Raw genomic sequence first — 121,896 nt, 5'->3', positions numbered from 1 at the left:
TGAAGAAAGTTTGGTATAGTTCTTTCCATTTCAATGTTTTTGTTAGTTTTAATATTTTTAGCTTTTTTCTTTTTTAGAAAGTGTCTCAGTATGTAGCTCTAGCTGACCTGGAGCTCACAATGTAAATTAGACTGGCCTTGAACTCACAGAGAGCCACTTGCCTCTTCCTCTCAAATGTTGGTACTAAAGTGTGCCGTCACACCCAGCCTTGCATTTTTGTTGTTACTCCTTTCTTCTCTTTTATTGTTCATTTATTATATATTTTCCCTTTGCTTTTATTTTGTACTAGTTCATCTAGTAAGATGTGTGTGTGTGCATGTGTGTGTATGCGTGTGCAGGTGCGTGTATGTGTGCATGTGCTGTTCATTATGGTAGTTATTTTATTTATAATGATTAACTTTTTAAAAAATTTAGTGTGGTTTGGGAAGAAGCATGTGGAGACCAAAGGACAACACTTGGGAGTCCCTGGTCCCCCTTCCCAGTGCTGAGGCAGTCAGTGTCTCCCTTGTTTCTGCTCTGCAAACTAGTTCCTCCCACACTCCCAGCCTCAGAGCTTCTCCAGTCTGCCCCTCCCACCTTGCTTTAGGAGCACTGGGACCACAGGGCTAGACCAGACAGTATAAAATAGACTGACCATAAACCCACTGAGTCACCTCTCAGTCCCTTTCTTGGTTATCTTTAGGAATTTATTGATTTCTTCCATTTTTTTGTTTGTCTTTTCCTCAATTTCTTCAATGGATTTGTTCATATCCTCTTTAAAGACCTCTACCATCTTCATAAAGTAAATTTTAAGGTCATTTTCTTATGCTTTAGCCCTGTTGGATTGTTCAGGTCATGCCATTGTGAGATAGCTGGGCTCTGGTGGTGCCAAATTGCCTTTTCTGTCATTGATCATGTTCTTACACTGGTGTTCAGGCATCCTGATTTGGGATAATTTTAGGGCTAGGTGTTGATTCCTGTGTTTGTCTTTGTTAGATGGATGTTTTGTTCCTTGGTTGCTCTTTTCTCTTTGGTCTCCTGGCCTAAATGGCCAAGAGCTCTGGTGACTAGAATGTCTTCAGGTTCAGTAGGATGTCCCCTCTGGGATTTGAGGGGCTATGGGTTCCTGGATCTGGCCTGACCTCTAGTAAGGCCGAAGTCCTCTTCCAAAGTTGTAGACTAGGATACAGAGCCCAGTGGAAGGGTGCAGACTGGGGTTTCTTGATCTGGTCTGGCATCTGGGGTCCCTAGAACTATCCTTGTCTCCAGTACAGCTGCCGGTACTGTGGTCCCTAGATTTGACCCTTGCTCCAGTAAAGCTGAATTCTTAATGTGTAGGCCTGGGGTCTCTAGAGCCCACCTGGCCTCTGGTAAAGCTGAAGTCTTTTTCTGAAGTTGTAGACCGGGGTATGGAGCTGGGGGTGAGGGCTTAGAGGAAGTGGGCATGTGTGCAGTCTGGGGTTATTAGATAAGTTTTAAGGAGTGTTAGCTGGTAGTGGGTGGTGTCTTACCAGGGGTTCCTTGATCTTGCTTGGCCTCTGGTAAAGCCAAAGACTTCTTCCAAAGTAATAGGCTAGGATATGGGGGCCAGGAGTTGGAGTGCAGTCTGAGATTTTTGGACAGGCTTAAAGGGGTTTAGTGGGAGGTGGGCAGTGTCTTCCCTGGATCTCTAGGATGGCTCTGGCCTCCAGTACAGCTGTGGGACCTAGTGTGGAGCCAAGGGGAGGGGGTGCCTTAATTGTTTTTTAAATTTAAGTATCATTGTAATAGTCTTTATAAACTCTTTTAAGGACATTTTTCTGCTTTGTTTTTTTTTATCTATTTTTAAAATTATGTGTGCGGGGGTAAGAGCACTCATGTGTGGGGGTATGTGGACATGTGTAGGGGGTATTGCATGTGTCTGTGTGGGTATATGCACATGAGAGTGTATGGGAGCATGTGCAGATGAGTGGGGAGTATTGCACATGTGTGTGGAGGTTTTGTGCATGTGTGTATGGGGACATTGTACGTGTGTGTACACATGTATGTGGGGGATATGTGCACACATGTATGTGGGGTGTGTACATGCTTGTGGGGGAGTATGTTCACATGTGTGTGGGTGTGTGTATGTGTGTGTGTGGGTATGTGCACATGTGTATGGGGTATGTGCACATGTGTGGGGGTATGTGCACATGTGTGTGGGTATGTGCACATGTGTGTGGGTATGTGCACATGTGTGTGGGTATGTGCACATGTGTGGGGGTATGTGCACATGTGTGTGAGGGTATGTGCACATATGGGGCGTATGTGCACATGTGGGGGGTATGTGCACATGTGTGGGGGGTATGTGCACATGTGGGGGATATGTGCACATGTGGGGGGTATGTGCACATGTGTGTGGGGTATGTGCACATGTGGGGGCATGTGCACATGTGGGAGGTATGTGAACATGTGGGGGATATGTGCACATGTGGGGGGTATGTGCACATGTGTGTGGGGTATGTGCACATGTGGGGGGTATGTGCACATGTGTGGGGGTATGTGCACATGTGGGGGATATGTGCACATGTGGGGGGTATGTGCACATGTGTGGGGGTATGTGCACGTGTGGGAGGTATGTGCACATGTGTGTGAGGGTATGTGCACATGTGGGAGGTATGTGCACATGTGTGTGAGGGCATGTGCACATGTGTGAGGGTATGTGCACATGTGTGTGGGGGTATGTGCACATGTGGGGGGTATGTGCACATATGGGGCGTATGTACACGTGTGTGGGGTATGTGCACATGTGTGTGGGGTATGTGCACATGTGTCAGGGTATGTGCACATGTGTGGGGGTATGTGCACATGTGGGGGGTATGTGCACATGTGGGGGGGTATGTGCACATGTGTGTGGGGGTATGTGCACATGTGTGTGAGGGTATGTGCACATGTGTGTGAGGGTATGTGCACATGTGTGGGGGGTATGTGCACATGTGTGTGAGGGTATGTGCACATGTGTGAGGGTATGTGCACATGTGTGAGGGTATGTGCACATGTGTGGGGGTATGTGCACATGTGGGGGTATGTGCACATGTGTGTGAGGGTATGTGCACATGTGTGAGGGTATGTGCACATGTGGGGGCATGTGCACATGTGGGGGTATGTGCACATGTGGGGGGTATGTGCACATGTGTGGGGGTATGTGCACATGTGGGGGGGTATGTGCACATGTGTGTGAGGGTATGTGCACGTGTGGGGTATGTGCACATGTGTGTGGGGTATGTGCACATGTGTCGGGGTATGTGCACATGTGTGGGGGTATGTGCACATGTGTGAGGGTATGTGCACATGTGGGGGGGTATGTGCACATGTGGGGGGTATGTGCACATGTGGGGGGTATGTGCACGTGTGGGGGTATGTGCACATGTGGGGGGGCATGTGCACATGTGGGGGGTATGTGCACATGTGTGTGAGGGTATGTGCACATGTGGGAGGTATGTGCACATGTGTGGGGGGTATGTGCACATGTGTGTGAGGGTATGTGCACATGTGTGAGGGTATGTGCACATGTGGGGGGTATGTGCACATGTGTGTGAGGGTATGTGCACGTGTGGGGGTATGTGCACATGTGTGTGGGGGTATGTGCACGTGTGGGGGGTATGTGCACGTGTGGGGGGCATGTGCACATGTGGGGGGTATGTGCACATGTGGGGGGTATGTGCACATGTGTGTGGGGGTATGTACACATGTGGGGGGTATGTGCACATGTGTGGGAGTATGTGCACATGTGTGGGGGTATGTGCACGTGTGGGGGTATGTGCACATGTGTGTGGGGGTATGTGCACATGTGGGGGGTATGTGCACATATGGGGCGTATGTCCACTTGTGTGGGGTATGTGCACATGTGTGTGGGGTATGTGCACATGTGTCGGGGTATGTGCACATGTGTGTGGGGTATGTGCACATGTGTCGGGGTATGTGCACATGTGTGGGGGTATGTGCACATGTGTGTGGGGGTATGTGCACATGTGTGGGGGGGTATGTGCACATGTGGGGGGGTATGTGCACATGTGGGGGGTATGTGCACATGTGTGTGGGGGTATGTGCACATGTGTGTGGGGGTATGTGCACATGTGGTTGGTATGTGCACATGTGGGGGGTATGTGCACATGTGTGGGAGTATGTGCACATGTGTGGGGGTATGTGCACGTGTGGGGGTATGTGCACATGTGTGTGGGGGTATGTGCACATGTGGGGGGTATGTGCACATATGGGGCGTATGTCCACATGTGTGGGGTATGTGCACATGTGTGTGGGGTATGTGCACATGTGTCGGGGTATGTGCACATGTGTGTGGGGTATGTGCACATGTGTCGGGGTATGTGCACATGTGTGCGGGTATGTGCACATGTGGGGGGTATGTGCACATGTGTGGGGTATGTGCACATGTGTGGGGGGTATGTGCACATGTGTGGGGGTATGTGCACATGTGGGGGGTATGTGCACATGTGTGGGGGTATGTGCACATGTGGGGGGTATGTGCACATGTGGGGGGTATGTGCACGTGTGGGGGTATGTGCACATGTGTGGGGGTATGTGCACATGTGTGGGGGTATGTGCACATGTGTGGGTATGTGCACATGTGTGGGGGTATGTGCACATGTGAGGGGTATGTGCACATGTGTGGGGGTATGTGCACGTGTGGGGGTATGTGCACATGTGTGGGGGTATGTGCACATGTGTGAGGGTATGTGCACATGTGTGAGGGTATGTGCACATGTGGGGGGTATGTGCACATGTGTGGGGGTATGTGCACATGTGTGTGGGTATGTGCACATGTGTGGGGGTATGTGCACATGTGTGTGGGTATGTGCACATGTGTGGGGGTATGTGCACATGTGTGGGGGTATGTGCACATGTGTGAGGGTATGTGCACGTGTGTGGGGGTATGTGCACATGTGTGGGGGGTATGTGCACACGTGTGGGGGTATGTGCACATGTGTGTGTGTGGAGTATGTGTAACATCGTGTATGTGAGTATGTGCACATGAGTGCAGGTGCCCTGGAAGGCCAAAGGCATCAGATCTCTGGAGCTAGAATCACAGGCAGTTGTGAACCACCTGGCACAGATGCTGGCACTGAACTTGGGTCCTTGTGTGTGCACATGCTTGTAACTGCTGAGACATCTCTCTAGTCCCAGTAATTATTTCTGTTTGAAGAACCTTTGTCTAAGCAAGGTTGAGCTGATGATGCTGTTGCTCCAAGTACAACTGGATAACTAATAGATCACTTTTGTCCTTTTGCTGTTCTCTTATGCTTTGCTTTTCACACGAGGTTAAAGAGTTGCCTCTTCGGAGATGGGAGGACTTTTCATAGTGAGGGCTATTTGGAAATGCAAGTTCCCCAGCGGAAAGTCCCAGCTCAGCTGGCATTTGTTGCCTGCAGAAAAGACCATCCCAGGCCAGGAACTTTGCCCAGAGTAAGGCAGTTTGCATCAGGAGACTTGATTAGCCCTAACGCAGTCCCCGTGTTTCACATGTGTATTAGACGATGGCGGGTAATGGAGCAGGAAACCCATCTGCCCTGGAGCAGGAGACGTGGCTGCTTCTTTATTATCTTTTTAATAGCCACTTACCTCAGACTCAAAAAAAGAAATTTCTGACATCTTAATTTTAATGTGGCCATTTGACCCAGTGCTTGAGATAAATATAACCCTGTGTGGTACGGAGAAGGTTTAATGGGAAATGGTTGGCATTCTTTCTTGATAAAGGCATGGGGAGAGGAGAGGGAGGGAGGCAGGGAGGGAGGCAAGGAGAGAGAGAGAGAGAGAGAGAGAGAGAGAGAGAGAGAGAGAGAGAGAGAGAGAGAGAGAGAGAGGCGCGCAAAGGCAAACAGCAGTCCAGTCAAAGCAGAGCTAGGAGAGCTCCCGTAGCCTTGCCCACTAACGATATTTAGCAGAGCTGGCCAGCATGGTTGTCCTGACTCCAATGACTTTGGGAATTTATCTCCAACTCTTTTTCCGCTCCATCCTGTCTCAGCCGGCTTCCATCAACAGTGTCCGTCCAGTCTCAGCAGGTAACTGATGACCACGACTCTCCTTGCTTCCATCTGGCCGAGACAGGAAATGGGGGGAGTGGGCGGGGGTGGTCAAGAGTGTCTAGCAATATGTCCTGACATTTTTGACATTCTGCTCTTAGCAGAAGAAGGCTCGGGGGAGGTGGTCACCCAGCTTGTGTCCTGTCTTCCCGTTACCCGAGCTTGTCTCCAAAGGCCCTTCTGTGCTTGCTCCAACTGCTGCTGCTCAGCTGCTTAGGGCAGACTATAAATCACTGCTTCTGTGTTCCTAGTTCTCCTGCACATTTGCTGTGTGATTCGTTTTGGTCAGGAAATTGGAAACTGGGGAGAAAAAAGTACAATTTCTAGAGATGTGAGTCCCAGGTGTTTCTAAAAGTCTATCTCTGACCTCCTCCCAGTGGGACTTACCACAAGATGCCGGAGAGCAAGCATCTCGCTGACAACCTTGGTGAAAGGCAGGGCTTCTGCCTGGCCCCTGTCAGCAGGGACTCACTTGCTCCCTTGCTGCCTCAGGGCTAGGCTTTCTGTCTCCTCAGCCCTCGCTGCTCTCCTGTTGGGCTCTTCTTTACAGAGGTCCTAGGAGGGTGAGGGCTTCTAGAGACTCAGTGGACCGGGAGCCGGGTGGTGAGTCTTGCGGAGTGCAGGGCTGGGGAAGGGGCTTGCTTGGTCAGCCAGCCTGGTAACCTTTGCCGTAGGCACCCAGCTGTTGTCTTCGCCCTGCCTGACCTGGTTCAGAAGTATTGGGTTACTGACATAGCCTTTTCAAACCTTTCTGAGGAAATTTGGATTATCTCCAGAGGGCCTGAGGCTTGCTGCTTGTCTCCTCACAGCCCCTCATTTACCTCGACCACTGCTCCAAGCCACCTTTAGTCAGGCCTCATCTTCTAAGCACCACAGTTGAATCTGTGCCCTTGCCTGTGAAAGGCCAGGCAAACGTCCCTCTGGACCCACCCCCAGCCTTTCCCCATTCATAAAAACAGCCCATGGGCCAGCTGTGCTGCCAAATGCTGCAGGCACGAAGAGAGTGTCAGGGAGATTGCTCTGAGGCTAATTATAAAAGTGTGTGAAATAGAAGAAGTGGGAACTAGAAGAGAGGACCCAAGGGAGTTCTGGGAAGGAGGGGCAGAAAAAGCGGGAGGCTGTGTCGCGAGAGTGTGTCGGCGTGTCTCTCCCAAGTTCATCTGGTCTGTGGAGCAGCATTTTCTCATCCACTGAGAGGCTTGGTAGCCGAGTGTGGAGACACCCGATGACTGCACTTGAGAAGCTGAGGCAGAGGGATAATGTGTTCAAGACCGGCCTGGGTTACAGAGCAAGATCCTGTTTCCAGAATCCCAAGAGGACTTGGTAGCTAACTCGGTTGGACCTAGTGTTTGTTTCTTTGTTATATTTGGGTTATAGATTTCTTTGAGAATCTGCTGAGGGCTCAGGAATTAAGGATACTAGCTTCTCTGGTTCCAGTCCACCTCTTAGGAGCTGTCTGCCTGCTGGGAGACGTTGGGTAGAGACGATAAGCACAGGGAGGGCGGGGCAGTGTGATTTGTGCATCCGTAATTATACATATTTCCAGGGTGAGGACGCTGCCAGGTCTGAGAATGCTCAGAAACCACTTGTTGAGTGAAAGAACCAACAACTCCCCATCTATAGGCTGGGGGAGGGGTTCATCCACATGTTTGAATTATTTAATTTATGTAAAACCAACTTCACTATGACCTTCATAAAGCTAGGCAGAAAAGATCCTATAGTTTCTTAGAACTGCTCACTTAGGATGCCTACACAGTGTAGGCATCTCTCAAAGAAGTGTTTCTGAAGGTTGTCCTGGTCAGGACTCAACAGTGACAAGATGCAGCTTAGATGATTCAAACAAACAAACAAACAAACAAACAAACACACACCTTGAGTGCAGGGCTCTCTTTCAGGGAAGTCTGATCGAGGATACCGGCCGTGTCAAGGGATGCAGGGATCTGTGACTGCAGGAAGGCTTTCCCATCCTGTGCTTGAGAAAGCAGAAGATGGAGCCCAGGAGCCTTGAAGCCTCGAAGGAGGGGCTGCCACACATAAGCAGGGAACCAGAGCAGGGAGGAGCCAAGTCTCCCACCTTTCTCTCCTCCCACCCAAGCACCTCTTGACAAAGCCTACCATTGTCCAAACCCCACCTGAAGCAGAGGTCTAAGAGCAGAGTTCCTTGACGCAGACAGTGGGATCAACGTGCGGGATACAGGAGCCGAGGCTTCAGCAAGGCAAACAAACACAGGCTTACCTGCCCACTGTGCTTAGGCTGATTTGCCCTGTACTTTCTTTTTTCTCCTCCTTTCCTTTTCCCTCTTTCCCCATCTTCTTTACTTTTTTCTCCCTTTTCATGGTGCTAGGACTTGAACCCAGGGCCTTGAGCAAGCCGCACAATCTCTTTACCACTGAGCTTCATCCCTGGCCCCGCACACCCTCAAGATGCCTTGCTAACCCTGGAGCTTGTGATTGGGAATGTAGGTTTCAGGCATTTGGTCAAACAATTAGGTCAACCAGAGACAGCGTTACCAGTCTAGCACAAGTATCTGCTGTCCCCTGCAGGGGTCACTTCACTTTGTTCCCCTCCTTTAGTTGCCATGGCTTACCAAAGCACAGTCCTGAAACTAATTCAGGTCTTGCAATGTTACATGTTCCCTGAGTCAGGCCGACAGGAGACCTTGCAAATCCCCACCTACAATCTGACTTGACCTGACATCCTCTCTCCTGACTTCGTACATTCTCACTGTTGAGAAGAATGGAAGCTGGGCGGACACTGAAGTGAGAGCCGCCAGGAAAACCGTTTCTCTCGGCTGCGGCCACTCTGCCTTAGGAGATTCTGCTGTGTGCTGACTGTGTAAAGTGTCTCAGGGTTTCTCAGAGGCTGGTAGGAAGCAGCCTGTGTTTTAGGGGCTGTGTGGGAGCACTGGCTGAGTTCTCCAGGACTGTGGTGGAGGAAGGTCTCATGCAGGAAGCGCTCCCCCTTGTGTTGGGGGCACCCTTCCTTCTCTTCAGGAAGGACCCTACTCCTGAACCACACGATAGCCCCAACTCTCTGAATCAGGTGTGCATTACCCGACAGCCTCCACTGGGGCCTCAGAGAAGAACTAAGCATGGAGGAGAAGGCACCAAAGAGATCAAAGGTGTGACGTCATCCCAACTCTTTTTTTTTTTTTTTTAATTTTTTTATTGATAAAAGGAGGATAAAGAAAAGAAAAAAAAACAAATTTCCACCTCCTCCCACCAGCCTCCCATTTCCCTCCCCCTCCTCCCACTCTTCTCCCCCTCCTCCCACTCTTCTCCCCCTCCTCCCACCCCTCTCCCCTTCCCCCCACTCCTCTCCCCCTCCCTTTCCAGTCCAAAGAGCTGTCAGGGTTCCCTGCCCTGTGGTACGTCCTAGGTCCTCCCCCCTCCATCCATATCTAGGAAGGTGAACATCCAGACTGGCTAGGCTCCCACCAAGCCAGCACGTTGCATAGGATCAAAACCGCGTGCCATTGTCCTTGGCGTCTCATCAGCCCTCATTGTTCGCCATGTTCCGAGAGTCCAGTTTTATCCCATGCTTTTTCTGGTAACAGTCCAGCTGGCCTTGGTGAGCTCGCAGTAGATCATCTCCACTGTCTCAGTGGGTGGGTGCACTCCTCGTGGTCCCGACATCTTTGCTCATGTTCTCACTCCTTCTGCTCCTCATTGGGACCTTGGGAGCTCAGTCAAGTGCTCCAGTGTGGGTCTCTGTCTCTATCTCCATCCATCGCCAGATGCAAGTTCAAGGATGGTATGCAATATATTCGTCAGTATTGCTCTAGGGTAGGGTCATTTCAGATTCCCTATCCTCAGCTGCCCAGGGAACTAACTGGGGACCTCAGCTTGGGCACCTGGGAGCCCCTCTAGGGTCAAGTCTCCTGCCCACCCTAAAGTGGGTCCCTTAACTAAGAATTGTGGTTCCGTGCTCCCCTATCCAACCTTCCTTTATCCCGATCCTCCTGTTTCCCCAAGTCCACCCTCCTTCCCTTCTACCTTTTCTCTCCCCATCTCCCCTAACCCCCATCCCACCCCACCCCCAAGATCCCACTTTTCCCCCCGGCAATTTTGTCTACTTCCCTTATCCAAGAGGATAACTATATGTTTTTCCTTGGGTTCACCTTCTTACTTAGCTTCTTTAGATTCGCCTATTGTAGACTCCGTGAACCCTATTTATGGCTAGAAACCAATTATGAGTGAGTACATCCCATGTTCGTCTTTTTGGGCCTGGGATACCTCACTCAGGATAGTGTTTTCTATTTCCATCCATTTGCATGCAAAATTCGAGAAGTCATTGTTTTTTACCGCAGCGTAGTACTCTAGTGTGTATATATTCCATACTTTCTTCATCCATTCTTCCATTGAAGGGCATCTAGGTTGTTTCCAGGTTCTGGCTATTACAAATAATACTGCTATGAACATAGTTGAACAAATGCTTTTGACATGTGATAGAGCATCTCTTGGGTAAATTCCCAAGAGTGGTATTGCTGGGTCCAGGGGTAGGTTGATCCCGAATTTCCGGAGAAACCGAAACACTGACTTCCACAGTGGTTGCACAAGATTGCATTCCCACCAGCAATGGATGAGGGTACCCCTTCCTCCACAGCCTCTCCAGCAAAGGCTATCCTTGGTGTTTTTGACTTTAGCCAATCTTACAGGTGTAAGATGATATCTCAAAGTTGTTTTGATTTGCATTTCCCTGATCGCTAAGGAGGTTGAGCATGACCTTAAGTGTCTTTTGGTCATTTGAACTTCTTCTGTTGAGAATTCTCTGTTCAGTTCAGCGCCCCATTTTTTAATTGGGTTAATTAGCATTTTAAAGTCTAGTTTCTTGAGTTCTCTATATATTTTGGAGATCAGACCTTTGTCTGTTGCGGGGTTGGTGAAGATCTTCTCCCAGTCAGTAGGTTGCCTTTGTGTCTTAGTGACAGTGTCCTTTGCTTTACAGAAGCTTCTCAGTTTTAGTAGGTCCCATTTATTCAATGTTGCCCTTAATGTCTGTGCTTCTGGGGTTATACCTAAGAAGCGATCGCCTGTGCCCATCTGTTGTAGGGTATTGCCCACTTTCTCTTCTATCAGATTCAGTGTTTTCGGGCTGATATTGAGGTCTTTAATCCATTTGGACTTGAGTTTTGTGCACGGTGATAGATATGGGTCTATTTTCATTCTTCTACAGGTTGACATCCAGTTGTGCCAGCACCATTTGTTGAAGATGCTTTCTTTCTTCCAATGTAAACTTTTAGCTCCTTTATCGAAAATGAGGTGTTCATAGGTTTGTGGGATAAAGTCCGGGTCTTCTATACGATTCCATTGGTCGACTTCTCTGTTTTTATGCCAGTACCACCCTGTTTTCATTACTGTAGCTCGGTAATAGAGTTTGAAGTCAGGGATGGTAATGCCTCCAGAAGATCCTTTATTGTATAGGATTGTTTTGGCTATCCTGGGTTTTTTGTTTTTCCATATAAAGTTGATTATTGTCCTCTCCAGATCTGTGAAGAATTTTGATGGGATCTTGATGGGGATTGCATTGAATCTATAAATTGCCTTTGGTAGAATTGCCATTTTTACTATGTTGATCCTCCCAATCCAAGAGCAAGGGATGTCCATCCATTTTTTGGTATCCTCTTCAATTTCTTTCTTCAATGCCTTAAAGTTCTTGTCAAATAGATCTTTCACTTCCTTGGTTAGATTTACCCCAAGATATTTTATGCTGTTTGTGGCTATCGTGAATGGAGAAGCTTCTCTGATTTCCCTCTCTGCTTCCATATCCTTTGAGTATAGGAGGGCGACTGATTTTTTGGAGTTGATCTTGTATCCTGCCACATTACTAAAGCTGTTTATCAGCTGTAAAAGTTCTTTGGTGGAATTTTGGGGGTCGCTTATGTACACTATCATATCATCTGCGAATAACGAAAGTTTAACTTCTTCATTTCCAATTCGAATCCCCTTGATCCCATTATGCTGTCTTATTGCTATTGCTAGAACTTCCAGCACTATATTGAAGAGGTATGGCGAAAGTGGGCAGCCTTGTCGTGTTCCTGAGTTAAGCGGGATGGCTTTGAGTTTCTCTCCATTTAATTTGATGTTAGCTGTCGGCTTGCTGTATATAGCTTTTATTATATTTAGGTATGACCCTTGTATCCCTAATCTCTCCAAGACTTTTAACATAAATGGGTGTTGAATTTTGTCAAATGCTTTTTCAGCATCTAATGAAATGATCATATGGTTTTTTTCTTTCAGTTTATTTATATGATGGATTACATTGATAGATTTTCGTATGTTGAACCAGCCCTGCATCTCAGGAATGAAGCCTACTTGATCATAATGGATAATTTTTCGGATGTGTTCTTGGATTCGGTTTGCCAGTATTTTGTTGAGGATTTTTGCGTCGATATTCATGAGTGAGATCGGCCTGTAATTCTCTTTCCTGGTTGAGTCTTTGTGTGGTTTTGGTATCAGAGTAACTGTAGCTTCATAAAAGGAATTTGGTAATGACCCTTCTGTTTCTATATTGTGGAATACATTGAGGAGTATAGGTATTAGGTCTTCTTGGAAGTTCTGGTAGAATTCCGCATTGAAACCATCTGGCCCTGGGCTTTTTTTGGTAGGGAGGTTTTTGATAACAGCTTCTAGTTCTTCGCGACTGACAGGTCTGTTTAGCTTGTTCACCTGGTCCTGATTTAATTTTGGTAAATCGTATTTATCTAAGAAAGTGTCCATTTCTTTTACATTTTCCAGTTTAGTGGCATACAAGCTTTTGTAGTAAGATCTAATGACTCTCTGAATTTCCTCTGTGTTTGTGGTTATGTCCCCCTTTTCATTTCTGATCTTATTAATTTGCAAATTTTCTCTCTGCCGTTTGATTAGTTTGGATAGGGGTTTGTCAATCTTGTTGATTTTTTCCAGGAACCAGCTTCTTGATTCATTGATTCTTTGGATTGTTTTTTGTGTTTCTATTTTGTTGATTTCAGCCCTCAGTTTGATTATTTCCAGTCTTCTACTCCTCCTAGGTGAGTCTGCTTCTTTTTTTTCTAGAGCTTTCAGGTGGGCTGTTAAGTCTCCAATATGTGCTTTCTCTGTTTTCTTTAAGTGGGCACTTAGTGCTATGAACTTTCCTCTCAGGACTGCTTTCATAGTGTCCCATAAGTTCGAGTATGTTGTTTCTTTATTTTCATTGAATTCAAGGAAGACTTTAATTTCTTTCTTTATTTCCTCCTTAATCCAGGTATGGTTCAGTAGTTGACTGTTCAGTTTCCATGAGTTTGTAGGCTTTCTGGGGGTAGCATTGTTGTTGAATTCTAACTTTAATCCATGGTGGTCTGATAAGACACAGGTGGTTAGTAATATTTTTTTGTAGCTGTGTAAGTTAGCTTTGTTACCAAGTATGTGGTCAATTTTCGAGAAGGTTCCATGAGCTGCAGAGAAAAAGGTATATTCTTTCCTATTTGGGTGGAATATTCTATAGATGTCTGTTAAGTCCATTTGCTTCATTACCTCCATTAATTCTCTAATTTCTCTGTTAGGTTTCTGTCTGATTGACCTGTCCATTGGTGAAAGAGGAGTGTTGAAGTCTCCTACTATTAGTGTGTGCGGTTTGATGGCTGCCTTGAATTTTAGCAATGTTTCTTTTACATACGTGGGTGCTTTTATATTAGGGGCATAGATATTCAGGATTGAGATTTCTTCCTGATGAATTTTTCCTGTTATGAGTATAAAATGTCCCTCTCCATCTCTTTTGATTGATTTAAGTTTGAAGTCAACTTTGTTAGAAATTAGTATGGCCACACCTGCTTGTTTCTTAGGTCCATTTGCTTGATAAGCCTTTTCCCAGCCCTTTACTCTGAGTAGGTGCCTGTCTTTGTGGTTGAGGTGTGTTTCTTGTAGACAGCAGAATGTTGGGTCCTGTTTTCGTATCCAGTCTCTTAGCCTGTGCCTTTTTATAGGTGAGTTGAGTCCATTGACATTAAGTGATATTAATGACCAGTGGTTGTTAACTCCGGTCACTTTTTAAGTAGTAGGGTTTGCGTGTTTCCCTTCTTTGAGTTGCGCTGGTGAAGGGTCTCTAGATGTCTGAGTTATTGAGGTCTTTGTTGGACTCCTTGGTTAGTGATTTTCCTTCTATTATTTTCTGTAAGGCTGGATTTGTGGCTACGTATTGCTTAAATTTGTTTTTATCCTGGAAAATTTTGTTTTCTCCATTTATGGTGAACGAAAGCTTGGCTGGATATAGTAGTCTGGGCTTGCATCCATGGTCTCTTAGTTTTTGCAGTACATCTATCCAGGACCTTCTGGCTTTCATGGTTTCCATAGAGAAGTCAGGTGTAAGTCTGATAGGTTTACCTTTATAAGTAAGTTGGCCTTTTTCCTTTGCGGCTCTTAATATTCTTTCTTTATTCTGTATATTTTGTGTTTTGATTATTATATGACGAGGGGATGTTTTTTTTTGATCCAGCCTATTTGGGGTTCTGTATGCCTCTTGAACCTTCATAGGTACATCCTTCTTCAGGTTGGGAAAGTTTTCTTCTATAATTTTGTTAAGTATATTTTCTGGACCGTTGAGCTGCACTTCTTCTCCTTCTTCTACTCCAATTATTCTTAGGTTTGGTCTTTTTATTGTGTCCCATATTTCCTGAATGTTTTGTGATGAGAGTTTGTTGGACTTGCTGTTTTCTTTGATCAGTGTGTTTATTTTCTCTATGTTATCCTCAGACTCTGAGATTCTTTCTTCTATCTCTTGTATTCTGCTGGTTATGCTTGTTTCTGTAGTCTCTATTCGTTTACCTAGATTTTCCATGTCCAGCCGGCCCTCTGTTTGTGTTTTCTTCTTTGCCTCCATTTCATTTTTCAAATCATGAACTGTTTCCATTATCTGCTTGATTGTTTTTCCTTGCTTTCCTAGGGTATCATTCACTGATTTACTCAATTCCTCGAACTTTCTGTTATACTTCTCATCCATTTCTATAAGGGCGTTTTTTATATGCTGTTTAAGGGTGTCAATCACTGTCATGAAGTCAGTTTTTTCTCCTTCTTCATGATTCAGGTGTTCATGTCCTCCTGTTGTGAGGTCGCTGGCTTCTGGTGGTTTCGTGTTGTTCTTCAGATTGTTGGGTGAATTCTTGCATTGGCGTCTCCCCATCTCTTCCTTCCAATATTCTCCTATGGATCTTCTTTTACAGGATCAGGTCTTCTTGCCAACTGATGTACCTTCCAAGTGATGTCACTCCCCCGTGCTGTTTCTCCTGGAGTCCAGTTCCGATCTCCTTGCTGCTTGGTTAGCTTCCAAACAAAGGCCCACCCTGCTTGCTGCAGGCAGGTTATGGAGACAAAGGAGCTACCACCTTCCCCTTTGCACTCACCTTCGGGTTCAGTCCCAGCGCCCAGGCAGGCTGAACAGGGAGGCACTCTGCTCCAAGAAGGGAGGGATGGAGGGAGACAGGGGGTAGGGGGATCTGGATGTAAGCTGGATGGGATAGGAAGAGAGAGGAGGTACCTGGCAGTGTAGCCCTGTAGGTTGATCAGGAAGTGTAGGCGGGCTGTTCCCGGGTGCTGCAGCACTCACTCACCACAATGATGTCTCACTAGGTGCCCTGATGAAACTCCGTGCTGCTTGGTTCGCTCGCAGACAAAGGGCCCACCCTGCTTGCTGCAGGCGGGCTATGGGGACAAAGAAGCCCCCGAGCTCCCCTTTACCCTACGCTTGGGGTTAGGACCCAGCGCCCAAGCAGGCAGAGCAGGGAGGCTCTCTGCCACCAGGGAAGGGAGGGGGAAGAGAAACAGAGGGTGGGGGGATCTGGATGTAAGCTGGATGGGATAGGAAGAGAGAGGAGGTACCAGGCAGTGTAGCCCTGTAGGTTGATCAGGAAGTGTAGGCGGGCTGTTCCCGGGTGCTGCAGCACTCACTCACCACAATGATGTCTCACTAGGTGCCCTGATGAAACTCCGTGCTGCTTGGTTCGCTCGCAGACAAAGGGCCCACCCTGCTTGCTGCAGGCGGGCTATGGGGACAAAGAAGCCCCCGAGCTCCCCTTTACCCTACGCTTGGGGTTAGGACCCAGCGCCCAAGCAGGCAGAGCAGGGAGGCTCTCTGCCACCAGGGAAGGGAGGGGGAAGAGAAACAGAGGGTGGGGGGATCTGGATGTAAGCTGGATGGGATAGGAAGAGAGAGGAGGTACCAGGCAGTGTAGCCCTGTAGGTTGATCAGGAAGTGTAGGCGGGCTGTTCCCGGGTGCCACAGCACTCGCTCACCACAATGATGTCTCACTAGGTGCCCTGATGAAACTCCGTGCTGCTTGGTTCGCTAGCAGACAAAGGGCCCACCCTGCTTGCTGCAGGCGGGCTATGGGGACAAAGAAGCCCCCGAGCTCCCCTTTACCCTATGCTTGGGGTTAGGACCCAGCGCCCAAGCAGGCAGAGCAGGGAGGCTCTCTGCCACCAGGGCAGGGAGGGGGAAGAGAAACAGAGGGTGGGGGGATCTGGATGTAAGCTGGATGGGATAGGAAGAGAGAGGAGGTACCTGGCAGTGTAGCCCTGTAGGTTGATCAGGAAGTGTAGGCGGGCTGTTCCCGGGTGCCGCAGCACTCGCTCACCACAATGATGTCTCACTAGGTGCCCTGATGAAACTCCATGCTGCTTGGTTCGCTTGCAGACAAAGGGCCCACCTTGCTTGCTGCAGGCAGGCTATGGGGACAAAGAAGCCCCCGAGCTCCCCTTTACCCTACTCTTGGGGTTAGGACCCAGCGCCCAAGCAGGCAGAGCAGGGAGGCTCTCTGCCACCAGGGAAGGGAGGGGGAAGAGAAACAGAGGGTGGGGGGATCTAGATGTAAGCTGGATGGGATAGGAAGAGAGAGGAGGTACCAGGCAGTGTAGCCCTGTAGGTTGATCAGGAAGTGTAGGCGGGCTGTTCCCGGGTGCTGCAGCACTCACTCACCACAATGATGTCTCACTAGGTGCCCTGATGAAACTCCGTGCTGCTTGGTTCGCTCGCAGACAAAGGGCCCACCCTGCTTGCTGCAGGCGGGCTATGGGGACAAAGAAGCCCCCGAGCTCCCCTTTACCCTATGCTTGGGGTTAGGACCCAGCGCCCAAGCAGGCAGAGCAGGGAGGCTCTCTGCCACCAGGGCAGGGAGGGGGAAGAGAAACAGAGGGTGGGGGGATCTGGATGTAAGCTGGATGGGATAGGAAGAGAGAGGAGGTACCGGGCAGTGTAGCCCTGTAGGTTGATCAGGAAGTGTAGGCGGGCTGTTCCCGGGTGCCGCAGCACTCACTCACCACAATGATGTCTCACTAGGTGCCCTGATCGAAACTCCGTGCTGCTTGGTTCGCTCGCAGACAAAGGGCCCACCCTGCTTGCTGCAGGCGGGCTATGGGGACAAAGAAGCCCCCGAGCTCCCCTTTACCCTACGCTTGGGGTTAGGACCCAGCGCCCAAGCAGGCAGAGCAGGGAGGCTCTCTGCCACCAGGGAAGGGAGGGGGAAGAGAAACAGAGGGTGGGGGGATCTGGATGTAAGCTGGATGGGATAGGAAGAGAGAGGAGGTACCAGGCAGTGTAGCCCTGTAGGTTGATCAGGAAGTGTAGGCGGGCTGTTCCCGGGTGCTGCAGCACTCACTCACCACAATGATGTCTCACTAGGTGCCCTGATGAAACTCCGTGCTGCTTGGTTCGCTCGCAGACAAAGGGCCCACCCTGCTTGCTGCAGGCGGGCTGGCAGTGTAGCCCTGTAGGTTGATCAGGAAGTGTAGGCGGGCTGTTCCCGGGTGCCGCAGCACTCGCTCACCACAATGATGTCTCACTAGGTGCCCTGATGAAACTCCGTGCTGCTTGGTTCGCTTGCAGACAAAGGGCCCACCTTGCTTGCTGCAGGCAGGCTATGGGGACAAAGAAGCCCCCGAGCTCCCCTTTACCCTATGCTTGGGGTTAGGACCCAGCGCCCAAGCAGGCAGAGCAGGGAGGCTCTCTCGTCATCCCAACTCTTACGCCAGGGGTTTGACACACTACTGTCTCCGGTTCTTGTCACAGTCCGCTAACGTTTGAGCATGGTTCATCCAGGCTCATGCTGCCTAAGGCAGATTCCGGGACAACAACAGGCAGATGATAGAGTTGTGCACTTTCATTGACTGAAGCGTGATTCGTCAGGGGTGCACTTGTTCGGAGGACAACTTGCAGGAGTTGGTTCTCTTCTTCCCCGAAGGTCCAGGATGGAACTTAGCTCTTCAGGCTTAGTGCCGAGTGCCTTTTCCTCCAAATCATCTCGCTAGTCTGAAAGGTAGAAGGCAAGTCCGATTACGGTAGGCTGAGAGTGATTGTACATGCCCGTGATCTCAGCACTCTGGTGACCCGAGACAGCAGACGCTCAAGTTCAAGGCTACTTGGGCTAAATAGCAGAGAGGGAAAGAAATAATGGTAAAGAACTAGGGGATGATGTTGAAAACCACAGAGTGGTTGAGGGAAGGGGATATACGAGCCCTGTGGATGACACTGGCTGCATGGCTTTTATCTCGGAGGTGACAGAGGGTCCGGTGGACTCAGAAGGACTGTGTTCCCTCTATTGTGCCTCCTTCCAAAAAGGTAGGCAAGTGACAAACACAGCTCAGAACCATTTCCGTTACAAATACCAGGAGTCTGCCTTAGCCATTTGCTGGGTAATAAGCTACCATCTGAAGCTTAAAACTAGAATTGTTGATTACTGAAGTTCATGTTTTGTGGGTCACCCAAGGGGCATCTCATGTGGCGTGGTTTGAGCCAACTCTGGGCTCTGTCTGGGTGTATAGACTGGCTTGGCGCTAGTGTCCATGTGTAGGTAGAGCGCAAAGGCTGTGGTTTTACAGAAGGATAAGGCGTAGGTTTAAAGGTAGTATTTCCAGAGGAGCAGACCTCCCATAAGATGTGGGGAGTAGTGCTCTTCCTTCTCTGAAGAAGAAGCACAGAGAAGCTAATTAAACAATGTACCCTAGACCACACAGCTGGGCTGGAGGAGATCTGGAGTCTGGAATCCTGCCTCTAAGTCAATGTAGGCCAAGTCTGCTTCTGCCTGGATTAAATCTGCCAGTGGTTTATTCAGTACTGCAAGGCCTCCTCCCCTCACCATCCACCCTCCATGGAAACTCTTCCTTGTCCACTCCTTCCCATCTTGTCCTCAGGTTGTCACTGCCCAACATTCTAACGGTTGAATATTGGCTTTGGTTGTTGTTGGTTTTTTTTTTTCTCTTCCACTTGGCCTTGAACTTGCTTGCTGGGTCAGGGTGGCTTATCAGCATCCTTCTCTTGTCTCCTGGCTGCTAGGATTACAGAGGAGCCCCTCCATGCTCAGCTTACTGATGCTTTATAAACTCGTGTGTGAGTTGCCTAGCTACCCATTTATCTCTCTGGTAGTTCTATTTTAGTGGGGGGGGGGCTGAAAAATCAGACCTAAAAGACCTGCTAGTGAGACGAGTTTGAGTCAGGGTGGGACCTCCCTGTAACCAAGGCAATTCCACAAATTTCTTTAGGCCTTGTGAACCACCCTACCCTTAGCCTACGTGGGCACAGGCTTCTCTTCTGTTAAGGATTTCCCAGGCAGGCAAGAAGGCAGACAGGAGGTCTCCAGGGCATTTGTGGATCCAAATGTCAGAATCCAGGTCAGGGAAAGGACACAAATCTCCTGCAGTAGAGTGAGGTCTCCTGGAAGGGAGTGAGTCTGGTCAGGTGCTGGAATCCTCTCTTGCTACATTCTGTGGCCTATACGATGACCAGCTACCCACTCTGCTGACTGGAAGCCAGCCAGACCACCATTTGGGGACCATCCAGATTCTTGGCACTGGATCACGGGCCATTTATTTGTGTCTGATGCTGATCAGCTATTGTTTAATGTCCCCTAATGCACTAGCAAGCCGTCTCCTCTCATTTAGTTCTCCATATATCCTCCGGATAATAAAATCAGAGAGGGTTCTTAAGTTACCGGCTCTCTAGGGGGTCTCAGGCATCTGCCACCCCATCCCAAACCTCTACAGAAGCAGGGGTCTCCCGACTCCCCATCTCCATGAGAACAGAAGTGGTATGGGAGATGGGAAGCTCTTCCTTTAGTCATCCTGACCCCTCCTCCCCTTTACCTTCCAGTATACCCAGGGCTGCCTTCCTCTGCTGCATCATCATACAGAAGCTGCATAGCTTCTTCAGAGACAGAGAGCCTCTGGCTTCCGTGTGACACACAAGAAACTAGTGACAGGCCTTCCTTAAGTGCTCTTGCTGCTTATGAGTACCGCCCGTGACTGTTACCAATGGCTCCAACCTCTCTGTTACAGAGATCTCTGACAGTTATAAAGTACTTGATCTTTACAGCATCCCCCATAGTAAGAGGTCCTGTGTTTGAACTCTGACTGATAGCTGTGAACTGGATAGTGATGAAGTTCACTTCACTGGGGTGGCCTCAAGTTCCTCATCTGTAAAATGGGCATAGCAGTCTTTGTCTCAAAGATACTCTAGAAGTATTCATTCATTCAACTAAAATTCTAACGAAAGCCAACCATGTGCCCGCAAGTGGGTTGTAGCTCACACACAGTTATGCTACCCACAGGGAGCTTCTGTCAATCATCTCTGAGAACGTGTCCTAACTGGCCTGCTGGTGACTAACTTCATGCTTGGCACCATAGAGAGATCAGAGAGTGGAGGTCAATTGCTTTCATTGTGAATGTTTAAAAAGTGCATGATTTTATACTTTAATATATCTCTGGCATCTCCTAGAAACAGATCTCTTGGAGCACTGACCAACCTGGTAGTTCTGATCCCTCCTTCTGGGATGGCATGTCGCTGTCTGGAGAGTCTGTTCCCAGTCACCCGGTGTCTCCACACCCTCCTGTTCTACACCTGCTCCGCTCTTCTAATTATATCTACCGCTGTGAGCCCCTCTGGCACGTGACTTTAGGCCTGGCAGCCAGAAGCCCTGCTGCCTTGGCCTCTGCCTTTCCCTCTCCTCTTAGCCTCCAGCATGCCTTTCTAGGTTTCCAGAGCTCTGCACTGCTGAGTCTGGAGGGAGCACTCCACATCAGTGCCTCATAACACAGTGCTGGAGGGAGCACTCCACATCAGTGCCTCATAACACAGTGCTGGAGGGAGCACTCCACATCAGTAACTCTCATAACACAGTACTGGAGGGAGCACTCCACATCAGTAACTCTCATAATACAGTGTGGGTTCCCAGCCCAGCTAGAGCTGCCTAAGGAGCTCACCAGAGGCCCAGCATCTAAGCTGAGCAGACTAATGAGGTCCAAATCTGTAGGCTGTGGATCAGCCATGGGCATTGTTTCAAGTTCTAGCCATCAGAAGGTTTAGCCGTGGCTAACCACTGCACAATAGCCAGCATCAGAGACAGTGATGGCTTGTTAAAACACAGACCCTTGGAACCCATCCCAAGAGGTTCTGATCCCAAAGTTATAGAGTGACTCAAGCATCTGAATCTGAGGTTCTCAAGTGACCCAAGCATCTGCATCACTGTAGTGTTTCTGATGCTGCCAGGCCACAGCGCATCATCCACGCTTCAGAAACCACCGCCCCAGCTCACTGTAGTTACTTCATTACCTTCCCGTGGACACGGATCACCTCCAACGCTGGCACAGGACACCCCAATTCTCTTACAGTTTTAGAAGTCTAAAGTCTGAAATAATTTCCACTGGGGGGAGGCCAAGGACCCAAAGAAGACTTAGTTTCCTCACCTTTTCTGGATCGGATTCTTCGTGTCCGGGCCTTCTTTCCTGTGTTCATATGCAGCGATGCTACACTTTGCTTCATGTGGTCTTCCTTCTCAGATCTCCTTTCGCAGTGTCTAGTGTGTGTTTGTGGTGCTGCGGTGTGAACCCAGAGGCAAGCACTCTAACGCGGGACTACATCTTCCAGCCTCTGCCTCTCTCTTCTAAGGACACTTGTGATCACATTTAGGGTCCTTCCAGATATCCCAGGATCATCTCCTTCCTTCAAGTATCTTCGTTATACCCACATTGCCCCCTTTCCCACATAACGTAGCATTTACAAGAACCACAGTTCAGGTCTAGATATCGATAGGGGCCATTCAATGTGTCACATTTCTCATAAGCTTTGTTTAAATGCTAGCAGATTAAATGCAGCAGACAGGAATGTGCATGCATGCAGTGAGTTATCTGGTGGAGCAGCGAAGAAAGTAGAACACAAAGTCCATGCAAGCAAGGTGTCTTCCTGGCCTGGTCACCACGTGAGCCACTGGATTTCAATGCTAGAGGGGGCCCCAGGAAGACAGGGAGCTGGGATAGTTACAAACCAAATCTTGGGGAACCAAGTTTCTTCCCAGGTCATCACAGAGGCAACCCTAGTGGTATTGGGAACAGCTCTTCTGGCATTCTGCTCCTTGGGGTCAACTTTTATATTTCTTCTAGTTTTGTGACCTTAGGCAAATTGCCATCCATCACAGTAAACATACGTAACTCACAATTCCAGTCTTGGGATTGAGGAGTCTCATCATGAACATTACAGTGTTTTGAATAGTGCCTGTCCCATAACCTGTGACTTACATACATTTTTTTTATCTTGTTTCCAGACTCTCACCGTGTGTAGACACACATCAAAAGGTTATGATTCACCCTGCAGTTTATTGCATCAAAACCCAAAAGCCTAAATAATGTTTTGCTTAAAACACTTAGTGAATTAAAGCAGGAAATACCATTTTTCTGCCACTTTCGGTTTTCAAGCAGGTCCTAAAGAAGGAAGACGCTGGGCCACTCGGGGGGAAAAAAGCTTTCCTTCCCTGGCCATGGTCTTCCCCGGGTGTCTTTAAAAATGAACCTGACACCCTTCCATCGCTGAGCTACAAGCATCTCTCCGTTCAAACCTGTGCTTATATCCCCATGGCAACCAATGAAAACACGGGGGAGTGGCTTGTTTTGGGAGCTGGGGACAGCTGAGAGGGAGCATGTGGCTGGTGTAGTCTCTCAGTCAACTATCTGGAATGAGGATTGAAGAGGAAGGGAAGAAACCTGAAGGAGACTAGCGCGGGTCCACCCCCTTCCAGCCTCCCTGGACCCTCTTTTGTCCCAGCCCCACCCCCACCCTGCAGCTGCTCCACTCTGAACTTTGGGAAAGCCCCAGCAGCTGTCCCCTTGCTTCGGGGACTTCCTTCTGGGACTGATGCATGCACCAGGCAGGCCTTCTTAGCTTCAGACCCTGTGTATAGAGCTTTTTAGTGACACAGGACGGCTGGGGATGGAGTGACAACAGCCATGCTCTCTTCTTGCTGAGACCCTAGTTCACCCCAGTGACAAACTTGTGCCTTATCTGAGGGGCCTGCAAGGTCTCACTCTCAGAAGAGGTTGAAGCTGGCCTGCTGCTTTGTGTTCAGATGGCCAACACATTTTCCAAGACCAATTTTTATTGGGAGTAAACCTCACAGTTGTCTCTAGAAACTTCCAAATTCTCCATGGTGAGGCAGAAACCAAATTCTCAACACGAAGAGTTAGTATTTGGAGGGATGAAGACTCCAGTGTCTAGAAGGCAGCAGGGCCTTGTGGGAGCCACATTGGTTTGGGTTTGGGTGATACGCTTTCTCACTGGTGGTAATGTCGCAAGAAGCAGAAGTAGAAGCCGGAGATGGCTCAAGGAGAGTCATAATAAACAGTTCTCACAAGAAAGAAAGAATGACCAACAAGTGTGTGAAAAATATTCAACACCCTTAGCCATCGGTTGCATGTAAATCAAAGCTACACTGATGTTTTCCCCATCCCAGTCAGAATGGCTGCCATCAAGATAACAAGTCGGGCATGGTGCCTACCCAGATAGTCCAGCACTAGGGAGGCAGAGGCAGGAAGAAGACTGAAATGAGTTTGAGACCAACTGGGGCTACAGACTGAGGCCTGACATCAAAACAAACAAATAAACAAACAAACAAAAACAGAAAAAAAAAGAAAAGGAAGCAAGCAATAGTAAATACTGTCAAGTGTCAAGGGTGGGGGAGGAGAGGAACCCTTGCACACTGCTGGTGGGAATGCCCAACTAGTGAGGTCACTATGGAAGCCAGTGTGGAAGAGCCTCAGAAAAAAGCTGAGGAGAGAGCCTCTGCAGAGCCCTGCTGTCCCATCCCTGGGAACACACCCAAGAAGACTGCATCAGCATTAGATATTCCCATGCATTCATGTTTATGACTGTGCTAGTCACAGAAGCCAAGATATGGAAGCTGGTTAGATGTCCATCAGCAGATAAAAGAGTAAGGAAAATGGGGCGTGTAAACACAACGGGGTTTTCTTCAGCAGTAAAGAACACAATTGCGCCATTTTCAGAAAGATGTCTGCAACTGGAGATCATCATGTTGCATAAAATAAGCTGAATTCAGACAAATCTCACATTTCTCTCATACAGGAATGCTAGACACTCTTCATAAACACAGAGATAATACATGTTTATGCAATTATAAAAACATTTATTAACATGCATGTTTCCATATGAAAATAGAAAGGGATCTATTTGGAGGGATGAAATAACCTAAATAGACAGGGGAGCAGAGAGGGTAATAAGGAAGATTGATAAAATATAGTATTTCTCTCACATGCAGAGTCTATATTTATATGCAGCTTGATTTTGTGCAGATAATCATGGCTGCAGTAAATTTATGAGTTCAACAGCCATGTCAATTTTATAGCCTCTCCCACACACCCCCAGCTCTTCCATGGTTTCTGCCCCTCCTCTTCCATGATTCTCCCTGAGCCTTGTTGGGGATAGGGGTGCAAATTGTTCATTGACAGCTGATGCTTACAGTTACTTAATCTCAGCACTTTGACAAGGTTTGAGTCTGCATTAATTGCTTCAAAAGGCAGCTTCTCCAAATGTATGGATATAAACAAGCATTTACAGGTAGTTTTCTCTAGGACTTCAGTATAAATCAACAGTACAGAACTCCTCACTAGGGCCTGTGCCCTTCTCGCCATGGACTTTGACTAAGTTTATAGGAATAGACTTCTGTTTCCTGCTTTAAGGCACAGAAATGTGTCTTCTGTTCTCTCGTGTATAACACACACACACACACGCATACACACACACACAAGAATAAGCAGGAAGGTTATTTGGGGGAAGAGAGACCAACAAAAGGAATGGTAATGGGAGGCACATATGAGAACAATACATTATATATATATATAATGTATATATATAAAATATAATAAAAGCATTACTTTGTATGTTAATTTAAAAATTAATAAAAAGAAAAACTGTCCTCTGAGAAAAAGTAAACAGACTTACACCTTATATTATAATACAAAGTACAAATATAAATATATTTTAAATATGAAACAGGTTCTGTAAGATTATTAAAGGAAAGCTTGGGAGTTTTTTGTATAACTGAAGTGGTGGTGGGATAGGGCAAAAACCAAAAAAGAAAAGGCTGATTCATTAAATTCCACTTCATTAAAAAGTGTATTTGAAGCCTAAACAAACTGGGAGAAAAGGAAGGAAGGAAGGAAGGAAGGAAGGAAGGAAGGAAGGAAGGAAGGAAGGAAGGAGAGGAGGAGGAGGAGGAGGAGGAGGAGGAGGAGGAGGAGGAGGAGGAGGAGGAGGAAGAGCCGTATAATGGGGTACTACTCTCCTCATCATGAAAGAGTGATTCCAGCAGCCCAATGACGAAAGTATAAAGGCTAGACAGTAGGTGACAGTGTCCTTGGTGCCACCTACTACAAGGGAAATGCAAATGAAGCCACAAAGGATGCTGTCTCTCCCCTCAAAGCTACACAGTGGACTGCCTGTTGCAGTGTGCAGACACTTTCATCCCCTGCTCCTAGGAAGACGAGTTGGCTGCTGAGGGCCTCGTGGAGTAAAGCGGATGGCATGTGTAAAACACACTCCCTGACTGCTACGTCTGCTCCTGGAGACTCACCTAGGATGCACACAGCACAAAGAAGAAGGCGATTTTGAGGTATCGTTTTCCTCTAATGAATGTTTGCAAGTCACCTGATTGCACATCAGAGAGAACAGAGTGGACACATTCTTGCTCTTCCGAGTAAAGAAATCTTATGAAGCTGTTTAAAAGAATCTAGGTCCATTTTCTACAGAGTGGGCATCTCTGCAACAACCACAGCCGGCACAGTAACCGTCCACAGTAACCGTCTATGGGAGACAAGAAGATAGTTTGGTTCAGCATAACTCAGTAACCACTGTTGGTTCAAACGTCTGGAGTCTGACCCGGAGTGGTTATGTTAGGCACAGCACCATTTGGTGAAAACTTATTCTGGTGTTAATTAACTCAAGCCTACATGCACAACAAAGCATATATAAATCCCACTGAGGAACAAAGAAAGGTAAACACAGACCACACTTGGCTGTATCAAAACTCTTTGTGCGGTCCACAAAGATGGCTTCTATAGATTGACTGGGGAAAAAAAAAGCTTACAATAGGGTCTGGAGGAAGGATCTGGTGTGGTTTTTACCACACAGATAGTGCAAAGGTTGCCAGAATTTTGTAACCGTGTCTGCTCGTGACTGTCAGGGAAGATAACAGGTTATGCATCCCTTCTCTTGAATGAACAACCCTGTGTGTTTAATACTCCAGGCTCTCCTAATGTTTATCTGTGCGCACAGAAACCTTCGTGGCTCCTACAATACAGAATAATCTTTTGGATCTGTGTAAAAGAACTAAGAGGGGCTAGGCATGGTGACACAACAGTGATGTCCGCACTTAGGAAGCCAAAGCAGGAGGATTTCTGCAATTAAACGATTACAGAAAGCTGCGGTTTCATCTTGGCAACTTGCTCTGTGGAAGCTTTGTTGCACAACAGAGTTCAAAGGGGCACCTCTGTGTCCTCCAATTTCTGGAATACAGGGATTCGGATGAGTTGGTCAGATGCCTGTCTGTGCTTTGGGCAGTCAAGGTCTCCCAGGAATCCAGCTTCTTTCTTTCCCACTTGCTATGGAACCCCAGACAACTTATATACCAGGCTAAGATGAAACTGGCATTTAGGGGAAGGAGTTAAGTGAGCCATATAGTTTTGTATTTCAAGTTCCCATAGCAAAGTGTCACCATGGAAAAATGAAGACATGGATGCACAGGGTCCTTCCACCCTTCCACAGCTGTCAGCAGGTGTAGGGAAGAACTCACCCTGCAGGCCCAGGGCATTTGACCTGTGGCCAGATCTCCTGAGCAATTCCACAAACTTGGCCTTCCCTGTCAAGCTGAGCAGAAGATTTAATAGCGCCTACTGATTGATACCGGCAGCTGTAATCGAATTCCCGGCCAAGGCGCAGCCAGCACCATGGAGGCTTCTTGATGTTCCCTGGTTTCCTAATAACATTGTCTCCTCTTCCCTCTCCATCCACCACAGGCCATTTGGTCAAATTAGAACATGAACTCGAAGAAGCAGATGCCTTCCTTTAGATAAGATCCAAAACAGTTCCCCTGTGGTAGGAGAGGGGATAGATTTGTTTTCTTTTGTTCTTCTGGGCAAAGGCGGCACTGTTGATACATGGCTTGAATAAAATAATGACAGGCAGGAGGTGGCTCTTATTCTTCCTTGTGGCTCCTCTCAAGGTGTCTTTGTGGTGTATATTGGGGAGTGGGGTGGAGAGGTGTCTTGTCCTCATGATGAGTGGCTGCAAACTCCCCAAAGCGTTGACACCTAAGCTTTGTGTGGCTTCAGGGCCCTCAGATTGGTCAATGAAGACACAGGGCTGACCTGCCTCAACCCTTATCTTGTTCTAACTAAGTCGCTTGCTTAAAAACTTTTCATGTCTCTATTAATAAATAATTTCAAAAGTTCAAAAGGAAAAGAACCATCCAGTAGCCACCAGCTTTCAGCTCACTGCTATGGGCTGAATGCTACCCCGTCAAGATTCCTCATATCCCCCAGTACATCAAAATGGGTCTGGTTGAGGGCATGGGGGTCTATAAAGAAGCAACTGAGTTAAGTGAGCCTTCGGGTGAACCTAACCCACTCTGACCTTATAAAAGATAAAGACTTGGACATACGAAGAGAGATCAAGGACAGTCACAGGGGACAGGCATGGAGGGGCACAGCAAGGTGGCATCTACTTGCCCATGAGCCAATGAGGATGGGCACAGGACAATCTAAATATTCATCATGTTGCCTTTGATCTTCTAGAGACCAGACCTATGAGAAACGAGAGTGTGTTAAGGAAGCCACCTGGTCTGATATCCATCAGTACACAACTCAACAGTGACTCACCAGCCACTCCAATTCTTTTCCGTCAGGGCTTGGCCTTATTCACTCTATTACCTGTTTAACCACCGATCTTCTTTTTGTTCTCATTTTGGTAGATTTTAAAGTGACTTGAACACTCTGCCCACTTTGAAGAACAGGCTAGAGAAAGCAAATGTGTTTGAGAAAGTCAACCAGACAGTGCATTCGATTGAGCTCTGGCTGTGACTGACTACGGGGTGGAGAGTTGGCTCAGCTGGTAAAGGCACAAGCTACCAAGTCTGAGTTCTTGAGTTTAATGCCTGTGACCCACCTGGTAGAAGGAGAGAACCAACTCCTACAAGTTGGCTCTGACCTCCACATACATCATACATGCTGTGGCACATGGGCACATACATGCATATATATATATATATATATATATATATATATATATATATATATATATATACACTTTTAGAAACAAATGTAGGATTTTTTCTATATTTAAATATAAATACAATAATCATAATAATATGACATACATAATAATATATGTATTTATTATAATATAGAATATAAGTTATCATATAATTTATTTATATATAATGGAAATAGGTGACATAAAAGGAGGAGAAAGGAATCTAAAGGGAGTGGGGAGAGGTGAACAAGAGAAGTTAATGAGGGGAGAAAAAGAGTATATTCATGTTTTCTTGTACGTAGAATTTAGACATATATATGTATATAATTATAAGATATGAATACAGAAGGGATTACTTCAGGGGAGAAGGGATGTAGAGGGAAAAGTGAATAAGAGCAAGGAATGATGGCATATGAGTGAGAATGTGATCATAAAACAGATTATTGTATGCACTAACTAAAAATAAAATAAAAGCAGACAGGTAACTATTGGTAAATGGCCATGTATCTAGACAGAACTTTAGGTACAATCTCTGGCTTCTTTAAGGGTTTGTTCTCTGGGTGGTACTGGGCACTGTGTCCCCAGCCTGGTCTGTGAAGTAAGTTCCAGGTTAGCAATGGCTATATAGACCTTGTCTAAAGAGAAAAAACATTGTAATCACAGTTCAGCATCTCTAGTTGGGGATGACTCATCTCTAGGCGGGCACTCAGGCTATGGGTCCTGTAGGGTAATTAAGGAGATCCACAAGAGACCAGAATAAAGGATAACAAGTATTTGTTTGTTTGGGGAAAAACTCACAATAAGGGTAGAACACCATGGTCCTCTGTGGTTACTTGAAGCTGTGAACCAAACTCCAACCACCAACTAAGAGAGCCCAAGCATGCTTTCCTGTCTCCTCTTATAGTACCTCAGACCACACCCTCATGGGCCTGTATCCAAAAGACTATTGGCTGAATTAATTCCCACAACACCTCCCCACTTTGTCTAAATAAGAGGGTTCTAAACCCAAAACAAAACTATATGCACTAAGAAAAAATATCAAGTATTGTCCAGGAAAAAGAAAAGCCAAAACATACATAAAAATAGAACTACAACCAACATGAACAACATCAAGCAAGAAATGCATGCTAAATGTTCAGTCTAAGGTAATTAGCAAGTAACAGAGATTATTTCAAAAGTTATCTTATCCTGAGCAGTCTAAGTATTATATTAAAAATACCTTAGCTAAGTTATGAGAGCAAAGTAGCTATGACTATCTAGTCTTCAATCCCATCAAAGACCTGAGAAGGGAAATAATATTACCTGAGTAAGCAGGAAGTGTGAGCAAGCAACTTCCAAAAGGTATAAGAAATGACAGAGACATCTGGCTATCTGAGCAATCACCCAAAGTCTCATTTGAAACATTGGGGTAACCAACTTTGGCTAAGGCCTAGAGTATCTGACAAACCATTTTCAGAGGCAGGAAAATTAAAAAAAAACTGTCCTACCCTGTTTTGGCAAGATTTGGCAGTCATTTTTTGCTTGTATCCTGCTTGTCCAGTTTGGACAGTGTGCATATTGTCAGTAGTTGAGGCAAGGGTAGTTCTTTGCCCAAAAGCTGGTTTTTCCAAGAAGAAAACCAGCTCCAAGTGGAAGATCTTCGGTGCCCAACATTCTCTTAGAAATAGATTGGTGCTGCCAGGAGCAGTTGTGTCTTGCCTCGACAGAATCCTGAGTTATTTAAATGCCATATTCTACAGTTCTTTGAAGTGGTTGAAGATTACATATATATATATATATATATATATATATATATATATATATGTGTGTGTGTGTGTGTGTGTGTGTGTGTGTGTGTGTGTGTGTGTGTGGAATATAATCTCTATGCATCTAAAGAACCTGACTAGTCTTAAGTATGACAAACATGGGTGACTATTGACTTGTAATTCTTAATACCTATATAAATTAAAGACTAAGGTTTCACATTATAAAAAAAATCTTTAAACAGATATGCAGCAAATGAGAACAATGACCTTAAATGTAAACAATGTACATAAGTATCTCTCTCTCTCTCTCTCTCTCTCTATATATATATATATATATATATATATATATATATATATATATATATCAGAGGTAGAAATGCATAGCACAATATGATAAATGTATACTAAAATTGCATATATATATACAAAATAGCTTAAGCATAGGTATAAATATGCTTGCATATAATATGACAAAAAGCTTTGCATATGTGCGCAATTATTGCAAACAGAAATAGGAGTATATTCAATATAACAAATATAATTTGAATTTTTATCAATATACAAATTATCTTAGACAGGAATACAGAGATAATTTTATGTATCTATTAATCTACAAGAACCTATACCAATATCAGTTGTCTATAACTAATAGTTCACAAGTAGATACACTAATTTACCTAGTATCTATTGCATTTCTTCCCTTTTTTATTCTTTCCCAAAAGAGATTCCTATTCTGTTTTCCTGCAAAGACAAGAACAAAACCCTGCTCCAGCTCTTGTAAGATTTTTTTTCAGCTTGTAAGATTGTCACCTTGGTGAATGTCTCTTTATCCAGAGGTTTCTCCTTTTCAAACTGAATCTTGATTAATTTTGATGATATCAATTGCTTTTCTTCTCCTGTGGAAAAAAGAGTGAAAACCCTTCCCCAATGTGGCAAATCTCCTGACTTCCATTCTGAGGTCAACACATCATTGAAATACACTGGCTGACTTAATTCAGAAGTTTTGTCTATTGTTCAATGTCTCTCTGAAGCTGTTGTTTCTTTCTCATTAGCATTAAGAAAATTCAAGGTTAATAAAGCCTATGCAATCTATTTCTGGGGATATTTGTCATCCCTTTCTGTTTATTTAACATATCCTTTATAGTTCAATTTGATCTTTTTATAACTTCCTGACCTGTAGGGTTGTGTGGTATACCTCTAATATGCTTTATATTATTATAAGCAAAAAACTGTTTCATTCTCTTAGAGATATATGTTGGAGCATTGTCTGTTTTTATTTGTGCATGTAATCATGATGGCCATAACTTCTAGTAAATGTATGATTACCAAATCAGCCTTTTCCAAACTTAAAGCAGTTGCCCATTGAAAACCTGTATGGTGTGGTGCACTTATTTCAGTTTTCCAAATTCTACAAAATGGAATATACCCATCTGCCAGATTTCTTTCCTTTGAGTACCACTTGGGTTATTCATGCAGGTAGTGGTGCTTGGTTGTATAAAGAACAAGTAGGATATTTCCTTATAATCTCCTTAACTTGTTGCCATTTGATGGAAAAGTCCTTTTTTAAATCTTTGCTATTTACATGATTGTTTTGAAATTCTGAAGCCTTCAGTACATTTCCAATCAATAATTGATTGATTTCTACATTATCTTGTGCTAGAGGGTCTGACAGACACATATGTGTTATGTATTTGGGATGATGCCTATTCTTGATTATATCTTGTACCTGAATAAACAATAAAATCAATTCTGTATCATCTGATAGTCATGGTTTTAATATGCAAAATAGTCCTTTCTGCATATTGTGAACTATGTTGAGAGGTTCTTTAAAATCCATTAGGACCATTACAATAGCATACAATTTTGACTTTTGGACAGAATCATAAGGGTTTTGATCCACTTTATTTAAATTTTCGTGTTTGTAAACTGCCTTTCTTGATTTATTTGCATTAGTATAGAATGTCGGGGGCTCCAGTTATTGGTATGTTCCATACAATAAGAGGAAGGATCCAATTAGTTCTTTTTATAAGTCAAATTCTCTTGCTTTTGGGATATTTGTTGATCTCTCTGAAAAAATTACTACAAACTCTTTGCCAGGGTTCACTTTATTCCCATAACTTTTCAATTTCATCATTATTAAAAGGTACTATCATTTCTGCTGTGTCTAATCCTGTTAATTGATAAAGTCTCAATTTTCCTTTTATAATTAACTCAAAGATCTTTTCCACAAAAGTTTTTAATTCTCTTCTCAGTTTATGTGGTAAAAAGATCTGGTCTAAGATAATATCTTTCTTCTGCAATAAAATTTCTGTAGGGGAATGTTTGGAAGGTAATATGACCAAATTGTAGTTGAGATTTGGATCCACATGATCAACATGTGCCTTCTGTAATTTCTTTTCAATAAAAACCAACAGATAATTCTCTGGGATTATTTAAGTCCTTGTTACTATCTAAAGTTTTGTTTGAATTACACAGTTCATCAGGACCTATCCCAATAGGGATGGGAAATGTCTCCTAGTAATCTTTAGAAGTCATAAAGAGTTTGTAATCCATCTCTCCTAATTTGCACCTTTTGGGGTCTAATTTTCTGTAAACCTATTTTATAGCCTAAATAACTAGTAGAATCTCCTCAGGAGCAATTTGTAATCTCCCACAGGGCAAAATTTTCTTCTTCAAATATTCTTTCTAAAGTATCTATGTTTGAATCAGATAGTAAAATGCCATCCATGTAATGATAAATTATATATTCAGGAACTGCTTACATATCTTGTCCAATAACTGATTCATAAAATATTGGTGTAGAGTGGGACTATTTAACATTCCCTTTCACTGATATCTATTAGCAGTCTGAAAATTATTATAATTAGGCACTATTTAGGCAAATTTTTTCTTTGTCTTTTTCTTGTGAATGTAAAGTGAAGAAACACTTTTTTTTTTTTTTTGGTTTTTCGAGACAGGGTTTCTCTGTGGCTCTGGAGCCTGTCCTGGAACTAGCTCTGTAAACCAGGCTGGTCTCGAACTCACAGAGATCCGCCTGCCTCTGCCTCCTGAGTGCTGGGATTAAAGGCATGCTCCATCATCTCCCGGCTAAGAAACAACCTTTTAAATCAATAACTATAAGAGGTCATCCTTTAGGCAATAGGGAAGGCAAAGGAATTCCAGATTGTACAGAGCCCATTGGCTGAATTACCTTGTTGACAGCCCTTAGATCTATTACCATTTTCCATTTTCCAGACTTCTTTTTAACAACAAATACAGGAGAATTCCAAGGGCTAGTTGATTCTTCTGTATGCTGAGCATCTAGTTGCTCCTTTATCAGATGTTTTAAAGCCTATAGTTTCTCTTTTGTTAAAGGTTATTGCTTATCCATATAGGTTTCTTAGTTAGCCATTTCAGAGGTGGGGCCATTGGTACCTCTGAGAGTTTGTCAGTTGTTGTTCTGTGTTTTTATACAGCATGAATGGTCAGTGGTTGTTTTTTTTTTTTGTTTGAGGGTTCATTAGCACAGAGTTTTATTTCCCCTTAAAAGTATGTCCATATCACCCTTTCCTGCTCTGGTCTGGATGTGACTTGTGTCCTTCTGTAGAGCTGTCAATGGAATAGAACATTCAAGGTGAGCCTTTGTAGAAGATGCCCAGGTGCTGAGGTATTGCCCTTGAAAGGGATTAATACTTGTCTATCAGAGTAGATTAGTTTGCCCAAGAATGAGTTGTTATAAAGCAAGATCAGCTGTGTTGACAACATCTTTGCCTTCCTGTCTTATTGTGTGATGTATCCTGCATGTGTTCCCACCACCATGATGCCTTTAACAGAACCAGGCAGATGTCAATGCCATGATCTTGAATGCCCACAACTATCAACTAACACCTGCCATTTCTTTTTTAAAATTGTTTTTTATTGAGCTGTATATTTTTCTCTGCTCCCCTCTTTCCTCCCCCCTCACCTTCTACCTTCTCTCATGGTCCCCATGCTCCCAATTTACTCAGGAGATCTTGTCTTTTTCTATTTCCCATGTACACTAGATCCATGTATGTCTCTCTTAGGGTCCTCATTATTGTCTAGGTTCTCTGGGATTGTGAATTGTAGGTTGCTGGAGGGTTTTTTTTCTTTTTCGTTTTTTGCTTTATATCTAAAAGTCACTTATGAGTGAGTACATATGATATTTGTCTTTCTGGGTGTGGTTACCTCATTCAATATGATGTTTTCTAGATCCATCCATTTGCCCACAAATTTCAGGATGTCATTGGTTTTTTTCTGCTGTGTAGTACTCCATTATGTAAATGTCCCACATTTTTCTTATCCATTCTTTGGTCAAGGGGCATTTAGGTTGGTCCAGGTTCTGTCTATGACAAACAGTCCTGCTTTGAACATAGTTGAGCACATGTCCTTGTGGTATGATTGAGCATACTTTGGGTATATACCCAAGAGTGGTATTGCTGGGTCTTGAGGTAGGTTGTTTCCTAATTGTCTGAGAAATCACCATACTGGTATCCAAAACAGCTATACCAGTTTGCACTCCCACCAGCAACAAAGGAGTGTGCCTTTTACCCCACAGCCTTTCCAGCATAAGTTGTCATCAGAATTTTTGATCTTGACCATTCTTACAGGTGTATAACAGAATCTCAGAGTTGTTTTGATTTCCATTTCTCTGATAGCTAAGAATGTTGAGCATTTTTTAAGTGTCTTTATGATGTGGGATTCCCCTCTGTATGCTGTGATTACCAACAATGAATAATGAAACTGCTTTGGACCTATAGCAGAGAAGAAATTAGATAGGCAGGGGAAAACTAAATTGAATACTGGGAGAAAGAAGAGCGAAGTCAAAGAGAAGCCATGTAGTCCCACTGAAGCCAGATGGAACTTTACCCAGTAAGCCACTGCTACATGGTGATATACAGATTAATGGAGATGAATTAAATAATAGCTAATAAGAAGCTAGAGCTAATGGGCCAAACAGTGTTTTAAATAATATAGTTTCTGTGAGATTATTCCAAGGCTGAGCAGCCAAGCAGCTCCTACATTTTTTAACCATTTTTGATTCCTCTGTTGAGAGTTCTCTGTTTAGGTCTGTACCCCCATTTTTTATTAATTGTTTTGTTTTTTTTGATGATCAGTTACTTGAGTTCATTGTACATTTTGGAGATCAGTCCTCTGTTTGGTGTGGGATTGGTGAAGATCTTTTCCTATTCTGTAGGCTGCTATTTTGTCTTCTTAACTGTGTCTTTGCCTTACAGAAGCTTTTCAGTTTCAGGAGGTCCCATTTATTAATTGTTGCTCTCAGTGTCTGTGCTATTGGAGTTATATTTAGGAAGTAGTCTCTTGTGACAATGTGTTCAAGTGTACTTCCCACTTTATCTTCCATGAGATTTACTGTGGTTGTTTTTAGGTTGAGGTCTTTGATCTATTTGGACTTGAGTTTTATGCATGGTGATAGATATGTATCTATTTTCATTCTTCTACATGTTGATATCCAGTTATGCCAACACCATTTTTTTGAATATGCTTTCTTTTTTCCATTTTATATTTTTTGCTTTTTTGTCAAAAATCAGATGTTCATAGGTGTGTGGTCTTTGATTTGATTCCATTGGTTCTCCTGTCCGTTTTTATGCCAATATCAGGCTATTTTCAGTACTGTAGCTCTGTAGTAGAGTTTGAAGTCACAGATTGTGATGTCTCCAGAAGTTCCTATATTGTACATTTGTTTTGGCTATTCTGGGTTTATGATCCATTTCTGAGATTGCAGGCATGTTAAACTGGGTATTCCATTGTTGCAACAGATCATGACCCCATAGATTAACTGCTATATTAGCCACATATGGCCTCAGCCTTCCTCTCTATCTTTCTGGCCCCATGCATTCAACCCATGTCTTGTTCTGAGATAAGGTTACAATTCCTTGGAATCAAATATCTGCCTCCTGTAGAGGCCCATTCAGATGCCAAGATTCTGGAGTAATAATAGTCACATGTGCACCTGTGTCTAATAATCCTTCAATTATAAGTTATTCATTCATACTCTCAGTTTTGGTCTTTGATCATTTATAGAACTCTAGCAAAATATATGTTTTCTACTTTCTACTGAAAATTTTGATTTATCCTCCATGGTTATCCTATCATCCAGAGCAGTATTTTTTTTTTCAACAGACACTGGATTTTCTAATTTTCCTGGAGAAGTGTGTCCTCTGCAGTGACTGGGAATGACTGGACCATGTTTGATCCAGGAGTCTGTGAGAGGCCCCCTAAGGAGTTTCCCAACAGTATTTGTTGCCTTGTTTGTCTCTTGTTGATCTACATTCATTGGTCCAGTGTTGGCCTCTGCTGCATCTTTTGCAAAATTCAGAAAGTTAGGGACTTCTATTTTGGTTATTCCCAGAAGAAACATTATTTCTAGGAATGCCTTGTCTACAATTCCTTTTCAGATGGCCTATTCTATCACAATTAAAATATTTGATATTTGTGATGTCTCTTTGTACGTTTGGAAATCACTTCTACTACCCAAGCCTCAGTCTTATAGTCAAAGGGCTCAACATTGACTGTGTGTAGGATCCATTCATCCATTGGTGCTGATCTGACCTTTAAGGTCCCTAATACCTTTTTGTATTCTAAGTTAGCATTGTCAAAAGTCAGAGATTCAATGAGTACTTGTCTAGCTTCTGGATCTACTACCCCTATTTGTACAGCTTTAGTTAATCTTTGCAAAAGGTCACTAAAGGGTTCTCTTGGGCCTTGTATAAACTGTAGTATACAATTCAATTCTTTTTCTTAGTTTTTGAATCTCATCCCAAGCATTCAAGACATGGAGACAGATGTGTTCATTGTATGTAGCTTGACTATCTGGATCAGCATAACAGTCTTCACCAAAATTTGATCTTGGGAGATCTCAAAACCTCTGACTTTATCTTGATGCTCAAGGGCCTTAGCCTCCTCCTAATAAGTCTTCCACTATAGCTGTGGTTATGGTCTAATACAGCTGAGACTAATTGAAGCAAATCATGTGAAATAACCTTATTTTTTGAAGTCCAAGTCTTGACTAACTGTCTCATATAAGGTGAATGCATGCCATAAGAAACTATTGCTTCCTTAATATCTTTTAGATCTTTCATATAGTTAGGCTCCTATTTACATTCTGTATATCCTTTTGTGTATTTTATATTTGCTGGATTTTCAGAAATAATAATAGTATAAGTAGCTAAAACTCTTGTTAAGTCATCTCTGAATCTGAGAAGTACTGGCAATGTTAAGTCTTTACTATTGTCTTTTGTATTTACCTCAGCTCCTTGCTTTTCAGTTCTGACAAGTTCTTCAATTGTTTCATATCTTTTTATCACTGTCTTTTGTAAAGTCTGAATCTCTTGACCTGTGAATATTTCTAATGATTTCATCAAATCATTTAATTTCTGGTTCTCATTCTGCACATGTGGTTTCAAGTTTTTAAATTTTCCATTAGTGATATCTTCTCATCCTTAGAGGTTATTTGGATGGCAACTATATAGCCTTCCAGTAGGGATGTTCTGTCTGGTAGTGTGTCATAACTTTTTAACAGATTTTGACTGTCAATTTCAACGGTATGACTCCTTTCATCTAACTTCTCATTACAAGTCTATAGAGTTTGTATTATTTCTATAAGTTTTTCATTCTTGATTCTGTTATCAAACCATTTCTTTAAGGATATAATATGAAATATCAAACAATAGTATCTATGGGTTCTTTCCATATTGTGACTCTACCATCCCCCAGGAGTGGAATCCCCTGAGCTCAGAACTATTGACAAATATAGTCAAATGCTCCAGTTCCCAGGGGTTTCACTGGCCTGTAGAGTAGTGAACTCTTTGAGGGAAATGGCAACATTCTCTGTGAAGTTCCAACCCCAGACAGTCCTGAGATGGAGAGTCAGTAGCTGGGAGGGAGGTACCAGAGTGAAGTTGGTAGGGAGTGATCAGAGTAAAGGGAAGCTGCTGGCTCCACAGAAGTAGTGAGAAGAATGGGAAGGGTGCACGTGACTGGTGTCAAGTGAGCTTGACCTCCAAGCCTGGCTAAGGTGACTATGGAATACTACTTCTTCACAGAGATGTGTGTAAAATTTCTCATGAACTCGATTTTCATGTCTGTTCTAGTTGTGGAGCCCAGACTATTAATATGATTTTTGCCAAGAGTCATTTTTGCCTTAGCAAAATGAAGATGGTTAGCCAAGAGGACTAATGACAAAATGCATGGAGAGTACTAATCCAGTATCATTATTATTTTAGTGTAGAAAAGCTTAGCATGCATAGACGTTCAATAAATGTTTGTAGAACCCAGTAGGATGTTTAGTAGGGCTAGCCCAAGACAATGAAAGCAATGGATCTGGAGGCAATAGTCAGTAGAACTCAAGGTTGTTGGCATTGTTGTTAAGACTCTTCCTGTGGGTGACAAAGATCTGGATCAGCTCCAGTACAAGAAGAAGAAAGACTTAAAGAATCCAATTGGATGAGTGGATGGGGGGATTCTGGCAAAACTAGCTCACAAGATTTTGTCAAAAGCAAGCCAGAGCCGTTCATTGTAAAGAGTGGAAATGAGGACTTGAGTTGATGTCAAGGACGAGAAATTTCTTTAGGTTGATTATTGGGGGTGGGAGTGGGGTACCTACTACTGTAAGAATGGATGCAGGAGCCCAAGTTCAAGCTGGAGTCTTAGTCAAGAGGAGTCAGTTAAGCCTGTCAAGGGGGTGGGGGGACAGTCTTTGTCAGTGGGCTTCTTCAACTTACTCCACTGCCCAAGAAGGTCTGGAGATGGGATTTGAAGTGCTCTATGGCTGGTGGGATCCTGAGCTCTACTCTCAAGTACATAGAATTCTGAAAGTATGGTGTGTGTGTGTGTGTGTGTGTGTACATGCATGTGTGCATACATGCACATGCACGCTCATTCATGCATGTGTGTGGCATACATTTAGAGATCCAAGGTCAATTCGCAGGAATTGATTCTTTCTTTCCACCAGATGGTGCCCCAGGACTGCACTCAGGTTTTTAGGGTTGATGACAAATGCCTTAACTCTCTGCGTTATCTCAACGATGATTTTTCTTGAATTTTGAAATAAGGTCTCACTATGTAGCCGAGGTTAACCCAGAACTCACAGTCCCCTTCTTCAGTCTCTGGAGCACTGGGATTGCAATATCATGCATGGCTCAAGTATGGACATCTTTGCCTCACATGAGAACTCTGGACCCCTGGGATTAGCTTGGAATTAGCTTGGCCACAGATATTGATCTATGATTGGTGAGCCAGTGAAGACAGATGCCATGACAGAGTCCATTTGGCTGTGATCTGCAGGTCCCTGTGCTGCAGTGGGGACTGGAAATTCTGGAATGGTGCCCAGGGAGGCAATATTCCAGAAGTGGTCCTCTGGCCTGGGCGATAAATCCCAGAGCCACAATTAAGACAAAGCATTGTGAATGTGCCACCTGTTGACAGTGGCAGGATGGCCCAGAAACTGATTATGAATGAAACTTGCAGGCAGCTCGTCAAGAGTAAGCTGGGCCTGGGCCCAGGAAACTAAGGACAAGGCTTGATATCAGGGAGGAGGGATGCACCTCCCTGTATTCAGGGTCCTACAGAGGGTCCTTGTGTCCAGAAAGCACAGCCTCTGTAGAGGGAAGCTGGAGAAAGCTCAGAGCACACTGGGCAGATGCCCTTGCATATGCAGGGGAAAAAAGTGACCCACATTCAAACAGCAATTTCCTGCCAGGGGAAGGACCAAGGGCCCTAAGTCCCAGGCGGTCTGGGAGGTGGGGGGGGTGGTATAAAGGTGGCGTCTGGGAAGACAGAGGACAAAGAGAGCAGGATAAAGCTAGAAGTGAAATAAGACAGACAAGAAAGAGCAGCTAAAGGACATACACAGAAAGATGCAGGACATAGACTCGCAGCCTGGTACTAAGGACAGTCAGAAATTCAGAGTTGCTCAGGGCCATTGACTGACTTTCACATGAGTGACATGTGGCCAGCTGAGCTGGTTACATGTTAAAACCTTTTAACGTGTTTTAAAGAGAAGTTTGATGTCGGGAGCTTGAGAGACAGTTCCGCAGTTGAGAGCACATCTTCCAGAGGACCCAGGTTCTATTCCCTGTACCCACATGGTGGTTCACAACCATCCACAACTCCAACGCTAGGAGACCTGATGCCCTCTTCTTACCTCTTAGGCCACCAAGCACACACATGGTGTGCAGAAATCTATACAAGCAAAACATTCATACATAAAATAAAATGAATACATTCTTTAAAAAAGTCTGATGAGGGGGCTGGAGAGATGGCTCAGAGGTTGGGAGCATTGTCTGCTCTTTCAAGGGTCCTGAGTTCAATTCCCGGCGACCACATGGTGGCTCACAACCATCTGTGGTGGGGTCTGGTGCTCTCTTCTGACCTTCGGGCATGCGCGCAGACAGAGTATTATATACATAATAATAATAATAATAATAATAATAAAGTCTGATGATGCAGTGTGTGTGTGTGTGTGTGATGGTTTTGGTGTGAAAGTGGAAAACTTTCAAAGGTTTGTGACATGATGTTTGGGAAAAAAACCTGAAGTTCTGACCCAATGTAGTGGTTCATGCCTGTAATCCCCAGTACTAGGGAGCATGGGGCAGGAGAATTATGGTAAGTTGAAATCCTAAACTGCACAGTTAGGTCCTAGGTAGCTTGGGTTGTAGAATGAGACCTCTCCAAAAAAGAAGATGAATAGAAGGAGGAAGAAGAGGGACAAGACGGGAACTGTGTTAGTTCTTTTTTGGTTGCTGTGACCAAGGCAGCTTACAGGAGAGAGTACTTGATGGTCTCACAGCTTCAGAGGGTTAGATCCATGATGGCATAGTGAAGTCATGGTGGCAGGAACAGACGAGCCTCTGGGGGCCATTCTCCTTCAAACCATCAAGAGGACTCTGAGCATAACAGGGGACCCCGGGGGAGATGATGCGGGTGATATTGTTCAACCGTTGGGCCTCTAAACTGAGTGCTTCATGCCCTTGATGCTGCTTGGTCTGATGTCTTAGACCTAGTTCCCAGAGGAACTCAGCCCAAGCCTTTCCTATTCCCCTCCTCTCTTTGTGCTAGAAAAATCTCAGCTTTTAAGATTCAGCTCAGATGCCACCTCTTGCAGGAAGCCTTTCTACCTACTTGCTTCATTCCTCTCCATCAACCATCTCTTCCCCCTGTTAATCCCTCCAGACACCCCTCGTCCTATATTCTATTCTCTCACCCTGAAAAGCTACCGCAAACCTGATACAAAGCCTTCTGCGCCAGAAATGCCCAAAGCCCTGGCTCAGATCCTCCTGACTGAGTCCAGAGTAGCTTATGCAACACCCACTTTGCAGGTGGGTGAGCTGAGACTCTGAGCGGAGACATCGTCCTCAGGGGCACACAGCTGTTAAGTGTGGACTTAAACCATGTTTGACTGATGGAAGGACTGGTTTCTGAGACACACATTTCTGGGGCTGGAAATCAAGTCTAGTCATGGTACATCCACACACTTGGTCCTTTCTCCATGTTCTAGGGAATGATGCATGGATGGACCTGGTCGCTGTCTTTTCACTTGATGGTACAGTGCTGGGGTCAGCAGACTACAACCTGGGGGCCAAATCAGCATGCCTCTCATTTTTTATAAATAAAGTTTTATCAGAACCTGGTCATACTCATATATTTAGATATTGCCCAAGACTGCTTTTGCGTTTAATGGCAAAGTTCTTTGCCACAGGGACCATGTCTGCCAGGAATCCTAAGACATTTAATACTGGCTGTTTATAGGAAAGGTCTGCTACTCTTGTTATAAAGCGCACTGCTAAGTTGCTTAAACTGGTGCTTTTACTAAGAACCAATACCCTTATCTTTCATGATTTCGAATATTGTATATGTTCATACTTTGGGTATACAGTATCAGGCATATTTCAGTGTGTATCTGGCATGTACCACTTTATTATTTTATGAACAATATTACAATAAAGACTCGGGGTGTAGCTCAGTGGTAGAACACACGCTTAGCATGCCTGAGGTCCTGGGTTCAACCCTCAGGGTCCTTGGAAATATACATATATGTATGTGTGTATACACACATATTTACATATGTAGAAGACTATATATATATTATACACACACACATATATAATATATCTAGGGTTTGTGCTTTGTGGTTTTGAGTGTGACTTTATTGGCAACACCTTGACAGATAGCAAACACTGAGCTACACAGGTCTTCGCTGAAGCAGAAGAGGGCAGAGTCTCCTTGGATGCTCTGTGGTGTGCGACTCCAACACGTCAGAGCGGTAGCGATGAGGCAGCTTTGAGCCAAATGAAAAACCGCTTGGCTGACAGACTGCTGTTTCCTCCTAGTGGTGCGTGAGGTGATCAGTGCCCCAAGCTCCGGAGCGCCTATCCTGCCCCAGCAGAGGGTACTGTGTCTCTGTGGTTCACCCTACAGAGGCGTCAGAGAGGAGTTAGTACAGGGCTGCTTACCCATCCCTGCTGCCTGGAGCTCGAGACTGGCCCCTAAAACCCTGGATCTGGGGCAGAAACAACATCAAAGCGGGGATTGGCCGACTCCTAGCACAAATGCCAAGCAAGCCAGGCGTGGACAGCGTGGGGGCGTGACAAATCTCAGCCTGTCTCTAGCTTGTGTTCCCCGGCCAGTCTGCCCTGGGCCTTGCCCCACAATGACGGGCCCATTTTTCAGCTTCACGCATCTCCTCACCATTTCAGGACTACTCTGTCACTCAGCTGGCTACTTGAGTAAGTGTGTGCGCGTGCGCATGCGAGCCTATGTTAGAGAGGGAGGAGAGAGCGGGAGAGGGACATAGAGAGAGAATGTGTGCATGCATTTTTTTTTTAAAGACTTGTACATTAGGCTTGTCCTGGGAGCATTAGCAGACGTTAAATTAGAAACTCCTCAGCCAGTGTTAGGATTGCAGTGTAAAGGGGTGTGATGGAGGTAGTGGGGGCCTTGCACACATGCCCATGTGTGTGAACTTCTTTATTGTCCCTCTGGTGACCTTGACTCCAGGGTGGCTGGCAGCTGCTGTCCCCTTGACTTTGAAGTAAAACCTCGTTCTATAGTCCGTGTGTCCACCCCCCTGCCCCCACCCCTTAAGTGACTGGGAGGCTCGCCATCATTCCAGGCCAACTGGCTTGGGTGATGTGGCTCAAAGGCTCAGAGCCACCAAAACACCAAATCGCTTTCTTGGCAGGTGTCTCCTCCCTCACCTGCTGCCCAGGCCCACTCTGGTGCAAACCTCCACCATGGCCTTTCAAAGAACTTCAAAACGCTTTCACCTTTAGGATCAGAATTTGTTTTCCAAAGGCAGTATGGTCTGTGCATGGGGCTAAGGGACAGCACAGGGAGTCAGGCTTCTCTGGGATATGTGAATCGTAGACAAATTTGAGCAAACACAGCTAGCTCCTGTGTGGATGTCACTGCTGCTGGGCCTCCCAGCCTACCACTGATGCAGCCAGCGACGCCATGGAACATGCCCCTTCCACCTCTCCTTTTCTGGGGTTTCCTTCTAACACTGCTCCCACGGGTGGGAAAGAAGTGAAAACTCGGCAGGCTGCTACCACATGCCGGGCAGGTACAGAACACCAGCATATGGTCGCACTTGCCATTTTCCATCCTGCGGAGGCAGGAGGTCTTCTCCTTTCATAGTTGCTTACTTTGGCAGCTTTTAGTGACTTGCTGGCTTCTCCTGAGGGATGCTGTTTGGTGTAGGAGGTTGAAATCGGAACGGCTGTCTTGGTGGCCTTTCTTGGTGGCCTTGCTTGGTGGCTTTGCTTGGTGGCCTTGCTTGGTGGCCTGGGCTTGTCTTGCATGTAGGAAAATGAGGATAGACCTAGTGGTGATCCCAGGGTCACACTGACCTTAAAAACTGCCAAACTCTTGATGGTACAAATGAAGAAACTTGAGTCCTTGGGCTGAGGAAGTGAGTTGTACCGTATTACAAGGCCATGTGCCCTCCAGACTCACACTCTGCAAAGCAAGTTCCTGTATTTGCAAAAGTCCATTGGTGTAGATCACTTTCCAAGAATAGAACTCAGTTTCTAATGAGGAAAAAAACAAAACACTTGCCAAAAACCTTCATTAGACAGTTACCTCTACTTTGGCAGTGCGATACCCACAAACAACATGGCACTGGTATCTTGAAGTGAGGGCCAGTGGTCTTGGAGTCCTTTGTTGACATTGCTAAGGCAGCCGCCTGGGGCTGAGCCGTGCTCACGGTGCATCAGGCCACAGCAGGCACGGTGTACTGCACACAAGTCAGTTTCCACTACAACAGAGCCTTCTGGGGCTCTTCCAGGCTGGTCCGTGAGCTTAAGTGCTATTCCAGCAGAGACAGCACAGGCCTGGGAGAGACCCATGGGTCACTCAGCACCAAAATAGATACCTGAAGCCCTGGCTTAGCGGATGGGGAAAGTGAATGGGGGTGGGGGCACTGCTTCTAAACTCAGCCACCTGATGGAAATACTCAGTGCTGGAATGAGCTGTAAATAAACCAGACTGTTTATTTACAGCTCCTGGAGGTGGGAGAGGGGCAGAAACTGAAGCCGTCCACCTGCCGGGATGAAGTAGGTCAAGGGGAGAATCGGGAGGGGTGGAGTAGTGTAAAAGGCAGATGCTCCCGCAGCAAAAGCAGCTGATAATTTATGTTAGCTGAAGATGTCTCCAGTTTCCAGGAAGAAGTGAGAGAAGTGATTGCCCAGAGAGACCCAAGATCTTTCATTAGGGCAGCTCCCAGGGTGTTGGGCGGGCCACACTGGAGACCATAAATGGGCTGGAAAATCAATGGTGATGGTGCAAATTATGCACATGGCCCGCCAGACTGCCGTCTTAGACCTTTGCTGTCTACTGAGGCAGAAGGGAGACAAAAGGGAAGTGGGTCTGAAGGGGACTCTATCAGGCTTCAGAGGCTAGTGTGTACCTACCTGCCACCATCTTGGCTAGCCCAGGTGGCAGGGAGAAGCTGAAACTGTCTACTCCTGACCTCGCGTCGCTGGAAAAGAGCTATGAGAACGTCTGAAAAGACATAACTAACATTCCCACCAAGAAAGAGGGCAGTGGGGACTGCAGAGATGGCTCTGTGGCTAAGAGTGTTAGTTGCTCTTCCAGAGGACCAGGGTTCAATGGTACACAATTCTAGAACCTTCAACCTCAGACAGCGTTATTCTGTGACCCTGATGGAACAGTACAAAAGTCATGACCAAACACAGACAAAAGCCAAGGCTCTCCCACCCCGAAGTGATCCTTCTTCTTGTACGTCATCAGCCGTTGTTCTGTTCCATTCCTTCTTCTCCCAGAGAAGAACCAAGCCAGTTGATCGCAGAACAGCCCCTTCTACTTGGCAGTAGCTGCTCCGAGCACCTCAGTCTCCTCCACAAATCTGCAAGGAGCCAGAATCCCAGAATAAGTTTCTCTTTGTGCTTGCTGGTTCTTCCCATGTGCCCTCTCTTCTTGCCACAAACCAACAAACCCAATTTGGTTCTTCCTCGGCTGTGTTCCCAGCAGTCTTTGGTTAGAAGATATTGATATGGTGGTCTCAAGTGGTGTTATGGGAAGCCCCTGCCTCCTTCCTGGGTCCCAGTCTTGATTTTTAACCTATCGGAAGTCAGAGTTCAAAAGAACGAGCTTTTGAAATAGCTCGCCTGGGCTCGAGTATAGGTTCCACTGCTGACTCGCTGTTTGACCTTAAGCAAATTGACTCACTGACTTGGTTAGCTGGTCGGTGAAGAGGGAACGGCAATGGCGGTGTTGGTTAGCTTTGCGCAGGGTTGCTATAAGGTTTGGCATGCCTGTATACGTGAACCACACAAATGGTGCCCCACCTCTAGTCAGTACTGATCACTAATTGTTAATTCGGCCACCATTTACCGAAGTCTGGTGTCTACCAGATACAGCGTTAGACCCTGGGGATAGAAACTGGCCCTTGTCCCCCTCCCAGGGGAGCACATTCTGGGAGGAAGAAGGAAACAGTTTTATCCTGTGGAGAAGCACAAACACAGGGACGAACCCAGAGAAAAGCATAGTAAGGCCCTGTAATTTGGCCTGCCAGTGAAGGAAAGCTTTCTAGAGATAAGATTCCCCATGGAGCCCAGCTCTGAGAGGCACGGAGAGGCCCACCTGGACTTGTTCTGTGAGGTCAGGTATCCGAACAAGAGAAGGAAAACTAGGAACCGAAAAACATGCCCTTTCTGCGGCTACGAACATTCTAGTATGCCTGCCTTTCTATTGGTAAACCCCTAGAGGTAAAATCACTAAGCTGGAGAATATATCTACATCCTGCTCTATTAGAAAACACCAAGCGTTTTCCCAAAGAAGATCTCAGCCTTCATTCCCCCATGCTAAAAAGTAGCAGTTTTCTCTGAACAGCCCTGCCTGGCCTGGATCAGAAGAAAAGGGGCAGCCACAAAGCATGCTGCCTCCTGACCCCTCCGCCGCCCCCACTGTTCCCACCACCCTTCTTCAGAGGCAGCCGGAGCCTGGTGAGTGTTCTGCACTTCGGTGAGTAAAAACCTCCGGACTTCCCCATGCTATCCCCATACAGGACTCAACATGGCCACCTCTGAATCTCGTTTGACAGAGGCAGCTCTACCTTCACTCAGGGGCCACGGCCCAGAGTGGGCATTGTGCCAGTTGTGCCAATTTTGCCACACATTTGTCCCCTGTCATCTTAATATGTGAAGGAGAAAGCTTTTCTTCTCTGGGAGTTAGATGTAGCAAAATGCCTCATCTTTTTGAAAACACTTAGCTTTCAAGTTCCCATAAGCTGTTCAGATGCAGGGCCCCCTATTTCCTTCTTTTAATCAAGTATTTATGAAATCCTTATAGAGGGAAAAGGGAAGGCAAACATGGGATATGGAGGCTAAACATGAAGAAGCAGGGTAGACAGAGGTTAGAGAACAGGTATCAAATGGTCTGTAGCAACTTATTTTTTATTTAAAAAAAAAAACCCTAGGGAAAAAGAGCACAGAGGCTCCCACTACATAGAAAATGATCAGGATCGAGCCAAGGAGGCATCTCTTTCATTGGTCTGACCTCTAACCTATTGCTTTGCTCTAAAGCTTCTCTCTCCAGACATGGAGAATCTTCTGGAACTTGAGGCCTCACCATCACCCTGCATTCAAGGCCCACTCGGCGCTCCTGGGCCCCCTGGACCCCAGGTGGGTGCATCCTTCCAGGCCCCCTCCTGTGTCTTCCCGCAGACAAAGAATCCCAGTGGGCAGAGCCTCATAGCTCCTGCCCCTATGGTGTACTTACTGCCCCGGCTGGTTTCTCTTCTGTAGCATCTCACATGGGATGCTGCCCATATGGTAGTGGCTGCTAATGTCACTGTCACCAAATACAGATGTGACCATCCTCTCCACTCTTGGACCTAGAGGTGCTCTGCTCAGTGCAGGAAAGTGGCAGTCAGAGGAACCTGTTACCTGAGCATTCTGGGCTCCGGACTGCTACAAGCAGCCCCCACCCAAGGTAAAAGAGAAGACCGAGGAACAAGCCTGGTGCTAGAGAAAGAACTTTCTAGACAAAAAGGAATGTACTCTGAAGATCCTCATCCCAGGCTGGTCTGCTGCCATATAGGGTTTTTTCAACGGCTCTGAGGCTCTGGGTTGTCCAAGGGAGGAGCATGTAGGTTCCTAGTGCTGTTCTAGGCAGGAAGCATAAAAATCACTACTTAGCTGCTTGAACCTCTACGGCTTCCTAGCATTAGGGGACTAAAAGCTGAGCTTCCTGACCTGGAAGACAAAGTCCCATGAGTGCACCCTGACTTTGACTGCTCCGTCAGCTCACACACCCTTCACCTTTGGTTCAGCCACAGTGTCTGTCTCTCTTCTGTGTGCACACACTCACCAAGCTTGTCTCAGGCTCTGTCCACACACTTAGGGCCCTGTTGCTCTTCCTGAAGCTTCTATAGTTCTTCCTAGTCACTCAGAGATTGGCTTTCATGATACCCCCTCTAGAGACACCTTTATCAGCCCAAAATAGTGACGCATAGCTCTAATCAGCATCAGAGGAGATTGAGGCCAGGGAATTACCATGAGTTTGAGACCAGACTGAACTAAAGCTGAACTTTAAGACTGCTTGAGCTACTGAATGAAACCATATCTCAGGACGTGGTAAGGAGGGAAGGAGAGCTTGGAGAGGAGATTTTTTTTTTTTTATTTTTTGCAATTACCAAGTCTAAAACTATGGCATTGCATCCAGCCCCGTCTAGTTTTCTAATTATTGTTTTATTCTCTATGGCTGTTTCCGGCTATCAGGGCAGAGCTAAGGAGTCTACAGACAGCAGAGGTGATTCTCCAAGCCTAAGAGAATTATTCTCTGACTTTGTAGAGAAGTTACTGAATCCGTGTCTACAGAGACAGGGGTATTGTTCACCCCACTTCCCAGTCTATCCTGCCTGTGGGCTATAGCTAGCCTGTTCTCCATAATCATTTATTGACCCAGATATAACCCCAGCACTTGTGAGGCTAGGGCAGGGGGATCCTGAGCTTAAGACTAGCTTAGGCAAACATAATAAGACACCCTAGACAAACCAAAGAAGCAACCAATGAAAACATCTGAACAATGTTCTAATGAAAATGACTTTGAACTCAGAGGACAGAGGCCATCATTAAGGTGCTGGGAAGTCTGCAGGAAGGCCAGGCGAGAGTCCTTTAGGGTGGACTCCACACCCCACCTTCAGTGCTCTCCTCTGATGGGTCTGGATGCCCATGAGAACCAACAGAGCATGTGGAAGGAGGGCCATCCTCTGCTCAGCTCAGAACAGTGGCTCCAGCCAGCCACACTAATGCATCTCTGAGCTGCACAAGCTCTTGGGGGTCACATGGAGGCTCTACTGCCCACCCACGGAGTCTGTGCAGCCTCTCTCCTTCCCTGAGAACAGTGAGTGCTGTTGCTATTAAAAGTGAGATAGCTAAGCTTGGAACTGGTTAGAAATGTAATCGCACGAGGTGGTTGGCTTAGGCCTGTAATCCCAGTACTTGGCAGGTGGAAGTGGAAGATTACTTTGAGTTTGAAGCCAGCCTGAGCTACATAGTAGCAGGCCAGCCAGGGTAAGACTTCCATCACAGAAAGGAAGGAAGGAAGGAAGAAAGGAAGAAAGGAAGGACGGAGGGAGGGAGGGAGGGGAACCTCACACCCTGCCTGTTACCCTTCATTCAATCAGAATCTGTCATTTGTTTGGTGGGTGCCAAGCTCAATGATCTTGTAAAATAGCTCTAATCATTTTAAGAAATGAAAGGCTTGGAAGGACGAGGAGAATACAATTAAAACAACTTCCTAACTCCGTTCCCAGAAGAGAAGGCAGATAGACCAATGGCAGAATCTCCTGTCTCCACACGATGACCCCTGGAGAAGTGCAAACGTTCCTAGTGCTCACTTCCTGCCCAAACAGTCACTAGTTTGCTCTGGGTGTGGACTGAGTTTTGGGATTTTTCAGTGCTGCTGGGGAAACTGTAATGTCCTTTCAAGTTTTCCAGAAACCAGACTACCAACCGGCTTTCACGAGTGTTGTTCACTTGCAGACGGCAGGGGTATGGTGGAAATAAAGGGATTTGGAGTGGGTTTTTCTCTGCCATCCCAAGGAATTTGGAAAACAGTCATCAACTGAGCCTTCCACAGATACATGAGCAGAAAACAGCCGCTTCTGGCTGTGGGTGTGCAAAACAGTGATGTTTTTACAGCCTCTAACCGGAGCCACCTCTCTCCCATGGCTGTCAGTGGACACAAACATGCTCCTTATATTAATGAAAGTTGGGGGAGAGGAATATTCAGAGCCTGAAGTCCTCAGGTCATTTGAGGGATGCTTTGCTTCTTCTTTCTCTTTTTTGTTTATTTTTGTTTTTGCTTCTTTGTTTTTTGTTTTTGTTTTGTTTGTAAGACAAGATCCCAGGTGGTCCAGACTGGCCGTGAACTTGCTTGTGCAGCCAAGGCTGGCCTTGAACTCCCAATCCTCCCGGCCTCTAGTTCTCTACTGCTGAGCTGGCCACCAAGGCCATGCTCCTCCCTCCCTGGGGATGGTTCCTTGTGCAAAACTTAACTTTCCCTCCTGGTGTGGCCTCAGGGAAGCTTAGTCAACCCAGGGAAAGATCCCAAGGCTGAGGAGCAACAGTCTCAGCAGAGACTCGTCAGTCTCAGTCTCTGATCAAGCACTGAAGGATTCGCAGGAGAAATTTCAACTCCAACCAGCAGCTATGGTGCATAAAACAGTGCTGATAAATGTCAGGAAGAAGAGAAACAGAGAGCAGAGCAGGCTACAGGATGAAAGGTTCCTGCAGGGGTTCCTGGAGCCTCCACATGCAGAGTCCTAGGTCCACAGACCCCTACCACAAACCCTCCCCTGCAGCCTCGCCGTGGTTGGGTGTGTGCTTTCTTCACTTCTTATCTCAATTGTGTAGGGTCCACCTGGGCTTCCTGGGAAGACAGGACCAAAGGGAGAGAAGGTAGGAGCCTCTGCTTCTTCAGCCCCACCTCACCTTGGTAGCTACAGCTTGCTTTCTGGGGGTACCGCTGAGAATATTCTGGTTGAAATACCAAAATATGTGCTCATTCTGTCTTAGCAGATGAAAAGGGTTCCCTGGTGAATGCAGCTATAGTAGGGGGTGCTATTGGTGTGTCCTGCTTCGGGTCACTGGCATGGCAGGTGTGATATAACTGGTCACGTGACCAGCTGACTGACTGAGCCACAGCCACACCCTACTAAGCATTTGGATTCCAGAACATCACCTCCAAACAACTTTTGTTTATCTGTCTTCTCTGTGCACAGGGGGATCTTGGCCGCCCAGGAAGGAAGGTATGACCCATACTGCTCTGTCGGGCAACTGAGCTGCATGTGTGTGTGTGTGTTCTCAGTGGCCATCAGTACCTGGTGGAATGCTGGTGCTGCCATTCCTCTGATGATAACAAGCTTGCCTTTTCTGTAGCCTGTGGCTATCAGGGACCTGACAAATCTTCCAGAGGCTGCTGGGCCCTGCTGCACTTCCCCAGCCTAAACCGGTGCTGCGCAGCAGAGAACTCTCCAAGCCCCCAAGCAGTGGCCCAAAATGACCTCCACTGCCTGATTAAACTGGAATAAAGTGCTTGAGCAGACAGAATGAATGGCTTTGCTTTGGAAATTACCATGGCTCAGAGCGAACCAGCTACATCTCATCACTAGAGTCAGAGAAAGAACCAGCAGGTGACGTCGCTGTCGTCTGTGGGTCCTGGCACTTAAGTTCTACTCTTGACTGTGATCGAAGGAAGAGCAAACCCAGATGAATAGATGCCAGTGGGTTTATTATTAACAGAAGCCATAAACAGACTTTTGCAAGGTAGAAATAGCAAGGGCAGCCACAGCCTAGCGGCTGTGTTGAATGCTGACCTGGAGAGAACCCTCTGGTGGGCTTACAGTATGTTCAGACGCATCAAGTCTGCCATGGGCCTGGAAAGCAAAAGTATAGTGTAAACACCAGCATCTGGCATCTCTGAGGTCTTGGCCGAACCTTTTGTATCCTTAGCTAACTGCAGTGAGCTGCTGGGTGGGAGGTCAAGGCAGACCCCTTAGTCTATGCTCTCACCTCTTTTACAGGGGTTCTACAACCCTTAGCAGAGGTGGGGCTCTCTGGAAGCAGAGCCACACACAAATGAGTAAATTATGAAGGGAGCACTGTCAAAAGAAACTTGTAAAGAGGAGAGAACGGTCATGAAGGACCATGGCCGAAGAGGAAGTCCAACTCCAATGTTGGAATGCGGGAGTATGGATTGCCTGTCTGTTTGTCTTTCCTTGAGACCATGATTGTAAAAACCCTGGGTTATCAGCTGTAGGAAGGACTGGCCAGCTCTAGAGCCCTTGTTTGCATCTATCAAAGCCCCAAAGTGGTTCAAGGTTTCAGGCTTTGATAGACGCCAACAAGGGTAGCCATGGAGTGACGGCACATCCAGCAGGCCACATGCCTGTGAGGAAGTCCCAACAGTGTCGCTGCTGCTTCCCACACGGTTCCAGCTCACATCATAGGACAGCCTTGTGGAGACTCCACAGGAAGCAAGGGCCAGTGATACAGTGAATAGTGGTGACGAAATGGAAAAACCAAGAAGTTTAGAATTCTTCTGCCCACTGTTCTATCTTAAGTAGAATAGAACTGTGTTGGGTAATAAAATATGAGAACAAAAATTTAACTCATAACTGTTTGCTGTGGCTTTTTCAGGCCCTCGTTCTTTGTAGGGTAGGGATGAAGGCACAGGGGCCGCCATTAGTGGTCTCATCCTTTTATCAGGACCTCAGATATTCTTGGCTGGAGGGAAGCACACCAAAGTATCTTGACTTTTGTTCTTGGTCTTTGAAGGGTAGACCTGGACCCCCAGGTGTTCCTGGAATGCCCGGGCCCGTTGGCTGGCCAGGCCCTGAAGGACCCAGGGTAAGTGTCGTATGTGTTTGGGGCTCATGTAGTATCAGAACATAATGGGATGATGGCTACCTCCTGGCTCCTGGCCAACAGTCAAGTGCATCACTTCCTCGAGAGGGAGAATAGCTGGAAGAGAGCTCCCAGCCAGCAAGCATTTCTCCTCCCTGTGGCCTGCAGAGCCGGGTCAGTGTTGTGACTCTGCTTCTGTGAAGAAGCAGGAACTGCTCCATTCCTTCTCATGAGCTCCATTTCCCTTTGGTCCGGAGAATTGGTGTGCTAGTCTTTGTGTCTGAGGTGACCCAAAGGGGACGTGGGTCTTAGAAGCTATCACCTGTTATGCTGATCTGGCAGGTGGGAAAGCTGAAGAGAATTGCAGGCTGGAGGATGTAGATCCTACACTGAGCAAGGGGTCACTCCCTCCTCAGAGATAGTATACAAGGCAAACACACCCCTACCCTTGGTTTATGTTCTTGCTGCCCATCCCAGAATGCAGGGTACAGAGGCCATGACTTGGAAGCCAGGGCAAGGCCAGTGAATATCCTCTGCTGCTCCGTCTTCTTGGCTGTGTTGGTAATACAAAAGTCGCAAGGAGATTGATTTCTCTCTAAAGCCACTATATCCTGGCTGCAAAGATCACAGTTGAGAGCACTTTCGCTCTTGCAGAGGTTTTGCGTTCAGTTCCCAACACTGTGGCTCACAACTATCTGCCTGTAGCTCCTATTCCAAGGGATCCGATGTCCTTTTCTGGTCTCTGTGGGGAGTAGGCATGCGGATGGTGCACACACGTAAGTGGTGGCAACTTTCATTTCACTGTATGGCCAGACATGGCGGCTCACCCTTCCAAACTCAGTACTCACCATGACTTAAGAGGCCAGCCTGGGCTACAAAGTAAGCTCCTGGTCAGGCTGAGCTCAAGCACAAGCCTGCCTCAAACAAACAAAATTCCCGCTGTAGAGACTTATGCTGTCTATCATGGTGGTCACACATAGCTGTGAAGCCCACGAGATGTGACTAATACAAACGAAGAACTGAAGGTTTCATTTTGACTACCCAAGTTTTAATTTATAAAACTATGCTCAGGGCTGGGGGGATATCAGCCAGTGGAGGCGCTTGCCACCAAGCCTGGAAACCTGAGTTCCATCCCTGGAACCCACATGATGGAAGGAAAAACCAACTCGGAGAAGATGTCCTCTGACCTCCATATGTGTGCTATGGGATGTAAGCGTGCGTGTGTGCACATACATGCACACACAGAGAGTAAATAAGATAAAATTTTAATATCCCATTATTTTATAATGACTATATGTTGAAGTGACAATTAAGTAAAAAGTAAAATACTTGCAAAATTAATTTCAACTTGTTTTGTTTTACATTCAAGGTAATATATAAAGACATTTGAAATTCAGAATATGCAGCCAGGCATGGTAGTACATTTCCTATAATCCTAGCACACAGAGGGGGGAGGCAGAGGCATCCATTAAAGGTCATCTTCACCTAAATTTGAGACTAACCAGGGATACATGAGACCCTCCCTCAAAATAAAACAAAACAAACAAACAAAAACCCCGCAGATTAGTCTCCTCAGTCAGCATAGAGTTGTCTTCACTAATTAGAGGTGACGTGCAGTTTTGTAGCATAGAAAATGCTTAGATTCAAATTTATTCTGAGGTGCAACAGAGCCCACCCTGCATGTTAGCCACCTCCATTCCATGTATGTATCCAAAAAGCTGAATTTCCCTCTGCTTGGCTGCAAACCGAGGGTGAGAGTGCAATGAGATATCCAAAAGGCCCTCCCTATGCAAAGAGCAAATCAGACAAAGAATTTATATGGCGGCAAGCCTATCTTCTGAGGCCCCCACACTGTTTCCCATGCCCTCTCAAAACCCTTTCCAAGAAAAGGTCAACCACCATTTCCAGTTCCTTGGTGACCTGCACCACCTTGGGAGTTTTTGTTCTCTAACTAAATCTCAATGACCACGGGGAAAGGTGGAAGGCGGAGCCCTGGGAGGAGGCAAAGAGGCCTATGGACCTCAAGTTCACCACCCAGCCCCAACACCCTGGTTTCATCCCAGCTTTGCCCACATTTCCTGGTTCTGCTTCTCCAAGAAATATCACTGTGGGCCTTCTTTTCCATCTTTTAATTGCCACAGGGTGAAAAAGGTGACCTGGGTATGATGGGCTTGCCGGGGTCAAGAGGACCAATGGGCTCTAAGGTCAGTGAGTGGTCCGGATGGACATACCCAGGCCTTCTCACCAAGACTGAGGAACAACAGCTGTCTACAAAGATGGGGAGGGCAGGACTGGGGAACTGTTACCCTGAGCTGGGGAGTCAGTCCTTCGGGAGACATCATGCCCTGGGGACAGGGACATGGGGTTCCTGTTCTTCTTGTTCTCTTTGGCTATCAGGGCTTTGCCTCTGGTTTGGGCATTCAAGGGCTGAGAAAAGCCATGATGTTTCTAGGCCTGGTAGACACACATCTTCATGCTGACTGCTGCATGGTCCTTGAAACTCAGAGGACAGTGTGGAGACATCAGCCACACACTCAAAAAGTCCTCCACTCTGACAGCACACCCCGCTGTCTTGGGGATGATTATAAACAGTGTGCTTTTTTTTTAGGGCTTCCCTGGATCCAGAGGGGAAAAGGTCAGTCTTCACCTCTCGTGGCATCCCAGATCCTAGTCTGGGCACAGCTCTGGAGTTGGTGGTGGGTGGAAGACAGGCCCAGCCCTCTCTCCAGATATCGACTGCAGCCATCATTCCTGGCTATTCCTCTGTCCTCCATCGTGCATGGGCTGAAAAAGAAGTGCTGGCCTTCTGAGGCAGGGCAGTTCTGGTAAAGAGGACCTCCCAGTGAGGTGCCTGCCTCCACAGGGAGCAGGGGAACAAATGACAGCAGGCGGGTAGGAGTTTAGTCTGTTAGCACAGGGTTGCTGGAAGAAGGGGACTTGTTCTTAGGCCAGATTTCTACCACACGGCTTTCTCATCTACCAAAGCAAAAGAAACACCAACAGGCACCTGTGGACACATGTTCTGTGAGGTGAGAGGGCACCGCTGAGATCCAGAACTTTCTATGAGTTTCTCTTTATTAACTAACTAACATTAAGAGGTCTTAGGGGTCTATTCAGAAAGCATTGCATTACTGGCAAGCCACCAATTATATGAGCAAAACTGAGGGTGTTGGCCTAGGGAGTTTATCAGTTTGAAATGCTCCTATCCCCACCCCTTACCCCCAACACACAAGTGCAATATTAATTGACCCTCTCTTTCGGTTTCCTCCTAGGGATCCAAAGGAGAAAGGGGTGACTCGGGTCCCAAAGGAGAAAAGGTAATGGCAAATCCCTACAAGTGATATACTGCAGTAGACGTGGGAGCTCTTGCTCCCCAGACCTGTGGACGGATGGGCAGCCATCTTGAAAATGGTGGACCCAGTCTGTACACAGCCTCTTCCATGTGGCATTTTAGAACAGTGACAGCATTTGTTGTTCTTTTCACAGGGTTTCCCTGGTTTTCCTGGAATGCTGGGGCAGAAAGTAAGTGTCTAGAAACAGAGATAACAGGCCTCAGGTCCTCCATACACAGCAAAAGGAGCCCTCTTCTTGGTCCTTTAGGCAGAAAAACTGATTTTAACTGTGGGAAGTTCTAGTTTGAGAAGCGGACTAGGTGTCTTACCCACTGTGGAAAGGGTAGCAGGGAGGTCTGAGACCAACCTCCAGTTTAGTGGGAAAGGTTACCCCCCCACACCATGGAGAGAGGCCCCTCTTTGTTTCTCCTACCTCCTGGAGCTTAAAGATTTGGAAGTTGGATGTTTTGAGAGGAGCAACTCCTATCTTCTGTCTGAGCCACAATGGTCAAGACGCCTCTTATCTCTCAGATTCTGGAGCATAAAGGAGGGATTTGTTTGATTTATTTTCACTGCTGTCTAAACACGCAATACAGTCTTCAAGGGTGGCAAACACTGTTGGAGGGACAAAGGATTTTGAGTAGGTGGCAACTATTTTATTTGAATAGTGACATATTAGCATCTCACTTGATACAGGCTTGATTTTATTTGTTTTTTTTTTTTTTTTGGATTTTTTTCGAGACAGGGTTTCTCTGTAGTTTTTTGTGCCTGTCCTGGAACTAGCTCTTGTAGACCAGGCTGGCCTCGAACTCACAGGCTTGATTTTAAAAGGAGACAGTTTTGGGTGTTAAAGAGAGATTATTCAGTAAACAACCATGTGGTTATTATGTATTAATAAAACAGAAATTGTGAAGGTGGCAAGACTGACAATTTTTGGGAAACGTTGCTTAGGTTTAGGATCTGGAGTAAGGTTGGGTGTTAGATAAGGGAAGATGTCGTAGCATAAAGAGAGAAATGCGTAAAAGACCATGCATAAATTTCCACGTTAGAACAGCCCCTAACCTAATGTGGAAAGTGTGTCTCCTTACACTGTAAAACATGAACCGTAGAACACAGCCTCTGACATGGTAGTGCTGGGTCCTCAGCACTGTAAGTTCTGACCATGCTGAGCAGCTCCTGAGCTAAGGTGAAAATCCTGGGTCCTCACAATGGAAGGCATTGACACTTAGAACCGCCCCTAAACTGTCTTGGTTACTTTTCTATTGCTGTGATCGGACACCATGACCAAGACAAGTTCCAAAAGAAAGTGTTTCAAAAGCTTAAGTCCATAACATGCGATGAAAGACATGGCATTGAATAGCTGAGATCCACAAATAGTACAGGGGAGAGAGACAGAGACAGAGAGAAAGAGAGAGAAAGAATCTCTCACTAGACATGGCACAAGTCTTTCAAAACACTAAGCCCACTCCCAGTGACACACTTCCTCCAACAAGACCACACCTCCTAATCCTTCCCAAATAATCCTACAAACAGTGACCAAGCATTTAATTCCATGAACCTATGGGGGTCATTCTGGTTCAAGCCACAAAGCTAACACAGTCTTCATCTTGTAAGGCATTGACGTGGAAATTGTCATCTTCACCCAGGTTACAACCTGAAATTCTTCAAATGTGCAAACAAGTGTTTGCTTAGTACTTTAAATTCTTTTTAAGCAGCCACTTTAAAGAACTACTTCCTAAAGTGTAACATTTTATCGAGCGGTACCCAGCCATCAGAGCATGATGAGGTACTTTCAGTCAGCATGCAAGTCACTGTGATTTATCCTTACCTTAACCTGCCAGATGCTCAGGTAAAGCAAACTTCAAAAGAGAATGGAGTCCCTTAAGATATTTGGTCTAGGTTTCATTTCCTGCAACAGTAACCATTAAAGACTCATAAATCTCTGTGAAATTAAATATGACAGCTTCTCTGGCTTCTGCACCATTTACTAGACTTGGCAACAAAAGAGCTGTCTTCCCCTTCCATGGCAGGCTGTTTTAAGACAGAGCTGATATGATAATCATAATTAGGTCTTAGGAGAGAAATTAGATCAAGAAATTACTGGCTGCTTCTAGTTGATAAAGAGAAGGGCCACACTTCCTTCTGATAATCTCTTTTTAAAAATTCACATACTTTTTTATGCTGATGTGTTCTTCTAGCCAAACAAGACATGCCCTGGGCCTCTTTAAACAGCCCAGGGAAAAGGTGAGACCATTGTCATGGCTCATTGACCCATCACACTCTCCTTACTGAGAATCCTGAACACGATAGAAGAACTACATGGGCCTAAGAAAAATTTCTTCTCAAAGATTCATTTTTAATTGTACATACTGTGTGTGTCTATGTGTAGGCATGTACACATAAATTTCAGTGTCCGTGGAGGCTGGAGGCCTTGGATGCTCCTGTGTTACAGGGAGAGGACCGTTTGTTTGTCCTGGCCGCCCAGCTAGCTTACACCCGAAATGACCACACAGAAACTGTGTTAATTAAAATACTGCTTGGCCATTAGCTCTAACTTCTTATTGGCTAACTCTTACATCTTAATTTAACCCATCTCCATTAATCTGTGCATCCCCACATGGCAGTGGCCTACCAGAGATTCTAACTGGTGTCCATCTCCGGTGAAGGATCCACAGCTTCTCTGACTCTGCCCTTCTTCCTCCCAGCATTCAGTTCTGTTTTCTCCGCCTACCTAAATTCTGCCCTATCATCTAGGCCAGACAGTCTCTTTATCAACCAATGAAAGCAACACACAAACAGAAGGAACTCCTACACCACTCCTGAACTTGGAAGTTTTCTGAGAATTCACAACTGCCTAGAGTTGCAGGCAGTGTGAGCTACCTGATAAAGGTGCTAGGAACAGAACTTGGGTTCTCTGGAAACCAGTGAGCCTTCTCAGCTGCTGAGTGAGTTGGGGGTCATCCTGTTGCTGGGCTGAAAGGGCAGCTTGGGTTTGATCCTCACCACCTATAGGTATCCACTGGAATTTTCTGTTGTGTTAGAGAACCTGAAAAGGAGCCTGGGTGTCTGTTGCTGTCTCTGAGCGGCTAGGGAAGTCTGTCATGGGCACTGGCTTCTTATAAGTAGAAACTCCCCAGGCCGGGCATTGGTGGCGCACGCCTTTAATCCCAGCACTCGGGAGGCAGAGGCAGGCGGATCTCTGTGAGTTTGAGATCAGCCTGGTCTACAGAGCTAGTTCCAGGACAGGCTCCAAAGCCACAGAGAAACCCTGTCTCGAAAAACCAAAAAAAAAAAAAAAAAAAAAGAAACTCCCCGGTAGCAAATGCTACACTGGCCAGGCTGGTGGTGCGGTTTGGGATGCAGGGCAATTGCTTGAAATAAAAATAATGCTCCCATGGGTCCAGAATCCCCAGAAGCAGTAAGTGGGATGGGAATCCTATAAGGCAAACAGGCAAAACTAAGAAAAAGCTAAGATAGATGAAAAAATGTATTTGTGTGTGTGTGTGTGTGTTATACATGGCAAAGTACACGTATGGAGGTCAGAGTTCAACTACTGGAAGTTGTTTCCCCATTTCTAAGTCTGTAGACTCAGCAGCAAGCACCTTTACCCACATAGTCGTTTTGACAGTCTGAGAAATAAGTTTTGCAAAAGGTTGTCCTTGAACTGTGAAAAATTTTTTTAATTAGGAATATAATTTACATTGTTTTCCATATTTTAATAATATTTTAAAGATTTATTTATTAATGATGTATACAGTATTCTGCCAGCATGCCAGAAGAGGGCACCAGATCTCATTATAGATGGTTGTCAGCCACCATGTGGTTGTTGGGAACTGAACCTAGGACTGGAAGAGCAGCCAGTGCCCTTCACTGCTGAGCCATCTCTCGGGCCCTCAATATTATTTTTATCGTGATTATTTGAACACATGCTTGAAACATCTCTCCTCAGAGAAAGGGTTTTCATCTGAGCTGGGAACAGTGATACATTTCTGTGACTTCAGCATGAGGGAGGAGGAGGCAAAAGGATCAAACTTCAGTTCCATCTTCAGTGACGTAGGGGGTAGAGGACAGCTCGGGCTACAGGAGACCCTATCTCAAAAAGAGAGTTGTCTGAGTGGACAGAAGTGAGCTGGGACTCAAAATAATATCTACTGAAGTGTGGAGAACTGCTGGGCAGAGTGGCGCCCACCTTTATTCCAGCACTCAGGAGGCAGAGGTGGTTGGATGTCTGGGAGTTCTAGGCTAGCCTGGCCTACGTATCAAATTTCAGGCCGGTCAGGGCAACATAATAATATAATGAGACCCCATTTCAAAAAAAAGAAAAAAGAAAGAAAGAAAATAAAGAAAGGAAGGATGGAAGGAAAGGAGGGAAGGAAGGGAAGGAAGGAAGAAAGCAAGGAAGAAAGGAAGAAAAGAAAACTATATAATCCTAAATAAATCTTATAAAATACCAAACATTACAGTGAACAATACTGTTCTCAAACATAAAAACAAAACAAAAATAACTCATATGTGTGAGTTTGCACTAAAACCAAAACGTAAAAAAATCATCATGAAAACTTTCAGCTAGGCAAGAAAGGCTCTTCGCAGCCTGTAGTGACCCAGGCACAGGTGTGACTGAAATGCAGAAGCCAGCGCTGACCGCTGTGGATGGGGTTGTCTATCTCATTTGACCACCAGAGCACCAACTGCGTGCAGCACTAAGTCACACCCTGGGGAGCACCCTCTTTCTTTCCTGGATATGAGCTCAGGTCAGTCTCCCATGCTCCCAGGACAGTCTACCTGGAAGAGACTTCAGATAAAGACTAGCAGGCACTGGAGGCCAGGGATTGGAGAGACCAGCATAGATGTATCCACTCTTTCTCTTGCTTCTCTCTCTTCTCCCTAGGGTGAAATGGGTCCAAAGGGAGAGCCCGGGCTAGCAGGACACCGAGGCCCCACTGGGAGACCAGGAAAACGAGGCAAGCAGGTAAGGATGCCAGGGTTTACCCCACTGAGGGCACAGCTTCTGGAGGTGTGCGGAAAAACCTGCAGCAGTCAACTAGGGTCATCCTACAGCCTTGGACTCAGGCTTCCTCCGGACTAGCGGACAGAGCAGTCTCACTACTGACCTGCAGGCTTCTCTCAGCTAAACCATGGTTCAAGGCTACAGGCTCCACTCAAGAGCAGAAGCAACAGTGGCCCTAGTTCATAGGAATGCACACATCTTAACCAAGGTAACTGGGGACGGTCATTATGCAGGAAACCTGCTTCTTGCCTCAGCATACTAGATATAAGTTGAGTTCTAGAGAACAGTCTAGTCATGTCCTTGTGGCTAACAGGTCTTTTGAACCTTAGAGACAGTTTTCACTACACAACCCACCAATTTGGAAGTGGTTCTCTTCATTGGGTTTGTTAAGAGCTTAAGGAAATTGTTTGCTCTGAGACCCCTGGTTAGCAGGGTAAGCCAGGTTATGAACTGAGAAAGGAAGAAGGCAGGCTCAATTTTCTGGACTGGTTTTGAGACTGCACTAAGTGCCCACAGGAAAAAATAGCATTTTCTAAAGTGGACAGATAAGTCCCAGAGATGCCATTTACCTTTTTTGTTTTTGCTTTTGTTTTTTGTTGTTTGTTTTAAGAAAGGATCTCACTATTTAAGCAAGATGACTTTGGTCTTGCTACATATGTATTATTATTTATTATTATTATTTATAATTATTAGCAGCAGTTTACTGTCTTTTTATTTATCATAGATACTTGAAACCCAGCTTTATTCAGGGACTGGGGCAGTGGCTCAGTGGGTAAAATGCTTCCTGTGTAAGCATGAGGGCTGAGTTGGTCCCCAGCATCACGTGACAAAGCCCGTGTGGCAGCACACACCTGTAATCCTAACCCCAGGGAGGCAGGTCCCCAGCATCACGTGACAAAGCCCGTGTGGCAGCACACACCTGTAATCCTAACCCCAGGGAGGCAGGTCCCCAGCATCACGTGACAAAGCCCGTGTGGCAGCACACACCTACAATCCTAACCCCAGGGAGGCAGAGTCCCAGCTGCTCCAGCAGAATCCATGACCTTGTCTCAAATAAGGTGGAGAGAAATTGAGGAAGATACCCAATGCTGACCTTTGGCCTCTGCTTGCCCACCCACAGACACAAGACCATATGTAAATAACCTCAATTTTTGAAAATTAGTACTCATTAATATGTGTACTTATGTGTCCTTCTTAATGTTAATGATTTTTAGTATGTAAAAGAAAAATGTCATTTTGAGTATGGACATAAAACATTTTAATTGTTTTTATATATTATGGGGTACACTGTGATATATATATATATATGTATATATATGTGTATGTATGTATACATACATACATTGTGGAGTGACTGAGTCAGGTCAATAGATATGTCCATCACTTCAGACATTTCCTATTTCTTTGTCATGAGAATATTTGAAATCTGTCCTGCTGGTTGGCTTCTCATCTCCACTCTGTTGGTGGTTAGGATTTGATCTGGGATTCTCTCCATCCAGGAATCTTTCTTTCACTTTAAAAGTTGTTGATTCATTTATTGTTGTTGCTTTGAGTGAGAGTCTCGTGTAGCCCAGGCTGGCCTCCAACTCTGGCTGCTCCTGCTTCCACCTGCTGAGGTTGCGTGTAGTTCAGAAGTCTTTCTTCTCATATTTTAAATGATTTCTTTCATGCCACTAAGCAGTTATTTTGTCCTTCACTTACAGCTTAAAAATCACAGTGCGTTCAGCTTCTTGTTGTAGACACTCATGCATTCTCCTAAAAATCCCTGAATTGTGTTTTCATAAGCAAGGAAGCAATAGATTGCTGGGAGGAGAGAGCAAGAACTCTCTGTTCCGCATGTGGTTTCCAAAGTTGTACGATTGGCTAGGGATGACCTTCGAGATGCAGGGCCTTGCCTTACACACTCTGCAGGACCTTTCTACTCTACAGACACCTCAACTGTTATTGGAAACCTGCCCTGGAGCCTCCTTCGTACCTCGAATTCACTCCTAGTGTAGAGTCGTATATCCAGAAGGACGATGATTTCTAGGCGTAACTGTAGGTTAATCCCAAACTAGGCAACAAAACTCTAGGAAGAATCCAGAGTACAGTTTCCAACACAGGAGTTCAGAGATCATTTAACCCAATCTCTCCCATTTATTCACAAGTTAACTAGGGACCAGGGAAGTGGAGCTGGCGAGACTCATGAGCTGAGTCATCTTTAAGGCCAGAGTTACAATTTTGGGCACGTGTTCCTCCCACTTGCTCTGGTTCTTTATCATGGTCCTGCTTCCGGACTGTCAGCAGGCAGGACCAGGAAAGCTGTTGTTGACCTGATCATCAACACCTTCAGGAGATGGGGATATGGATTGGTGGCAGAGGATATATCCAGTGTGCAAAAGGCCCCAAGTTCAAATCCTAGAACCACAAGAAAGAAAAAAAAACTTAAGGAGACAGAATGACTTCAAGACAAACCTCTTAAGCTCACAGAAGATAAGGGATAGAGAGTCCTTTCTGGACAGTTGGGTTCAGTGGAACCTGCGGTAAAGACCTGGCAACGACCAATGAAGCTGAAGACTCCTCTACTCCTGCTGTCAGGGTCGAGGAGTGTTTCCAGCTCCTTCAAGCCATACACTTCCTGTGTGCAGAGCCAGCTGGCCTGGCTGTTAGGAAAACAAGCTTTACTGGTTATATTAAGCTGGTGTGACTTCCTTTGCCATTCTGAGGCCCATCTTGGTTATCGTGTGGAATGCTTCAGCCTGGCTTGAGGATTAACAGCCTCCTCTGTGTGGACAGAATTGGAAACAAACTAACCTCATGGCTTCCCTGGGACAAGTTTAGGAACTGCTCTGGTATTACGGAGTAGGTCCCCAGGGCCATGTTGTTAGGACAGAGCCTCACTGAGCCAGTGGTGTGATTGGAAATGAAGTATCTACAGGTCTGACTGTCTTTTAGCAATCAGGACTCCTTAGGTGTTAAGGATATTTGACATGGTTATCCATTGACCATTGTGGTTGATCTAAATGGTCTAGATGCTGAGTGTCTTCCAAACTTGTCTGATTGGCTAGTGATGACCTTCTCCAGTAGAGGGCTGTTCTTTTTTTTTTTTTTTTGTCTTTTTTGTTTTTCGAGACAGGGTTTCTCTGTGGTTTTGAAGCCTGTCCTGGAACTAGCTCCTGTAGACCAGGCTGGTCTCGAACTCACAGAGATCCACCTGCCTCTGCCTAGGAGGGCTGTTCTTTGACTAACAGTATTCGAGTAGTTGTTCTCTCCAGTTAGAATCTCCAAAAAGCTCTCAGGAGATTAGAATTTCTTCTACCATGGGAGAAGATGAAGCCTGGCCAGTAACTAGAATGATCAGCGTGTCTCCCCCAACACACTTCGTTCTTCACAGACCATGGTTTCACTTCTGTTGTCTTTGTTACCCTCACAATGCACTCAGGTGGAAATTTAGAGAAGGTAAAACCAAATCACAAAGCAATGCCATGAAGTTATCCAGGGCCTCACTGCGAAGGTAAAATACCTTGACTAACAGATCATCAAAAATCTGTCCCCATGTGCTGCCGACTTCTTTCTCCTCCTTCATTTGGTCTGGGAGGAGAAGATGAACATGGTAGATTTTAGCCCACATGGAGCTTATGTCTCATGGGGAGACAGTTATGACTAACCACATAATAATCTATAACCAGTGATCTGAAATAAATAGGAAGAGCCATAGTGTGTGTGAGTGTGTGTGTGTGTGTGTGTGCACACGCGTGTGCACGTGGGGGTGTGCTTGGCTTCTGAGGCTGTTTCACACTGTAGCTTCTGAGGCTGTTTCACACTGTAGCTCTGGGTAGCTTATAATTAGAACTCACCGTGTATCCCAGGATGACTTTAAATTAGCAGCAATCCCTCTGTCTCAGTCTGTTGAGTATTGCAATGACAGACTTTCACCTCAACCCTCAGCTTGAAAAGGAAAAGTTTTGAGAGAATGTGGAAAGAACACCAGTGCAGCCTGAGGAGATCAAGGGAGACCTTGCTGCTTAGACATCACGGCTGAAAACTGAAGCCGAGAGTCATAAGGAGGAGTTTGAGGCAGGGAGATAATATTTTTTAAGAAGTGGCATAAGAATCATGGTGCTTTTGACTAAAAACAAAAGCAAACAAACAAACTCTGGCCAGCATGGTGGTACACGCTCTGACTATTTCCGCACTTGGGAGGCAGAGGCTGGTAAATCTCTGTGAGTTTAAGGCCACCCTGGTCTCCAAAGTTCCAGTGCAGCCAGAGCTGTTACACAAGAGAAACTCTGTCTCAAACAACAACATCAAAAACAAAACACAATAGACAAAAGCTCTGACTTAAGACTAGAGAGCAGGGACATGGCCAGCTTCTTGGGTTCAGTAAGGACCTGGGTCTCTACCAAGAGAACAATGGGAAGTCTGTGGTCGAAAGAGCTCTTCCGACAGAATGAAAGTAACGCTAACAAGTAAATGAAAGCTTAAATTATAGATCTACCTCAGCTGCTTCAATGTGAGGGTACTGCACAAATACCCTGAGACACCATGTTCTAACTCATGCCAAGGGAGGAGATGGGTTGGTTCTGTTGTCCTGTGCCTTGTTTCTGGCGCAGAACAAAACTTAATGTTGTCTTCAAAGTTATGTGGATCACTAGCTCCATCCCTCTCAGGAGCTGGGTGCTGGAGACCAGTTCTATCCCACCTAGAGTCCTTGCTTGTCTAAGCTAGGTGGTCTCTGATTTAGAGGCAAGAGAGAAGGAACTTCGTTATGCCATGGTATCACAACAGGCTCTATCTTTCTATTTGTCAGGGTCAGAAGGGAGACAGTGGAATCATGGGCCCACCAGGCAAGCCTGGGCCTCCAGGTCAACCTGGTCGTCAAGGTCCTCCAGGGCCTCCAGGTGCCCCATCTGCAGGTAAGACCTCCAGCGCCCCATCTGCAGCTTCACTTGACCTACACAGCTCATCTCCTAGCTAGGTCCCTCAGAGGCCACAAGGAGAAACTGGCAGAGCTCCGCTTTGTGTCTCTTGTTAGAAACTGACAGGGGCTCTTTCACAAACCTACATAATTTCTCCATGACTTGGCTCACTTTGTTTTAACATTTGAGATAACACATGGAGGAAATAGAGAGGGGGTGATTTACATTGGTGATATCATTTATCCTTAAGGTGAAAAGGGTATCTATCTCATCAACTGAAATCTTTTGGGGAAAAGCGTGTTTCATGGCTCCAAACATTATGTTAAACCCAGAAGTAAGGAAGCCATCGCAGATTTTTCTGTCTTATACAATGTGAGGAAAGATTGTCTATTTACGTAGAAGATAATGGCTACATTGGAAGGAACTGCTAAAAAGAAATTAAGAGTCGATCATTGAATACGAACTATGTCTGTTTCTAGTTGTTTTACTATTTGAGTAGTTAAGCCCTTTATTTTATTCCTTTATCAGCTCAATGTAAGGCCTTTAGAGCTCATCACCTGTATAAAGACAGCTTCTCTGGGGCTGTCCTCAGCTAGACAAGAGAAACCACAAATTTATTACAACTTTTTTCTTAATAAAGTGGGAACATTTTAAAATTCCACAATACATTTCTCATACTGTGTTTATGGGAACTTCCTTGCCACCACATAGTGAGGTTGTCATGAAGAGTTCTATTCTGTTAGATCCCTTACACAAAAGAAAGTTTGCTCTGGTCCTTCATCCTGTCAAGATGCCATGAAGAATCAATTGGCTTTTTTTCTTTCGTACCCTTTTAACTGCCACAGAAGGGCCAAGTGAAGGTCCTGGCTTACAGCTGCAGCCTTGTGGGGTGGTAGGCCATCTCTGACTAATGCCTCTTTCTACAGCTTCTCTTTAAATCACTTCCTTTCTGAGGAGCCACTGAGAGGAAGGGGGCTGAAGAGGACAAAGAGGCGAAATAGGGCAGTCTCCCTGCGCTTTGTGAAAATCTGGGGGCTGGGACCATAGGTAGGGGTTTAGAAGGGACCTCCCGGTGCCTAACTTGGATAATAACACAGAGTTAGAGCAGGCCCCTGGAGTGACTCCCCACAATTTTAATCTGATAAAAGCCTCAAACCTACCAGATATTGTGGCATAGACAGTATACATTTAAGAGGGTGGGAAGTTCTGAAGTTAGCCTGGAGAAAACAGGCTAAACAAAAAGCCTCAAAGTTATTCAAGAAGAAACTGTGTCCCCTGAGCCTTCCTCAGTTCCTTCTTGGGATGTCCTTGGGCTCCAGAGAACACATCAAAGAACTCTGGTCTATCCCAGTCCTTACTTTAGGTTTAAGAACCTTGAGCTTCCTTAAGGATGCCCTGGTCCAGCTGTCTAGTGGTCACCGTGGTTCAGATTCCACATGTGGCTCCTAAACCTTCACACAGCCTTTTGATTGCCATTCTGGTTCCTCTGCCTTCTCATACTATCCTCTCTGGACCCGCTTCCCACAGGAAGCTCCTGGGCAAAGATGGAAAGCCAGGTCCTCTGTTGGAGAAGGGCTACTTGTTGGTTTCCCGCCTCTTAGCCCCAAAATAATCACATAGAAACTGTATTAATTAAATCACTGCTTAGCCCATTAGCTCTATCTTTTTATTGGCTAACTCTTACATATTAATTTAACCCATTTCTATTAATCTGTGTATCACCACGTGGCTGTGGCTTACGGGTTAAAATTCCAGCGTCTATCTCCTGCAGGGCTACACGGCGTCTCTCTGACTCCACCCTTCTTTCTCCCAGCATACAGCCTAGCTTTCCCCACCTAGCTCTGTCCCTCCCTGCCACAGGCTCAAAGCAGTTCTCTATTCATTAACCAATAAAAGCAACACATAGAAGGACCTCCCACACCAGTCCTCTGACAACAGGGCATGGCAGCTAATCTAGGTGAAGCAGTTCCAGTTGTTTTGCCCTTCAGAGCATCATGGCAGGAAGCTGGCAGGGTGATGGATGTCCTCTGCCAACTGGAAGGAAGCGGAAGCAGAGGGGAAACTGCAGCGGTGGCAGCAGGCTCCTTGCCACGTCCTGTTGGGAAGCTGCCTTAGGTCTAGTTCTCAGCACCATGGGGCCAGCTGGTGCTGGAGGGGTTGGAGAGGGTAGGAACTTTTTAATCACTCAAGTTACAGGGAAAGGGTGGGTGGGGTGAGGAAGGAATAAAGGTAAATTTAAGATGTAATTTGAAGTAATACATTTATGGATTTGGATAATTCTTTCCTGTACCCAGACAGGGTATAAACAAATCCATATGGTGCCTGGGATTGACAGCTCCCCGAGAGCACCCATTTTTTTGGATCTGTCTGTCTGAATGGGGCAGAGCTAGGTGACGCATGAGTGCAGATCTCGGTCACACCCACCGATTAATTATTATCTGGAAAGGTCTGAATTTTTCTGAGACTATGGTTCTGGGATCATAGAACATTCCAGAAGGCTGCTCTGATACCACCCTCATACTTCTTCACAGCACAGTCCTGCTTCTCCAGCTGGAAACTCCTCACATTCCCAGAGTTTTTACCCAGGATGTTCTGGAGCTAGTGGTATCTTTGTCTCTTTGGAAGTCTTCTGAAAAGTCAGAACCCAAGACAGGAGCTCTCCCCACAGAATTCTATTCCTATTCCTTGTTAGAGCTGTAACTTGACATCTGCTGTTGGACCAGTCTGTAAGCTGTCTCAGGAAGGCTTACGGAGGTGGGATCACTCCACCGGGTCCTCTTCCCTGCGGATCCTGATCAGATATTTCTCCCTGGGTTCTCTTGATTTCCTGCCGTCCTAGCATTAGAGAGTCTGTTCCCAGTTCCTGGCTGCCTCCGCTGACTGCCTATGACTAAAGATAGGCTGGTTTCCAATGGTCCTCACTGTCCCTGGAGGAGGGGCATATGCTCATCAGTCTTTCATCCTGCCCTGTCCTCTGGTTCTTCATCCTGTCAGACAGTCGTGACTTCCAGTCTTTCACAAAGACCTTTGATCTCAATTAATCATTCAATCATTGAACAGACACTCTGTTTCAAATGTGTCAAATCTTGGCCTGCGGGAAGAGAGACCTTGATGTTGTCCTCTGTGTGTAGGCTTGTGAGCAGACTGGAGTACCGCGAAGAGCAGATGTAAGGGAAGGTACCAAAGCTGATGAGCCACAGTGGGAGGATGTGGGAAGGCTTCTCAGAGGAGCTGAGGGTTGTGCTGAGAACAGAAGGATCCTAACAGGCCCTTGGTGAAGGGAGGGATGGAGGCAGATGATTTGATGGGGGGATATTCTATCCGCGTACCATTTCCCTAGTGGTTCCTCATCTTGATGTACAATGGAAACATCTTGAACACTTTTAAAATTATGGATGCCCAAAGGCTGAGTGTGGCTCGGTGGCAGAGCACTTATCTAGCATATCCAAAGGCCTGGGTTCCATCCACAGCACTGAAAAAAGGAAACAAACAAATTTATGGATGTCTGGGGTTTTTTTCTCATTTCTTCCAGGAGAAATGAGAAAGAAACACACACCCAAAATTTCTTCGTAAACATCCTCTATATAAATAAAAGTAAATATCCTCTATATAAATAAAAGTAAACATCCTCTATATAAATAAAAGTAAATATCCTCTATATAAATAAAAGTAAACATCCTCTATATAAATAAAAGTAAATATCCTCTATATGAGAAACTTAAAATAGCAGTGCAAGTGCCAGGCAGTGGTGGAGCACGTCTTTAATCCCAGCACTTGGGAGGCAGAGGCAAGCGGATCTCTGGGAGTTCAAGGCCAGCCTGGTCTACAAGAGCTAGTTCCGGGACAGGCACCAAAGCTACAGAGAAACCCTGTCTCAAAAAACCAATAAAATAAAATAAAATAAAAAAATAAAAACAACAAACAAACAAATAAGAAACACAGTGGAAGTTGAAATGGCAAAGTGGCTCCGTGGGTAAAGGCTCTTGTTGCCACGCCCAGTGGCCTGAGTTCCACGCACAGGTCTCACGGGACGGAAGGAGAAGACTAACTCCCCAAAGCTGTCCCTTCAGCCTCCATCCTGTTTCCTTGTGTGTGCAGCCTCCCTCCTTGCCCACATAGATGACCAAATCCATTTTCTTAAAATCCAGTGTAAGTTTTCCATCCATCTGCAAGAAGACCCTTTTACCAATGGTCACAAACGGGGCATGTCCTCCCACAAGGACATCTAGAGCTAATCAGCAGGTGATCTATTCATTTGGATCAGCCTCCGGGTGTCACTGTCAAGACTGCAGGTCCCGCAAAACCCTCATCTTTCACACAGGTTGTTAGAAATGAGCTCAGGCTGCTACAGGACCCGCTGTCTGTGTGTCTTCAAGGCAGGGCTGAGGGGGACCATTGTCTGAGGGTTGTTCTTTCCTTATTCCCCCGCCATGGCTGGGCCTCTCCCTCTGCCCCTCATCCGCCCTAAGTTTTCACTTCTCTGCCTTGCACAGCCGCTCCCGTCTCCTGGCTTGCTTGGCTCTAGTAACACAGCAGTCTGCTGCTTCCTTTGCTTCCTAGGACAACTTGTGATGGGACTCAAAGGAGAAAGAGGATATCCAGGGCCTCCAGGAAGATGTCTTTGTGGACCCCCCGTGAATGGGAATAACCCCTCCCATGGGCCTGGCTCCCCCCGAGTTCCCGCGGTAAGACTCTTCAGGGCATGGTACGGGTGGGTACTGATCGTCCTTTCTACCTGAGCAGAGGCCTTCATGATGTCCTTTAGGAAAGTCTACTTCCCCTTGATACAATGACAATCCATTCACAATGGGAAATTGCAAAGTGGGGACCAAATCAAAAGAAAAGAAACAGAATGCTAATTTGGAAGTGAAGCTACTGAGGGACATTTCCTCCACGTTTTACTCTCAAGACTAACTCTGATGTGGTTGAGGTTATATTGTCTGAAAGAGTTCAGTTTCAGCTGAGGATGCAGCCCAATAGTTAGTGCTTGCCTCGTGTTCCCTGAGCACAATGCACGGTAATGCTTTTAATGATCATCATTGCCTATCGTTGTTGAAGAGTGGTTTCCAGATGTCAAATTTTACTTACATGTGTAGCATCATCTTTTAAGCCTTGGTAACATGTCAAAAACATTTAAATATGTTAAGTCAAAGTGGATAGTTTTGTTTTAAACTTAGGCTTTCTGAACTGGATTGACATAGTGTGGGCATCTTGGCAGTGCTCCCTATGAGGAGTCGACAGACTGACCGCTCCTCTGGCTCTCCCTGTCTTGCGGGGACATTTTTCTGGATGCTAAACACTACGTTCTCTGGCAGATTTTTGTGGTCAACAACCAGGAGGAGCTTGAGAAACTGAACACTCAGAATGCCATTGCCTTTCGCAGAGACCAGCGATCATTGTACTTCAAAGACAGTCTTGGCTGGCTCCCTATCCAGGTACTCTAGGGCAGGCTCATTGGGATGTGACCCTCTTGTCCTCAGTCAGGAAAGGGACACTCCCATTAGAAGAGAGGAAAGTAGACAGCTGAGTCCGGACTGTGCTTCTGCTGTGTCTGCAGGAGAGCTACACAGCCTCCCTCCCTCGTCTTCTGAGCAGCCCCCCTCAGCCCCATTCCCAAACAGAAGCTCTTCTGGAGCCAGGATTTCCTCTCATTCCCCTCTCTGAAGGAAGCTAAGGGATGCTTTCCAGACCCAGAGCATCTGTTTCCAGGGCCAGAGACTCGCCCGCTCTGTGGCTGTCTGGACCTACCATCCTTGTTAATGGCTGTGTGTTTCTTTGCCCAGCTGACCCCTTTCTACCCTGTGGGTTACACCATAAACCAACATGGCACCTGTGGGGATGGCGTCCTGCAGCCTGGGGAGGAGTGTGATGATGGTAATCATGACGTGGGGGACGACTGCATTGGTGAGTGAGGCCCAGCCTGGGAGTCCTCAGTTGTGAGGGCGTGGGGTAAGCCCTGGCTGCCAGCTTTGATGGTCCCAGACAAAGGCAAGGGGCAACGTACCAGGGGCTGCTTTGGAGAGCCTCTTCCCAAATCCAGGCTGCATGCTAATTCTTCCCTCACTCAAGCCTGTCAACAGGGGAGGTGGTCAGGATCAAGTCTCCCAGAGAGGCCTTTTTGTTGCTGGTGCTCTTTCGTCCAAGCCCTACTTCTTTGCAAGCTCAGAAGAGAAAGGTGATAGCCGTCACTCAGCACCCTAGAAAGGCAGAAAGAGGGGCCGAGACTGGATCAGAACTCCTTTCCTAGGTGGACACTGGGTGCCAGCCCTGTCCGTAGAGACGTGGGCCTCCAGCACCCCTTCCTCTCCTGTGATAGTGCTAGGACATGGCTCTGGAGGATTCACCATGATCGTCTTTTGGTTTGGGGGTTGTTGTTGTTTCGTTTTTTACATAAAGTGACCAGAGCAGGAGGCGAGGTAGAAGTACAGTTTTCAGAGACGAAACAGAATTCAGCTGCTGGCTCTGCTTGTCACTCAGCTCGAGCAGGATGGTACCGGAGGGCCATTTCCAGCTGAACCTGGCTCTCTTGACTCTGAGGAAGGTTTAACAGGACAGTGGCTCATGTCTTCAAAGATCCCTCTGCCTGACATGTGGAGGTAGTCTGGATGTGACTTGGGGTCAGTGTATCCATCCATGACTCGGTTTGCTCAGGTCAAAATTGGGGAAGTGTGGGCCCCTTTGCTGTCCTTGTCCTCTAGAAGCTCAGAGGACAGATTACTGACCCAAGATGAAGTTCCACCCCACGGTGGGACTGAGAAACCACAGGAGGCTTTTATTCCATCTGTGGCGCTTCATCAGTCCCCTGGCAACTTCTGGATGACCCTCTGTGGGGTACTGGCTCTCCCCAGAATTCCCTCAGTAGGAGCTGTCACAGTCAAAACAAAGTAGTGAGGTCTCCATTTCCTCTAAAAACGAGGGTGGGCTAGGCAGGGTGGCACATTTGGGAAGCTGAGGCAGGAAGATCTCCAAGAGTAAAAAGGCCAGTATGACTTACATAACAAGACCCTGTATAGGTGGATGGATTATGAATGGATGGATGGATGGATGGACGGATGGACGGACAGACAGGCGGGCGGATGGATGGATGGAGTACTACTCCTTGTGTGAAGTTAGAAGCCTTTGTGGAGGTCACATAGTCCCTCCGGTGGCCTTGCCAGGACTCTGTGCTGACAGATGCTTCACCAAGGGGGTCCCCTAAGCCTTAGCTTACCAATATTCCATAGTAGTACTATGAAGGGGAGGCAGTGTCCCCTTTCCAGTTTTGCAGATGACATGAAGCCTCTTGTCACCCGACAAGGAAATGGCAGGCATGTTATCAAAAGCCCTGGTGAGTCAGTGTGGCACTTAGTCCTGCATGGGTCTGAAGCCTTCCATCAGTTGGTTCTTAAGTGGGTAAAACGCTGTAGGGTCTCCACTGGGCAACAGTGTCCTTACTGTTCCACCCTGGGCAAGCCTGTTCCACCCCGCCCTTTCTCAGGGTTATACTTTTGTTCCCCTAGACTGTCACCGGGCCTACTGTGGAGACGGTTACCGGCACCAGGGCGTGGAGGACTGTGACGGCTCTGACTTTGGCTACCTGACATGCGAGACCTATCTCCCTGGGTAGGGAGGCCTCCCACACTCTTCCAGCACCTCCCATTTCCTGTTTTCCTTCACAGATATTAATGGCTTTTTGTGTTTCTAGACAGTGAGGTGGGATAGAATAGAATCCATGCTCCCCTAGTGGGAACGTAATAGTCACAGTGCCCAAGAGGCAGCAGTCACAGCAGCCACCAGCCCTCAGCATCACCCTGTGCAGGGAGAAGAGCAGGCTTTGGGCCTGCTAGCCCTGGAGGTACTGGGCTGTGATCTGGGAGGAAGGAGAGAGGAGGGCAGCAGGCAGCATGAGTCCATTTCACAACCCTGTCTGTCATCAACCCAGCTCAATTCCCAGAGCACAAGAACCACCTCCCACAAATCTAAACGAGATCATTCCAGAATTAATATGTGACATTAGGGGCTTAAAATATTATTCAGTAAGCCCAGATTTAATGCCCAGTTCCTCAAGAAAGGAAAAGGAGAGCCAGCAAGATGATGCAGTGGGGAAAGGCACTTACCATGCTGGCCTGAGTTTCATCCCCAGAACCTGTGGACAGGTGGAAGGAGAGAACTGACCCCTCAGATATGTACTCTGACCCCCACATATACACCATGACACACTCCTAACCCCATCACTCACTCACACACACACACAGACATGCACATAATTTTTAAAATATAAAGGGAAAAATATCTAATCTTGCCCGTTCATAGTCCCTCCAAGAAAATATCCCCTTCAAGGACCTGTTTCACTACCTTGGAGAATGCTCAGATATTCAAATGTGTTAGTGTCCTTGCTTCCCCAGACCCCAGGCCCCTGTCCAGAATGCGACCTTCCCCGGTACAGAATAATGCTAACTTGTCCCGTGCTCCCTTGACCTTCACAGACTCAGCTACTTGGTGCTCTAGGGCCTTTTAGATCACTGAGTCAGTCTCTCCTGAGAGCGATGTCCTCAGCTTTGGCTCCCATCCCTTACCTTCCAGCAGACCTTCAGCAGCTTGGGGAATAGACATCACCTGTCCCACAGTCACCTCCATCCCGTGCTCTCGGGGGTCTTCTCAACACTCACTCTCCAACACACATTAGCATATGCAACCTGGCTGAAGGAGGGGCACACCTCCAGCCACCCCCAGACTCCAACCCTGGGTAGGCTCGACCATGATCTCACTACATATGTGTGCACTGCCCCACGCCTGAGCTAGAGAAGGCTCCTAACAGCCACCTACTGGATCTGGCCTGACTGAGCTTCTAACCAGCTCCATAGAGTCATATAGTGTCAGCATCTGACTCAGAGTTAATAGCTGAATGGAGCCTGGGCCTTATTTACTAGCTCACCAGAGCTGCTCCTCTGATCTCTTGAACTTCCAAGATAAGGTTGAGAATGCGTGTGGATAAGACACTGGGGATTATCACTTACATTTGCAGATGTGTGGGATACACTTTCCAACACAGCAGCCCCTATTCCATGTAGCGACTCAATTCTAAAATCATTAGAATTTTTAATTCAGGTCTTCAGTCACCGTAGCCAAATTTTAAGAGCTTAGCAGTTTTACCAGGCCAGTGTTGCCCCTTGGGCACAAATAGAGGACATTTGTATTAGTACTAAGTGATGTCACAGATAGCTCTGGACACCCTTAGGCATTAGAAGGGAGGTTGTAACTGTCACATAGTTGATGGATTAACATCTGGGCTAATGGTCCCGCCCACCATAGTCCCTCTACTAGATGTCAAAGTAGAAATCTCTAGAGACCAACTCAGCCTTCCTGGACTCCACACCCCAAATGAGGCAGAAAAGTTTTCCTAGGTCTGAGCTCTCAGCGAGGGGCATGGCAGTTTCTAGAATGTGCTTTTCCCAGCCCGCTATGCCCTCTGTTGCTGTCTCTGCCCTGATTGGTATCCTTGCCTCCCTCAGATCATACGGAGACCTTCGGTGCACCCAGTACTGCTACATCGACTCCACACCCTGTCGTTACTTCACGTGAGGAGCTGCAGCCCATGTAACTGGGGGCTGTATCTCTGCCTCTCACATCAAGCTGGCCTTACCCTCTCCTTGGCCAGTGTCTACCGACCTTCATATGACGAAACAAGAAAACACTCTTGCTGCTAAGATGTGTTTTTGACTCAGTTTGACTGGAAGAATTTTGGACCACTGCATCCTGTCTTAATTAAAAGAACCAGAAATCTTCTCCATGTCCGCCCTGGGACTCCCCTCCCTCATCTGGCTAAGCAGCTGGCTGTAATGCCTTCTCTCTTCTGGAAAGATGCCGTCTCAGGCCATGGACTTGGCTTAGCACTGTTATTCATACAGGAATCGGCAGGGCTCATGTGCTTTGTTCTGCTCTCATCTGGGGTTGGGAGTGCTGGCGCACTGGCTTCTGCATCCTTCAGATCTCCAACAGCCATTCTTACCCAAGGCAGCCAACTGTTAGGTTTCTCAAGATTTAAGAACCACAAAACAGGAGGTGAGCATGTTCTCGTGGTGCAGCTCCCAGCTTCAGACCTACCGAGGGACCCTTCAACTGGTCAGAGCCACAACTTTGTGTGTAGTTGGAAGTACTAAGAAAGCCATAACCAGGTCGGAACAGAAACCTTCCCCCTCTTGAAGTTCTCAGAAGGACAGTGGTGACAGCGTCACATCCCAGGTGTCATCGTGGCCTATGCCTTGACAGTGCCCTTCACAACCAGGTCCTGTGTGGGAGACTCACTCCACACACCCTCAGCAGGGCAGGTGCTGGTGTTTTCTCATGCTGGCTTTCCCAGTCTATGGCTCCACTGCTGAGTCCTTGCTGCCTGCTGGAAGGGCCCTGTGACCTCTTCCATGCCTGTATCTTGCACACCCTTGTATTTCCCCCTGTGTGCCTGACAGCTTCCTTTTTTTCTTAACCCCACCTATCTGAGAACTGCCTTTCCCATATTTCTTGAGTTGGGTTTGGCTCTATTTTGGAAAGACATTTCTTTTTGTCCCCGTCCCCAATGCACATACCTACCTTGTCACCTCCTAGGTTGCTCTCTGGACTGTTAGACAAAAGCTCTTCAGTGAGCTTAAGTCTTGGAAACTCAGCAGGCAGCACCTTGTTACCCAGCAAGTCGGAACTGTGAACTGTATTTCCTGAGAGAGATGAGCTGCGTCTTCATAGGCAGAGGCTGTGTCTTTGCAGGCAGGCATTTATGCTGTTTACAGAACTATTTTGGGTTATCTGGGTATCAAGGAATAAAGGTGATTCCTGGCTGTGACCTGATCTCCCATGGGTTCTGGGACAGTGCCTACTGATGCTGGATAAAGCAGAGAGATTGGAGTCAGTTCTACTTCCCAGACTCTCAGATGGCTGGATTCAGGGCACCCAGCTTCCTTGAGGATAATGGAGGAAACTCCTGTCCAGGGAGGTAGCAAGGCTTACCAAAGATCACAAAGTATAGTTCTACTGGCCTAATCCTGGTTCTTATCTTGCTTGAGGACCATCTTGCATAGACACCTTGTGCCACCTGTCAATCTAGCTAAGACACATTCTGTCCTGAGTCTCCCATCTTAGGGAGCAGTGCTTGAGGCCTTAGAGAGTAGTTAGGTGGCCACAGAGCCCATATGTGCCAGGTAAATGTGCTCTGAGGTAATTTTATAGCCAGCATGGACCTAGATGAGGGGTTCCAGCGTGGAAAGAAGAACACAGGAAGACACTTCCTGAGCTCACACCTGGTACAGCGCCTCCTCCTGAGTTAGCCATAGGCTGCTCTTCTAACTCTACCAACCCGCCTGTGTAGATGCTGCTCTGTACCCCAACAGGGCACTCTGCAGAGATGGTGAGGGATTCCCTCAGCTGTCCCCGAGGCTGTCACGTGAGTGGCTGAGATCATGACTAGGATTTCAGAGTCACAGCTGGCAACCCGATGAGGTTATGCCAGCCACAGGGTGGTATCTATCAAGTCACAAGTGAGACGTCCAGTGGTGGGTAGACAGTGTTCAATGAAAGGCTCCACTTCATTTTTCCGCCTCCTCTCTGCTGCCAGAGTCTCCTCTGCTAATGTGAGTACCATCTGCTCTCCAGCATGACCCAGAGGGGCAGAGAACTGCCACACAGGCTTTCAGCCCCCAGTGCCCCCAGTTAAATCCCACCTTTAGACTACTCGGCCTGTTTTGGGTCCCAGGCCTCTTTTTAAACAGCCAGAAGCAAGGTGTCTGCTGCGTTAATCACAGCTGGGTTCCTGAACCCATAATGCCAAAGGTGACAATATTACATTTGGTCTAGCCTCTGAGAATTCTCCAGAAACATGATGGCTACCTGGCTGACCCCTGAAGTGCGGGAGTAAGGGTTAGGGTGCTGTTTAGTTTCCTTTCCTGTTGAAGTGAGAGAACACCCTGACAAAACGGCTTTGCGGTGGCATGGAGTCATGAGATGGTCCAACCGGTAGGACACTTGCCCCTGGACTCTATGGCCTGAGTTCAATCTCTGTAACCCACATCGTAGAAAGAAGAAGGGAAAGAAAGAAAACAAAGGGGAGAGAGTTGAGACAGACAGAGACACACACACACACACGCACACAATTCTGTGTTTAGTTTAGAAGTAGAAACTGCGTTTCTGTGGCAGCATGAGGGTCAGTTCTCCCAGGCCACAGTGGGATGCTCCATTTGTACTGATTGACCTTCAGGGAACAAAGGACTCACAGTCTGGGAGCTGAGCCAGAAAGACTGGCAGTGATAAGTGTCAGGGGATAGCAGCAACAGAGCAAGGCTGGAATGGCACTGAGAACGAATCGGCAGCCGCTCAGAAGGGACCACTTGTACTGCAGTGGCAACGCCTGGGGAGAAATGTCACTTCTCACTAATTCTGGAGCTGGCTTTGTGTCTAATGAGTGGCAGAGCACAAGATGGCTTTGACGCCTCCTGGGCTGCAGTTCTACACTTTCAGTACTGAACCGGCTTTTGAGGATTTCACCAGCGAGAGGCCCCTGTTCTGCTCAGCTGACTCCCAGGGACACAATCTGTCAGAGGCCAGCCCAGAACGCCTCACTACCCAGCTGTAAAGGTGACATATGTGTAAGCCAAGTATGGTCTCTGGAGAAAGCCTAGCAACTAGTGTGCAGGGGAGGCAGGAGGACATATTTCTGGGTATTTCGTGCAACCCACAAATATCAACCAACCTAATAGGGGCATGGAGAGCACACTGAGCATATTGATGAAGAACATGCAAAACTCATGACGGGGTAGTAGAGGTCAGCCTCTGCCCGAGCGACTGCTCCCAGGAATCTAGCCCCACCCACCTCCTGTAGCAGAGCAGGCCAGTCGAAATCATCAGTGAAGTTCAGTTCTTCCACCTGTGTGGGTCAAGGCCCTTGGCCACTGATCAAGGATTTCATGCCAACGTTAATTGCACATATGTCCTGAGGTTCAGGGGCAGAGGTCACTCAGCATATGACACAGGAGTAAAGCTGGGTGTAGCCACATACACCTGTGATCCCTATACTTGGAGATGGAGCTAAGAGGATCTTGAATGCAGTCCACTTAGGATACATAGCAAGTTCAAAGCCACCCAGATCAACACTGTGGGCCCCTGTTTCAGAGTGGTAGAATAAGGGACCCCCACCTCACCCAGCTCCCTTGAGTTACAGAGGACATGAATCCGCATTGATTGCCTTTATCTGAGGTCCACCCTGAGTCCTTCCCAGACCCAGACAAAATCCTAAAAACACAATCTTAGTGTCAAAAGTGAGTGGTCCCCTCCCATTTCTCCTAGCTTCTGTAGGTGTGAAAGGGTCACTTATGACATTACAAGGGTTCTGATATCTCTAGTTTCCAATGTTGCATCTAAGGCAGAAATGATCGAAAAGTGGGCCTGGGGCATGGGGCTTTAAATACACATGCATTCCAGCCATGAAGTCCTGGCTTCCTCCTCTTGAATAGGGGAGGGACTGCTTTGACCAAAGGAATACTATGGTCTCCTCAGGCTAAGCCATAGGGCACACAGCTTCTCAGAATATCCCTGGAGGGAGCCAGTTTTTCAGAAGAAAGCCAGCTCCCATTAGATGGCTGTGCAAGGTCATGCGGGCCTTGTGCCTGATGCCGTTCAGCCATGCCCACCCAGGTGCTGGATACATGAATGAAGGCACAGAAGCAGACCTGCCTGGCTAAGTGTGGTTCCAAACCTTAAGCAAGAGAACCCATGAGAGAACGTGGTTGTTGCTTTAAGTTTTGGGTGGTTTGTTACAGTAACTGGAATCTGGGATGTCGTTGTTGTAAGAAAGGTGTCAATCTTTGCATCACTTGACACACCCGGAAAGTGGACCCCTCAATGAAGGAATTGCCTCTACCAGGTTGGCTCATGGGCACACCTGTGGGCATTTTCTTGATTGCTAACTGGTGTGGGAGGGCGGTGTGGGAGGGCCCCACTAGGTAGCGTCACCCGGGGCAGCTGGGCGAGGTTGTGTAGGAATGACAGCCGAGGCCACAAGAGGGAGCAAGCCAGGAAGGCAATGTTCCTCCATGGTTACTGCTTCAAGCTCCTGCCTTAGGTTCCTACCCTGTCTTCCCTAGGTGATGGACTTGTGGGTGATGTAGTCCATAAGCCAAATAAGCTTTCCCTCCTGCAAGTTACTTTTAGGACAGAAGAGGCAAAGGGAAACAAACTTCAGCATGAAGGAGCCTTGTGTGCACCTGTCGCACTAATCAACCGCTGCCTTGCATTTGGCGCCCTCTGCAGGAACCAGGAATAAAACCTGAGAAACTGGTCTTCGCTTCTACTGGGATTTCCTCTCTGAGAGCCATACACACAATGGCAGAGCCCCAGAGGCCTCAGAGACCCTACTGCTCTCTGTTTGTTTGTTTCCTTCTTCCCTCCCTCCCTTCTTCCCTTTCCTTCTCTCCCTCCTTCCCTCCCTCCCTTTCTAAATTTTATGTGCATTGGTGTTTTGCCTGCATGTATTCTGTGTAAGGGTGTCAGATACCTTGGAAATGCAATTTCAGATAGCGGTGAGCTACCTTGTAGATGCTGGTACTCCAACCTGGGTTCTCTGTAAGATCAGCCAGTGCCCTTTTTTGTTTGTTTGCTCCTTCCTTCCTTCCTTCCTTCCTTCCTTCCTTCCTTCCTTCCTTCCTTCCTTCCTTCCTTCTGATTTCTCTTTCTTTCTTTCTTTCTTTCTTTCTTTCTTTCTTTCTTTCTACAAACTAATCTATAGTAATAAAAACAGCATGGTATTGGCACAAAACAGACAAACTGTGTCAGGTGTTGGTGGCACACGCCTGTAATCCCAGCACTTGGTAGGCAGAGGCAAGCTGATCTCTGTGAGTATGAGACCAGCCTGGTCTACAGAATGAGTTCCAGCACAGCCAGGGCTACACAGAGAAACCTAGTCTTGAAAAAAACAAAACAAACAAGCAAACAATAAGAATAAAAAGAGATTTTTACCAACTACACATCCAACAGAGGGCTAATATCCAAAATATATAAAGAACTCAAAGTATTAAACATCAAGGAAACAAATAATCCAATAAAGAACTGGGGTACATTCTTTTTTTTTTGACAGAGTTTCTCTTCATAGCCCTGGCTGTCCTGGAACTCACTCTGTAAACAGGATGACCTTGAACCCAGAGATCCATCTGCCTCTGCCTCCCAAGTGCTGGGGTTAAAGGTGTGTGTCACCACCACCTAATATGGTACACACCTAGAATGAAAATTCTCAACAGAGGAAGCTCAAATGTCTGAGAAACACTTAAAGAAATGTTCACCACCATTAACCATCAGGGAAATGCAAATCAAAGCTAGTTTGAAGTGATATCTTATACCTGTCAGATGACTAAGATCAATAAAAGAAGCGACAAATCATGCTGGTGAGGATGTAGATGTGGCTGTTTGAAAGAAAGTGGTCCCCAAAGGGAGTGGCACTGTTAGGAGATGTGGCCTTGTTGGAGTAGGAAGTGCGTCACTGCGGAAGTGGGCTTTGAGATCTCATATATGCCCAAGCATGCCCAGTGAGACAGACCACTTCCTGTTGCCTGCTGATCAAGATGCTAGGAATCTCAGCTCTAATACCGTGTCTGCCTGCATGCTGCCAGACTTCCCACCACAATGACAATGGACTAAATCTCTGAACTGTAAGCAAGCCACCCCAATTACATGTTTTCCTTATAAAAGTTGCCATGGTCGTGGTGTCTCTTTACAGAAATAGAAACCATAACTAAGCCATGGAGTAAGAGGAACGCTTATGTATTGCTGGTGGGAGTGCAAACTCACACAGCCACTATGGAAATGAGTGTGGCAGTTCTTCAGGAAGATGTGAATCAACCTACTTCAGGATCCTGCTATGGCACTTGTGGTGGTTTAAATGAAAATGTCCCCCATAGACTCACAGGCACTATTAGGAGGTTTGGCTTTGTTGGAGTAGGCATGACCTTGTTGGAGGAAGTGTGGCACTGCTTGTGGGCTCTGTGGCTTCAGAAGCTCAAGTCAGGCCTAATGCTCTCTCTCTCTCTCTCTCTCTCTCTCTCTCTCTCTCTCTCTCTCTCTCTGTCTCTCTCTTCCTGCTGACTACCAATCCAGATGTATAAATCTCAGCTACTTCTCTGTCACCATGTCTGTCTGCATGTTGCCATGCTTCTCACCCCGAACTGTAAGTAAGCCCCAATTAAATGTTTTCCTATTGCTGTGGATATGGTGTCTCTTCACAGCAATAGAAACCCTAAAACACCACTCTTGGGCATGTGCCCAAAGGATGCTACATTCCACCACAGAGTCAGTTGTTCAGCCATGCTCATTGCTTCTCTATTAATAATAGTCAGATATTACAAACAACATCAATGTCCCTCAACAGAAGAATGCGTAAAAAAATAAAGAAAATGTTATACATTTGCACAACAGAGTATCACTGTTAAAAATGTTAACAGTGTTAAAAATGACACCAAGAAATTTGCAGGCAAATGGATGGAACTAGAAAAAAAATCATCCTGAGTGAAGTATATCCCACATCCAGAAATAAAAATGGCATGTATCCACTTAAATATGAATATGAGCTGTGAAGAAAATGGTAGCCAAGTTACAGTCCATAGAAACACAAATGGTAGGTATAGCATAAGAGACTAGAGGGAACAGACAGATCTTGTCAGGAAAGAGAAACAAAATTGATAGATATGGATGAAAGGGAAACACTGGGATTAGAAAGGTATAAAATAGGGAAGAGGAACAAGGAGTTGTGTGAGAAAAGACAGCAAAATTTAAGGGGCATTTGAGAGGCAGTATGGAGACCTAAGACAGTAGAAACTTCCTCAAATATATACGAATATGAAGGCAATCTAAATGGAATCGCCAAATAATGGAGGAGACAGAATCCCAACTGGCCGTCTCTTGCCACTCAAAGAAGCTTCCTGTATCAGGATTGGATTACCTATAATTGAGTTGTTGGCCCAAGGGTCTAATTCGAATCCCAAACAACCCGTGAGGTTGCCAAGACCATAGATTGTTCTCCGCAAACTGACAAGTCCCCATTGCTGAAGACAACACCCATATCGAACATGGAGATGTCGAGCTGGTGCCTTCACCCCTAGGTTCCAGCATCTTTGTTATTGTTAGATACTCTGCATGCTATCAAATCAAGATGCAAACATCAACCCAGCACAGACCCTTTATCTACAGTGGTGTCCTGCCTGCAAGATAAGTTAGGGCAATGGTGATACTAAGCTTGTGGGAGGAACCAATAAACTGATTTGACTTAAGATCAACTGCATGAGATGTAACTAGCACAGACTAGGTGACCAAGAACCTGAGACTAGATAACCCTGAGAACTAGGCAAAACCAAATACTACTGTTCTGAATCAAACAAAACCAAAACAACATCAACAACAAAAAGTATCGATAAAATGATCCCTAATGATCAGGGAGTGGTGGCATGTGCCTTTAATCCCAGCTGAGACAGCGGCACAGGAGTCAGTGGAAGCAGAGGCAGGGGCAGAGGCAGAGGGATCTCTGAGATTGAGGTCAGCCTGGTGGGCAAGCGCTAATAAAAAAGGATTGGTAGGTGAGGCCCTTGGAGGTCGGGTATATTTCTGTTTTAATGTTGAGACAAGGTCTCACGTCACCCAAGCTGTCTTCACACTGGCTATGCAGGTTCACCTTGAGCTTAGATAATCCTGCATCTACTTCACAAGGGCTAAGATTACAAGTGGGGCCCTCAAGACCTGTGAAGACAGCACAAGTCATTGAACCCAGGACGTGCTACATGCTAGACAGTCACTCCGCGAACTGATGTATGTCTACACCTGTTGTCTTAGTTTTCCCCCAATGGGCACTGTAACCCACAGAGGCCTGTAGCTAACCCTGCATTGCTGTCTTTGGTGCAGAGTGGAGAGCACCACACACAGCCTGGGGGCTTTTTCACTTGGTAGATTCCTTAGTATAGTTTCCTCTGCTAACGGATCATCATACTTTTGCCAGCACCCTCATGGGGGCATTCCCTTAGTGCTAAGGAATCCTGGGGCAATTTTCTAAAGCTAAGCACATGGCTTCCATGACTGTATCCTTAACCTAAATCCCACACTGTAACCAGCTCTGCAGGTTCTTCCTGAACACTTATTCTTGAGGAAGGTGACCTTTCCTCGGTTATGTTCACCTTAGAATAGACTCTCAGTGAGATATTCTTGCTCATATTGATGAACAGAGTGATTTTAAAGTAAGAATGAGACATTTTCAGCATCTTTGGAAGGAAAAGCTTAGTTCTCAACATGGGAAGTATGGTCTTCCTATCAAGTTAAGGGAACTCTGGGTTTGGAGGGAGGAGGTGCTGAATGGATTCTTCTGTGTTCCCAGAGAGGCTCCTGGATGGGGAAGCTGGGCTTCTGGTCAGTTCAGGACAGCTAGTTAGCAGGGGGACAAATGCAGGTCCCCCTGACATCAGCAGTCCCTTCCCCGGACAATTCTACTGTATCCCGGAGAGCTCTAGGCATTCCATGTGATGTCACCAGTGTTGTAGCAACACCAACTGCCCTTAGGACATTGCTTGGTGCCCACAGGGTCCAGCAGGAGTCATGTTCTCAAGACTGAGGGGTCTTATTAAGAGAGCAGATGGAGAAGGTCCAAAGAACAGAGAGAGGCAGGAGGAAGCTGACGCTCAGTTTGGGCGTAAAGCAGAAAGGAATAAATGGTTCTGGCAAAGATGCAGTGAGTAATGGGCAGGAAGTGGGCAGCTTGCTGGAAGAGGGGGTTTTGAGGTGGGCCTTCCAGTAATGGGACAGAGGACCAGGAGCCTCTCAGTAGCTATTGGACATCCTTGATTGTCATAATTCCTGAAGGTCTAGGATTCCAGAACATTAGTTTGCCCATCTCCTAAGCCAGGGGCTGTCAGGCCAAGGCTGTTGTGCTGGGATGACCGCTTAGCTGCGACCTTCACTGTGGTTTGGGTTAATATGTGGGGTTGGAAGGAGACCAGCAAGAGGCAGGGAGGAGCTGATGTGTCCCCGTCTTAGGGAGGCATCACTGCCTCTCACCCTCTGTAGTTTCCTGTGGGTCCAGTCTCTGTCTGACACTAGGCACAAGGGAAGAACGTTCTCTGGACAAGACATTGTATACTCAGACTGTACTGCAGAATTCCTCTGAGCACCTCTCCCTGACAGTGGCCCCCTGTTCTATGTTAGCAGTTGAGGATGGCAGGCAGTTCTCTAGTGTAGCCAAACAACTGCCCGAAGTAAGGGAGCAGAGCAGAGACTGGTTGCCTCCTGCCAGCTTCCGTGATCTGGATAGTCAGTGGATGACTTGGGGAGCCTGTTGACCATGTTGTGCCCCCGCATGGCTTTTCAGTTGACAGCTGTGGGCCTGGATTGGCCAGGAAGGAGAGCTGAGCTCCTCACAGCAGGCGGTGCTCATGCACTGTGCTATTATTCTCCTGCTTCTGAAACCCAGGCAGGCGTCAGGGCTCCGGACCACGCTGCTCCTGTGCGGCTGTGAATACTGTGTCTGAAGAGGTGGTGTCTGTTCCCCTGAGCATGTGTAGGAGGCAGAGGAAAGCCCTGACTGCTTATGTAGTCACATCTCTAGAGTGATGGGAGAGCTGAGGTCTGCAGACGGAGCATCTCAGCCTGGGTTGTCACCGGGTCCCAGACATGGTATTTCTGTTTGGTCCTCAGGGTGGCCTGTCCATCGTCTATGCCTTGTTGCTATGCCATCCCACTGTGTTCCATCTACCCACAGATGCTGATACGGTGCCATCATCCAAACCAAGGCCCCGTACCCAGAAACAGATGCAGAAGGAAATGGAGGGGCTGACCAGGGAGCTGCAGCTGATGACCAGGCAAAGAAATGAGCTGCAAGACCACGTGATCTTTATCACAGAAGGAAAGGTGGATGATAGGTATCCATTGTTCCAGACTTCATGGGGCTGTCAGCAATGTCACCCTCACCTGCTTTCTTTAAAGGCCTTGGGCTCCACAGTGCCATCTCACCTGAGTTTGTGGGAGCTCATGGACTCTGGACCAACAGATGGGAGCCTCCATGGGATGACCTAGGCCCTCTGCTTGTGTGTGACACTTGTGGAGCTTGTAGCGATAGCTTGATCTCTTCGTAGGGCTCCTATCAGTGAGTTCAGGACCCTTCCCTGGAGCTTATCTGCCTTTTGGGAACCTCTTCCCATGCTGGATTTCCTTGCCTAGATATGTCACGAGGCAGGGAGCTCAGCCTGCATTAACTTGACATGCCGTGTTTTCCTCAAGTTCACAGGTGGCCTGCCTGTTTCTGATGGAGATAGAGGGGAAGTGGAAGGGGAGGGAGGTATAGATGGAAAAGGGGGCAACAGGGAGGAGAAGAGGGAGGAGTATATGCAAATTTGTATATACAATTTGTAAAAGAAGTGTCTAAAATTCTATTTAAATAAAATAAAAATTATTCTGAATAAAAAAAAAAGGTGTTGGTTTATAGGAGGCTGCACTTCCTGGGTGACTAACCTCATGTCCTAAATTCTTCTCAGAGGAGAGGCAGCCCCGAAGCTGAGATGGGGACTCTAACAATTCTGCTTCCTCCAAATGAAAAGCAGAGCCTGTGGTCTGAGTCACACAGCTCAAGGATTGGGGCAATAATGTGTATTTTCCAGCATGCATATCAGGGGATGTGACAGACGGTGGCTTGTGTGAGATACGAGCTGCTGTTAGCTAGTGGTGACTCTTTGGACTTGCTTGGCCAGAGAATGTGTGCTGAGAGCTGCTTGGAGCAGCTGCAGGGACTCTTCCTACTTGGTCCATCTCAGCGTAACTGGAAGTCCGGCGGCTCACCACCGTTTCCCTCTAATTTTGTGCATTGTACTCGTTGACAATACTGCTCCACACATTGCTTTGGCATCTGATTGTGGGTGTTCACTTTCTCTGTGTCTGTATATCTGCCCTTCTCTCTCTGTCGTGTGTGTGTGTGTGTATGTGTGTGTGTGTATACACACATTTGCATGTGTTTCTGTCCCTACAGACTATGGCAGGCAGGGATCTGTGCTGGGACCTAAGGATTTCCCTGCCCCACTTTCTAGGCGATGCCAGTGCAGAGGTCTGGGAGCCCCACTTTCAGCATTACTAATGTTGTCTATGTGCTCACCATAATGGCACCTAGGATTCCCTAATGGAGTTTATATTGCTGTCCTGCTGTTGGGTCTGAAACCCAGAGTTATGTTCTGTCTTACTACTCACTGAGAGTCACCCAGGGCCTAAAATCGCTGTTCTGAAACAGAAGAGATTTCATTGCAGTATCTGGTGTTGCTACACTTGTGTAATACACTTCTGGTAACACAGAGAGCTCAACTGAGCCCCTAGGCCTACTGCGTGAGCTCATGCAGCTAGGACACCCTCCATCTGAGCCTGGCCTCTGCTGACCTAGGGTCAGGATAACAAGAAATAAGTACCACGAGGTCCCAGAATGTATCCAGAATGTGGCAACCCCCTGGGCTATGGTCGACCAGGATCCAGCTTGAGTTTCCATGATCCTTGAGGCCTGTGTTCATGGGAGTCTTTCCTCCTGTTTTAGGCCCTACCACCCGCCAAATCCCCTGAATGAGAAAGTGAAGCTACAGCACAAACAGGCCTTGTCAGCACTAAAGCGCCTGGAGGACGAGAACACCGAGGCCTCAGAAAAGTTGAGTGAGCTCACCAAGGAGACAGTCTTGTATTGGTAAGGGCACATCTTGACATGGACCCTGAAAGTTGTGGAACGGCCATCTGTGCCTTTCTTTTTCTCTGCTTGGAGACTTCCTGCCTCTGCTACTAGACTTTCTGCTTCTTACAAGCAGCACTGGGACTTGTGTCTCTTGGACTCATTGGGAGTGTGAAAGAGACTGTTAGCCGTACCACCATTGTCCTAGAGCCCCTGGAGCCTCTAGATAGAAAAGGGCTTTGCACCATGAGGGAAATGCCAGGCAGCCCTGGGTGTCTGGAGCACAGGCCCAGGCTTTAGATCTGGGGGCTGTGGAACTTGTAGGTGGAATAAGCTCACCTTTGGTCACCTGTCCCCTCTTGGAGGGTATTTGCCCTCTACTTGGTGATGTTTTCCCGTTACTGTGGACAGTTAAGGACAGTGGGAGGGGGGGCTCCTCTTCCTATTGAAGGGACGTGGATCCTCTTTCATGTTGGGTTTTCCATAGTAGTTTAATGCTTCCTGGTATTAGCTGCTGTCTCACTTTGGCTTTCTGAGTGTAGCTTTCAAGGCTGTATCAGACTTTTACCTACATCTTTCAGGAAACATAAGGCCTTTGGGGGTGCTGGTTTTTGGAGGCTGAGGAGGTAGGAGGAAGCTGGCAAGGTCTTACTATGCAGTGTGTCTCTCTAGCGGTCTCCACAGCTGGGTCCTGATGCAACATAGTCAGCTGGAGAAGAAGGTGGACCTGCTGAGGCAGGAGAAGAAGAAATTGCTGGATGATTGGGTCCTACTGATGCACCACGTAGAGGACTTGAAAGTGCTCTGTAAGAACCAAGAAGAGAACGGTGACGTCAAAACCCAGCAACAACAGGTGGGGCAGGCAAATCAGTCAGGCTACGGTCTGGCTCCATTTGCCCTTCTGACTGCTCTCTGCCCACCCCCACCTGTGCTTTCGCCCCCACCTGACTCATTCATGCTTCCATTCAGTCACCCACCTCATGCTACCAGGTGTTCATTTCAGGGTCCATGCGCAAGTACTTATGGGAAGTTAGCCTCTTAGGAGAAACTGAGTTATTGCTCTGTCTAAGTGCACAGCACTGGCCACCCAGGACCTGGAATTGCTGTCTGAAACAGGAGAACCATTCCTGCTGCTCTCTTTGAAGCTGCATCCAGTAAAGGGAAGGGTCAATAACACACCACACACCTACATGGATCTATAATAGGTAGCATTCTATCTACCTATCATAGAGCTTTGAGTGAGTGAGCTCTGGCTGCTGGGCCTCATTTGCTTGGCAGGGCTCATGTGAGATCACAGGTGGGAAGGAGTTTGCAAGGAGGAGATCCCCATGCATGGCCCATTGAGTGCCCCTCACTGTCATGGGTTAGGGTGGCATGGGGCCTTCTCCTTTCTTCCTGTGTCCCAGTGTGTTCTCTTCCATTTGCCCAGCTCTCAGTTCCCAGTGACAGAGCCTGAGCCCCAGCTCCTCAGCCCTGTTGTCTGGGATCAGTGCTGGACATTTCTCCCATCCAGCAGACTACAGTCTGGGGTTGATTGGATGATCTGCTGGGAGCTTTCACAAGCTGGTGGTCAAATGAGGGAGAATGGGCCTTCAGGGGAAGAATTTCTCTAACCAGTTCAACATAGTCTGGCCAAGCAAATCACAACCGTAGTAATCCTCAAGAAATGATGGCTGAGTTGTGGGACTGTTCTGAAAGAGCTGGTATGGTTCGTCTAAACTGCTCATCTGCCATGATGTTGCTACAAGCTCCATTTCTCCCTTTCTATTGCTCTTTCTTTCACTCTCAGTTCTTGTGTTGTGTGTGTGTATGCATGTACGCACATACATATGTGTGTAGTGTAAGCATATGGGGGTTGTGGTCCATGACACACGTGTGCATTGCCTAGCAGAGACCACACTGTGTTTCTATTCAGTCTCTGCCTTGAATCAGGCTTCCTTACTTCACTGGATGTTTACTGTTTTTCCTGCCTGGATGACCAGCAAGCTACTGGGATCCTTTGTATGTGCTTAGATTTGTGTGAGATTGTGTAATCCTCCACTAACAACACAATCTTCTAATGAACAGGAGCTCAAGGGATTGGTGGAAAGACTTCAATTCCTGCTGAAGCAGAAGGAAACAGACACCCAGAAAAAGGACTTAGCAGAAAAGCTGCAGCATCACTTTGAGTTCTCCCAGATGAGGTAGGAGCCCAGACTGGGAGGACATGGTACAGCCAAGTGGATCCCCTGTTCCTTGGACCTCTGTCTTTTATAAGTTTCTGCTCCTCTGCTTGGCTCCAAGCTAGAACCCTGGAGAGAAGCCCAAAGGGAATTGTGCTGGTGCAGTCAACAAGAACTTCTATCCAGGAAATAAGACCTTTGGTCCTCGTGTGTTACTAGAATTGAGTCTCACTTTCTCCCTCCTGAACTTTCTCTGTTCTCAGCAGACTTCCCTTGAACTCACAGAGACCTGCCTGCTTCAGCCTCCCCAGAGATGGGATTTAAAGGTGTGCACCACCACACCTTGCTGTAATAACATTTTTATTTAGGAACATCCTGTGTTGGGAAGAGATTCCCACCTTTGAGCAATGCTCTACAGCATTTGCCCATTTCCTGTACAAAGGGTTCTCTGGATAGAATATGTTAAGGACTGTCCAGGATGAACCCAGGCAGTTACTTCAGCTACAGGCAAGATCAGAACCTTCTCAGAGTGTGCTGTAACAGACTCCCAAAGAGAGCCAGGATGCAGATTCCCTGCTCTAGTCCTAAGGAAATGCAAGTGTCTGTTTGGTCCTAGAGCCCAGGCAGGGCCAGTTTCTCAGCACACATCACAGGAAATGCTGCTCTAGCATGACAGGCTCTATCTTTCATGGTGCTCATGTTGATGGTTCCTCTGGGCATGAGGACTGAGCTAACCTCATGACCTTGTTCAGGTGACTTGATGGCAAGGCTGTATTACTGCTATCAATAAGATGATATGTTGATCAGTACCTCCTCATCAATACCAAGTGTATTGCTATTGCTCATACACTGTTGGCTATGGTATTTATATTCTGCTGTTATGTACAAAATGATGTCCCTGATCTGTAGGAGAATGTTCTGTTTTTCTAGTAGAAAGGGCAACATACAAGCTCAGTTTAAGTTATGACATGTGTCTAGGACTGAGAAAAGTTCTAGGCCCAGGACTCTGTGATCCATTTTTATTGGAGGGGGGCGCTATAGAAATGATATCAGTCCAAAGATCAATGTTGGTTCTCCAGGATGCCTGAGGTGTTGGGAGGTAGAAGCCAGACAGTTGACATGGCATGTCCCCTCCTGACTTGTGCCTTAACTGCTATCCTCTCCCAGGTCCAAAACACTCCAGCCTGAGGTGGAAGAGGCCACAGCCCAGGACAAGACCCACTTGCAGAAGGAGCTGCTACAGGAAGAACCACCTGCTGAGCCCCATCCCCAGCAACTACTGAAGTCTCGGGATCATTTTTATTCTTCAAATTTGGATTCCATCGTGGAATAGGCCTTGAGTATTTCTAGCCAGTGAGCCATGATATGGCTGCCTCTGGGTCTTGATTCCCTTTCCTTCTTGATAACACCCCCTGAGAGAACTGAGGAAGCCAAAGGGAACCACAAACACCTTGAAACCATCATATTCTTCACATTAGGATCAAGGCATCCAGACAAAAAGACACCCCTTGTTTCTGTGAACTCACCAGTGAAGTAAATACCAGCTGTCCTTCAGGTGGTCATGCCCAGTCTGATCCGTGTGTCTGTTGACTCAGTTCTCATGAAGAAAGACCATCAAAACCATGCTTGGGGTAGAGAAAACCAGAGACAAAAATTACTCCAAACGCCACATCTACCATCAATGGCCTCAGCCTTGGAGGGAACAAGACATCTAACAAAAGAGGAATGACTACAGGCATCTTAAAAAGCTGTTCCAATCGATGACGGCCTCAACAGTGTCTCTCAGGGAAAACTAATTAGCTTAATTTTGTTTGTTTTGTTTTAAATTTTTGTTTTTAGTTGTTTAAGTTTGGCTTTGTTACTTTGATATTATCTGTTCCTGTTATTGATTTTCATAATTTGTTAAGAGTATCTAGTGTTTATGTTGAATGCCCTGTTAAAGCCCCCTTTACAAAAAAAAGTACTTTTTTGAGATTTCCAAGTTAATTTATTTCACAGAGATGAAAATAATCAAAACAAACTCCGAAGAGTTACGTGGCCAGCCCACCACGAGTGACAATATTTGAACTCCAAGCCCAATGGAGTGCTTTCTGGATTGGAACTTTTGTGCAACAGACATACTAAAGCCATAGAAAAGGCAAACGTGCTTTGCAGAGTTGATTCAGGATGAGACTTTTAACAAAATAACAGACCAGGCTTATAGGTAAATACAGTAGCCCCAAAGAAAGGGAAATACCATCCCTAGAGGAATCTGAAGAGCGGTTCACTATTAAAAAAGAGCACAGCGGATGTCGTCAGTATTTGTCTTGAACGCAATGATGCCTTCATGCCCTGCATTTACTCTCTACCCTAATGACTCGTTCCTGGATACGTGTTTCAAATATTTTACCATTCAACATTTTATCGTAACTGTGTACCATAAATTGTTTATTTTAAAATATATTCTTGCAACTGAAATTTTAATCACAAGTCAAATAACCAATTATATCAATTTTATCCACATTAAATCATAACATTGATGATAATTAATTAAAAGAAAAAGAATGTATTAGTGATCATTGTTATAAATAAATATATAATTTTTCTAAACTAAAATATCTATAGTGGCATAAGTGCTATTAAACTTCCTAAAATTGACAGGAACTTCAAAATAGTGTGTCTCTATTTTATTCAGGTTATAACAAATTACGTTTGTTTCATTCTTTTATTTAATTAATTTATTTATTTATTAAAAATTTCCACCTCCATCCCTCCTCCCATTTTCCTCCCACTCTATCCTCTTCCCCCTCCCTCTCCAGTCCCAAGAGAAGTCAGGGTGCCCTGCCCTGTGGGAAGTCCAAGGCCCTCCCCACTTCATCCAGGTATAGGAAGGTGAGCAATCAAATAGGCTAGGCTCCCAGAAGCCAGTACATGAGGTAGAATCAAAACCCAGTGTCATTATCATTGGCTTCTCAGTCAGCCCTCGTTGTCAGCCACGTTCTGAGAGTCCAGTCTGATCACATGCTCATTCAGTCCCAGTTGGCCTTGGTGACCTCCCATTAGATCAGTCCCACTGTCTTCATGAGTGGACACACCCCTCGCGGTCCTGACTTCCTTGCTCTTGATCTCCCTTATTCTACTCTTCATCTGGACCTTGGGAGCTCAGTCCAGTGCTCCAATGTGGGTCTCTGTCTCTATCTCCATCCAACGCAAGATGAAGAAAGGTTCTATAGTGATATGCAAGATATTCATCAGTGTGGCTATGGGAGAAGGCCAGTTCAGGCACCCTCTCCTCTGCTGCCCAAGGACCTAGCTGGACCTAGCTGCCCTTGGACTCCTGGAAACCCCTCTAGAGCCAAGTCCCTTGCCAACCCTAAAAGGCTCCCTTAAAAAAGCAATTTCCAAGTCTTCCCACTTAAACCCATCTTCTTTAACAGGTGTGGTGGCACACTGCTGTAACCCAGAACTCACAGGCACAGAGGGATCTCTGCTAGTTCCAGACGGCAAGGGCTACATAGTGAGTTCGCTGCCAGTCAGGGGGACACAGTAGATTTGTATCTTGGGTATTGATAGCATGGCTTACTCCATGGAAAAACACCTTAGAGTGGAATCAGTATCCATACTGTATTCTTGCTGTCATGTATTTAACTAACCCTAAAATATGATACTTTCTAGATACCCTTTTATGAATTGGCCATAAGGACCACATTATTGAGAAATGCACATTTATTGCTCTGGGGACTCTCAGGCATAAAAATATTCATTCCGGGAATACAAAGGAAATCAGGAAATCAAGACCTATCTGCCTCTGTTTTTCTTGCAACCCAGCATCCATGGTACGCACACAGCACGTTAGTGACCTTCCAGGTCACTTTTTGAAATAGAGGCTGTTGGCCTTGAGCTTGCATTTGCCCCACATGTATGCAGTTCCCACAAGGCCAGAGGAGGGCACTGGATCACTGTTCATAGATGGTTCTAGGTGCCTTGTGTGAGAGCAGCAAAAGCTCTTGAACTATGAGACATCGCTCAGTTTCTGCTCTTAGCTTTTGTCCTTCAAACCCAAGGTGCTGCCTAAGTTATGGGGATCACCCCCAACCACAGAGAGAAGTCACTGGGAATGCATAGGGACAGGTACACGAGGTAGGCATGCTAAAAGTCTTAGGCTGCCAGGTATCTATGGCAGGCTTAGGTGTCTCCAATGATCATTGTGGGTCAGGATCACGGTGCAGCATTGCTTACTGTCAGGGTTGGAGCTGATCTGCCACCTCTCATCTAGGACGACGGTGGAGACTAATCACAACTATGAAATGGCGACTTGAGGTGACCCTCTTTGAGCCTGAATGTAAGGCAAAGATGCCTTGATAGCAAAAATCTCCAGTTAAAGCAGTGCTGGGAAGGAGATCAGAGCAGGCACAGTGCACGGAGCCTGCAGCAGAAGAGAAATGCCTCTGGTGGAGAGCGTCCCGTGCAAGTTTGGAACATGAGAGGGACAACGGAAGTGGCCTTTGCCGTGACAGATCTTAGTGTATTGAGGCACTTGACTGCTTTGCCGTCTCCCCTGCCCCATGGAGGCAGGGCTTCTTCTAGGTGATTGTTTTGTAATTGGAGAGTTGCCAGGAGTGGATCCGACTTCTGAGACTGAGGTGAGCCAGAGAGTCCAGGTGTGGAGGGAGTTTCTCAGACAGGTGCTGAGAAACCCGGGAATCTTCAAGCTCAGCAACCAGAGAACCAGGATAGGGGATTTGGTTACTCACTGACATGGGTCACCTTCTCTTTGTGAGCTGACCCTGACACAGAAAGGACCATCTATAGACACATTGAAAACTATGTGAGTCTTGGTTTAGGCCATACTACCTAGTTCCTAGTATACTGCGTGGATCTCCTCCTCCATCTTCTCAGTATCTAGAAGTAGTCTGGGACCAGCTATAACCTTTTCACACCTGAGTCCTCAGCTGAGTGGCTGGTTTACTAAATGCTGACAGATGGGTAGATTAACTTAGCTGCTTTTACTATCATTTCTGAAGGTAGATATAATAGTTTCATTTCAGCTTTTCACAGGCTAAACTGTCCTTAGTGTTGAGTTTGGACTGAAGCCCATTCTTTCCCCTCCCATCTATCTAAACAGCCCAGGTTGCTGGTTTGTTTGCAAGTTTGTTTGTTCTGTTTTCATTTGTTTTTCTGAGACAGGGTTGCTCTGTGCAACAGTCCTGGCTGACCTGGATGGAGCTCCTTTAGTACACCAGCCTGGTCTCGAACTCACAGAGATATGCCTGCTTCTGCCTCCCAAGTGCTGGGTTTAGAGGCATGTGCTACCACTGCCCAGATACACACCCAGTCTTGAACGCATTCTGTCAGCCATTCTCACGGTGCGGTCTTGGAGTGGACACACTGACAGCTGAGTCGTTTCATCCAGCCTGCCTTGTTATTGTTGGGAACATGAGTGGAATTCCATACTCGGGATGAAGCTCAGTGCTGGAGTCCTTGCTTAGAGTGCACAATGCCCTAGGTTCATTTTAACCCACGTAGTTAGAGGTGGAGAAAAGATAAGAACCCCATGACACCAAGAAGTGTAGCTTAGATCCCAAGGGGAGGCTCCATAGAGTTTTCAAGTCCTCGGTCCTCCAGCATCCAACCTCCCAACCCCAGCTTCACAGCTCCCTCCGTGGACTCCACCTGTGGAACATCTATTCTTCACCACAGCACTCATTTATTTTGGAGGTGGAAAGAATCTGCACTTCATTAATAAAGCACAGAGATGTACCCAGAGCTCATAAACAACTTATGTACTGATGTTCAACTCATGAAATGCCGTGTTTGAGTGATCAGCTGATGAGATGGCTGAACGGGCAAAGGTAGTTGCTGCCAGCCCTACATACCTGAGTTTCTTCCCTGGGACCCACATGATAGAGAGGACAGCCCTCACAAAGACCGTTCTCTCTTCTTCATACGTGTGGTTACGCACCCACACACCCGCCATCACTGTGTTAAAATCAGTGAGAAGAACATGATGAAAAGAATTGTCAAGGAGGCATGCAGATCTCTGTCAGGAATGTCTCCTGGGGCCTTGCTGGAAAACTCTGAAGTGCTGGTCAGCTTCAACTACACACCACAACCAGTCAATGTGACTGTTCTCAGGGATATTATGTTTTGCATGATTGCCACATAGAACAGCGAGTGCTCCATGTATTACAAGCTCCATTTCTATAGGTGAGGAAAAGCATCTTCTTGTGGAGTCACAATAAGGACAGTGCCTGGAGTAGGGGTCACTATTGAGATCAAAGACCGCACCTCGTTCTGGCCATGTTGCTAAAAATTGTCTACATCTCTGCACCAATTCTCACACCAGAATTCAGTCCATCAGGTTTCCTCCTGTACTCTCATCAGATTGAATGTATTTCGGCTACACTTCCACGAGCAGCCTTTCTCCCTGACCCAGGCAGCACACAAACACTCCTATGCTAAGAGTGTTCCTTGTGGTCAATGCTGGCAACAGAATCATGAGCATAGTGTCCCCAGTTCTTACAGATAGCCAGACTCACCAGGAGTCTCCTGATATGTCTTTCTTGCCACATCGCTCAGTGAAATATTTTTAACCTTGCCTCTGTGCCCTGTCTGCAGCTAAAGAAAAGCATCATGTGCCCTGAGACAGAAACCTGGATCGCCTCACCTGTGGTCAGGCCCCTGGTTTCCTGAGGAACAGCTCCTAGGATCATCAGCTCCTAGGATCATCAGCAAGTCTCTGGTGGCTTTTCTTTTCTTTGTTTTGAGACAAGGTCTCTCTATGTATCACTGGCTATCTCAGGACTGTCTACATAAACCCGGCTAGCCTTGAATTATGCCTGCTTCTGCCTGCAGGGTGATGAATTTAAAGCCAGTGCTCCCTTCTAGGTTTCTCATTGTCGTGAACTTCAGTGGAAGGAATATTGTCAGCTTCCTTTCTGAACTGACTGCTGCATTGTGATCCTTTTTAACACTGACATGTCAGCCTCTGTCCCCAGACTCTGCCCTCATGCATAGTGGCCTCTCAGTTTTTTTTGTTAGAAGGGTGAACTGGGGACAGAGAGAAGACTTGTGTTAATTGCTCTGACATACAGACAAGAACTGCAATGAGGTCACCTTTATTCTCTACTTTAGACACAGACTCAACTCTGAGTCCCAGGAGGTCCACGGATAAACACAGCTCTGGCCATGTGCAAATCAGAAGAGTTCCCTTTTGCTAGCGTTAAGATTATGGCAGACCCTATTCTGATACTTTCGCACAGTCTTCAATGCACCACAGGCGTCCCATATGGGAGGGGCCATTGTATACCTTGTCCTATGCCCTGCTGGTATGGTTGGAAATGGTGCTAGCTGGTACTCAGCACTGAATTGTACCTCTTCCATCATCCCAGGATCATTTTGGGTGGCTTGCTATTTCTAAGGGAATGGGGTCTGATTTAAACGTCACATACACACGTACATATGTATGTACCCTTCTGGCATAGCGTTGGTGAGAAATCAAAAGGCTCTTGAGAGGAAGAATATGGGGTCTGTCTTGTCTCTGGAGTGATCCTTGCACTCCACCGCAGAAGTGTTCATTCTGACAGGTCAAGGGACATACCGTGATCTTTGTCAAATCAAGTACGAAAAAGGTGCTTTGGGTTGCGGCGGAGAGGCACTGCAATCATGAATAGGCTTTGGGGGACAGGCGCGGCAGCAGATGCAAGCGGAGGGGACGGGCGCGCAACAACGAGAGCAGATCACCCCACTACAACTAAATCAAAGAGGTAGGCCACTGGTCGTTATTATCACTTAATATTAATGGGCTCAATTCACCTATAAAAAGGCACAGGCTAAGATATTGAATACGAAAACAGGATCCAACAGTCTGCTGTTTGCAAGAAACACATCTCAACCACAAAGACAGACATCTACTCAGAGTAAAGGCTTGGGAAAAGGTGTTTCAAGCAAACGGTCCTAAGAAAAAAGCAGGTGTGGCCATACTAATTTCTAACAAAACTGACTTCAAACTAAAATTAATCAGAAGAGATCGAGATGGACACTTTATACACATAACAGGAACAATTCATCAGGATGACATCTCAATCCTGAATATCTATGCCCCTAATATAAAAGCACCCACTTATGTAAAAGAAATATTACTAGAACTCAAGGCAGACATCAAACCACACACACTAGTAGTAGGAGACTTCAACACACCTCTCTTTCCAAGGGACAGGTCAATCAGACAGAAACCTAATAGAGAATTAAGAGAATTATTGGAGGTAATGAAGCAAATGGACTTAACAGACATCTATAGAACATTCCACCCAAATAGGAAAGAATATACCTTCTTCTCTGCAGCTCATGGAACCTTCTCGAAAATTGACCACATACTCGGAAACAAAGGAAACCTCCACAGATACAAAAAAATATCAGTGTCCACCTGTGTCTTATCTGATCACCACGGATTAAAGTTAGAAGGCAACAACTATACTACCCACAGAAAGTGGACAAACTCATGGAAACTGAACAGTCAACTACTGAACCACACCTGGGTCAAGGAAGAAATTAAGAAAGAAATTAAAATCTTTCTTGAATTTAATGAAAATCAAGAGACAACATACTCAAACCTATGGGACACGATGAAAGCAGTGCTAAGAGGAAAGTTCATAGCACTAAGTGCCCACTTAAAGAAAATGGAGAATGCATACATTGGGGACTTAACAACACACCTGAAAGCTCTAGAAAAAAAAGAAGCAGACGCACCCAGGAGAAGTAGAAGACTGGAAATAATAAAACTGAGGGCGGAAATCAACAAAATAGAAACACAGAAAACAGTCCAAAGAATCAATGAAACAAAAAGTTGGTTCTTGGAGAAAATCAACAAGATGGACAAACCCCTATCCAAACTAATTAAACAACAGAGAGAGAACGCGCAGATAAATAAGATCAGAAATGAAAAGGGGGACACAACCACAGACACAGAGGAAATTCAGAGAATCATTAGATCTTACTACAAAAGCCTGTATGCCACAAAACTGGAAAATACAAAAGAAATGGACATTTTTTTAAAATAAGTACCATATACCAAAGCTAAACCAAGACCAGGTGAATGATCTTAATGATATTAAGTGATATTAATGACCAGTGGTTGTTTACTCTGGTTATTCTTATTGTTTTTGGTAGTAAAGTTTGTGTCTCTCCCTTCTTTGAGATGTGCTGGTGAAGGGTCGCTAGATGCCTGAGTTATTGTAGGCAGTGTTGGCAATGTTGGATTCCTTGGGTTGTGATTTTCCTTCTATTACTTTCTGTAGGGCTGGATTTGTGGCTATGTATTGTTTAAATTTGTTCTTATCCTGGAATGTCTTGTTTTCTCCATTGATAGTGAACGATAGCTTGGCTGGGTATAGTAGTTTGGGTTTGCATCCATGGTCTCTTAGCTTCTGCAGTACATCTATCCAGGACCTTCTGGCTTTCATGGTTTCCATAGAGAAGTCAGGTGTAAGTCTGATAGGTTTACCTTTATAAGTTACTTGGCCTTTTTCCTTTGCAGCTCTTAATATTCTTTCTTTAACCTGTATATTTTGTGTTTTGATTATTATATGGCGAGGAGATGTTTTTCTTTGATCTAATCTGTTTGGTATTCTGTATGCTTCTTGAATATTTAAATGAATATCTTTCTTTATGTTGGGAAAGCTTTCTTCCATAATTTTGTTAAAAATATTTTCTGGGCCTTTGAGCTGTGACTCTTCTCCTTCTTCTATTCCTATTATTCTTAGGTTTGGTCTTTTTATTGTGTCCCATATTTATTGTGTCCCAGGTTTTGTGTTGAGAATTTGTTGGCTTTGCTGTTTTCTTTGATCTGTGTGTTTAAAATAAATGTTTTATTTTAAACATCTATGGTGTCCTCAGAATCTGAGATTCTTTCTTCTATCTCTTGTATTCTATTGATTATGCTTGTTTCTGTAGACTCTGCTCGTTGACCTAGATTTTCCATATCCAGCTGGTCCTCAGTTTGTGTTTTCTTCCTTGCCTTCATTTCAGTTTTCAATTCTTGAACTGTTTCCATTACCTGTTTGATCGTTTTTTCTTGGTTTCCCAGGGTATCATGTACATATTTACTCATTTCTCAAAACTTTTTGTTATACTTTTCATCCATTTCTATAAGGGCGTTTTTTACATGTTGTTTAAGGGACTCTATTGCATTCATAAAGTCAATTTTTTCCACTTCTTCTGTGTTAGGGTGTTCAAATAATTCTGTTGTAAGATCATTGGGTTCTGGTGTTTTCATGTTGTTTTTCAGATTATTGGGTGAATTCTTGCCTTGGCGCCTGCCCATCTCCTCCTATTGATCCTATCTAATGGGTCTTTTAAAAACCGGATCAGGTTTTCCTTCTGGCCAAGGGCTCCGCTTACATAATGCCCTCGCTCTGTTTCCTGGTTCCTGCCGCAGGCCAAGAACCCTCTCACCCCTCCGAAGGGTCTTCAGGACAGTACCATGCTCCCCGTTTGCCAGTGACCTCGCCAACAAAAGGCCTACCTCTTTGATTTAATTGTAGTGGGGCGATCTGCTCTCCTTATTGTGCGCCGGTCCCCGTCACTTGTGTCTGCTACCGTGCCGGTCCCCCAAAGCCTATTCCTGATTGCCGCGGCTCTCCGCCTCTGCACGTCTGGACGCCACGCCTCTCTGCCTCTGCGCATCTGGACATTTTTTAAATAAGTACCATATACCAAAGCTAAACCAAGACCAGGTGAATGATCTAAATAGACCTGTTACTCGCGAACAATTAGAAACGGTTATCAAAAATCTCCCTTCGAAAAAAAGCCCAGGACCAGATGGTTTCAATGCAGAATTCTACCAGAACTTCCAAGAAGAACTAATACCTATACTCCTTAATGTATTCCACAATACAGAAACAGAAGAGTCGTTGCCAAATTCCTTTTATGAAGCTACAGTTACCCTGATACCAAAACCACACAAAGACCCAACCAAGAAAGAGAATTACAGGCCTATCTCACTCATGAATATCGATGCAAAAATTCTCAATAAAATACTGGCAAACCGAATCCAAGAACACATTAGAAAAATTATCCATTATGATCAAGTAGGCTTCATCCCAGAGATGCAGGGCTGGTTCAACATACGCAAATCTATCAATGTAATCCACCATATAAATAAACTGAAAGAAAAAAAAAACGTATGATCATTTCATTAGATGCTGAAAAAGCATTCGACAAAATTCAACACCCCTTTATGATAAAGGTCTTGGAGAGATTAGGGATACAAGGGTCATACCTAAATATAATAAAAGCTATTTACAGCAAGCCGACAGCTAACATTAAATTAAACGAAGAAAAACTCAAAGCCATCCCACTAAAATCAGGAACACGACAAGGATGTCCACTCTCTCCATACCTCTTCAATATAGTGCTTGAAGTTCTAGCAATAGCAATAAGACAACATAAGGAGATCAAGGGGATTCGTATTGGAAAGGAAGATTCGTTACTTGCAGATGATATGATAGTATACATAAGCGACCCCAAAAACTCTACCAAAGAATTCCTACAGCTGATAAACACCTTTAGTAATGTGGCAGGATACAAGATCAACTCCAAAAAATCAGTTGCCTTCCTATACACTAAGGATAAGGAATCAGAGAGGGAAATCAGAGAAGCATCACCTTTCACGATAGCCACAAACAGCATAAAATATCTTGGGGTAACTCTGACCAAGGAAGTGAAAGATCTATTCGACAAGAACTCTAAGTCTTTGAAGAAAGAAATTGAAGAGGACACCAGAAAATGGAAGGACCTCCCTTGCTCTTGGATTGGGAGGATCAACATAGTAAAAATGGCAATTCTACCAAAAGCAATCTATAGATTCAATGCAATCCCCATCAAAATCCCATCAAAATTCTTCACAGATCTGGAGAAGACAATAATCAACTTTATATGGAAAAACAAAAAACCCAGGATAGCCAAAACGATCTTATACAATAAAGGATTGTCTGGAAGCATTACCATCCCTGACTTCAAACTCTATTACAGAGCTACAGTATTGAAAACAGCTTGGTATTGGCATAAAAACAGAGAAGTCGACCAATGGAATCGAATAGAAGACCCTGACTTTAACCCACAAACATATGAATACCTGATTTTTGATAAAGGAGCTAAAGGTATACAATGGAAAAAAGAGAGCATCTTCAAAAAATTGTGCTGGCAAAACTGGATGTCAATCTGTAGAAGAATGAAAATAGATCCACATCTATCACCATGCACAAAACTCAAGTCCAAATGGATTAAAGACCTCAATATCAGTCTGAACACAATGAACCTGATAGAAGAGAAAGTGGGAAGTACTCTACAACACATGGGCACAGGAGACCACTTCTTACGTATAACCCCAGCAGCACAGACATTAAGGGCCTCATTGAATAAATGGGACCTCCTGAGACTGAGAAGCTTCTGTAAAGCAAAGGACACTGTCACTAAGACAAAAAGGCAACCCACTGACTGGGAGAAGATCTTCACCAACCCTGCAACTGACAAAGGTCTGATCTCCAAAATATATAAAGAACTCAAGAAACTAGACCGCAAAAGGCTAATCAACCCAATTATAAAATGGGGCACTGAGCTGAACAGAGAATTCTCAACAGAAGAACTTCAAATGGCCAAAAGACACTTAAGGTCATGCTCAACTTCCTTAGCGATCAGGGAAATGCAAATCAAGACAACTTTAAGATACCATCTTACACCTGTCAGAATGGCTATAATAAAAAAGCACCAATGATAGCCTTTGCTGGAGAGGTTGTGGAGAAAGGGGTACACTCATCCATTGCTGGTGGGAATGCAAACTTGTGCAACCACTCTGGAAAGCAGTGTGGCGGTTTCTCAGGAAATTCGGGATCAACCTACCCCTGGACCCAGCAATACCACTCTTGGGAATATACCCAAGAGAGGCCCTATCATACAACAAAAGTATATGCTCAACTATGTTCATAGCAGCATTGTTTGTAATAGCCAGAACCTGGAAACAACCTAGATGCCCTTCAATGGAAGAATGGATGAAGAAAGTATGGAATATATACATATTAGAGTATTACTCAGCAGTAAAAAACAAGGACTTCTTGAATTTTGCGTACAAATGGATGGAAATAGAAAACACTATCCTGAGTGAGGTAAACCAGACCCAAAAAGAGGAACACAGGATGTACTCACTCATATTTGGTTTCTAGCCATAAATAAAGGACATTGAGCTTATAATTCATGTTCCTAGAGAAGCTAAATAAGAAGGTGAATCCAAAGACAAACACATAGGCATCCTCCTGAATATTAACCTTCATCAGGCGATGAAAGGAGACAGAGACCCACATTGGAGCACCAGACAGAAATCTCAAGGTCCAAATCAGGAACAGAAGGAGAGGGAGTACGAGCAAGAAACTCAGGACCGCGAGGGGTACACCCACACAATGAGACAATGGGGATGTTCTATTGGGAATTCACCAAGGCCAGCTGGCCTGGGTCTGAAAAAGCATGGGATAAAACCGGACTTGCTGAACATAGTGGACAATGAGGACTACTGAGAACTCAAGAACAATGGCAATGGGTTTTTGATCCTACTGCATGTACTGGCTTTGGGGGAGCCTAGGCAGTTTGGATGCTCACCTTACTAAACCTGGATGGAGGTGGGTGGTCCTTGGACTTCCCACAGGCAGGGAGCCCTAATTGCTCTTCGAGCTGATGTGGGAGAGGGACTTGATTGGGGGAGGCGGAAGGAAATGGGAGGCGCTGGCGGGGAGGAGGCAGAAATCCTTAATAAATAAATAAATTTAAAAAAAAAAGAAAGAAAAAGGTCCTTGGACTCCAGGGACTGAGACATGCCTGGTTCCCCCATTCTGTGCCATTGTTCCTTGCTAACAAGAGGGCTCCTTATTTATAGCCAGGCACAGGACCGTCCAGAGTTGAAACATTGTCCAGCCTCCTCAGATCTGGTTCAGCTACATATTTACTGGCTGTAGGGATGTAATCAGGAGGCTGAGCTGACTTTGGGGAACTCTTTTTAAACTACAGGGCCTCCTCTCTGTCTGGCTGGGAGGCCTGATATTCAAGTGGCTACCCGTGGCCACAATGACTGCAGAGGCCTCTACCCCAAGATGGAAGACAGTCCTGGTCATTCACTGTATGAGTCCCTAAACAGCCATCTCTCTCTCTCTCTCTCTCTCTCTCTCTCTCTGTGTGTGTGTGTGTGTGTGTGTGTGTGTGTGTGTGTGTGTGTGTGTGTACTGGAAAAAGAACCCAACTGTGTGCTTGGCAGGTGCTCTACCACTGACCCCCGACCCCCCTGATACCCTGACTCAGCAGTAGGGACTTATTAAAGGGCTGGGTGATGGCAGCCTCTGAGGACTAAGGGGACAATAGAGCAATGACGGAGGAAGTGTCTGCACCCTGCTCTGCTGTACCTTCATAAACCGGCGCTCTTTCTAGGTCTTGCCAACTGTATTTTTAACTCAATACTGGATGGTAAAGACATCCAGTCATCTTGGGGTTTGCCTTGTTCTAGAAAGCACTTGATGGGTCCAGTAACAGTGTGGGCCGCTTACCCTGACGACCTGAGTGAAAGGTGAGAGCCGGCTCTACAAGTTGTCTGCTCAACTCCCTCTGGAGCTGTGGCATGTGTGTGTCTACATGTGTGTGCATGTGCACGCACAGGCACACGTAAATAATACATGTAAACATAAATTAGTACGCACTTGAGTGTTCTGCTCTGAAAGAGTTGAGTTGTCCCTTCTAGGGACAGCAGTTGATAGCAGGTAGGCACCATTTCTCAGGGCACAACATAACCAAATGTCTAGTTGACACAGCCCCAAATTCCTAAGAAACTACAATCCACAGTTTTCCCAATTAACAAGGTCAATTATAATTTAACATAATAAAACAATATGTACATATATTGCTTTTTGTCATACTCAGTAAAGACAGTATGAAAAATATCTACAATGTATACTTTCCACAAGATAATATATAAGTTAAATAAATCTTTCCATATTGTATTGTGGTGCAGTGTGGGGAAGCCCTTCTTTTCCAACAATTATTAACCGAGCCCCGCTCAAGTCTTTCAGAGAGCAAAGGCAAAGGCTCTAAGATAAACACTCACTAGGTGGTGGCAAGGATGCCCGTATTAAACTTTGGAAAGCAAGGGTTCCCCCCACTCCTAGAAGTATGTGTTGAGAAATATTATTTTCAGGTGTGTGACTTTTGTTTATGTTGCATTTGTTTAACTCTATGAAGCTGTGGTTCTTTCCCTGTCTAAAATACCTGATGGTCTAATAAAACGCTGAACGGACAATAGCAAGGCAGGAGCAAGGATAGGCAGGGCTGGCAGGCAGAGAGAATAAATAGAAGGAAAACAGAGGAAGGGAGACGCAAGAGAACAAGGAGAGGAGGGTGTCAGGGAGCAGCTACGCAGCTGCCAAGCCACACACTCAGCCAAGGAGTAAGGGTGAAGGAAGACACATCAGTAAGAAAAGGAGAAAGCCCAGCAGCAACAGGTAGACGGAGTAATTTTAAGGCTGGGCATGCATAAGGAATAATAAGCCTTCGTGTGTGATTTATTTGGGAGCTGGGTGGTGGGCACCCCAAAAAGCCAAAAGAGTAAAACACCACACATCGCATATGTATCTTTGCTTAGCTTTATTTTTTTTGTTGATTTTATTGAGTGTACATTTTTCTCTGCTCCCCTCCCTGCCTCTCCCCTCCCCTTCAGCCCTCTGTCAGGGTCCCCATGCTCCAAATTTACTCAGGGGATCTTGTCTTTTTCTACTTCCCATGTAGATTAGATCCATGTATGTCTTTCTTAGAGTCCTCATTGTTGTCTAGGTTCTGCTGGTTTTGGAGTGAAGAATTTTAGGGTTCACGGAGGTGGTTATGTGTTTAGTAAAAACAATCCTGTGCAATAAAGGAACTTCCAGATGTATTGCCATTCCTGACTTCAAGCTCTACTATAGAGCTATGGTCATAAATACAGTTTTGTATTAACATAAAAATAGATAGTTAGATCAATGAAATCAAATTGAAGACCCTGATGTAAATTCACACACATATGAACAACTTATTTTTTACAAAGAACCCAAAATTATACTATGAAATAAAGAAAGCATCTTCAACAAATGCATAGTGGATGTCAGTATGCAGAAGAATGCAAATAGATTCATATCAATCGCCCTGGACAAAACTTAAGTCCACGTGGATCCAAGAACTCAACGTAAATCCAGGTACACTGAACTTGATAGAAGACAAAAAGGGACCTTGAACACTTTGGAACAGGAGACAACTTTCTGAATAGAACACGAGTATCACAGACACTGAGATAAAAAATTGATGAATGTGACCCCCTGAAACTGAAAATGTAATGTAAGGTAAAAGAAACAGAAAGACAAAACAGCACCCTACAGAATGGGAAAATATCTTTATAAATCCCACAGCTGAGAGAGGGGCGATATCCAAAATATAAAGAACACAAGAATCTAGACATCAAAATAACAAACCAATTAAAGCACTGGGTACAGATCTAAACTGAGAAATCTCAAGAGAAGAATCGCTAATAGCCAAGATACAATAAAGAATTGTTCAACATATTAATCATCAGAGAAATGCAAATCCAAAGAACTCTGAGATAACATCTTACCTGTCAGAATGGCCAATATCAAAAATATTTTATCTACTGGTACTCTAATGTCTGTAGGCTCTTTACCAGGAAGTTTTTAAAGAAGATTTCTCCCCATCATTAAGTGTATACTTCCCTGAAAATAGGGAGATGTTGGTACTTGTGGAGAATTATACCAACCATAAATTTCTATAACACCATTACCTTGTGAACATATAATTTTAGTAGGAGATAAGAGTCAGTTTCCCGCTTGGGAAGTACCAAGGGATTTCAAATCAATAAGAGAGAATTTGGAAGAATGGGGTGCTTAAGGGTTTGCCTTGTGTCCCAGAAGATTCCTGGGAAGAGAAAACAGACTCCGGGCAAGTGATGAGGAAAGTTGGTTAGCAGAGAGGCAACGTTATTTTCCCATGACATCAGCGGACCCTTCCTTGGACATTCTATTGTATCCTAGAGACCCCTGGAATTTTTCTGATGTCATCTGTGTTGTAGCAACACCAACTGCCCTTGGAGAGTTCCTTCAGTGCCTTTACGGTTACCCGTGATCATGTTGGCAAGACTGAGGCGTCTTGTAGGGAGAGAGAATGGAGAGGGAAGCGAGACCAGAGAGAGGCAGAAGAAAGATGGCCTTGAGCCTCACTGTAAACCATCAAGAAACAAATGGTTCAGAAGAAGGCACCCTAAGTCCCGGACAGAAGACAGAGAGCTCCCTGACGGAGGTAGGCTTTAGGTAGCATCTCCAGTAAATGGGGCATAGGAACTGGGGTTTTGGGGTAGCAATCGGACTTCTCTGCAAGACATGGCTCCTGAAAATCAATGATTCCAGGAAAACAATTTGTCTCAACTAGAAGCCAGGAACCCGTAAACAAAAGCGTTGTGCTGGGAGCGTTTGGCTTTCAGTCTTACAGGAGGGTAAGGGTTGATGGGGAACCAGCATTAAAATAGGAACAGCATAAGAAGAGACAAGTAAGTGTGCCCAGATCAAGACAGGGCATCACTGTACTCCAACACTAGTGGGCACTGTCCACCTCTGCGTGCCCTGAGTTGGCAGTGTGGTGACATGGTGCTTCTGGTGACCATGTTCTGCTCCTATATGGCTTCTCCTTTATAGCCATGTGCTTAGAGTGACCTGTTAGGATATTTGAGGAATCTCTAAATGATCAGAGTGACTGTGAACTATGCCTATTTCTTCCTGACTTGGAAACCCACAATTTTGTAGACTCTTTAGCCAAGTTGAACGGAGACTCTGCAGCTGTGAATAGGCCTGAGGAGGTTCTTTCTTTGTTTACCTGAAGCATGAGCTAAGGGGGCAGAGGACACCTGCTGGCTGAGACACCCAACTCCCTTCATTAATGAAAGAACTAAGATCCCATGCAGGGACATCTCAAGCCTGGGTCAGGATCTATTGAGGTGTCCCTGGTCACAGGCATACGAGTTTTCTCAAAGGTTTGTTTAGGGCTCAGAGTCATCTGTCCATCCTCTATGTGCTGTCCCAAGGCAAGGTCACTGTAGTTCATCTACCTACAGGGGCTGCTGGAGAGCAACCATCTCCCCAAATGGTCCTCACCAAGAAGCAGAAGGTGAAGAGTCTGACCACTCAGCTGGAGCAAATGACCAGAGAGAGAAACGAGCTGCGGGATCACCTGATCTCCATCTCCGAAGAGCCCATAGACAATAGGTATTCCTTGTTCCAAGCTCCATGGTGATTGTCTTGGTTCCACACTTTCACCCTAAATTTATTTCATCTAAGATTTGGACTCTGAGAGGCTGCACCTTCAAGGTGTCCCTTGGCTCAGCACCATGCGCCTTCTTGCTTCCCAAAAGAAGAACCAGAAACCCGGGCAGGAGTAAGATAGGAACATAGACTATTCTGCTTCCTCCAAATGAATACCAGAGCCTGAGTCACATAAATAAGAGATCGAGGCAGTACAGCGTGAATTCCCAGCATGCACTTGTATACTAAGAGCAAATTTAATAAGCACCAGAAGCTCCCAGTACATAGGAAACAGGATGTGGCAGCCATTTGTGCTGCCTTAGTCTAGAGCACAGCCTGAATTCATGTCATCTGTGAGGACTTTGTTCAAGGAGTTCTTTGATTCCAGGACCAGGGCCTATCGCAAGCCAAACCCTTCATTTGAGAAGCTGAGGAGGAAGCATGAGAGGGTCATGTCAGACCTGCAGCGCTTGGAGGATGAGAAGAACGAGGTCACAGAGAAATTCAATGAGCTCGCCAAGGAGTCATTCTTCTATTAGTAAGTGCCTGCAGTACAAGGGACCACTGCATTGTGGGATGGCCATCTCTGCCTTTCTTTGTCTCTGGACTGTGGGGTCTACGGCTCTGGTTCCAGCCTTTCTGCCTCTTAGCAAGCAGCTCTTGGGCTTGTGTCTCTTGCATTCAGTTTTGCTAATTGTGAAAGACTGAGTTGCACCCAGCCCCATGTGTTCATACTTAGTAGCCTCTACATCAGTGAATCTCAACTTTCTTATTGCTGTGACTGTTTTCATACAATTCCTCATGTTTTTGTGATGTCCATCTGTAAAATTATTTATCCTGCTATTCTATAACTATAATTTTGCTACTGATATAAAGCATAATGTAATATCTGTTATGCGAGATATCTAAGATACCTCTCCTGTAAAAGAGTAGTTCCATCATGAAAGAAGTCATGACCCACAGGTTGAGAACCCCTTTTCTAGCTAGACAAACACACATGAGTGGTGTAGCAGGCAGGGTCTCGGGCAGGGCCCTATTGCCATGAACCTCTCCACCACTTGGATCTCTAATCCTCCATCAGAAGGTATTTGTCCCTTTCCTGGTGATGTTGACCCATTTACCACGGTCAGGTAAAAGCAGGTGGGGACCCCTTTTGTTAGCAGAGATTCTTGGATTTCTTTGGTTGTTGGAGTTTTCAGAAGTAGTTTGATTTTTTTTTCTGGAATCCCCTGTTCTCTACTGTTGGCCTTCTGAATGCAGCTGTCACAGATGTACAGGACTCTTGTCTCTCTCTCCAGAGACACTGGGGACCAGAGGGCTTGATGGGGTATGGAGGCAGGGGTGGCAGGAGGAGGATGGCAGGGGCTAATGATGCAGAGGGTGCTTCCTTTCAGCAATCTGCAGTACCAGCTTGCGATGGAGAAGAATCAGATGGAGGATAAGGTGGACTTGCTGAAGCAGGAGAACAAGAAATTGATGCAGTATTGGGTCCTGCTGCAGAAGCACTTGGAGGATTTGCACTTGGCCTTTCAGGACCAAGAGGAAGAGAACAGAGACCTGCAGACCCAGGAGCATCAGGTAGGGACAAGCATCTGGGTCAGGGTTAGGTCCAGCATCATTTATCCACACATTCACTCCCCACCACCTTCATGACGTCCGCATGTTCATTTCTGTGCCCATGCATCAGTGCTTCTGGGCATGAGTCTCTTGTGAGAATCAAATGGCAAACAACCCCTGCTGCTCTGCTTGAAGCTGCTGTCCAATGAGGGAGGTGGGGTGATCACACATCACACACCTACAGGTCATTATGATGGGAGGGGCGCTATGCACAGACTTGAGGGAGTGAGGTCTAGGTCCTGTGCCTCCTTTGATTTCCAGGGTTCATATGACATCATGGCGGGGTGGGGCCAGCTCGCAAGGAGAAAAGCCACTGGCCAGTGTCAAATGAGTGATTCCCTTTGTCACCTTGTTGGGTGACATAGGAGCTCCCTTCCTCCTATTCTCTGCATCACCATGCCCAACACCTGATTTACACTGACAGGAAGCTCTGTGGGAATCTTCCAATCAGTGTTTGCTATGTGTGTCCTGGGCATATTCTCCCTTCACGGAACTTAACAGTATGGAACTGACCTGTTGTCAGGGATGTGGAAAGGGAGAATTGCCGTGGGAAATCTGAGGCTTCCAAACCAAAAGCTCTTCGACCACCTTAACATAGTTTGGACAAGTAGAGCACAACCCTGTGTACAATTTAGTCCCAGGAGATGGGGAGCAGAGACACCGGACTCTTCTGAAAGAGCTGTGTTCTTAATGTAAACTCACATGTTCATCGAGTATGATATCGTTTTATCCCCACCTCATTGTGCTCTCGCTCTTGCTCTCTCTCTCTCTCTCTCTCTCTTTATCTCTATCTCTCTATCTCTCCGTCTGTCTGTCTGTCCTTCTCTGTGGGTTTGGAAGTCACTGAGTGGTACCATGCACCATGCATACGGATAGCGGCTAGGGAGACCACTGTGTTTGTCAGTCTCTACCCTGCAACAGGCTTTCTCCCTTCCAAGAAGCTTGCTGTTTTGGCTGGAATGACTGACCAGCAAGCTCTTTGGATCCTCTGTGTATGCTCACACTTTCGTGAGAGTATATTCTTGCCTATGCTCAACTCTCCACTAAGTACACAATTTTCTAATGAACAGGAGCAGCAGAGTCTGGAGGAAAGTCTGCAGTCCCCAGTGAAGCAGAAGGAGCTAGTCAATGAGGAAAAGAATTTGGCAGTAAATCCGCAACATCACGTGACTGTCTCCCAGATGAGGTATGAGCCCAGGCCGGGAGTTAGTAATTGGGTGCTGGTAGTTGGATACCCTTCTACCTTGGAACTTTGCCTTTTGTGGGCTTCGCCTATGGGCAACGCTCCCAGTCATCACCAGGGAAATAACACTTCAGAGTAGGTTCAGGAAAGAAGAACTTCCCTCTAGGAAATAGTATGATTGATATTCAGTGTGTCTGCAGAATTGTGTTCTCTTTGCTCCCTTCCGAGTTTTCTGGTTTATTCCAAGACGGCTTTCCTTGAACTCACTGCTTGCTTTGGCCTCTGCAGCCTTGGGCAGTAGGGTTGAGAGTCCCACCCTCGGTCACGATTAGATATAACACTGGCTGTCTTTATTCTTCGGCCATTTTCCATGTAAATTGTATTATGGATATACTAGGCTTATCATTGACAGGATGAACTCAGACAGATGTCTCTGCTGCAGGATTGGTCAGAACTTCACCGAGTGTTGAGCAAAGGATTCCTCTAGAGAGCCAGGAAGTAGATTCTGCTCTAGTCCTAAGGAAATGCAAGTCTCTGTTTGGTATTAGACCCAGGCAGGGCCAGTTTCTCAGCACACATCACAGGAAATGCTGCTCTAGCATGACAGGCTCTATCTTGCATGGTGCTCATGTTTATGGTTCCTCTGGGCATGAGGACTGAGCTAACCTCATGACCTTGTTCAGGTGACCTGATGGCAAGGCTGTATTGCTGCTATCAATAAGATGATGTGTTGATCAGTAACTCCTCATCAATACCAAGTGTATTGCTCATACACTGTTAGCTATGGTATTTATATTCTGCTGTTATGTACAAAATGATGTCCCTGATCTGTAGGAGAATGTTCTATTTTTCTAGTAGAAAGGACAACATACAAGCTCAGTTTAAGTTATGACATGTGTCTAGGACTGAGAAAAGTTCTAGGCCCAGCTACTCTGTGATCCATTTTTTTTGGAGGGGGACGCTGTAGAAATGATATCAGTCCAAAGATCAATGTTGGTTCTCCAGGACGCCTGAGGTGTTGGGAGGTAGGAGCCAGACAGTTGACATGGCATGTCCCCTCCTGACCTGTGCCTTAACTGCTATCCTCTCCCAGGTCCAAAACACTCCAGCCTGAGGTGGAAGAGGCCACAGCCCAGGACAAGAGCCACTTGCAGAAGGAGCTGCTACAGGAAGAACCACCTGCTGAGCCCCATCCCCAGCAACTACTGAAGTCCCGGGATCATTTTTATTCTTCAAATTTGGATTCCATCATGGAATAGGCCTTGAGTATGTCTAGCCAGTGACCCATGATATGGCTGCCTCTGGGTCTTGATTCCCTTTTCTTCTTGATAACACCCCCTGAGAGAACTGAGGAAGCCAAAGGGAACCACAAACACCTTGAAACCATCATATTCTTCACATTAGGATCAAGGCCTCCAGACAAAAAGACACCCCTTGTTTCTGTGAACTCACCAGTGAAGTAAATACCTGCTGTCCTTCAGGTGATCATGCCCAGTCTGATCCGTGTGTCTGTTGACTCAGTTCTCATGAAGAAAGACCATCAAACCATGCTTGGGGTAAAGAAAACCAGAGACAAAAATTACTCCAAACGCTACATCTACCAGCAATGGCCTCAGCCTTGGGGGGAACCTGATATCTAACAAAAGAGGAATCACTACAGTCATCTTAAAAAGCTGTTCCAATCGGTGACGGCCTCACTACCGTGTTTCTCAGGGAAAACTAATTAGCTTAATTTTTGTTTGGTTTTGTTTTAAATTTTTGTTTTTAGTTGTTTATGTTTGGCTTTGTTACTTTGATGTTATCTGTACCTGTTATTGATCTTCATAATTTGTTAAGAGTATTATCTAGTGTTTATGTTGAATGCCCTGTTAAAGCCCCCTTTACGAAAAAAAAATGTATTTTTTTTGAGATTTCCAAGTTAATTTATTTCACAGAGATGAAAATAATCAAAACAAACTCTGAAGAGTTACGTGGCCAGCCCACCACGAGGGAGTGATAATATTTGAACTCCAAGCCCAATGGAGTGCTTTCTGGATTGGAACTTTTGTGCAACAGATATATTAAAGCCATAGAAAAGGCAAACTGGCTTTGCAGAGTTGATTCATGATGAGACTTTTAACAAAATAACAGGCCAGGTTTATAGGTAAATACAGTAGCCCCAAAGAAAGAGAAATACCATTCCTAGAGAAATCTGAAGAGCGGTTCACTATGAAGAAAGAGCACGGCGGATGTCATCAGTATTTGTCTTGAACGCAATGATGCCTTCATGCCCTGCATTTACTCTCTGCCCTAATGACTCGTTCCTGGATACGTGTTTCAAATATTTTACCATTCAACATTTTATCGTAACTGTGTACCATAATTTGTTTATTTTAAAATATATTCTTGCAACTGAAATTTTAATCACAAGTCAAATAACCAATTATATCAATTTTATCCACATTAAATCATAACATTGATGATAATTAATTAAAAGAAAAAGAATGTATTAGTGATCATTGTTATAAATAAATATATAATTTTCTAAACTAAAATATCTATAGTGGCATAAGTGCTATTAAACTTCCTAAAATTGACAGGAACTTCAAAATAGTGTGTCTCTATTTTATACAGGTTATAACAAATTACATTTGTTTCATTCTTTTATTTATTTAATTAATTTATTTATTAAAAATTTCCACCTCTTTCCCTCCTCCCATTTCCCTCCCACTCTATCCTCTTCCCTCTCCCTCTCCAGTCTGAAGAGAAGTCAGGGTGCCCTGCTCTGTGGGAAGTCCAAGACCCTCCCCACTTCATCCAGGTATAGGAAGGTGAGCATCCAAACAGGCTAGACTCCCAAAAAGCCAGTACATGAGGTAGAATCAAAACCCAGTGTCATTATCATTGGCTTCTCAGTCAGCCCTCGTTGTCAGCCACGTTCAGAGAGTCCAGACTGATCACATGCTCGTCAGTCCCAGTTGGCCTTGGTCACCTCCCATTAGATCAGTCCCACTGTCTTCATGGGAGGACACACCCCTCGCGGTCCTGACTTCCTTGCTCATGTTCTCCCTCCTGCTCTTCATCTGGACCTTGGGAGCTCAGTGCAGTGCTCCAATGTGGGTATCTGTCTCTATCTCCATCCAACGCAAGATGAAGAAAGGTTCTATAGTGATATGCAAGATATTCATCAGTGTGGCTATGGGAGAAGGCCAGTTCAGGCACCCTCTCCTCTGCTGCCTAAGAACCTAGCTGGACCTAGCTGCCCTTGGACTCCTGGAAACCCCTCTAGAGCCAAGTCCCTTGCCAACCCTAAAATGGCTCCCTTAAAAAAGCAATTTCCAAGTCTTCCCACTTAAACCCATCTTCTTTAACAGGTGTGGTGGCACACTGCTGTAACCCAGAACTCACAGGCACAGAGGGATCTCTGCTAGTTCCAGACGGCAAGGGCTACATAGTGAGTTCGCTGCCAGTCAGGGGGACACAGTAGATTTGTATCTTGGGTATTGATAGCATGGCTTACTCCATGGAAAAACACCTTAGAATGGAATCAGTATCCATACTGTATTCTTGCTGTCATGTATTTAACTAACCCTAAAATATGATACTTTCTAGTGATGGAGGAAGGTCATTGGTTAAATTAAAAGAAACTGCTTTGGCCCATCTCATTGGTTAGGAGATAGGTGGGAGGAGTAAACAGAACAGAACGCTGGGATGAAGAGGAAGTGAGGTCAGACTACACAGCTCTCCTCTCTGGAGCTGACGCAGGAGAGACGCCATGCTACCTGCTCCAGGGAAGACGCACGCTATGAAGCTCCGACCCAGGATGGACTTAGGCTAGAATCTTCCCGGTAAGACTGGTGCTATACAGATGATAAGAAATGGGCTAGTCCAGGTGCGAGAATTAGCCTAGAAGAGGCTAGATAGGAATGGGCCAAAGCAGTGTTTAAAAGAATACAGTGTCTGTGTAATTATTTCGGGTAAAGCTAACCGGGCAGGCGGCGGGCGCCCCCGCCGCCGCCCATATTACTACATTCTAGATACCCTTTTATGAATTGGCCATAAGGACCACATTATTGAGAAATGCACCTTTATTGCTCTGGGGACTCTCAGGCAATAAAAACATTCATTACGGGAATACAAAAGAAATCAAGAAACCAAGACTTATCTGCCTCTGTTTTTCACTCAACACAGCATCCATGGTGAGCACACAGCACATTAGTGACCTTCCAGGTCACTTTGGGAAATAGAGGCTGTTGGCCTTGAGCTTGCATTTGCCCCACATGTATGCAGTTCCCACAAGGCCAGAAGAGGGCACTGGATCCCTGTTCATAGATGGTTCTAAGGTGCCTTGTGAGAGAGCAGCAAAAGCTCTTGAACTATGAGACGTCTCTCAGCTTCTGCTCTTAGCTTTTGTCCTTCAAACCCTAGGTGCTGTCTAAGTTATGGGGTTCAGCCCCAACCACAGAGAGAAGTCACTGGGAACGCATAGGGATAGGTACACGAGGTAGGCATGCTAATTGTCTCAGGCTGCCAGGCACCTATGGCAGGCTCAGGTGTCCGCACTGAACTGTGTGGGTTCCAGACCAGGCCACAACATCGCTTACTGTCAGGGTTGGAGCAGATCTGCCACCTCTCATCTAGGACGACGGTGTAGACTAATCGCATCTATGATTATATTATGATTATGATTATGCTGGGAAGGAGATCAGAGCAGGCACAGTGCACGGAGCCTGCAGCAGAAGAGAAATGCCTCTGGTGGAGAGCGTCCCGTGCAAGTTTGGAACATGAGAGGGACAACGGAAGTGGCCTTTGCTGTGACAGATCTTAGTGTATTGAGGCACTTGACTGCTTTGCCGTCTCCTCGGCCCCATGGAGGCAGGGCTTCTTCTAGGTGATTGTTTTGTAATTGGAGAGGTGCCAGGAGTGGATCCGACTTCTGAGACTGAGGTGAGCCAGAGAGTTCAGGTGTGGAGGGAGTTTCTCAGACAGGTGCTGAGAAACCCGGGAATCTTCAAGCTCAGAAGCAAGAGAACCGGGATAGGGGATTTGGTTACTCACTGCCGTGGGTCTCCTTCTCTTTGTGAGCTGACCCTGACACAGAAAGGACCATCTATAGACAGATTGAAAACTATGTGAAGCTTGGTTTAGGCCACACTACCTAGTTCCTAGTATACTGCGTGGATCTCCTCCTTCATCTTCTCAGTATCTGGAAGTAGTCTGGGACCAGCCTTTTCACACCTGAGCCCTCAGCTGAGTGTTTGGCTGGTTTGCTAAATGCTGACAGATGGGTAGATTAACTTAGCTGCTTTTACTATCATTTCTGAAGGTAGATATAATAGTTTCATTTCAGCTTTTCCCAAGCTAAACTGTCCTTAGTGTTGAGTGTGGACTGAAGCCCATTCTTTCCCCTCCCATCTATCTAAACAGCCCAGGTTGCTGGTTTGTTTGCAAGTTTGTTTGTTCTGTTTTCATTAGTTTGTTCGAGACAGGGTTTCTCTGTGCAACAGTCCTGGCTGACCTGGATGGAGCTCCTTTTGTACACCAGCCTGGTCTCGAACTCACAGAGATATGCCTGCTTCTGCCTCCCAAGTGCTGGGATTAGACGCATGTGCTACCACTGCCCAGATCCACACCCAGTCTTGAGCACATTCTGTCAGCCATTCTCACGGTGCGGTCTTGGAGTGGACACACTGACAGCTGAGTCGTTTCGTCCAGCCTGCCTTGTTATTGTTGTGAAAGATGAGTGGAATTCCAGACCTAGAATGAAGCTCAGTGCTGGAGTCGTTGCTTAGAGTGCACAATGCACTGGGTTCAATTTTAACCCACGTAGAGTTGGAGAAAAGATAAGAACCCCATGACACCAAGAAGTGTAGCTTAGATCCCAAGGGGAGGCTCCATAGAGTTTTCAAGTCCTCGGTCCTCCAGCATCCAACCTCCCAACCCCAGCTTCACAGCTCCCTCCGTGGACTCCACCTGTGGAACATCTATTCTTCACCACAGCACTCATTTTTTGGGGGTGGAAAGAATCTGCACTTCATTAATAAAGCACAGAGATGTACCCAGCGCTCATAAATACTGATGTTCAACTTATGAAATGCCGTGTTTGAGTGATCAGCTGGTGAGATGGTTCAGCGGGCAAAAGTAGTTGCTGCCAGCCCCACATACCTGAGTTTCTTCCCTGGGACCCACATGATAGAGAGGACAGTCCTCACAAAGACCATTCTCTCTTCTTCATATGTGTGGTTACGCACCCACACACCCGCCATCACTGTGTTAAAATCAGTGAGAAGAACATGATGAAAAGAATTGTCAAGGAGGCATGCAGATCTCTGTCAGGAATGTCTCCTGGGGCCTTGCTGGAAAACTCTGAAGTGCTGGTCAGCTTCAACTACACACCACAACCTGTCAATGTGACTGTTCTCAGGGATATTATGTTTTGCATGATTGCACATAGAACAGCGAGTGTTCCATGTATTACAAGCTCCATTTCTGAAGGTGAGGAAAAGGATCTTCTTATGGAGACACAATAAGGACAGTGCCTGGAGTAGGGGTCACTATTGAGATCAAAGACCGCACCTCGTTCTGGCCATGTTGCTAAAAATTGTCTACATCTCTGCACCAATTCTCACACCAGAATTCAGTCCATTAGGTTTCCTCCTGTACTCTCATCAGATTGAATGTATTTCGGCTACACTTCCACGAGCAGCCTTTCTCCCTGACCCAGGCAGCACACAAACACTCCTATGCTAAGAGTGTTCCTTGTGGTCACTGCTGGCAACAGGATCAAGAGTCTAGTGTCCCCAGTTCTTACAGATAGCCAGACTCACCCAGGAGTCTCCTGATATGTCTTTCTTGCCACGTCGCTCAGTGAAATATTTTTAACCTTGCCTCTGTGCCCTGTCTGCAGCTAAAGAAAAGCATCTTGTGCCCTGAGACAGAAACCTGGATCGCCTCACCTGTGGTCAGGCCCCTGGTTTCCTGAGGAACAGCTCCTAGGATCATCAGCTCCTAGGATCATCAGCAAGTCTCTGGTGGCTTTTCTTTTCTTTGTTTTGAGACAAGGTCTCTCTATGTAGCACTGGCTATCTCAGGACTGTCTACATAAACCCGGCTAGCCTTGAATTATGCCTGCTTCTGCCTGCAGGGTGATGAATTTAAAGCCAGTGCTCCCTTCTAGGTTTCTCATTGTCGTGAACTTCAGTGGAAGGAATATTGTCAGCTTCCTTTCTGAACTGACTGCTGCATTGTGATCCTTTTTAACACTGACATGTCAGCCTCTGTCCCCAGACTCTGCCCTCATGCATAGTGGCCTCTCAGTTTTTTTGTTAGAAGGGTGAACTGGGGACAGAGAGAAGACTTGTGTTAATTGCTCTGACATACAGACAAGAACTGCAATGAGGTCACCTTTATTCTCTACTTTAGACACAGACTCAACTCTGAGTCCCAGGAGGTCCACGGATAAACACAGCTCTGGCCATGTGCAAGTCAGAAGAGTTCCCTTTTGCTGAGCGTTAAGATTATGGCAGACCCTATTCTGATACTTTCCCACAGTCTTCAATGCACCACAGGCGTCCCATATGGGAGGGGCCATTGTATACCTTGTCCTATGCCCTGCTGGTATGGTTGGAAATGGTGCTAGCTGGTTACTCAGCACTGAATAGTACCCCTTCCATCATCCCAGGATCATTTTGGGTGGCTTGCTATTTCTAAGGGAATGGGGTCTGATTTAAACGTCACATACACACGTACATATGTATGTACCCTTCTGGCATAGCGTTGGTGAGAAATCAAAAGGCTCTTGAGAAGAAGAGTATGGGGTCTGTCTTGTCTCTGGAGTGATCCTTGCACTCCACCGCAAAAGTGTTCATTCTGACAGGTCAAGGGACATACCGTGACCTTTGTCAAATCAAGTACGAAAAAGGTGCTTGGGGTTGCGGCGGAGAGGCACTGCAATCAGGAATAGGCTTTGGGGGACAGGCGCGGCAGCAGATGCAAGCGGAGGGGACGGGCGCGCAACAACGAGAGCAGATCACCCCACTACAACTAAATCAAAGAGGTAGGCCACTGGTCGTTATTATCACTTAATATTAATGGGCTCAATTCACCTATAAAAAGGCACAGGCTAAGATATTGGATACGAAAACAGGATCCAACAGTCTGCTGTTTGCAAGAAACACATCTCAACCACAAAGACAGACATCTACTCAGAGTAAAGGCTTGGGAAAAGGTGTTTCAAGCAAACGGTCCTAAGAAAAAAGCAGGTGTGGCCATACTAATTTCTAACAAAACTGACTTCAAACTAAAATTAATCAGAAGAGATCGAGATGGACACTTTATACACATAACAGGAACAATTCATCAGGATGACATCTCAATCCTGAATATCTATGCCCCTAATATAAAAGCACCCACTTATGTAAAAGAAATATTACTAGAACTCAAGGCAGACATCAAACCACACACACTAGTAGTAGGAGACTTCAACACACCTCTCTTTCCAAGGGACAGGTCAATCAGACAGAAACCTAATAGAGAATTAAGAGAATTATTGGAGGTAATGAAGCAAATGGACTTAACAGACATCTATAGAACATTCCACCCAAATAGGAAAGAATATACCTTCTTCTCTGCAGCTCATGGAACCTTCTCAAAAATTGACCACATACTCGGAAACAAAGGAAACCTCCACAGATACAAAAAAATATCAGTGTCCACCTGTGTCTTATCTGATCACCACGGATTAAAGTTAGAAGGCAACAACAATACTACCCACAGAAAGCGGACAAACTCATGGAAACTGAACAGTCAACTACTGAACCACACCTGGGTCAAGGAAGAAATTAAGAAAGAAATTAAAGTCTTTCTTGAATTTAATGAAAATAAAGAGACAACATACTCAAACCTATGGGACACGATGAAAGCAGTGCTAAGAGGAAAGTTCATAGCACTAAGTGCCCACTTAAAGAAAACGGAGAATGCATACATTGGGGACTTAACAACACACCTGAAAGCTCTAGAAAAAAAAAAAGAAGCAGACACACCCAGGAGAAGTAGAAGACTGGAAATAATAAAACTGAGGGCAGAAATCAACAAAATAGAAACACAGAAAACAGTCCAAAGAATCAATGAAACAAAAAGTTGGTTCTTGGAGAAAATCAACAAGATCGACAAACCCCTATCCAAAATAATTAAACAACAGAGAGAGAACGCGCAGATAAATAAGATCAGAAATGAAAAGGGGGACACAACCACAGACACAGAGGAAATTCAGAGAATCATTAGATCTTACTACAAAAGCCTGTATGCCACAAAACTGGAAAATACAAAAGAAATGGACATTTTTTTAAAATAAGTACCATATACCAAAGCTAAACCAAGACCAGGTGAATGATCTTAATGATATTAAGTGATATTAATGACCAGTGGTTGTTTACTCTGGTTATTCTTATTGTTTTTGGTAGTAAAGTTTGTGTCTCTCCCTTCTTTGAGATGTGCTGGTGAAGGGTCGCTAGATGCCTGAGTTATTGTAGGCAGTGTTGGCAATGTTGGATTCCTTGGGTTGTGATTTTCCTTCTATTACTTTCTGTAGGGCTGGATTTGTGGCTATGTATTGTTTAAATTTGTTCTTATCCTGGAATGTCTTGTTTTCTCCATTGATAGTGAACGATAGCTTGGCTGGGTATAGTAGTTTGGGTTTGCATCCATGGTCTCTTAGCTTCTGCAGTACATCTATCCAGGACCTTCTGGCTTTCATGGTTTCCATAAAGAAGTCAGGTGTAAGTCTGATAGGTTTACCTTTATAAGTTACTTGGCCTTTTTCCTTTGCAGCTCTTAATATTCTTTCTTTAACCTGTATATTTTGTGTTTTGATTATTATATGGCGAGGAGATGTTTTTCTTTGATCTAATCTGTTTGGTATTCTGTATGCTTCTTGAATATTTAAATGAATATCTTTCTTTATGTTGGGAAAGCTTTCTTCCATAATTTTGTTAAAAATATTTTCTGGGCCTTTGAGCTGTGACTCTTCTCCTTCTTCTATTCCTATTATTCTTAGGTTTGGTCTTTTTATTGTGTCCCATATTTCCTGAATGTTTTGTGTTGAGAATTTGTTGGCTTTGCTGTTTTCTTTGATCTGTGCGTTTAAAATAAATGTTTTATTTTAAACATCTATGGTGTCCTCAGAATCTGAGATTCTTTCTTCTATCTCTTGTATTCTATTGATTATGCTTGTTTCTGTAGACTCTGCTCGTTGACCTAGATTTTCCATATCCAGCTGGTCCTCAGTTTGTGTTTTCTTCCTTGCCTTCATTTCAGTTTTCAATTCTTGAACTGTTTCCATTACCTGTTTGATCGTTTTTTCTTGGTTTCCCAGGGTATCATGTACATATTTACTCATTTCTCAAAACTTTTTGTTATACTTTTCATCCATTTCTATAAGGGCGTTTTTTACATGTTGTTTAAGGGACTCTATTGCATTCATAAAGTCAATTTTTTCCACTTCTTCTGTGTTAGGGTGTTCAAATAATTCTGTTGTAAGATCATTGGGTTCTGGTGTTTTCATGTTGTTTTTCAGATTATTGGGTGAATTCTTGCCTTGGCGCCTGCCCATCTCCTCCTATTGATCCTATCTAATGGGTCTTTTAAAAACCGGATCAGGTTTTCCTTCTGGCCAAGGGCTCCGCTTACATAATGCCCTCGCTCTGTTTCCTGGTTCCTGCCGCAGGCCAAGAACCCTCTAACCCCTCCGAAGGGACTTCAGGACAGTACCATGCTCCCCGTTTGCCAGTGACCTCGCCAACAAAAGGCCTACCTCTTTGATTTAATTGTAGTGGGGCGATCTGCTCTCCTTATTGTGCGCCGGTCCCCGTCACTTGTGTCTGCTACCGTGCCGGTCCCCCAAAGCCTATTCCTGATTGCCGCGGCTCTCCGCCTCTGCACGTCTGGACGCCACGCCTCTCTGCCTCTGCGCATCTGGACATTTTTTAAATAAGTACCATATACCAA

At 45.8% G+C, this 121,896-nt stretch overlaps 1 protein-coding gene across 3 annotated transcripts; it reads left to right on the top strand.

Moving 5' to 3' along the window:
* The first annotated feature begins 5,799 nt into the window (after positions 1 to 5,799).
* On the top strand, positions 5,800 to 76,755 carry Colq (collagen like tail subunit of asymmetric acetylcholinesterase). Of its 3 annotated transcripts, none has more exons than XM_075988781.1 (17): positions 5,814 to 6,014; positions 46,680 to 46,792; positions 47,372 to 47,470; positions 50,708 to 50,752; positions 51,076 to 51,102; positions 52,631 to 52,702; positions 54,841 to 54,903; positions 55,308 to 55,334; positions 55,972 to 56,016; positions 56,186 to 56,221; positions 60,920 to 61,000; positions 65,829 to 65,934; positions 70,498 to 70,622; positions 71,253 to 71,372; positions 71,721 to 71,841; positions 73,437 to 73,539; positions 75,429 to 76,755. In XM_075988781.1, the coding sequence occupies exons 1-17, from the start codon at positions 5,909 to 5,911 to the stop codon at positions 75,496 to 75,498; spliced, it is 1,359 nt and encodes a 452-aa protein (XP_075844896.1). In that variant the 5' UTR covers positions 5,814 to 5,908; the 3' UTR covers positions 75,499 to 76,755. The 3 variants fall into 3 exon arrangements, with proteins under 3 accessions (XP_075844898.1, XP_075844896.1, XP_075844897.1); XM_075988782.1 differs by lacking the exon at positions 5,814 to 6,014 and adding an exon at positions 42,751 to 43,054; XM_075988783.1 differs by lacking the exon at positions 54,841 to 54,903 and having other exon boundaries at positions 5,800 to 6,014.
* The last annotated feature ends 45,141 nt before the right edge of the window (positions 76,756 to 121,896 follow it).

The sequence above is a fragment of the Microtus pennsylvanicus genome, chromosome 10, assembly GCF_037038515.1.
Source record: "Microtus pennsylvanicus isolate mMicPen1 chromosome 10, mMicPen1.hap1, whole genome shotgun sequence".
NCBI classification, from domain to species: Eukaryota; Metazoa; Chordata; class Mammalia; order Rodentia; family Cricetidae; genus Microtus; species Microtus pennsylvanicus.
Note: the sequence above shows the minus strand (reverse complement) of the source record. Positions and strands in the feature narration are given on the sequence as shown.

Excerpts from the sequence above, each read along its gene's own strand:
- Colq (XM_075988781.1), top strand. The coding sequence starts at position 5,909 with ATGGTTGTCCTGACTCCAATGACTTTGGGAATTTATCTCCAACTCTTT. Across the intron at positions 65,935-70,497 it reads TCCAGGTGCCCCATCTGCAG|GACAACTTGTGATGGGACTC; the intron begins GTAAGACCTCCA and ends TTTGCTTCCTAG. Across the intron at positions 73,540-75,428 it reads TGCGAGACCTATCTCCCTGG|ATCATACGGAGACCTTCGGT; the intron begins GTAGGGAGGCCT and ends TGCCTCCCTCAG.